The sequence below is a fragment of the Echiichthys vipera genome, assembly GCF_963691815.1.
Source record: "Echiichthys vipera genome assembly, chromosome: 22".
In the NCBI taxonomy this organism is placed as follows: Eukaryota; Metazoa; Chordata; class Actinopteri; order Perciformes; family Trachinidae; genus Echiichthys; species Echiichthys vipera.
Genome location: NC_139847.1, coordinates 14,783,637 through 14,927,815, shown reverse-complemented (window position 1 = coordinate 14,927,815; position 144,179 = coordinate 14,783,637). Strand labels below are relative to the sequence as shown.

The 144,179-nt window shown below is 41.3% G+C and overlaps 7 protein-coding genes across 11 annotated transcripts; 4 read left to right on the top strand and 3 right to left on the bottom strand.

The window, feature by feature from the left end:
- Positions 1–24,862: 24,862 nt before the first annotated feature.
- On the top strand, positions 24,863–62,245 carry m1ap (meiosis 1 associated protein; the record flags this gene model as incomplete). The annotated part of the gene is made up of 11 exons (XM_083936808.1): positions 24,863–25,126; positions 25,259–25,456; positions 28,438–28,609; positions 49,673–49,828; positions 49,918–50,077; positions 52,899–53,040; positions 54,164–54,227; positions 54,393–54,535; positions 57,199–57,314; positions 57,663–57,744; positions 62,012–62,245. The coding sequence occupies 11 exons, from the start codon at positions 24,863–24,865 to the stop codon at positions 62,243–62,245; spliced, it is 1,731 nt and encodes a 576-aa protein (XP_083792934.1).
- Positions 62,246–70,964: 8,719 nt separating this feature from the next.
- dok1b (docking protein 1b) lies at positions 70,965–86,319 on the bottom strand. Its single transcript, XM_083937376.1, has 5 exons — positions 86,002–86,319; positions 74,815–75,138; positions 74,072–74,174; positions 73,780–73,952; positions 70,965–73,184 (listed from the first exon to the last, which is right to left on the bottom strand). The coding sequence occupies exons 1-5, from the start codon at positions 86,056–86,058 to the stop codon at positions 71,802–71,804; spliced, it is 2,040 nt and encodes a 679-aa protein (XP_083793502.1). The 5' UTR covers positions 86,059–86,319; the 3' UTR covers positions 70,965–71,801.
- A 1,914-nt stretch (positions 86,320–88,233) lies between these two features.
- On the top strand, positions 88,234–91,715 carry nagk (N-acetylglucosamine kinase). The gene is made up of 10 exons (XM_083937103.1): positions 88,234–88,275; positions 88,731–88,815; positions 89,049–89,147; positions 89,375–89,516; positions 89,935–90,045; positions 90,127–90,239; positions 90,390–90,477; positions 90,577–90,674; positions 90,754–90,832; positions 90,965–91,715. The coding sequence occupies exons 1-10, from the start codon at positions 88,247–88,249 to the stop codon at positions 91,165–91,167; spliced, it is 1,047 nt and encodes a 348-aa protein (XP_083793229.1). The 5' UTR covers positions 88,234–88,246; the 3' UTR covers positions 91,168–91,715.
- A 638-nt stretch (positions 91,716–92,353) lies between these two features.
- On the top strand, positions 92,354–97,108 carry LOC310963974 (uncharacterized protein; the record flags this gene model as incomplete). Its single annotated transcript, XM_083936931.1, has 8 exons — positions 92,354–92,377; positions 93,993–94,136; positions 94,403–94,592; positions 94,675–94,743; positions 95,541–95,672; positions 96,574–96,676; positions 96,787–96,939; positions 97,048–97,108. The coding sequence occupies 8 exons, from the start codon at positions 92,354–92,356 to the stop codon at positions 97,106–97,108; spliced, it is 876 nt and encodes a 291-aa protein (XP_083793057.1).
- A 2,772-nt stretch (positions 97,109–99,880) lies between these two features.
- Positions 99,881–112,610, bottom strand: paip2b (poly(A) binding protein interacting protein 2B). 3 transcript variants are annotated; one of them, XM_083936767.1, is made up of 4 exons: positions 112,378–112,610; positions 103,290–103,456; positions 102,114–102,296; positions 99,881–101,988 (listed from the first exon to the last, which is right to left on the bottom strand). In XM_083936767.1, the coding sequence occupies exons 2-4, from the start codon at positions 103,443–103,445 to the stop codon at positions 101,932–101,934; spliced, it is 396 nt and encodes a 131-aa protein (XP_083792893.1). In that variant the 5' UTR covers positions 103,446–103,456; positions 112,378–112,610; the 3' UTR covers positions 99,881–101,931. The 3 variants fall into 3 exon arrangements, with proteins under 3 accessions (XP_083792893.1, XP_083792894.1, XP_083792892.1); XM_083936768.1 differs by having other exon boundaries at positions 112,399–112,610; XM_083936766.1 differs by lacking the exon at positions 112,378–112,610 and adding an exon at positions 108,188–108,334.
- Positions 112,611–121,773: 9,163 nt separating this feature from the next.
- Positions 121,774–135,828, top strand: hspa12b (heat shock protein 12B). 3 transcript variants are annotated; one of them, XM_083937279.1, is made up of 14 exons: positions 121,774–122,094; positions 123,435–123,498; positions 123,914–123,996; positions 124,624–124,748; positions 124,829–125,015; positions 125,380–125,484; positions 125,700–125,816; positions 127,163–127,340; positions 130,690–130,776; positions 132,061–132,165; positions 132,241–132,499; positions 132,813–132,916; positions 134,010–134,200; positions 134,401–135,828. In XM_083937279.1, the coding sequence occupies exons 2-14, from the start codon at positions 123,453–123,455 to the stop codon at positions 134,890–134,892; spliced, it is 2,079 nt and encodes a 692-aa protein (XP_083793405.1). In that variant the 5' UTR covers positions 121,774–122,094; positions 123,435–123,452; the 3' UTR covers positions 134,893–135,828. The 3 variants fall into 3 exon arrangements, with proteins under 3 accessions (XP_083793405.1, XP_083793406.1, XP_083793404.1); XM_083937280.1 differs by lacking the exon at positions 132,061–132,165; XM_083937278.1 differs by having other exon boundaries at positions 132,061–132,499.
- A 396-nt stretch (positions 135,829–136,224) lies between these two features.
- cct7 (chaperonin containing TCP1, subunit 7 (eta)) lies at positions 136,225–141,581 on the bottom strand. The gene is made up of 12 exons (XM_083936643.1): positions 141,544–141,581; positions 140,156–140,239; positions 139,995–140,064; positions 139,799–139,905; positions 139,477–139,655; positions 139,176–139,347; positions 138,774–138,938; positions 138,464–138,652; positions 138,030–138,127; positions 137,802–137,934; positions 137,204–137,410; positions 136,225–137,064 (listed from the first exon to the last, which is right to left on the bottom strand). The coding sequence occupies exons 1-12, from the start codon at positions 141,547–141,549 to the stop codon at positions 136,837–136,839; spliced, it is 1,638 nt and encodes a 545-aa protein (XP_083792769.1). The 5' UTR covers positions 141,550–141,581; the 3' UTR covers positions 136,225–136,836.
- Positions 141,582–144,179: the final 2,598 nt, after the last annotated feature.

Below are 144,179 nucleotides of genomic sequence, written 5' to 3'. Positions count from 1 at the left end.
GTATATAAATCACATTAACAACTATTGGGTTTATAGGACATACTGTCATGGGACACATGCAATAAGGTTTGGATCTCTCTTGTCATTCCTTTTAACCCAATAACAACAAACTGGCCAAAAACTCATTTAAATACTAAATAATTCTGACGACTCAGTCAACCACCCACTTTCCCAAACACTAACTGCCCGTTCTTGGCTTTAGGAGGATAGATGCTGGTACTACTGGGACCTATGTGGTCACTTAAATGGATTAGCTGACAAGACAATGGCTAACACACACACACCATATTGCATTTGAAATAACCTAATCCATTGTGTTTGACGGTCACACCGGCTAATTCTGTCCTGACGTACCTGCTTATGTGTGTGTGTGTGTGTGTGTGTGTGTCCTCCTGCCACTAGCAGTGCAACCCTTTGTTGACCCTAAAACACGAGTTTAATCCCTGAGGAGAAGGCCCAAGTGTCCCAATACACCCTCCAACCCACACACGCACACGCAAACACACAGCTGTCTGCTGACACACTCCCCACGGCGTGGGAACAAACCCTCGACAACAGACGGAGTGCTAAGGAGTGTGTGTGTGTGTGTGTGTGTGTGTGTGTGTGTGTGTGTGTGTGTGTGTGTGTATCTAAAAGTGTGTTTGTGCATTTGTGTCCCTTTGTTGCTCGCCCAGTCAACTGCATGCATTTGATAGTACATCACCTTTGCTGTGTGTGTGTGTGTGTGTGTGTGTGTGTGTGTGTGTGTGTGTGTGTGTGTGTGTGTGTGTGTGTGTGTGTGTGTGTGTGTGTGTGTGTGTGTGTGTGTGTGTGTTTCAAAGCTGAGCTCAGAGGACAACCGTTAACAATGATATCACTTCAGCCTCTATAAATCTCTCTCTACCTCCCACAGGGTGAGGAGTGGTGGGAGAGAAGAGAAGAAAATAAGAGTGTCAGGAATGAAAGGGAAGTGTGTTTGGCTCCTGGTGGGTGATGAAGAGAAAGGAGAAATGAAGAGGAAAAAAGAGGACAAGAAAGAAGTGCCGCTGTTGGCATGGCGTAAGCATGTAAATCAAGAGAGAGATAAAGGACAGAGATCAGAAGAAAGTCAGACTTCGTGTGATCTGTTCTCACCGAGGAGCTCTCTCTTTATGATAGTCTTTCTTTCTTTAAGAATGTCTTCACAAGAAAAATTAGGGCTGTAGTTTAACATTTACAACAACAAGGACCTCTTTTAGATGTGTGACCATTATCTGTCAGAGCCTGAATGAAAGTAGTGTGACGTTGTTTAACTGCCATTTGTAACTGCATGTGGGGCGCTAGATCAGAAAACCTTCCAAGTCGTTTTGAAGAGGCAGTTTTGTTGTTAAGTTTGGGAGACTTGTTGCTATCTTTTATTCTCTTGAACGATGTGCTTTTTCCCTTTGTTTTCTCATTGCAAGGCCGTTTAATCATGTTCCTTGACATTTTGATACGAAGAACATTTCAGTGTCTGTTTAAAACACACTAGGCTTTCATCCGTAAACCCATCAGCAGCATAATTAGGCGACACAACGCAGAGCAACGCATAGTCTCTGTATGGAGGAGGTCAGGGTGGTGGATGGATCCCTCAAACACAGGACTTGACCCCAGGGGGCCGCGGTTTGTGTCGCATTCATTGTCCCATGTTAGCCTGGAAATCCAGACCCACTACTAACCAGACGTAGGGTCAATGAGCAATAGACCTTCCCAATAAAGGACCAGCGCCACCAACGCATGCATTCCAAAATACTACTGTACGCAATTGGAAAGCACTACGACTGACTACGACCAATCAGAGCAATGGACAAGGTGACAACTTTGACAGCACAGAACAGTCCTCATCCTGTTACGCCCGCTTTTAACAGATAGCATGATTTGATTGGTGATTCTGGATTTTCTGACATAGTTAATGAGCTCCAGGAGCTCCAAGAGGCAGCAGCAGAGCAAATTGAAATTTGCTAGTGGTGCATCTGGATTTCCAGGGTAGTCCCATGTGTCTCATGCGTTACAAATTGATTTATTTTCACCTCACCCATGATCTTTTCCTAAACATAACCAAGTAGTTTTGTTTGAAACCAAAACGTTAACCATGTGTTCCCCATGTTTAAAACAGCTATAGTTGGACGTGCGGGGCTACCCAACGTGTCAACGTGACACCAAGCGGTCCTGACTAAGTGGCTGTATATGACGAGTTGGGATGAGGACAGGTCGCTGTTCTGGTTCTTACAGAACTGGGCGTCTTTCTTGTACTATAAATCAGCAAAGTTGTAACAACTAAAAGGGCACTCAGGGCGCACTCACATTGTCCATCTGTACCCTGCCAAAGCACGCTTCAGAGCTGAAGTCTAGCTTTAGTAAACTACGGATACACATGTTCAGGCACGAGTGTGCGCACATGAACATGCACTATTTATATAATCTGTTCCCTGCGACGCACATGTATAAAGAGCGGTTTGCAGTGGTTTGATGCGCAGGTGGAGTGTTTGCTGCAGATTTGGACAGATGACAAAACTGACAAAACTAAATCTCTGAGGGGTGCATTCAAGCAGCAGGGGAAGAGGGGGGGGGGCAATCACCCTAAAGCACAGGGCACAGTACGAATGGACAGTATGAGTGCGCCCTCAGAGAGCGTAGACCTCAGTCAAGGCCATGCTCTTTCTCACAATGTTAACAAAAGGGGAATATTTTTTGTATATAATTTGGATCTGCGCCAAAATGTAATGGATATTTCCCTGGTCCAATGCTACACCCTTCCACCAAGTTTCATGGATGTAGAAGTATTTTTTCTGTAATCTTGGTCACAAACAAGCCGAACCAAAAGCATAACCTCCGTTGTAGAGGTAACTATCACAGCCCTGACAGTGCAGGTGTAAAAGTGTAGAGATGTGTGAAAGTAAAGTCCTTGGTCATCCTCTGCTTTCTTCCCTTTTCATCTTCGTCATTAGTCAAACAGCACACAAAGCTCCCCAGGAAGTGGAAAAATTCAATTTTCTTTGGACAGACCATACTGGTCCCTCACTCTCTCATTTCTACATTTTCTTCTTTTCTTCTCCCACTTTCTCTCCTCCCCACCTTTTCTCTCTCCCCTTCCATGCTCTGAGTCTTTCATGTACAGATCAGAGAAGCCTGCCACTTATCACAGGAGTCTAGAGAGGCTTTCCAATAAAAGCTGGCATTACATGCTCGATTGAACAGGGGCACACACACACACACACACAAGGACCCCTCTATCTCTCTGACTTTCTTTATCACAAACCTGTTTATAGGATATAATTCTCTCTTCCTTTTTTTCAAACGCACTTTCTACATACAGAAATAATTTCACTCACTTATGGACTCTTGCTCTCTTTTGCACACACACACACACACACACACACACACACGCACACACACACACACACACACACACACACACACACACACACACACACACACACACATACACACACACACACACACACACACTGGCTTGCCTCACCTCTTGTTCTCTCACAATGGGATTAGTGGTGTGATTCCTCCACTCCTTTTAAGTGGGCACACCACCAATCCACTTAAAATAGACTCCGCTGCATACTAAAAAGAGTGAAGAGGAGGGGAGGAGAAAGGAAGAAATGAGGGTAAGAAAGGAGGGAAGTGGAGGAGAAGATGAAAGGATATACAGACAGGAGAAGAATGGAGTGAGGAAAGATGAAAGGAGAAGCTGGATATGAGTTCATGGGTGAAGAGAAAAGGAGTAGAGGTCACAGAAAACTAATCTTGTTTGTGTGTTTTAAGATGACTAAACACTTTTTGGATGATAAAATGTTAACTCCAAGGCGCAAAGATGGATGGAGAACAAGAAAGAGAAGAAAGAGAACATAAAAGAGAATTGACGGCAGACTTACAACCAGAGGTGAGGCAATCCCTGCATAACTCTAACAATAACACACACACACACACACACACAAACACACACATCCATACACACACGCACACACACACATACACGCACGCACAAAAATGGACCTGTTGCCAGGGTGACAAGAGGCAGCAAAGGCCCCGCCCTCCCCTGCTGTGTTTCATACAGTGATGTCATTAGTTGCCGCCAGTGCCCGGCAGGCCCTTGGCCAATAAGACAAAGGCTCCGGAGGGTGCAGCCTGTCCTTGACTGTTTTTTTTTTTTATCATTCTTTTGACACTCTCTCTCTCTTTCTTTCATCGGGTGCTCCCTCAACCGCCCTCTCGTTCTCTGGCCTTATTTCTTTTTAACTTATTCAACTCAGTCAGCGGGCGGCTGCAGAAGTTGAAGTTGAGTTTTTCACTGCTGATGAGGAGTTGAGCTGATTAGACCTGATGAGAGAATATCTCACGGCAGGAGAGGCTGCCAGTGATTGTTCAAATCAAGTGAAGGGGAGGTTATAGAAGTGTTGTCAGTGGAACACTTACCATTAGAGACTTCTTCATTTTTCAAAGCAGGTTTCAAACCAAACTGCTAGACAGATAAGAGTGGCGCAACAGGAAAAAGTCTGGGGATCACCAAAGTCATTAGGATACACACTCTGGGGACCATGAATGTATAAAATGTCATCATTAACAACTGAATGAAACAAAGCTACTGGCTTTTTGAGTCAAGGAAAAGCCAACAAACACTGAAAGACTTAATGTAAACGACAATGCTGAGGATTTTTTTATATATCTGCCCTTTGCCATGAATGATTGACCGTGCACCACAACCAAAAGGTTGCAAACTATACAGTAGTGTTTGCTTCATGAATTTAGATGCATCTCTACCGGTTCATGCATCCAAACTGAAACAAATGAAACAACGTTTTCTTTGACTATTAAACTTACAGACAGTCCAAGTGTTTTCTCTCTGAACCTCCTCTGCAGGGATGGACTCCCTCCCCACTACAATCTGGACTCGAGAATTAGTCGCTATCTGCTGTCAGAGTCTGGAAACATCACTTGTCAGGAGAACATTTCGTTTTTACATGATGATCTTGCACAAAGAAATAAATAAAATATGTGGGTCTTAATTTTGCAATTACTGTACTGAAAGAGGCTATGTGACTTTTATTGTTTGTAGCACTTTAATGAGGCTTTTATTTGTCATGCACCCAAATGAGGAGGAAAGCTGATTATAATGAAATGAACATGGAGGGTGCCTCCTTACCTAAAGTGCCTCATCCATGTTCTGTTCTTTAGAGGTTTGTTCTAATGTCCACTCGGTTCCACTCCAGCTTTTCTATCATCCTGCTTTATGCTAATATGTTTTTCTTCTTGGCTTAGTCTTATGACTATTTGTCCCACTTTATACTGCCTGACTTTATTTCTTTGGTCCTGCGGATGTAATCTCATTTCCATGTGATGAGTCTCTCCTCTGCGCCATTATCTTGTGTTCCTGCAGTGCTTTTGTCAGAAGGGAGAACGACAACCAGAGCGTTGTTGTGATTTATTGTCCCAAGGCTGGAGCCTACAAGGACTCTTCACAGCAGATAAGGACATTCTCCAGACGCACACACAGACTCGGGCTGATAAGACACCATCATTTAAGGGTGTCCCTCCATTATGCAGCCTTATGCATGCGTTAGCGTGTATCAGGTCAGAGAATGGAGCCACCGGGGCGAGACTGATTGCTAATTACTGCATTGGATGTTGGCGGCATGTGGAGAGAGGATGAGATAATAGAAGGGGCAGACAGCAGAGAAGCCTGTACCTGATTCACACACACACATGCACACTCAAAACCCACGTTTTCACACCAGGTCTCCTGTTCACTCTACGGCACATGCAATAGGAAGGCACATAAATACAGATTTTGTACATATACTCGATGCATTTGAGGTAATAAAGGTAAGACACTGCTTAATGACAAAGGCCAAAACTTGAACTTAATTTTCCATAGTTGTGTAATAAGACAAACAGTTGGTTGTTGACCCCTTTGACAGCCCCTAGTAACACTTTCCTTGTTGCTACGCAGAGGAAGGAAGTAGGTATGGCCAAGGGAGATCCCTACACAACCTTTTTTCCTGTTTGGTTGGATGAAGTTGAGTTGATTCTCTTTGCTTGCTTCCCTGATACCAATCTTAGCCATAACAATTTGTGTGGGAAGTCTCCAAAGTGACAGCAAACCAAGGTCAACCTGAAAGTACATCCTGTCAGGAAATAAAGGCACTGTTATCAAATAGCCTATTTTGTCTGGCTGCTTTTGTTTTTAGTCTTGAAATGCTACTAAAAAAGAGTTACAGGTGGTTTTCTGTCTGGGAAGCGACTTCCCCATTCATTCACTACATTGACATTCCAGTAAATCCTTATTTGAAAAGATTTAAGCCTGACAACCCTGACGAGATGAATCGTGACCAGAAAACTGTTGATCCACGCAAAAAAAAAAGGTATAAGACTGTGTATATAGCAATCATAGACTTAGAGGTAGCAGCAACACACTAGCCGTTCGTAGGTACAAGTCTTCGGTCAATATACAGCAAGCTCCACCAATCAGAGATGTTGCTGTTACCCTCAGGCTTGTGAGTAGTGCAGTACCATGACATTGCAAATAAAACATGTTTTTCTTAAAACTAGGTTGATGTGACACAGATTTATGGCTTCCACAGGAGCATAAACCATCGTTGCACAATCCCAAAGCTCGAGGTACGTCTGCCTTTGATGGTTACAACATTATGGCTAATAATCAAAATCTTGATTCAGAATATGAAAAAGGGATTTTCACTTCTGATCTCTGTGCCATGGAAAAAAATAATAACACTGGTTGTTCAAAGGACAGAAGCAGCAACCTGACAGGTACAAAAGCAACTTTGACTGGTAAGCTGGAATACATTTTGTGTAACTAGGAATAAACTAATGCACATGGAGAAGAAAAACAGCACTTATTAGTGGTTACAGTCAATCAATCTTGGCTGTAATCACAGATTGTGCATTGGATGAAATGACCCATTTAACCTCAACCATGCAAGTGAAACCAACATGGTTATGTTATTTACTCCACTATGATGAATCTATACTGTGAGCATACTGCAATCAAGACATGAATATGGAAAATGTGAATGTTTCCCCACCCCACAAATCCTGATATTTAATCTACTAATTGATGATTGGTCAATAAAACAAATGGGCCTCTCAAGTTATCCAGATAATCCCAATACTGATTGGAGCTTCTTACTAGAAGTTTGCAGAAAATTATCTTTTGAAGCAGCTCTCTGTCTCTCCCCGATTTATCAGATTACGGTTGGTAAAATGCTCGACTGCTCAAAGTGAGATTAGAAAGTATTTCAAATCCAAAATGGATAGAAATGTTTTACTAGGTCATGTCAAATAAGCAGACTTGCTTCAACACTTCAGGAAATGACTGACATGCAGCCTGTCATAATGAGGAGAGGCTGATCGGATGGACAGGAAACAGCAGAAACTGCAAGTTGCACATGTACATAACTGAAAAAAAACATATTCTGCCCTTAAACGCATCATATGATCCCTTTTCATCTCACAGACAAACACAAGCATTCATAGTGCCATGGAGTTAAGAAGAACTCAGGGTTCACAGAAAGGTGGTCAACTTTCTGTCTCCACTTGGCAAACATGAAAGGCCACAGACGTGTAAACAACATCATATGAGAGGGGTAGTGACACACTGCTGCATCAGGATCTGAACCGCATCAGGAAGAACAGAGTTCACCGGGGGTAGCATGACACAAGGGGCAAGGGTAAACAACAGTATGAAGAGAGGAAAGGAACTGAGTATTGAGGAAGATGGTGAGTATATGCCTGCCTTTTTGAAAAGGTGGAAAACTGTAGCAGTGCTTGTTTGGACTGTGACAGGATGTGTCAATGTGTGTTCAGACCAAACACAATCCAATATTTGCATTTGACGTTATTCCAATAAAGCCGCTGGAGTGTTTCCTGGAGTATTTTGCAATATTTTGATGATTCTGTATTCTGCAGTTTTCTACCTAACGAATGACTATCATAATAGTCAACTGATCAGGTCCAGCCCTAGTACATTTACAAATGTATACCATGGTGATTATGTATAATATTGAGTCTAGTTCAGGTTACAACTGCTGGACTCTAATCAAACCAATTGTTTCCATATGTGAGAACCACTAGATATGTGTCTATTTATTTTAATTGAAATGGTTACTGTAGATCACAGAGCAAATAGGGGAAACAATATGTCAGAATGAGTCTAAAAGAGTTTTAATGTAGCATGATCATTGAAAAATGGTATGATTGCACACACACACACACACACACACACACACACATCTTGTAATTAAGACAAAGTGCCCCATTAGTTCTCCATTAATGACTGGAACAACTAAATGTCCAATCAAGCGATTTGGTCCACTTTTCATTTTTTGTTTCTATGGCAACAGACCTATTGAACCACTCAGCGCTTGATTATAAGTGAAGAGTGCGCACCATAATGCACTCCATCATGACGTAATCCATCCATTGTTAATCAAGAGCAAAATGAACACTCTAACATATTAGTTTATTAATATTAATATAGTGAGGAAAAAATAGCTTGTCGTTATCTTCTTATTCTCCTGGAGAAAAGATGGATAAGATCTCCCCTACAAATGTCATTCCCAAACATAAAACCAAATCATTTTGACAAACATGTTTGAGGGGGAAACTCAGTTGCAGCCTGGATAATTTTCAGTTGCAATGTCTTTTGAAGTGCTACATTATTGTAGCCTGCACAGATCCAGAGGAGGTGGTTGGGGTGGATGGTTTGGTTTGCATATGAGCATCAAAAGCACATTGTTTAAGGTTAGTAGAAGATGATACCATTAGTAAAAAAAAATAACAAAGTAAATGTCTCCTGCTTCCATTCACTTTTGTCTTCACTGGTTACCCAAGATCACAATCTTTCACCTTAACTAAGTCCTGTGAGTGCTTAAATATGTACAATTAAAGTTAACCATGCTTTAGTTTCTATCAGTGGATATTGTATTGCAAGAGCAGATATTGTATACTGTATGTACATGTATCTATAAATGTACTTGCTGTTAAAAATGGAGACATGGTTGCTATACACCAAAGTGAGTGAAATAAGACTTTTAATCAGGAGAGAACATCAGTGTTTATGTGATTGTACCCAGAGAAGAGAATGTTGCTAATCAGATAAAACATTGAAATAAAATGAAAATATGCTCAAAATAAATAAATAGAATAGACTAATAAATGTCTAGAAATAGGAAAAAAGTCAAACTAACACACAGAACAGGTCCTACTACACAAACTACTGTGAGATAATTGAGAAAGCCTTAATCAGTAGAGCCGGTCCTTATCTCTCCACACTGACTCCATATTCATGTCCAAGCAGGGTTATTAAAACTGGCCAACTCTCATCAGTACCAAAGAGACTGAAGCATTCGGCCCCATCTATTTTGGGATGACTAAGCGCCAAGCCTAGTTTTGCTATTTGGATCGAGCAGTTTTTGGACCAAAGCAATTAGGCAAACTCACTAGCCCTGTAAGCGAATGTACTGAATGCAATCCTGCATTGAGAAATCAACCACTGGGCAGATTGTCTACCTTCCTGTCTCCATTCAACACATCTTGTTCTTCTTTTTACTTCATTTCCCATTTTCCTCTTTTGAGTAAATGACAGGAGTGATTAACTGCTGAAATCTGCCTGTTGGCCCCCCTCACACACACACACACACACACACACATACATACAGTGACACACACACATGCAGTGACAGACACAAAAACTCAAATTCATCATTCATGTTTCACGTGAATAGTGCTGCTTGGAGAGCCTCAATTTCCATGACAACAGGTCTAAGGATTAGGGTGAAGAACTGTCATTCCAGAGCAATTGTCAGAGCACCTTGATTCAGAAGAGCACTTAAGAGTGAAGGGAAGGAGCAGGGATGGGGGTGGAAGAGAGGAATTCGGGTCGGTTGGAAGGCTCAAGAAGGAAATGGAGGAACGGGTAATGATCCTGCTGAAAATCACATTACCACCACATCCTTACTCGTTGTAAGTTACTATAGATAACACCTTAAATGTAAATGTATAGCAGTGAGATATGAAAAAATAAAAATGATGAAAAGAATCAGTAAAGAGAGGAGAAGAGGAGAAGAGGAGAAGGTGCAGAGGAAGAAAAGGGAGAACGGAGCTGATTACAAAGAGCGCACCGTTGATGTTTGCAAGTCTCCTGTTTCTGGTTTTTCTTCTTTCTGTGCATTTAACACGTTCTTCTTATGTTCTGCTTGTCTTGTGCTGTATTTCAACAAATGCTGAACAAATGAGTTTCCACTGGGGTGACAATAAAGGGAGAATTATGTGAAGTGAAAAGGGGTTCAGGAGTTGTAAAATCTTTAAGTACATCTTTTTAACCATGTCGCATTTCATCTTAATTGCCTTATTCCTGTGTATAAGCATGTGCATTGATTTATGTAGTACTGGAACTGTATGGGTGAATGGAAAACCCATAAATCACAGCTCAGAATGGGCTTTTTCCTTCTTATTTCTATTCCGATTTGTTTCAATTTTTTGGCCTAAAGCTGACCATGATGAACCATCGATTCCAGTAAATTACTTGAAGAAATGTTACACAATATCTAAATAGCACTCATGCTTTGAATGAACAGCCTTCTGTTGTCAAAATCGTAGTTTGATAAGTCCATCAGCCTGGAATCATTTAATGATGAAGCCATTTCCTTTACATTGAATATTGGTTGAACTCTGAACGTGTATCTGACTTGAAACATGCTGCAGTAATACGACATATAACTCTGTCCTAAAAGGGACTGAGGCAAAGGGAAGAGGAAGGAGGGAGACATGGTACTCTGCCTCCAAACCTAAAATGACCATGAAGAACTCTCAGCTGCAGAAGTCATTTTAGCAATGCTGCAAAATCCTGGAGGCAGGTCAAAGGAACACCTTGACATTTTAATTTCTAGTTTCTTTCGCTTCGCCTAATCTTTCTTTGACAGAAGGAAACAAATTTCATATTCACTTTTCATTTGAATCATCTTGTGTGAGAAGGTTGGATTTGTTTTTTATGGCAGCTTAAAGTTTATTTTAAGCTTAAGCTGTGCAAAAAGTCTTCTCTACATATAAATTTTATTTTTTACAAATTTACCTTCAAGGTACCTGATACCTATTCTTTCGTTACACACAAATCTTCAACCTGCCTACAAATGTACTAGCGAAGGATCTTGTCATTCAATACTGTCTCCTCTATGATGATCGGCTTGGAACGGGTTTGCACGGGTTTGTACAGTCCCCTGCCAATTAGCTGTGCCTGAGCTCCTTCTGAAATTAGCAGCCGTTCATGTTCATATCAAAACATCTGCTGTTCTTGAATGGATCCAATGAATAGGCCACTTTTATTCTGCTGCAAAACTGTGCCAACTATGTCAGTGTATCAGGTTCAAATATTGTGAATTGGGGGCATCTGAAAATCCACATCTATCAGCGAAAAAGGAACTAAAGAGAAAATGATGCCCCCATGCTTATAGTGTTGTAACATTTTACAATAAATGTGCAATATATCAGTTTATTAACCTGGGACAGAAAATCAGCACATGGGAGATACTGTTATTATTCAGCAGTGTTGAACGGCTGAATATAAGATGTAGAGTTTATCAGCTAATGATGATGTTATTAGGTATTATGCAGAAACATACATGCACATGACATGAATCTTTAAATTACCATCAACAAGAAAACCAATGATTCACAAATGTGTTAACAAGGACCCCCTGCAGGACACTATGGTCTATATGGCAGTGACCTAAACATTATACAGCCCTGAGGAACACATTAGGCTGATGGAAACACACATACAGAGAGAGCGGTGACATCGTTACCATGATGTACAAAGGTCCGGTGTCAGCCCTTCACTTCATACACACATGAACAAGAGACAGCAAGCAATGACATCATCACATGTACGTGAAATGGACTACCTTAAGCCTCGCCCTTGAAAATGTATTAATAACAGATCTACAGTACTTCTGCGGTGTGTTTTGTCTGTTTAAAAGGAAATGTAGAAAAAAAAATACATAGGCTTAAAGTCATTAACATATCAGACCACCACAGCTGGAACAGACTATCGCCTATGCTGCCGCTTGTTCCTTTTCTGAATGTGGGATAGAGTCATGGGAACAAAGAAGAACAACAGAAAGGATTGTTGGAGAGTCACGTGATACATGGGCAGATCCGATGACACCATGCTGTAACTGTTACTGTACAGAGCTATACTCTCCATACCGTCCCACAGCAGAGATAAGCAGGAAGTGCATCCTGACATCTCACCATCACTTATGATGTCAAGAGGACACGAAGAAGACCCAGGTCCACTTTTGTCTACATCTACAACATAAGAGTCCGCCTTCTTTGGGCCCATTTTAAACCCAGCTACAACACATTTTTGTACTTAGACCTTATAGAGACTTGACTTAACGTTAAGATCTTGAGGGCCAATAAAGAGATCTAGAATCCAAAATGTTTAATACAAGTCCCTTTTCAGTACAGATGCCTTGGCCTTGCATTTTGCTGATGTCAGACCATTATCATTTAAGCGCGTTGTTTGCCACCAGTTACGACTGAAGCAACTGCATAGGATCTTCAAAATGTCCCAGCTGTTATCAGCCGCGTTTCCATTCATGGATACTTGTGCAATAGAAAAACTGTGTGGAAACAGCAAAATCTGATAAAACTTCCTCAGTTGCACAAAAATTTACTAGAGAGGATATGGAAACGCCTTTGGCAAATACATTCTGACGTTGTGAACATTTAAGTCAAACAACTGATTGGCTGTTTCCGTTGTCTGTGTTTTCACTTTCCATAACGTGTCTTCGTCTCCAGACAGCATGGAACAATACTCTTGACATTAAAGAGAAATTCCTGAAGTCTTCTCTCCATGTGTCTCTCATACATGGGTTAAATGGCCAAAGTGACTTGTTTCCGTTTAGTAACCTCTACTTCTTCTACTCTGACAGTATAAGTGGCGGTATAAGTGGCAAAACTTCACTTTGTCTAACCTAGTTTATTCGCTTGGAAGCGGTTTATAAAAACACGCATAATTTGCATTTCATTTTTGAGACATTTCAAAAGTTTGCTTAAAATTCACTTGACAATCAAAACATTGGAAACATGGCTAGTGATTCAGCATACAGTAAATACAGCAGGCTTAAGAGGCACCACATCACCGGTCTGGTGATATTATGTTGATAGATGTTATCCAACGCACAGCATTAGCCCTAGAGATGTGGACGTTCAGTCCAAGATGAGTCATCCATGCTCACGAGGGCTCTCTCTAGAGCTTTTTCTCCAGAGAACATCACTCCTGTTCATGTGGTACATTAGGAACACTGACTTATTGATGAGGCTGCAGTCATAAGATCATCAGGAGCTTCTGTTGTTTGGTAGACAATCTGTTTTTTACTGCCATTTTCACGCAGCTGATGCAAAGCCCTTTGGAATGAGCTCACAGCTAGGATGAAACACCAGCTAACCAAAGATGACACTGGAAACAGACCCTTTTAGGGTGTTGATTAGGTGCAGTTGGGAGAGAGTCAGCATGTTGCCAAGGATCAAGTTTCAGATTTTGAGCAAATATAAGGGAGTGGCGTCAACCTTTACATCTCCCTCCGTCTCTAAAAAAGGCTCTGGCAGTAGTTCAGCTAAAACTCTCCATCCATCATCTCATTAGAGAGGAAAGTGTCCCCAGGCTTTCAATAGCTAATTAGATTGCCAATTGATATGTAATGGCTGATTACATTTAGAGGTACTTGAATGGTATCAGTTACACACTGAATAAGGTAGCCAGAGAGCTACAGAATTCATTTCTCTTGCAGATGTCTTTAACTAGCCGAAACACAAAAGAAAGAAAGAAAGAAAGAAAGAAAGAAAGAAAGAAAAATAAGAAAAAAAGAAAGAATATGCAATTGAGAAACCTGCATTAACAGATTTTTGCCCACTTGAAGGCAGTATAAATAAGTTGTGAACACAACTTTGATATGGCGAACATTTGCATTTATCTATTAGCAGTCAATATTAGTATTTCAAATATTTCTGGTCAGCTGGAGTCAAATATTCACTCTCCCTTCAGCTATGTTTTTGGTATTCACCAATTCTTGAGGGAAATATCCAGCTCTTTAGCTGCTGATGCTCCATTATGTTCATGGAGTAGTCGCTAACTTAAAAAAACAATTAGCACAAAGAAGCTATAATGCTATGAAGAGTTAGGTTATAATTGACTCAGCACTCAGACATCAAGGGTCCCTAATGAACAAATATGGCCTTTTCGTAAAACATGAACTCCAGATCAGGAAAGATATTGATCATTCTGTTGTCTGGGAAACATCAAAGCCAATTTGTAGACAGAACATCACCTTCATCACACTTTCCAATGCATGAAACAACAAAGCAACAGGCCATACGTGTGGCTCTGAAGACTGTTATCTGATGCTGAGGCTCTCTTTGTTAAAGAAGACATACTCCATGTCACAGAAAGCAGAACTCCCCATTAGACCACCAAGTCATAAAGGGTCTGCACCCATCCCTTTACTGTAAAGCACTCCCATCACGGTAACTCTAATCTGTAGCAGGAAACACAAAACCCACAGTAAACAGGTTTGGCTTTGTGCTCTGACATACAAAGCCTTACTTCACGTGTACAGTACAAAAGCATGCACCCCACACTCACACACACGCATTCCAGTGAAGTCATTTTCCCACCCAGATTAGTACAGAAACTTAAAGTATTAATGCAAACCATTGCTAAGCTCAAAACACACAAACACACAGACACACACACACACACAAACTTCTTAAAACCACGATTCTCATAATAGTCATCATTACAGAACGACCAAATGGATCCTCAGTAGGATTGGCTCTGAAATGGGTCTCATGTGGATAAAAGAACAGCAAGGCTTGTCCTTATTTGTACTTCTGAGCCCCAGCAGATTGAAAATGGTGTCTGCTTTGATTGAACATTTTAATTTCTCAGTGCGCACACCTCCAAATAGGTTCAACTAAAAACTTCCACCAGTTATAAGGCTTTTTAGATGTTCAAAGAGATTAAAATATAATTTCACGAAAAATAATTTGCTGTGGATATAGCAATGATGGTCTCTGGTTGCATTGTTCAGTAAGTGATGCTATTCAGAACTGCCAGAGGCGACACTATATACTTTAAGAACTCAATTAAATGTAAGAAGTTCAAACAAGGCATTCCAGTTCAGGTAGAAGACAGAGTCAGATAGAGCATTTTCTCCTGAGGGTAAATGCCTTCCGGTGGTTTAGTATAATCCCATTTTTGGCATGTTTACACTTGTGTTTAACAAGTCAGGCAGAATTTAGCTCCTGTAAAGTGGATAAACAGCACCCTGCTGTGCATTTCTAGCAGATGTCTTTATATTCTCAGTCATCAGAGCCGTTGTACCTGCCCCATGACATGATTCACAATTATGAACACTTCACCCCTCCTTTCTTTTTTGTCCTTAAGGAATAAATCAAGTTTATACATAAAAAAGAACAATCTCTTAAGAAGCAGCAGCAGCGCTGTGAAACGTTATTGTCCCCGTCTGGAGAACTAAACAAGCAGATACCTGCAGTAGTTCAGTGGAAACACCCCTGTTGTTTAAAGATGGATGCTGTGTTAATACTGTGAACCAGCAATTTCAAAATCCATGTTTACTTCTAAACCACAATGTTACAAAAAGCACAACGCTGTATGATCTAGCTGACCTGCTTAAACAGGCCTTTTGGTTTTATACTGAATTCCTGCACAGACATAATGGTCACACAGTCATGCAGTAACCAGGGTGGATCTGGGTATTTTTTCTCCTCTAATAGGCAATGCCGAACACATTATTCTTGTTGAATGAATTGTTTTCCATTTTGTTTGTACAGTCAATTCCAGCAGCCGGTTAGCTTAGCTTGGTGCAAACACTGGAAACAGGGAAATAGCTAGCGTGGCCCTGTTGTATATGTCTGTATGTTTGCTGTGTTGTTTTAGCAAAAGTCCCATGTATATTCTTTGTAAGCTATATATACTTACAGGCATGCATTAGAGATGGGGATTAATGAGCATATGACCGAAATAATGATGTGAGCTTGGAACAAAAACAGATGTAGTATAAGTGAGCAGCACAAAAAAATAATGAGATTGGACCCAGCATTATTGTCAGCTCATTTAAAAAAGTTGTGAAGCCATGTTTCTGCCTTCTATCTGCTTCCATCTGACCCTCTTTGACTAAAACTGCTGGGATGTACAGAGGGGATTTTCTAATTTCATGCTCCTGTTCCCATCTCAGGGAATTAAACTTAAATTTCTCGAGGCAGCAAAACAACTTAACACAACCGACTTAACATTCATTTAACCTCAATCACACAGTGAAACAAAACTGAGCCCAAAAGTAAAAAAAAAATGGTGCAAGAAGATCCACACTGGACAAAAAAAGCAACTAGTGTGCAAAATAAGTACTGAAACTACTGGGCAAACTTTCCTCCAATCCCCCTGAGTAAATCAAAAAGGCATAGCGGATTAGAACAGTCGCAAAGCTCCTATTGACCTAGAAGTGTGTTCATCACAACTAAATCAGGAAGCACATGTGTATTTTATTATGTGTGTGTGCATTTGTAAGTGTGTGTCTGTGCATAAGAGCGATTAAGCTCCAATCATATCGGTGCACCTAATCCCTTTACATGTGCCTTCATATTTGAGACTGAAAGCTCAACATCCGTCTCAGTGCAAGATCCTCATAGTGAAATCTAGGCATTGCAGTGTTAACCTCATGCACAGGATATACATTGCAGATCAAATTAGAGCTTCGAGCGCTGACAGACAGGTAGGATATAGGAGCAGTAAGAAGAGAGTGAATGAAAGAAAGAGGAGCAGGTGTGACATGATTAACAGTTTGACCAGGGAGGAAGGAGGGAAGATGATGAAGATGGAGAACTTCCAGGGCCCTAAAAAATCAGATTTGGGGAAGAAAACTTGTCTTAGCCACCGACCAACCAGCAACATTAAGCTCTGATCATCTGGTGACACTTTCTCAAACACACACACTCACACACACAAACACACACACACGCTGCTTTCAAGTAAGGACGTCGACTGGGCACAGATTCATCTGGAAATGATTTCGCCAGGTACAGAGAGTTGGAAGTTATTTTTTTCTATCTCAAATAAACACAAACAAACACATCATCTTATCTCCCATGAGCAGATGTGCATGTTCCACACTGCTTCATGTCGATCTCATACACCCCTGACAAAGTGACATGTTGTGTGGGCATGTGTGTGTGTGTGAGAGAGAGAGAGAGAGAGAGAAAGAGAGAGAGAGAGAGAGAGAGAGAGAGAGAGAGAGAGAGAGAGAGAGAGAGAGAGAGAACTATGTGTTTTCACAACCTAGCTTTCACCAAAGCCTCTTACACAGACCACAGCACTTTACAAAACCCCAAAACACAAAAATAATATATCATATTTTCCCCATCTCAAATTTCTTTCATGGTCTCACACACAAACACACACACAAATACACTGATTACCAGAGCAGACCAAATAGCAGGTTCAAATTTCCATATCAATATTCCATTCTGTCCCTGGGTTCCTGCACTTGGCCTCTCATTTATATTTTTCTGTATTCATGGAAACATGATGAATTGAAAATTAAAATATGGTTGGAGGACAGGACAAGATGCAAAAGTTTTAAAAGAAGCTCACACATTTCTAAAGAAAACGTATGATGATTTTTTCTCCCCTTTCTCCATCAAGAAAGAAATAGTAGATACTTGTGGTGGCTGATGTTTTATGTGCTTGTTTGTCTCTTTGCAAGGACGACTTACGTATACTACAAAATCTTAAAAACATTTTTTGTAAAGCTGAATGATGATGATTGTTATCATTATTCAGTTATCTCCTCAAACAATTGATTCCTCATTTTGTCTATAAAATGTCAGAAAATAGAGAAACATGTCCACCACAAGTTGACGAGGCCAAGGCGATGTCCTCAAATTGCTTAGCAACCGTCAAAACCCAAAGCACAATCTCACATACGAGAAGCTGGAACAACAGAATGATTTCTTGAATGATGACTTAAACTATTCATCAGTTATCATAAAGTTGCAGATTATTTTCTCAATCAACTAAACAATGAATACACAAGGCTAATAGTTTGCAAAGAACATTTTTAAATGCATGTAGGATAACAAATAACAGAGATGTGGACTTGAGTCGTCTCCAGTCTCTTTTTTGATGACTTGCGACTTAACTTGACAGATAATTAAACACTTGCGACTAGACTTGGACCTGGGCTTTATTGACTTGAGACATGATGACTTGAATGACTTGTCTGTGTTCACTTTAAGTTTTTAGTTTAAATCATAAAAAATGTTCAATATTGACATTACAAGTGTCTGTGACGGCTGATTTTAGCTAAAGTTAGCCACATGTAGACTGTTTTCTCACAACTCCTTAGCGAGAATCAAACATTGGCATTTGGACTGAGAAGAAATGAATAAATGAATAAGATTCAGTTTTTTATGTGACTGATTAGGTTGTAGTCTGTCAGAATTTCACTGTTTGATTATAGATTACAAATAAATCAGTTTTATAAAGGCATTTGTTTGATTACGTGTTTCTCACTCACTGAATATGAAATATAAAACAAATATTATTGTCATTAGACATTCATTCATTCTTTCATCTTCAACCCCTTATCCCGGGGTCGGGGTCGCGGGGGGGCTGGAGCCGATCCCAGCTGACATCGGGCGTGATGCGGGGTCCACCCTGGACAGGACACCAGTCTATCACAGGGCACATAGAGACGAACAGATTCAGACAACCATTCAGACAATGGCAATTTTTAGAGTCTTCAATTAACCTAACACGTGCATGTCTTTGGACTGTGGGAGGAAACCGGAGAACCCGGAGAACCTGGAACCTTCTCGCTGTGAGGCGACAGTGCTAACCACTAAACCACCAGATACCTTACAAAAGACAAGATACTGCATGTGAGCAACTTGACATGACTTGACTAAGGACTCAACTTGACTTCCCGTAACTAAGGAGTCAACTTGACTTGCCTTAACTAAGGACTCGACTTGACTTGTCTTAACTAAGGACTCGACTTGACTTGCCTTAGCCAAGGCCTTACCTTAGGGTGACCAGACGTCCCCGGAAATGTCCCCAGTTTTCACTGTGGCCTAAAGATCTGAAAATAGAATACAGAAAAAAATTAAAAAACGTAAATGTTGACCAAACGACACGTTTAGTTGCGCACCCTACGACTTGCACAGGCTAAAGCCAGAACCAGCACCGCCAGCCCAGAGCTCAGGTCGCAATGTCCATATTTCTGGTACTTTGATTGGTGGAATAGCTGTGCTGTAGAATATTATTTTCCCTTTGTCAGAGGAAGCTACAGGTACATCGTACACACGGCAGAAATATCATTAATTGGATAGGCCAACCAAAGGTGTTTTTGTAAGTGTTACCGTTTATCATCTTATTACATGTTATTTAACGTTTGATTTATATGTGCATTTATTAGCAGGGATGCAACTAACAACTGTTTAGCACTACTCGGCACACCGTTTTATTACTAGGATAATTCAGTGTCACTATAGCTCCTTAGAGGTAGTTGGTAACTTGTCATCAAATACAACTTATTATAAACCTTTCATCACAAACTTGTGCCAGCCTGTCAGTGTCAACGATGACCAGTGATGCCACGAACAAGTTAGCCTTTTGCTACTCTAATCTGACTCCTTTTTTCAGTAACCAGTAGGCTACTCTAAAGCGTTACTATTTCCAAATCAGTAGTCAGATTAAAGTCACTTATCTAACTCACTGTTTGTTACTGTGGTGACAGATCCACCTCTTCATTGTGTATATTTTTGTATCTGCTCTGACAAGACGTCTTCCTCCAGTCACGTTAGAATGGTTCAAATGCTTAAAGCTAAACAATCTTTAGAATAATATTCCAATAGCAGCAGGATGTACCAAAGGTTTAAACAAGTATTCCTTTCAAAATGTGTAGGCTACATATTATATCCAGTTCAGTTTGGCTCTGGTGAAGACAACTTGAAAGCAGATGAGCATCTGTTTGGTTGTCGATGAACGACAGAATTCCATTGTGGCCTTTTTAACATTTTATGCTTTACAGGCTATGGAAGGACAGTGAAGCCACATAGGCCTATATTTCAGGCCAATCAGAATATTAAAAACATGACTAGAAGTAGATATTAATACATTCAAAATGTTAGGTTAATCAGGTGTAAGGTATTTTGGCTTTCATTCGTCATTTTTAATTCAAAATGGATTTATTTCAAGATAGGGAGCATTCCCAATAATACATGAATATTGTACAACAAGAGGAGATACTGTATATCATCTCAGGTTGTAGCTGTTTGCTGTTTTCCACCCATATTAATGGAAAACTAATTCAACCACCTAAAACCCATATTTGTTCTAAACCCATATACGCCAGGTTGTCATTCAACATGAACTGTGACATTTTCCATTTTAAACTTCTTGTGAAAACCATGTTGTGTGAGGAGGAGGCCTTAGTTTGGGTGAAGTGTCTGATACCTGCTTATTACAGCACATTTTATGGATCTTCTTAACCTTAGCAACTTTGATAAGAGGAAAAAAGCTCACTGTTGATCAAATCCTTAGGAGAAATATGGTGAGATAAACTGCTGTATGAATGGTAACCAGTGTCCCCCGTTTTAATTGTTCAAAGACAAAAACACGACATGTTTTGGAGGTTTTTTACGCCTCTGAACCGAAAATGTCCGTAGATTGTGTCTGGAAATCTGGTCACCTTAACTTTTCTTGACTTCCCTTAACTAAGGACTCGACTTGAAGGGGAAAAAAATAACTTGGGACTAACGTATGACTTGGACCAAATTAGTTTCATGTAAGATAAACTACTTACCTTCACCTCAGCCGGGTGCAACCACAGTTCAACCGTCTGGACTGGAGATAACCTGTAAAGTTCACCACCACACAACTCTGTGTTTTTATTCAGCAGTAGTTTATGTAAGTAGACTGCCAAATGTTTCATAGTGTGTTGACAGGGTAACGTTAACGTAGCATTTTCAAGATATTATGTGATTCATCTTACCAGTGGCTAATCTTCTGCGTTATGCCCCCATGACGGTCCTCGCGCGGTGACAGAAACTGCTGCTCGCGCTGCTTTATTAATACAGTTTAGCAAGGAAACTGAAGTTAGCTTTTCATTTGGTTAGCAGTTATCGTATTTGCTGTTTTGCGGGTCAAGTCTGCCTTTTGGTCCGTTCAAGAACATTCCATATTAACTGCGTTTATATAACCTACGCTACTCCAGCAGAAGACAGCCGAGGAGGAGACATTTAACGTCGCTGAGGTAACGTTAAAAGTTAGCTAACGTCAATGTCGGCTAACTTCTGATGTTGAGCTAATCTGCGCGGACTGTATGTAAACGCGTTTAATAACCACAGTTAGGAGTATCCCATGCTAACAGTCAGAGGAATAAAGTTCTGACAGCTTCTCGTCCACTTTTCATGTTCTTGTTAGACACTGTCATTACACTGTCTCATCTTTCATAGAATTTATGGTCATTTTGATGCTTATGCGTTTGACTTATGATACCACATACACGCGCTTTACTGTAATGTGGTAGCTGTGCAAGCTCCAATCCATTACAGGTGTGTCAAACAGAAGCTATGTTATTTAGCTATTGGGCTAAATCTGATTTGTGTTTATTTATGTTTAGAGTGGGTCTTAGACATGATGCAGGATGAAAGGTGTGAGGGTGAAATGGTGAGGACATCCTTTGGCTTAGGAGAGGAAGATGAGAAAGACAGAAGATCAAACAGCACTCACACTTACACACAATATGCCCTTTATTACCGTTGAAATAGTCCTTCTCTGTGAAGATCCGAACAGAGCAGGGTTTCAGGACAGTGGATTTAAGAGCTCAGATGATGAAGAGCGCTCAGAGCTCAGCTTTTGATCAGACTGGATTAGTTCTGTCAATGACTTTTGCTCTGATAAGAGCAGTCCAAACCTTCAGGTGTTTTCCATAGGACATGTTATTTCCGCCAATATTTAGTTTAAATCTGATATGATGCTGCTGGTGTCTCAGTCTTGTTCTTGCTCACAGATTGTTGACGTCAGTGTGTGTGTGTGTGTGTGTATTTGTTTAAACCCTGTGACAGACTTATGATGTAAGGCAGGCCCAGTGGCGGATTTATAGCAGCATGATGACAGAAAGTTGAAATATCCCATTCTCCTTTAAATTAATTCATCACTCAAATATGAAAGGGAACTTGTAAACCAAATTGGCCTCTGTGAGTTCTTAGAAATGCAGTATGCAAACCACAGACACAGGCTGATTATAGCATCTTGCTCGGGTTTATGCTATTTCCAGTGTGCTGCAACCAGTGTGAAGAAACTTCCCAGCAGTGAGGCAGTGGAGCCAGGAAAAAAATGCACAAATAGTTTATTATTTCTTGGATTAAAGATCTACGTTATTATCTTTTTTTATATTTATATATATACAGTATATTTATACATTTATTCTATTTAATGTCAAAATAATGAAATTTGCTAATCATCATTTCCCAGAGCCCAATGGGCCATCTTCAAATTACAGATTTTGTCTGACCAACAGTCCAAAACCCAAATATATTCAATTTGCATGTAATATAAAAATAAAAAGCGAAGCAGATCCTCATATTTGAGAGGCAGCACTCAATAAATGTCTTGCATTTCTGATTGAAAAATTCCAATAAATGTATTTTTGTTGTTGATTGACTAATTGTTTAAACAATTTAGCATTTCAGTCAGATATCTGTTCATTAGCATACTGCTCTGCTTATATTGATTGGTCTTACACAACTTGTAAATTGACAAAAAGCCTCTAAAACCTTGTGCAAATTGTGGAATAATCTGTTGCCTTATTGTTTCCTTTTTCAACTGTTTCCTCTCACTCTGTGTTCCTGCGTGTTCTGAGAAATGAAATGACTAAAGCCAGGCTCAGACTGCAGGATAGGGGTTACTGGTGTTCCTTCATAAAGGGTTTACCCTCAGTAATGATGATGCTGGTGATCAGACACAGAAAGACAGATTCACACAGACATCACAGGCTTCCATAATGACGGGGTTTTCAGATGGTGGGACTGTGAAGCGTGAGGGGCTTTCCCCTCCCTGTCCCTTTGGCCACATCCTCTATGTTGCATGACTGACTCTTGCCTTTTGACAGCGTCACAGATGGGCCCTCTCCATCTGACGCTGTCAAAAGGGAGTTGTGTGTTGTTTTTCCCTGATACATATGGATTAGGTTTAGGGTTTATCAAAGACTCTTTTTTTCTAAAATAGAACTGAGAACTAAATTAAGATTTGTGTTACATGATGCTCATTCACTCAGCAGATGTGGATATTTATTAGTGCTGCTAGTTTCAGCCCCAGTATTAACACTGATAAAATATTACTATGCTCTGTGCTCTGTGTTTTCTATCCATTTTCTTTTACTTTCTGCTTCTGAAATGACCCATTTTCCCCACAGGAGTCATTAGAGTTTCTGTTATAGTCGAATCCTTGCATCATCACAGTGTAAGACTTTTGACAGCACTACTGCCAGTGTTTAGTTAACTTTAGTTTAGTTGAGCTGCAATGTCCCCAGTAATTCAGATAGCTGTAAATTATGATCAGTAAGTAAACAATCTTCATTCATTCACCTCATGGTCAGGACCCAATGGATATAATTAACTCTTGGGGGACTTAACCACTTAAGGGGAGTGATGGAAATTACGTCTCTTTGATGGGAGCTGGATCTTATGGCTCTGTTCCTTTTGAAGAGCCGTTCAAAAGATGGTTTATTGTTCTTTTTTGAATACTGGCGGAGGTGTCTATTTATCTGCAAATATTGACCAGGCATCGTGCAGGAGCGCCTGCCTCTCACAGATGTTTGATAAGAGTGTCAATACAATTATGTTTGGTGTGTTCTCAGCTCTGTGTGCCTCCTGCAGCCGCTGCTGTTGTCAAACCACCGGAGGAGGCGGAAGTGCCACAAAGCACTCGCTCCGGCGCTGCAGATCTAGGACACGCAGTTAAATTTGGGCACAAGGATAAAAAGATGGGCTCTCATGTACTACTCGGTTCCCCTCATTCATACCAAAGAGCCATTCAAAAGAACCGGCCCGCGAATGTCACAACACTTCTTGAGGGAGAATTTGCGCCACAGGATGGTAAAATATGTTGTCAGCTTTGCATATCACTTACTTTCCCATAAGGCTTAAGTCATTGTTGCAAAAGAACTCTCTGGTCCTTGAAATAGGTCCCTTTAGTTAGTATTGCACTAAACCTACTTTAGTAGTTACTTTCTCACATTAGCCGTCTTAGAAGTCAAGAAAAGCCCCTGGGTTACGTGAGAACAGAACCATTTATAACCTAGATTCTTACATAATGTTCTGTGTTCATCATAGCCTATTTATTCATGTTCTATTTACAGTGGTGGGCTGCGCATGATTATGACTACAGCTAATGTACTTTAATGTTGTTGACTGCATGGGCTGCTTATCATTACAGGAGAAGTGTTTGTTATGTCTTCAGTGTTTTGGTCATCTTGGTAATTATTTGGTCTCCTAGATTTGATAGATTTGCCTGCTTGTTAAAGTTCTGATATTTGCCTATGAATTTGAAGGGGTGAGAGGGGTGCTGCATTTTCACATGCAAAATTAGGACTTGGTGTCAATTTCAGTACAAAACATGACATGTAAACGTAACCTTTAAATGCAGAATACATTATGTACATCATCATTGAGATGAAATTTCCCCTCAGATGCTTTTGTTGCACTTTACTCCTTTTTGAACACTGTAGTATTTTGTGTTTGTTGTTTTTAGATGTCCGTGGACAACCGAAAGAGGCCAGCAGGTTCCTTCAACTCTGGGAATGCGGTTTACTGGTCCTCCTCGTTTCCACGGCAACCAGCCAGGGTCCTTATTGTGGAGGCACTGCCACCCTGGTGGTCAGAGACCTGCACGGTGCTCTGTGATGCCCTGGAGAACTTCCTGTCCCTGGCCTGTAGTCTGGATGGACCCTGTAGGATACCGCTACTCAGCCTGTACGCCATCAGCAGGCAGCAGGAGTGTCTACTGCCATTTGTGGTAAGATAGATGAAAATGAAGTGTTTCTGAGAGCTATTATTGCTTATACTTGTTCCTCCTCTCTCACCCCTGTTCCATGATGCATTATATGTCGGTTTTATAACTTATTCTTCTGTCCCTCTCTATTTTTAGCAGGTTCGTGGTAACCTGGCTAGGCTGCGTTCCTGCGTCGAGGAGCTGAGGACTATTCCAGCTGACGGTTGTATCAGAGGAGAAGCCAAAGGAGGCGAGCTGCTACGACGGGCAGTGCTGGACAGTCTGCAGCAGTTTAAACAGTACATCAGACATACCAGTGCGGGCAGCCAGGCCAGTAACAGTATATCTGTGGAGGTGAGACAGATAGATAGAACATCTATATGAAAAAACAGCACAGAGCAGAGACAACTATTTATTTTGCTATTTGTCAGTTTGATCATTGTTAATGGCTTTTAAAAAAATAAAAGTTTGACAAATGTTATCCTATCATAGGCCGACATGATACAAATTATATTTGATGTATTCAGGAGGCTTTCAAATGGTTGAGTGCTAAGAGCAAATGTTGTTTATTCAGTGTGATTCGAGGTCTCTTCATTTAATGACACAAATTTTATTAATGTGTTTAAGTTACATTTTTACAGTGGTCATAAGCATTGGAGATGCTGGGGATTGAACCCAGGACCTCATACATGCGAAGCATGCGCTCTACCACTGAGCTAAATCCCCTACTTGTCACATATTTGAAGCAGATTTATTGACCGCTTTAGAACAAATCAGCTCTTTTCACTTTAGCATAGCGTTATTGTAAAGGAAGTGATTTCCACTAGATATTTTTCTAGGGACATACTTTTTATAATCCAGCTTTGTTCTTCATGGTAATGTAGGGAAAAGGCTCCACCCATACCTTTTAAATGAGGCCTCTTCAGGTCTAATTCATTGTATTTAACACCTGCAAAAACATATTGAATTCAAAATTGAATTTGCATTTCTAAAAGCGTAAAAAAGCCTCTGCTGACAGTCCACTTTAGTGGCTGAGAACATATCACTTTTCCACTTAAAACCAGCTCATGTTCATTTCAGATGCAGAAAATGGGCACCATTCATCTGCTGCTGAGCCATCTGCCTTGGAGGAGTTGGAAAATGGCATCAGTTTAGCTTCAGTAGTTTTCAGTGCCTTCATGCTAGAATATCCGATCAGCCATCACATTTCAGTGGCAAATCCTGTGAGTGCACAAAATATCTAAACCCATGTCCTTTTGTGCAGTCTATGATCAAACGTTATATTAGTCCTATTTGTTTCTACTTGCCTTTGTACATCGTTCATTATGATTAAAGTTGATCGAATTGTTAACATCAATAAAAGACAATTGCTGTCACTTGGATGCAGCACATTTAATAGAACTATTACTGTAATTTATATTTCTATTATGTAATTCAAAGCCAGTATTAGGCTAGGCTCAAAACTAATTTGTTTTATTTAAATGTCCGACACAGCTTGGAAATGAGTCAGTTACTGTCTTTCTTGTTAAATTTGTCTCTGAATACAAGTCTCTGGGTTGTTGACAAGGATCTCTCAAATCCAACGAGCTTTATTAGGAAGTTCTGGACAGATGATTACACTAAAGACCCACTGTTTCCGACAGCAGCAGATATGAATAGCACCATTAGGAGACAGACAGACACTCAGCAGAGACATGGCCCATGGCCCTTTTTGTGTGTGTGTGTGTGTGTGTGTGTGTGTGTGTGTGTGTGTGTGTGTGTGTGTGTGTGTGTGTGTGTGTGTGTGTGTGTGTGTGTGTGTGTGTGTGTGTGCGTGTGCGCTGCAAATCTACTTATATGCTACATGTTTTCATTCGTATATACCTTTGTGTGTGTCCTTCTTTATGATGCTTCAGCAACAGATTCTACTTCCGGCCAAGCAGCAGGAGGCAGAGACTCAATCAATAATCCTGTTATAATCACAATTTACTGCGACTGTTGATGTGATGTAGAAGGCTGAATACCAGCCTAGCATTAGTTTATCTGTATTCTCCCCATTAGGCATGTAAATGCCATCAGAAAACTAATTTCATCTTTTTCCATCTTCAGGCACAGCACTAATCTACTGCAGAAATCTTCATTATCAAAAAAAATCGAATTGTAAAACACTTCCCAGTACATTAGCAGCAGTAATTCATTCATAATTCCATGACATGTACAATAATGATAGTTCAGTTACAGGAAGAATTAAAATTACAGATTACAGGGCAAGATGGCAGTTTAAGTTGTTACGGGTATATGTAGAGTTGTGTCATTATAACACATGGCCTGCCACTTTTAGGGTGGGAGTTTGCTTGACTGGGACTAGGACCGCATTTCTTACATCATGTAAATGTGTTTAATTTAGTAACAGTAATTTACTGTATGTCATGTTTCTAAAGTACAGCAGAAACCGTCAGACCCCAGGAATGCTTTGCTGTGGTGATATTGCGGCATGTTGTGTTCTTCTGAAGATATGACATTTTGAAGCACAAATTTGGTCTTTCATAATGGCGACAATAACAATTACTATAACGAAAGTGAGCTTTTGAGAAAGGAATGTGGGGAGGAACAGCTATGTGACTTAATAACGATAAATCAAAACTAAGGTTTTTCATTGTTGTTAGGAAGGAGCAACAGTGTCATTAACCAACGTAGCTGTACTTTTGTTCTCCTCTTCAATCCAGTGGGAGTAGAGGCCCTCTAAATGTTCCAACATAGAGCATTCGTAAAAAAAAAATTGCTGACTTGGTTCCTGAAACCAATTTTCAAATTAATTTGGGGCATGTTCCAAAAAAGGCACAACCACATATGAATGAAAAGTGTAGTTGTTTTAAGCACCCACACAGGGGTGAAAAGTCTACTGTCAAAGAGATCGTTGAGACGGGATGAAATTTACAATGTAATCTACTATTTTCCTTTAGGGTTGTCTCTTCTAAAGAGATTTATTGTAGATCCAGCTCTTTTTCATCATGACAGAGTGGGCAGATAAACAATGTTGTCCTCTCTATGTGGCGGAAATTCACATGGAGCGAAGTATCCGAGGTCTGCTGAAACCCGCTTTGTGCGTTTTCCTGTCATCCCGATATGAAGAAATCAGATTTCTTTGTCCTATGATTTTAGCTACCTGCTCTCGTTTGTACAGCACTTTGGTCAAAGTGAGTTATTTGTAAATGTGCTTGATAAGTAAATTTGACTTGAGTAAACTCAGCAAAGCATCCCTTTAAATATTTCTTATTTGAGTTGATGTCCTTTAAGTTCTTTTTATTCCAGGTTTGCTAAGGCTTTTATCCATGTCCTCTTGTTATATTTTACAGGTTACTGTGGTGACCAGTCAGCCAGGGCGTGGCTTCGTTCGCCAGTTGGAGATGGGGCTCAAGGACGCTGACCTGGTATCACTGAAGCGACTCCTGGTGGTGCAGATCTATAGTGCGGCAGACTGGGGCCAGGACAACCACTCACCTGAAGCCACACACACTGAGAGCGAAGGTAGGAAGAAATGTACAGTACATGCAGACACACAAATACTTACACAATGGTAACATGGTTAACATGTAGCATTAACACACACAGTGGAACAGCTCCCCTCACTTTACACATTCTTTTCCCCTGTGCTTTCTTATCATCTTTAGTTTTGAGTTGTAGCGTTGACCCATTTATTACACTGCATGTTTTACTGTTTGTCACATATCTCCAGTCAACACTCGAGGCACATGTCACAATTTATAGAAGTTGGCTACAGTACAAACATTTCCCAAACCTCTAAGAAAGACTCATTTCATAATGATATGTCATTCTTTGTAATTACACGAAGGTTCAAGTAGTGTGGTCTGAATAAGTAGAGAGTGCAGAATTGGATAGAAATGAAGGGGGAGGAAAAGAGGAGACAGAGAAACAGAAAGGGAGAGAAAAACATACAGAGAGGAGAGATACAAGCAGTGCCATCTGAAATATTCATTCCATATCTGTATCAGTGGAGAGAGCCACTCAACTGACTGCAACTTTGTTTTCCCAAAGTGTTCGAGGTGTTGAAAACAGGATATTATATAAGGATGTTGTGAGTTCTAACTTACCTGACACAATTATGTCAGTTATGTAATCCCACCATGTTTGTTGTCACACCGCCCCCCCCCTCTTAGTTATTTTTACATCATATCTAAAATGAAATTTTATAGATTTGCCCCAGTTCTTCCCATGAAACCAGCTAGTGCTCCCCTTGGAGTCAATCTCTTGATTTTGTCACGTGAGAGCATACATTAGTTTTACCAGTCAGGTGTAAATAAAGATGTATATTGCATGTATTGTAATGAGTGCCTAGGAGAATGAAATTGGATTATAGGAAGGTTGACGACACCTTCACACCATCAGCAGTTTATTTTCAGATGAAAAGGTGCATTCATTGACGTTCATTTTGGATTAAAAACAATGAACAGCTGCAACAACAAGTTAAACAGATCACCATGGAGACCACCTGAAAATATTTGAGAACAACAATAGGTCTATTAAGACATGAACTTATGACATGTAAAAAACTTTATTGTAGTGTAAGAAAAAAAGTCTCACCTATGAGAACCCTAATGCTAAGTACTGTTAAAGATGCACTAGTCCTTCAATAATGCTTCTAAATCATATAGGTGGCAGCAGCTCCAGTGGCGCAATTGGTCAGCGCATGGTACTTATAAGACAGTAACCAGCAGAGTGATGCCGAGGTTGTGAGTTCAAGCCTCACCTGGAGCAGGCACCTATTCCCCTGACTGTCCATCACAGGTGATATGTTGATGATCTTTGTGAGCCTGGGATTTAGATGAATTGTTGTTGTTGGGAAAGTTTACTATCTACATGAACTACTTCAGGCGTAGCCAATCCTGGTCCTGGAGAGGCACTGGTCAGCATGTTTTAGGTTTCTCTCTGCTCTAACACACCTGATTTCAAGGATTTGCTCTTTATCAAGCAGCTGATGCTTGTCACAGTTTGATTATTGTTGGACTCAGGTGTGTTAGGGTAGGGAGAAACCTAAAACATGCAGGACAGTGGCTCTCCAGGACTGGAATTGCCCACCCCTGAACTAGTTCAAAGGTCAGTTCACACACTTCAAATGCACTAATTCAGTTTATAATTAATAATAACTAAGTTCACAGTTCCAACAATAAACTAGTTTTTTTCAATATTTTGCTGCAAGCTATTATTTTTTTTACAGTCTATATAGAACCACAGACAGGAACTATTTTAACAGTTTTAACTTGTAACTGATGGCACCTTTTTGGATGGCGGCAACCCCTTAATTAAGTTTATGATAGAGACTGCAGGTCTCTGACGATATACTGCACCACCAGGTCGTCCAGCTGTGTCTGGGAGATGACAGCGGAGCCGCTACTGTACGCAGTTAATGGGATTTGGGTCGAGGATCTGTCTTGACTGTCTTTTGATTTTTTATTTACTTGCACATAACTTGAAATGCCGCGTGCTTCAGTTCAATGTGCTGTTTCAGGTTTGCTGTGTATGTGTGAGGTTTGGATTTTCTTTTTGAAAGCCGGTGGGCAAAGAAGTGTAAGGTTTTTCCCTTTCTCACGGACCTTGTCATAAAACTTGTTTAAATGATCATACAACGCCTCCTTGCTGCTTTGTCGCCTTCATGCAGCTGTGGCCTCCATGCTGTTTTTTTATTTTGATGTCGCATGAGGCAGTTTGACACTGGTGGCCGGTGTTGCAAGATTGGGTGTTTTTTCAGCTACATATTAAGGCCTGTTTACGGTGCGTTTTAGCCTAGGTTTCCCCTGGAAGGCTCTTTAGATATCTGGCACCCTACTGCATGAAGTCAAACTGAGAGAGCGTGTCGTTCACAGACACAAGAATTAAAGCATTTACAGTAACGCTCATCAGGCAGTAATACAGTACGTTCAATTTCGCCCAAAATATGAACAAGTTCATGAACTATTGTTCAGTGAACGCATTCAGGCACTGCAAATTGTTATAATGCATCATCATATAAGCGTTATGTGTGTTTGAACCCTCGTAATGCATATAAATGTGGTCTTTTTCTACCGCAGATTCCTTTGTATTTATTGTATTTATCGAGCAATATGAGTGATGCTTAGTGCTGTTTCTCTCCAGCGTCTTATAAAAAAGTTGTGCCATTGAACATAGAAATGTTTGGAATGGAGCCTTGGAGACATTGTTATGTAGTTACCACAGTTTGATGATAGTGAGGCCTATCCCCTTTAGCTGCTGTGCTGCCACCGGGACTAAATCACTGCGTTCCTCCAGAGTCTCCAAGTGTTTACAGCATTGACTGTTTGAAACACAATACTCTCGAGCTCTTTGATACTACAGCCCACACTCTCTTCATTATGTCAACACCAGTGGTGCTACCAGACCCCTGACGTCCCACATAAAGCTGCCTTATTATAAACGGTCCCTTCCACAGTGGAGAAAACATGATCGCTGCTTCCATAACATCTTTATACATAAGTGTTATTGTTTGCACAAGCATGTAGGTGGCTTCAGATCCTCTATACTGTGTCAGTTTCACAAAAATGATGGATGTTTTTGTACCCACTGTGTAACAGAAGTGTCAGTTTGAATATGCATCTTCCTGTGTTTTCTGTCACCATCAGTTTTCTCATAAATACAAAATGTTTTAACTCAAAGACTTGGCAACATGACAACAGCATTATACAGTAGATGACTTCTTTCTCACCTTTGTTTTAGTAATTTATACAGTATAACCTGAGGGAGTTGTTTGAAGAAGGACCACAGAGGCTTTTTGTATGAAAACCAGTGTCCTGAATGTACTCTGTTTGGTTCTTCAGTCCGTGACATTAATCAAAGTAAAACCACAAACATTTTTGGATGAAGTTATGAGAGAATATAGAAAGGCAATGGGGTCATCACTGCAAATAAGATCCTCAAAAAGTAAATCTGTCTGAAAACTGAAGCCGGCTTAAATCAAAGATAAGAAGTTTAATTGTGTGAACTCTGCTCAGCAAAGTTCATGAAGTTGTGTTTAAAAGTAGTTTAGGCACTGCTACTCAGCACTCTAGTGAAAGTTCAACTGTGTGTGTCCTGGGTTCAGCAATAGTTCAGATCTCTGCAGTGTGGGTGTTACCCACGAGGTAGATGCAGGGCTGCTCAGAAATTACACTTTTACATTTCCTTTGTCATCTTGTAGCTGAGCTACCCTAATCACCCATGGGACCTAACAAGCGTTGTGGACGGCTGAATGACTAATTGTTCATTTTATTCTCTCAATTTGTATAACTTAATTTTGGTTTTGAATGCTAAATCACATCCTCTAAAATTTAGGAAGCAATGTTTATTCTGGGAAGAGCCTGGAATCTGGGCATGGAGAGAGAGAGAGAGAGAGAGAGAGAGAGAGAGAGAGAGAGAGAGAGAGAGAGAGAGAGAGAGAGAGAGAGAGAGAGAGAGAGAGAGAGAGAGAGAGAGAGAGAGAGAGAGAGAGAGCATGCAAAGGAAAGTGAAAAGTCGCTACTCTTGTTTAGATCAAAGGAGTGTGTTGCTTTATATTTTAGTGAGCATGCAGTCGAGATGGTTAGGGTTGAGGAAATGCTTTATGTCAACGAGGTGTCCTCACAAGTATAAAAGAACAACTGTGTGTGTGAGTGTCAAAGGGCCAACGCCTTCATAAGCATCCTGTTTTTGTCGAAACTCAACCAGTGTATCCTTGAATCCCCGGCCTGTTGTGTAATTGTACAGTTGATCACCAGGGAGAAGATAGAGAAATGGGTCACAGAGAGAGAGGAGCAGAGTGAGACAGAGGCCGGGATGATTATGGCACCAGTGGTTTAGGTTTTCCTCCTCACAGTTGAACAGCAAAGTTGTTGATTAAAACAGAACGAACAAGTTGTCCCACACAGGATGTATTGATTCCTTAGGGGTGGACAGCAATTCTGTTGTTTTCACTTTGCTATGAGGTTGTATTGAAATGAAAGAGAGAAAGATTCTTTCTTAGATTAACAGACAGAGTTGCAAGTTTAAATGTATTATACTTAAACACTGATGAACTAATATTCAAAAGCTTTATTGACCATATTAGATATTCAAATGGGTGGAAATGTGCTCCAGCATATACTCAAACATCAACTATTACTATTTCCCAAGAGTAACATCTATTCTCAGGGCTGCTGGTTGTCATACTCCTCTCTTTCCTGTCTGTCTTTGTCCTCTTTCTGCAAAGACTAGTAGTTGTCACTGCATTTTTCCTCCTGGTTGACACATAGAACACTGTGTCATAAAAGCCAGACAGATAATAACTGTTGAAGACAAAACATAGCGTCTGTGCTGTCTTTTGTCATTGGGCATTCCCCAAGGATCTGACTCCTCCACCCTCAACAGTGCAGAAGAGTTTCTTTTATTATTCACCATGTTGAAGTTTGCTTATAGATCAGTAAGAGTAGAGGAAATGTTGCAGCATGGCTTGCTGGCAAAAAGGCGAAGCTAGGATGATCAGTCAAAAAATCAAGGTTGTTACTGTTTGTCCCAGTGTGGATTTAACTTGTTTTTCAGGGTTGGCACACTCTGTGTTTCGTCTCTGTTGACCCTTCTGCGTCTTCTGTTGATGCAATTAATTAAATGTAGTCAGTTCACAGCTGTTTGGTTTACAGCCGTCATTTTCTAAAATGGTCAGACTCAATGACAAGAGACGGATGTAGAGGTGAAGGAGGACAGGCAAAAGAGAGAGGGGCGGAGGGAACTGCATAGGGAGAGGGAGAAAGATACAGACAGAAATTTAGACAAAGGCAGAAGGATCAGACTGATAGAAAATAAGATCAGACAGGAACAGTGACAGACAGGTGTTGATAACAGTATCAGTAGGTGGGCGGATGGCCCATTGTCTGATTGAGGCCAAGGAGATGGGGTGACATCACCTGCGGCTGACTGTCTTGCTGGCATTAACCCAGATAACTTTAGTTTAGGCTGCATTTTTGTGTGAGTGCATGTGTCCTCTTTAATATTATATTGCCCCATCTGTGCTGTAACTGTGCTTGAGGACTCCAACCAACCACAACTGAAAAAAGTGGCCAAGAGGATACAGGGGGTAGAGATAGCAATGACATTTATAATTATTCCAAATAATTGTGTGGTTTATCAGTGCAGTGTTTGGAAAATAACCTGCAGACTGGCATATGGGCTCACAGTGACAATCCGAGATTAACCTGCTTCATATTCATTTATTCTGCACGTCGAAGGAAGTTCCTGCATGCAAACATGAATCACACATTGCAATGCACCAGTCTTCATTTGGAATCACACAAGCACACAAACACACAACAGACAATGCCTACTCTCTAGACAAAATTCTAAAGACAGAGTTCTAAAAGCATGTGTTTTGGGAGTATACTTGTTTTTGCAAAGTCATCGTCAGCAGAACACCTGCTGTGACAGACAGCCACACACATACATACACACGCATGCACACAAGCACTGTCTGGAGCGGCTACAGTGATAGATTACTGCCCTCTGACTGGCTGCCATGAACACCTGGACCTTTCTCCCCTGTGCTGCATCTCTTTCTCTCTCTTTCTCTCTCTGTCTCCAAGTAAACAATGATTGTGCAGATCTTGTGCGGATCTCTGCATGTTTTTAACTAAATGGAAATGCTGGGGATTTTATTCAGGACCTCATACATGCAAGGCATGCACTCTACTACCGAGCTACATCCCCTCTGTTTTTCTTTATAGATGCTACAAGTGGCAGGTGGCTCTGTCACCTTGTTTAAGCATTTTGCCTGTGGTTTGATTTGTAAGTCAATTTCATGCAAAACAGGTCAAATGTCATAGTTTGTAAATTACAGTACAATATTCCACCTTCTGCAAGCCCCAGTTTTAAATTATGTTTAATATACAAGCTGGAATGAATCTAGCTGGAGAAACAGCAGCCGATATTTGAAGGTGAGAAACGTAGAATGATAGACAAGACATGGACTGCATTTTAGAGTTGGCCAAATACAACAAAAGCAGCAGGTTACACTTTATGTACATAGATGGCAGGCACATAAGCTATGTACGTTATGTATAATCTTTGAAAACACTGCAATCTGTATCGATTTGACTTATGGAGTGGATATTATATCACTGTTCCCTAAATCAGCAATTACACTTTCAAAAGATAACCAATCTATTTGAGATGAGTTGCAGTGTAAAAATGGATGTGTCTTTATTTCTGCTGGTTTGTTTTTTCCCAGGCTTGTATCCCCAATAGGGATATATACTGTGTAATATACTATATATATACTTTATATGTTTGTTTATGTTAGCCATGTGTGGTTAGTTTAGTTTTCTGGTTCTTTTTGAGTGACATACAGATAGTGGGTTAATCCACAGTAGTGCAGTATGCATATAAGAAATTCTTATGTGGTGTCTCCATGTACACTTAACACAACACACAATGACTCATTTGCAGTATTTCAGAACTGCACTTGAGTTCTTAATGAGTGTAGCCTTGTTGGGATCAGCAGATTCACAGTATAAATGGTGTGAATGTCAGTAAACCACAGTAGAGTTTGCATATGAATGATTTCACTCATAGGAAGTTGTTCCCCCATCTGAAATAGACATTTCCACTGACACACCGTTTGAAAAATCTCCCTACCTGACAAACCATGTGCTGTTCGTTGACTAGTGCATTTTTTCATATCTGAAGTAGCTTGATATGATAGAGGGCGGCTGTAGGCTCGCAATACCACAAACGCTTCACGTCATATGGCTTTTGAACTCCTGTAATGGAATATGACACCATTCCTCTACAGAAATGTCATCATTTGGTATTTCACTGTATTAAGATAGTGGGAACTGTCTCAGGCAATGATTCAGAAAGATTTCATCTTCTGCTGATACACGTCTGTTCCTCAACATTTCTCAACAGGGATTTCTTAAAAATATCTTTTTTATCTCTGATGCTAATGCTGTCAAGACAGTTTCCTTTTGGGAAACTGATGTACGATAAAGTTTGCCTCGCCACAGCCATTTTAACCACCATTATCAAAAGTAGAGATGCCTGAAATTTAAACCCTAATCCTCATACATCACCTCTTACCTTGATACTGTCCTAGTGTGTATCTTTTCCCCAAGATTTTAGTTCCTCAGCCGAGATTTGTTAAGGAGGACAAACATTTAAAAACCAGCTGGAGATGCTGGGATAACTGTCTTTCATGTCTAAAGTGGCAGGTGGCTGTCTCCACTGTCTTGATGATAAACGAGCTACAGTTTCTTTTGGAATGTGCAAACATCATTGTAAGAAAATCCTTCTTTACAAAAAACTTTCAATAACTTATCCTTATCTCAAATAATTGAGAAAAGATCCGATTGAGGCTCAATTGAGAACATGGACAAGTAGATTTATAATTCTACTTTGTATCATACAGTACTTCTATTATGTAGACTTTATGCGCCCTGACCTCAATAGAGCAATTATTTTCATTATTGGTTAATGTGTCGACCATTTTCTAAATTTATATACTAAAAAATCTATAAAATCGGAAAATGGTGAAATATGTAGATCAGTGTTACTGTCAAAGGAGTAAAGAAACAAGACAAGACACTGAGTTTGGACAATTTTACTTTAAAAAATCACTAGAAATGATTAATCGATAATAAAAATAGCTGGCAACTATGTAATAGTTGTCAACTGATCAATTTATCAACTTATTGTAGCTCTACTGCACAGTTTCATTTCCTTTGTGCCCCTCCTCACTATGTTGAAAACAAAGTATGGCGTCCTTATTCTGAATGATTATGCACCTTTACATGCCTGCTCCACTATCTTTATCTGTTGATTTTCATTGCTTTTCTACATAGTATTCAAATCTGTGTGCAAATAAGTGTGCTGTATTTATGTGTTTTTCACCCTTCTGTCTCTTGTTTTATGATAAGGTGCAGTGTTGTCAAAATCCATGTGACGCATGCTTCTAAAAACTCCCTGTAAATCCCTTTTACACTGCTACCTAAATCTGTTTCCTCATCGTCATATTTTGACAAACATTCATTCAAGCAGTTACAGTCTTTTTCATATCACTTCTCAGCTTTGTCAAAGCTTTAATTCCATTTAGATACCTAGTAAAATGCAAATGCAACTCAAAGTGACAAAGCAGGCATTCCATCCACGTATATTTAATCCCAAAATCCAGGTTTCAAGTGACAGCCGTTATTCTATTCAAACACCATTGAAGGAGATTTGAGATAGCCTGTAGAGGTTGTGTATTATCCCGTCATTGATCTGTCCTCTAGCCATCCACACATCCATCTCACATCAATAACATCCTTTATTGCTCCTCTACTTTAGCTCCGAGCTCAGAGGTAAACATCCTTTTATCATAAACACACCAGAAAAAAACACAGCCAGGCTCCGCTGACAGCGTGCTCCTCCAGGAAGTTCACAGCGTTGCTACAGTCGGCATGGGAATATACTGAACCCAGGACCCCTTAAATATTACCACAGAACCACATTCCCATATCGTGTTATGCATCTTGACTACAGCATGGCTGTTTTCTTCAGCCAATAAGTGTTAAAGCTGGAGATTGTAAAGAAAGCTGGGCCTCATACATAAAAAGCATGAACCCTAACACCAAGCGACATCTCCTCCAGCAGGTTTCAGTATTTCAGAATGTGCAAATTACAATCTTTCTAAAATATTTAATAATTCATTCTGATTTACAAGAATTTAAACAGTGTCTCTGGTACATTTTTGAAAGGAATCCGACCTTTGATCAGTTCTTAAAAGATGTAGGAAAATGTGACTATGCACATGTAAATGATCCAACATTCAACTTCAATTCATTCTCTTTAAAAAGTTACCATTGTAGCCACAACGTCTGTATTGTTGATTTAAACTCAAAACTAAAGCTTATATCTTTCTCCTGTACTGGAGAAATATGCTCCTAACATTGTTGGGCCTATAACTTGTGACATATTATATCACCTGGTCTCCGTTTCCCTATGTATTTGTGTCCAAGTGACTAATAAGAACAACATTTATTGAAATTGGTGCTGATTTGAGCGAGATTATTAGACAACATTACGGAAAGATGGCGAAAACACATACACAATACACATTTGCGATAGTCTGTTGATGCCAGGCTGCACATCTTGTGGGAGGGTGACTGATGATGAGGAAAATAAATGAGAGGATATTACATCTAAATCCATCCATTTAAAAGAGAAAATAAGAATATTAAGATGTGTCTGAAATTAAATTTAGAATTAAAAGAATTGTGCATAAAATCTCATTGCTGGTTAAAGAAAAATAATCTTGAGTGCTATTTTGTGTTTTAATGGAAACATTCAAGCTTAAGTTGGAAGCAGTCTAAAAGCATTCTCAAATCTTGGGACAAAAAGCACTTTCAGACTGACACCCCATCAGCAATTCTTGGATCCGTCTCTCAATAGAAAAGGATTATAGCCCATTATATCTACCCTAATCCTCTCTCTTCCCTTGCAATCTCTTCTTTCTTAGTTCTCTTTTTCTCCCTCTCTCCCTTCCAATCTCTGCCCACAGCACTATCTCAGTGTTTTCCCCTCCAGATTTGTCTTTCCTCTTCCTATCTGTCCGTCCAGTTTGTATGAGAGTATAAGTAGCTTTTACAAGTGATAGATGACAGTTGTTGTGGTTAAGACTAAAAGGATAGGGGGAGTGTGTGTGTGAGAGAGAGAGAGAGAGAGAGAGACACACAGACAGAGAGTTTTTGTATTTGTGTTTATGTTATTGAGCGTGCATGTGTTATTCTGACCAATTATAAACTCTTGTGTGTCCAAATGTGCTTGAGTCTGTAAATGAGTGACTCCTGAGTGTCTCTCCTTGCCCCCTTCCTTCATTCCCACTTACTTGTGTGTGTGTGGGTGTGTGTGTGTGTGTGTGTGTGTGTGTGTGTGTGTGTGTGTGTGCGTGTGTGTGTGTGTGTGTGTGCGTGCGTGCATGCGTGTGTGTGTGTGTGTGTGTGTGTGGTCCCCACATATAATTTTCACTTTTCTCTGAATCATTCTCTGCTTCACAGGATCTGCCTTGCTCCATCAAAGCGTAACAGAGATGAGAGCACATTTTCCTCGTTTCTTCTCTTCCCTCTCCGGCTACTTAATTACGTCCTCCTCCTTCTCCGCCTCCCTTTTCCTCTTTTCCTATGTCTCTTTTTAGGAGGAGAAATTCTCAGCTATGTTTTCTGCTCCACCACTCTCTCCTCCCTCGTACTTTACAGACTTTCTGTGAAGTATCCCATTTTCTCTCTGCTTTTATCTTGTTCTCACTTTATCTCTCTTGTATTACCATAGATTTATGATGTATTAACCTAGATTTATTGTACTCCTTTGCCTAAACCACTTATGGGTTTTTTAGAAGTTGGTCTGCTTAGATTATAACTAAACTCATTTCAATAAACTCTTCTTTCATAGCAGTCTGCAGTCTGTGAAACAAAGTGTTTTCAGTAGTCAAAATATTTGAAACATCAGAAAAATGACGAAACATCACATATACACACTGAGGACTGACTGTTTTCAGTCTATACACTCTACATCAGATCACAGTTGAATATATACATGTTGACAAGATTGTGGGTGTTCTGTATTGTGTAATCATGTTAACTGTCACACTGCCTGCAGTACTGTGTTTTTTTTTGTTATCTTTGTGACTGCCACCCTGAATTCGCAATGCCCCTTTTGTTTGAACTGTTTTCCTTCTCCTTATTTGCCTCCTGTGGAACACTTAAGCCATTTGCACACCCCACACAGTCGCACTTGGATCAGCACACACCCCGCAAATCCATTTTGAGTCGCAAGAGTAATGACTCTGAAAATTTGAGTCCCCTTGAGGAGGATTATAATCAACTGGCCCACAGCCAAGATTTCCAAAAGGGAAGAAGTCTTCATCACAGCGAGTCGTATTTAGAGTATAACATTATTACTGCTCGTGCTTAAAAACAAAATGGATTAATAGAGTCATATACTGGGTTCAAAATAGTATTTTATCTATGACGTATCTATTCTACCTTGTCTAAAACATCACTTATTTTGCTGGCAAGAAAAAGATTTCTTGAAAATAGTCCAGCACACAACATCAAGTTTTTGAAGCAGAAGTGCTGGTAGAGGTATTTTGCAAGTGTCAGGTAGCTGTTTCCCCCTGTTTCCTGTCTTTATGCTAAGCTAGGCTAAGCTGTTAACTGCAGACTTAATGTTATAACTGACAGATAAGAAAAACTCTCAAAATGTCGTAGTATTCCTTTAAAGAATGGGTCAACAGTTTTTCAGGTCTGTCTTAAAACAGGCGCCCATATGAACATTGCAATCGGTCGGTTGGTTATTCATTCATCTTCAACCGCTTATCCCGGGGTCGGGGTCGCGGGGGGGCTGGAGCCGATCCCAGCTGACATCGGGCGTGAGGCGGGGTACACCCTGGACAGGATGCCAGTCTATCGCAGGGCACATAGAGACGGACAGAGACAGACAACCACTCACACCTACGGGCAATTTAGAGTCATCATTAACCTAACACGTGCACGTCTTTGGATTGTGGGAGGAAACCGGAGAACCCGGAGAAAACCCACGCATACACGGGGAGAACATGCAAACTCCACACAGAAAGGCCCAGGCCGGGATGCGAACCTGGAACCTTCTTGCTGTGAGGCGACAGTGCTAACCACTACACCTTATACTTGCTGTAATTGTTCCTTTTGTTCATACTGACTATTAAAAGATCTCCTCCTCATCAACACATTCTTAAAAATGTACATTCCCATACAACAAAAATGCATCCTCAATTACATTTCAAGGGAAGCAATTTTAAACACGTGGTAAACGTGAATTGAAACAAAAGTACTTGGTTCGGTTCAAAAAAGCATTATGGTTTTGGTTAAAATATTGTTACTTGAATTATATACTGACAGGGGAAGTATGTTGCATAAAAAGGGCAACGTTCTCTTTTGGCTTCACATGGAACACGAACAGTGTAACAGTAGCCATCCACCCCAACCTCCTCTGCTCTACACAGACTTTCATAGACTTTGATTAGAAACATTTTTGTGGGAGACAAACATAATCCGAGACAAAATACATATCCCTCAACCCATAATTAAAAATGTGGTTCTGATGTATGGAAAACTTGTATTCAAAAGTGTATTTGAAGTTTATATGAGTCGTCAGAGTTGAAAAATTTTTACTATCCTTCCACTGCAACTCAACAGGGAAACACAACCTGGTTTTATTTCACTCTACTGATTATTTTGTCAGTATCCCCCTTTCAGTCAATCTGAAGATTTTTAATTAGTTTGTAATTTCATCATGTATGCTACCCTGGGAGTGACTAGAGGATATTATTGATGGTATTTATGATCTGCTCAGTACATCAATCTTGTGCAGCAAACTCCTGCGGGATGTTAATAAACACCGTTTCTACATTTTTGTGTAATTGGTTCTGAGTAAAAACAACTTTCCACCAGACTTTTCCTCCTCATGTATGCTTACAACCACACACCTGCAATCATTCAACCCAAGCTCGCTCTCTCCCTGTCCGTCTCGTTTCTGTCTGTCTCTTTCATTCAATTTATTTTCCATCACAGTCAGCTAGTTCAGTTTAGCGTGTGGTGGGTAAGAGTGCACAGAGGTGCTCAGGAGGAAACCCCACCCAGACCTGCTGACATTCGTGCACACACCCAGCCACAGATACTGCAAAACATTCACACAGACAGGAAGCACACACACACACACACACACACACACTCTCTTATTTGGCCGTAAATGAAATTGCAAGAATGCAGCAGGAATGAGGACCGTGCATTCTCTCGTTGTATTTATTTATGTGTAAATATGGTTTCACATGATTGATATGAAGATGCATGAATTATAGGAGAGTGTGTTTTTTCATCCTGCCACACACACACGCACACACACACACACACACACACACACACACGGTGCCAAGGTCAGGCTGTTCGCACCTCTGTGTGGCGTTAGCAGAGCAGCAGGTGGTCATACAGATGGAGACTGGCATCACTCTTCACACCAGGATGTGGAACATATTAGTCCCACACTGAGAGATGGCTGTTGCTTCGCATCATGCACACACAATATTCTTTCCCTCCTAAAACATTGTGCGTTAATCTATCGCCACATAAATCTTCTATTTTACATTTTCAACCCAATTTTTCAAAAAGGTCGCGAGAAAACAGATGTTACAGCGGTTCAAACAAAACATTGTTGATTTACACTCATACATATTCATAATGGGGGGAATTATATAGACCAGCTGATGCATTAAAGGGTGGAGTCTCAGAGGTTTTCCTGTGGTTTTCAGTTACATGTTGTGCAGCCCAAGAGAGCTGTTTCAGTCACCCATCTCTTGCTCTTTCTTTCAGAACAACAGATGGTTGGCTGAAGAAAGAGGAAGAGAGAGAGAGAGAGAGCAGAGAAAGAAGTATAGAAACTAAGAGAATGGCTCCTCAGAGTGGTCCACAGCTAGTAAACACCCAGAGAGTTACACATTATTTTCGCCGTTCTCTAAATACCTACACCTGTACACAACTTATCTTTCTCTGTCAATCATATGTCTCTCCTGCCTTCATCAGCTCTCCCTAGTCTTCAGTCTGGATCAAAGTGTGGGGTCGACCAACCAACAGAAAGTCATAGAACCACACCGCTAGTGTTGCTAAAAATATGCTAAATGATTTCACTCCTGTGCTTTTGCTGCAGAAAAATCCAACCTGCTAGTATAGTTGTATCATCGCAAAACAGCAATTAAAGTCTCAATCGCTAATTTGTTTAATTTGCCTGAGGTTAGTTTATGACTTAACAAGCCCCAATTAGTCTTGAATTGGCTCTCTATGAAACATAAGTTAATCTTGCGTGCAGTCTGCCTCATCTCATCTCCTCTGTAATGACACACTTTTTCTTCTTCCTCTATTTTCATCTTGTTTCTTCTTCTCCTTCTAACCTCCGATTGTAAAAGGACAAAATCAGTGCTCCTTCTGCACGTCTCTGTCTCTCTTCCTGTCTTCTTTATCTGTATCTGAGCATATACACATAGACTGTTTCTCTCATCTTAGCTTTCAAGGCACTTAAGGTAAACAAGGTTATTTTTCCTGTCCCTTTTGAGAGGTTTGTTATTGGCTATCACCTCTCTGATCTCTCTTCCCTGCTTCCATCTGCCCATTACACCCTTCTCTTATAGGCCTGCTCTGTCACCATCATCTTTCCTCTGTGCCCACCGGCCCCCCCCTCTCTTTGTCTTTGTGGGAGTCACAATGAGTGGGAGCTCTTGTTAATTCCTAGAAAGTGGGCTTTTTTCCCCACTTTAATTGTTTTATTCAGTACAACTGTGATAACTGTTGCCATTGTTAGCCACTCAAAAAGTGTACTTCCTTAAAAAGTAGACATCTATCTTTTATAAAATCATCTTTCCGAGTTTCCTTCACTCCTCTCTTATGTGCCTCCATGAATACTGTCTGCAGCACTCCTCTCATCCTCTGTCCTCTTGCCTTTTGTAACAATTCAAAGATGTCGTCCAGCTGCCAACCTCTGACTTACTGTGTCCTTCTCTGCCATCTAACCCTCTCCTATTTCCAGATTCTACTTGAAACCAGGCAGTTGATCCTTTACTGACACTATACTTCTTTCCGTCTGCTGTTCAAGCTCACTCTAGCATCACTTATTTGCTACATGGTCTCAGCAATCGAGGTCTATATCATTAGTTTGGTGACTTGTCAGATTTGTGGTTACAAACAGGAAAAGTCTTATTAGCAGCACAAATTAAAAGCAGGGAAATGGACTTAATTTATACTGATAAATGTATTATCTTTTACCCAAATAAATGTTCATTTAGTATCCACTTGCACTTTGCATTGAAGGGTTTCCCCTTTTTTTTAACCTTCTCTCAAGTATTTGTCACCATATCTCCTGTTTTTTTTCCCTCTCTTGCTCTTCGTCCAATGATGACAGCCAACAGTTTAATAGTGCTGTTGTCGTCCTCTTGTCCTTTTCAAGGGTCCATCTGCTTTAATTGTCTCCATGACCGCATGGCTTCATCAGAAGTGACTGCAAGGCAATTAGGTCACACAACCGCTGGCGTGTCGGGCGCCTGCGTTCCAGACCAGATGATCAATGTCCTATTTGTCACAGTCTCAAACTACATCAATGAACTATTCATCATCAATGCTCGCACAGAGACACTGAGAGACAAGGACAGAGAGTGAGTGTGATGTCAGTGTCTCTCTGCAAGTGAAATATGGATGTCAGGGAAATTCCTCAGCCAGACATACATCAATACTTCCTTCATGTCTATGTACACTTTGTGAAGTTTGTGTCAAGGATGCGATGTGTTATGTAACAATTTTAGTGATACAATGATAGCTGAAAGTGATAACTAGGCAAGTACTATGCTATCATAGCCATTAGAATTGATGGCTAAGCCTACAAAAGCAAGAACCAAATTGCAATAAACCGGAATTATGTATTATGGGAGAGCTCAAACCCTCTAAGTATTCACTGTATTGAAGTATCACAGGGAAAGAAGCTCATTTTGTTCCAGCTTCAACTAAAGCTGCAACGATTAGTCGATTAATCTGTTAGTGGTCAACTATTAAATTGATCCCCAGCTATTTTGATAAGTGTTAAATCACTAAGAGTCATTTTTAAAGTTTTTTGTTTTATTATTCTATGATTTCAGCTTCTCAAATGTGAATATTTTGTCTTTTCTTTAGTCCTCTATGAAATTAAGCTGAATATCTCTAGATTGTGAACAAAACATGACATTTGCGGACCACCTTGGGCTTTGGGAAACGGTGATCAACATTTTTTCGTAATTTTCAGATATTTTATGGACCAAACAACTAATTGATTCATTGAGAAAATAAACGACAGCTTCCTGAATAATGGCAATAATCGTTAGTTGTAGCCCAGGCTAATACTCGTTGTTCTTTCTCTCTGTCTCTGTCTTCTGACCTTACTTTTAAATGCTTTAATCTACGAAGAAAACTTAAGCAAACAAATAGGCCTTAAAGATACCGTAAATTGGACCAAGTAATGTCAATCCATTATGTCAGTCAACAATTTTACCTTTAATGCCGGGAAAAATCATACCAAACTATTTTCATCTGTCAGTAATGTAGCCGACTTCATAGTAGTTCTCCATGACCATGATCTTTCTGGAGTGAGACAGTATGATGGTTTAAAGCTTCCGTACAGATGCCCACCATTACACAGCACAGTGTCCATTATCTGTACCTGGTAAAGCTGATCCATATCTAAGTGGATTAGTGAAAACAGGGTTGTAGAGTAATGCTCTGCTTCCTCTTCTGGTACTGCATTAGCTCACTGCGTCACTAATTTCCCCCCACAAGCTAATGTTACATTGGTCGATGGTCACTTTCCCTAATGCACAGGGTAAAAGGAACCATTACTGGGCGGGGGCCAGGGTGGGACAGAAAGAAGACAAATAGCATAGAGACAGAATGTATGTTACAGAACGAAAGGAATGTAATTATCTTCCCCAGAGTGATTTATATGTTATTATATTATTACTAACCAAACAAAATAAGTGCCTGTTTTGAGAAACAAAGTCAGTGTCTTTGGGGTTTTAAGACATTAAGGTGGCCATAGTCAATTAGGTGGATTTCTCCAGGTAGGTCACCTTTCCAAAAAATCCACAAACAGCAATTAGGAACATTGATCAAATGGATTTGAATCCAATTTTGAATTCACAAAGATCATTACAGATCAAATATTTACTTTTTTCTCCGCAGGCAAATTTTAAATTAAAAGGGAGTGCCTTACCCATGTACCTACTGAAAATGCTAATTAGTCACTAACGTCTCTAGGGAAATTATAGCATTCTTATCAAAATGTGTGTTAAGGTTATTTATGTGAGTCCGAGTGTGTGTGTTTGTGTGTGCGTGTGTGTGTGTGAAGGTGAATCACAAAAAGGTTTTCCCTTTTGAAATTGTATTCCAACATGCAGAGATACAGCAGTCACACAGCACCACAACGGTGTCAACTAAGCCTGTAAATATTCTCATTTGTCCAGGTCATCATTATCCCCAAAGAAATCTATGCCAAAAGCAACTGGACTTGGTTATTTGTCTAGGATGTGAGGGTTGGGACTGGTTGGACCAGTCCCAGCCTGGTCAGATGCGTAAATTAACTCTCATCCAAGCCTCTTGGATGAGAGGTGAAACATCTTCCTATAACCAAGTCCAGTTGCTTTTGACTTAGATTTTTTTGGGGGTGTCAACTAAAGCCAAAATATTCAAGTGGTCATTGTATCGTATGTGTGCATTAACAACACTGTAGGCATAAACAAGTCATCTGGACAGGAAAAGCTCTCAGATCATTAGACAGGTGCAGACAGAGGAGAGATGCTAATGTAAAAGTAAGCAGGCGAGTCATTAGCAGCCATCCTTTAAAGGATGTGTGTTTCTAGGGATGTGATGAGTCAATGATGGCTGAGGACTCAGTTCCTGCAATTAAGATCCAAACCGTCTTAACTGTTGCAACAGAGCCTTCGAGGCAGCTGGTCCTTGTGGTTAAAGAGGATACAGCTAAGAAGGAACGCTACTGTATGTTCATGTGTTAATTCATCTCCCCCATATTATGCTCATTTTCAGGTTGGTCACTTTCATGCTTGTATGTTGTGTTTCTACTAGAACTTGTTTACATGCTTGTTCAAAAAACAGCATTTTTCTCCTACTGTTCCTCTGAATACTCCTGTATTCACCCTCTGTCTGAAACGTTCTGTTTTAGCGCCTGTCTTTTTAAGACCCCCTCCTGAAAAAGCCCACCTATACATAGTATAATGTAGTTGTAACATCACAACTGTACAGAAGTTCTGTCAGCTTGTTTAAATGGGAGCTGTGTGCATTTCTCTGTGGATTGAGCGTTTTGACACTTTCACGGTATTTATATAAAACCTCAACCTGCTTTATGATAAAAAAAACATTAAAAATGTACTTTTCACGGTACGGAACCTGCACTCATGTTTGATTCAAACATGAGTCTTAAGTACTTATGAACTTACAACTCACATACCGAACGAAGACACACACACACACACACACACACACACACACACACGAGTGCTTAATAAGATCCAGCTGACACCCTGCACCCTTACCTCAGCACGTGTGTCACATTTTATCTCCTCACATCTACACACACACACACACACAGAGACACACAGAGGACATGCTAATGAGATGCAGACTTGTAGGTCAGAGGGATGGGTCACTTGGTCCAGCTCAAGCATTTAATAGTTTCTTAATCTCTTATTATAGCAGAGCCGGAAAGAAATGATATAGACCAAGGGCATAGAGAGATAAGAATGATAACTCATAATTAATTTTTACTTTACGTTTTAATCTTGCACACTGTACCTACAGTAAACACACACTGAATAAACTCTGCAAAGATTCAGTAGGAGAGACATCTGTGGGAGGATTTAGCAGTGTAAACACATTCCTCATGGAATGAGATAAGCCTGCTTGAGAGACTCAGACAGCATCGCATCTCTTTAGCTGCTTTCCGTCTCCCTGAACGCACACATTGAGGTTAACTACTCTCACCTATCCCCCTCTGTCAGTAATTTACTGCTTTGTGGAAACCAGTATGACACATGCATACAAGATGGACTGTCTTGAGTTATTTATTCTGCTGTGAGAGGCAACACGCTCATTTTCTTCTTCTTCTTCGTTTTCTCTTTATCCACTCTCTCTCTTACACACACAAACACACTCCATGGTCTAATTACAAGCATTTCCGACATCATCCCTCACCCACCATACCCATCCATCTCTTCCCTATCTCATCTTGTCCTCTCTCGTTCTTCCTCCAGCTCTTTCTCTCTGTGTAATTTATACTTTCTTCTGTTCTTTTCTCTACAGCAACTTCCATATTTCTTTCTCTCCCCCACCCCTCCCTCTCTCACTAACTCTCTCCATCCTTTTCCTCAGACAGACATTATCGGAGGGAATGGCGATCGATTTCCTTAAACCCCCTTTATTCCATCTCTCTGTTGGTCTCTCAAAGATCTTATTGCGGCATTACAGTTTCCATATTCTGTGACTGTACATGTCCCTGTGAGGTCCCTTACCACAACTTTTACTTTTTTGTCTCTTTTTTGGATTCATGTGAATTGATCCTGGCTCCTCCCTCTGTCTTTTTCATCAGTAAGGGAGTAACGCTGATACAGAGTTGGACGCAGGTCTTATTTTTCTGCTGATCCCAAGTAGTAGAGAATTCCCACCAGTTCCTTAATCCATATTAAGAGCTGTATGGCATGTGTCGGAAAGCAAAGTATCTTGACTTTACATGCTTTTTTGACATTAAAGTAGAATTTATAAAGCAGAAGTGCCATTAGAACATGCTTTGTTACCCACTTAATCTTCACTCTTTCTCTCCCTTTCCTTATCCTTCTCGCCTCCACTCAGCAGGGATCTGACTACAAACGTCCATCAGCAAAAACCAAGCAAACACAATTCTGCCCCCTTACTTAGAAGTACTTATTTCTGGATGAAGCACTTTTGGAAACTCCAGAACCAAAAATAGCTTCCGTACTGTAACAGCCTCTGACAGATGAAAGAATCAGTGATATTTTTTCTTCTAGGAATTTAAAGTTTCTCATTTTCTTCCCAAAAGTGCCTGGCTGTAAGTGTTTAAATACTTTGTCTATTCTTCATCCATCTTCCGTGCTCTTTCTCTGTCTTATACCCCCTTCTGTCAGCCTCTCCTCCGTCTGTACCCTCCCTCGCTCCTCGCTGTGCCTCCTGATCCTCTCCTCTCCCTTAAGTCCCATTAGTCATCTCCTGGTGGGTCATTAACTATTAAACACCAGATAGAGGGAAAAGGAGAAGATGGGCCCTCTGAAAGGTTTGTGCCTAGTTTGCAATGATAAATGGACATTGGGAGATAGAACAGGAGAGGAGGGTGGAGCAGGTCCATGGAGTGTCTTTTTCTTTAATGATAAGTGGAGGTCAGCAGGCAAAGAGAGGAAGGCAGGGCAGCTGCTTTCTGTCCTACGGGATAAGCCATGCTGTACTTACAGAAAATAAGAGACAGATTTATATTAACATTGCCAAAATAGCCGGGAAAGCAATCGATCTTCGATCACTCCACAGGTTGATTGTCCCGCCCGTTCACACAATAAATTCGGCCCTACTTCTTCCCTTTAGGAAATCAGTGCTAGGCCTTTTCCTTCAGTTGAGCTTAATAAGGTTTTTGGATGATCCAGAGACACTAAAGCCCTCAGATGACACACAGTTCAAAGAGTCTGCAGTGTCTTATCGAGTTGCAGAGGCCATACTGTAAATTTAATTTATTGGATTTTACTTCCACCTAGTGGTCATAGATTAAAATGTTTTTTCCCAGGAGTGTACTTCAGCAACTGATGTCTGTGTAAAACATGGATCTGGAAAACAATATGTTTGGCTTGTTGTGTTAAAATAAAGTGGTGTTAAAATCTTAAATTAAATACTAAATATCAGTATAAATATTAGAATAACATAGCCCAGAATTAAAATTATCTGTCTATCTGTTATCCGAATATTGATGCCTCTGTGTGTCCGTCTTCAGATTCTCTGATGCTGGGAACGGAGGTCGACCTGCAGCAGGTGGAAAAGAGCGTTATCGCCATGGAGATGGTGTTAAAGGCGTGGCTTCAAGAGCAGGGGGGCGACAGAGAGCACCTCCACCTCCTCCTGCCCAGCCACCTGAACAATCCCATTCCAGGTACAGTCACTGTACACAAACATATCAATTCTGTTACAGTAATGTTCAGTGTATTTTCATAGTTAACATGACATTTGTCACGTGTGTAGTGTGCGTGAAGTGTGACATGCAGGAGCGTCTGATAAGCCCCGCTCTCATCCCCCTGAACCCTAACCTGGGAGTGAAGACCGAGAGCGTCCGGGACTTCCTGCATGCCACTAAAGGATCAGCCAATCAGAGCCAACCGCCACGGAGACTGAAAGCAATCAAGTAAGAGACGGGGCTGCTTACGATCGCCAGATGCATTCAAAAATCGCCTGCTGTTGCTTTCAACTCAGATCTATCCACATTCTTTTTGAGCTTCGCCTAAAAAGAATTACAAAATAGTTGTGCTGAAATGTGCATTACTTTTTCACACAACTACACAACCAGTTAAAAATAATTTGATTCAAAGCCACAGGGTGCTAAGAGACTAGGCCATGTGTTGCATAATAAATAACACAAAAGAAAAAAACCTAATAAATGTTAATACTTTTCCCCCGACTTTAAGAAATGAGCCTTAAATGAGTGACGAAAATCATGAATAAAGGAGAGATGAAGCTTTTGTGTGTGTCCAGTAAACCCTGCCCGTCTATGAATGGCTGCATTCTGACAGCTGGGAGTACTTGAATACTTCTTACATGAAATTCCCCCATCACATCAGAGTCTGCTTTGTTCTGCACTGATGCTGGAGAACACTCAAAGCAGCTAGAGTTGGGCAAAAGAACTGCTCCACGCTTAAAAGAGAGTCGGGAAAGTTTCCCTAACTTGTTTGAGAAACTTACGGGACATGGTTGCAGTAGTAAACAAGAAAAGAAAGAAAAGTATATAGTTCTCATAGCTGTTATTATATTTCCTTACAGGAAAAGCATATATGGCAGAAGGAACTTAAAGTTATTCTGAGGCTGCACTCGTTTTAAACGCTCAGAAATTCTAAATGCCTGAACAGTAAATACACATTTTTGTTTCAGTATTTTCACATGAATACAAAGTTCTTTATTCTTTCCATCACACTTCCTTTTTTTCTGTTTCGAAACAACAAAACAAAACATGTTAAAGAAGTAAGCAATACTAAAACAATAACTTGACAGGCTGAAGTATGTTGCTTTTCTTTGTGCTGCTTTTTCTTTTATAAATAGTCCTCAAGTATGGAAATCAGAAAGTTACAGACATTCCAATTTGAAAGAAAGTTATAATAATAAATATAGGGAGGCAGCCATATACAGGGGTGGTTGGTGTGGAACGTAACAGTTAGAAAGTCACACAATAATACAAACAAACTAATCAATCGTGGCAGCAGTAGACCAGCATCTCCCATGTTCTGTGAGGTAAAATGGATGTTTTTGTCATAAAGTCTGGTGGCTTTGAAGACGCTGAGTGATACTGAATTGGGCAAAGAAATTAGACTTCATAGCCATTGTATGTGGTTATATATCACGGCTATGAACCAATTAGATTGCTTGATTTGAGCTATCTGTTTTATAGATACAGTATATTCAAATTCAGTACATAAATTCCTTTGCATATATAGTATTGCTATTCAAGCATGTACACATATAGTATGTTAAACGGACAAAAACAGGTTCCATTCTCATCATCTCATCTAACCATCACAAATCAAAATAAATCATAGAATGCTCAATACTCTAATGAGCTCAGTCTACTACAGTAAAGATTATCCGGCCACTCACAATCAAAATATGTGCTAGAAGGTAACCTTTTTTTCACAAACTCATCTAAAATACATTGGATTATCTCTTATAAGGAAGGATTAATAGGTATTTAACATTCCTTATTGATAAAGTGGGTAGATATACATCAAGCCCATATACAACATGATTCTAAGCCATTTTCATTGTGACCAGACCAGCACCAAGAATAAATTGTTTTGGATCCATTGTTGTTTTAATCTTGGGAACGTGCAATTTATTTAGGCTGATATAATTAATTAAACACGATCACTTCTACGGTCTAAAATACATGTAGCATTCATGTCTCACTGACCCAAGTGCACTAAGTAAAACTAATTAAAGTAAGGTCTGTCTGATCAATCTGTCACAAATATCGGCCAAAGTTATGAATTTGAGTTGTGAAGCCTTAAACTTTTTTTCGATCATGTATTTTTCCATCTTTATGAATGCGTTTCTTTATAAATACCGACACTGTTTTAGCTAGATTTTCAATACCTCATCCATTTCAGCCATTTATACAACTGGTATAAATAGCTCTGTGGTTCAAAATCTTTCCTTTTAACAGACACACACACACACACGTATATACAAGCGAGCGATGCTTGTATTGCATGTGCACACAGTAATGATAGAAAGCAGACATTCAGGCCTGACCTAGGTGGACAGTTTCTTATTTGTCCCTGATTTGCATTCATTTTACATTTACAGGAGCTGCAGTAGGATGTAATCGCTCTCTGTGTGCGTGTGCGTGTGTCCGTGTGTGTGTTTGGGTGAGTGTGTGCATGAGCGTGTGCGTGTGCGTGTGCGTGTGCGTGTGTGTGTGTGTGTGTTTTGCATACCGGCCGGTCCGGGAGTTATTGTGCTCTGTGTGTGTGCCTCACATACTGATGAGTCATGATTTACAGCAGTGACATTTCAATGAAGCTGGAGGATGGCGGTCACACTGCTAACAAATTAATCTTGGCCGGGATGATGTCATTCTCTGTCTCTCTGCTCAGTGATTTGTTGTGTGTTTACATACAGACCACTGAAAACTCTTCCCGGAGCTTAGAGAAAAAGGATGATGTCCTCTTTGACATTAAATGTTTTACTTCCAGCGGTCACACTTAATGAACAAGTCCACAGACATTTCTTTATTGGAGAACCAGAAAAAGGGTCCTTCAGTTTAAGTCTGCATGTTAACCAAGGTTGTGTGTGTGTGTGTGTGTGTGTGTGTGTGTGTGTGTGTGTATATGTGTATGTGTGTGTGTGTGTGTGTGTGTGTGTGTGTGTGTGTGTGTGTGTGTGTGTGTGTGTGTGTGTGTGTGTGTGTGTGTGTGTGTGTGTGTGTGTGTGTGTGTGTGTGTGTGTGTGTGTCGTAGGACTCTGCGTGCAGACGGCGTGTGTGAGAGTGTGTTGTACGGCCTGCCTCTGGTGCTCCGCCCCACCACCTGCTGGCAGCTGGACTGGGATGAAATGGAGACCAACCACAACTTGTTCCACGCTCTCTGTCACACACTCAGGGTGTGTGAATGTGTTCACTATTTGTTATTTTGCTGTGACCATTCATTTTTGGAAATTTTAGATTTTATCAGCAGAAACCAGTTTCCTTTTTTACCTATTAACAAAATAACTACAAGGATCAGTTACATTTCTGTTATAGTAGAATAGAACTGTGGAATTAAAAAATACATGCCACAGAACTTTAGTCACTTACTTAAAGCAATTCTTACTGTTCTGGCATTTTTCAGTTAGAGCACTCAGTGCTTCCCTCCAAAGTCCCATCCTCTCCTACCCTTGCCTGACCTCTGACACTCCCTCCTTCCAGCACTGAGAGAAAAAGCTGCATTCAGGTGCCAAGGGAAGCCCAAATTTTTGGACCTCCAACTAGGCAAAAAGCCGGGGAGAGATTGACCTACCCACAATTTGCTAGTATGAGGTTCTACTTATAGTAGGTACTTATAGGTATTGCAGTGTACTATGCCTAGTTTGAGGTCCGAAACCTTGGATTTCCGATGGCACTTGAACGCAGCATGAGGAACAGAGCGACAGATGACAGGCAGGAAGCTCGGAGAATAATTTTATTCGGACGGAATACAATGATTGGTCAGACTTTTGTCAGATACGAGAATTAAATATTGATGAGTTTCAACACCTGGTGGATTTCTTTTACATTTTTGTGTGTCATACGCTTATTAGGAGCATTTTAAGATTACAAAAGAAAAGTGTAAAAATGCCAGAAAAATTGCTTTTATAGTGTAAAACTGTTTTATATTAAATATGTTTCATTTAGGGGTGGCTGGTGGCTTAGTGGTTAGAGCAGCCTCCCCATGTAAAAAAGCTGTAGGACCTCGGCGCAGCGGCTGAGGGTTCAATTCTGACCTGCAGCCCTTTGCTGCATGTCTCCCCTCTCTCTCATCCCATTTCCTGTCTGTCCTATGTAATGAACTGCCAAAAAAAATAATCTTTAAAAAAACATATATATGTTTAATAAAGATCAGGTTTGAGTGATAAAAGAGTCATTAGTTGGACCCTCTGATGGGCTCTTTACTGTAGGTTACCTTTTGCACCTTGTACATTTACAGTAGTCCTCTGTGCAATACAAATGAAAAGTGTTTGATGTTACATTTGTTTTTCCCTCTTTCAGAGTCGTGACTTGTTCCTGCTGTTCCAGGTGGAGCCCGCACAGAAGTCTACAGCTGGAGGCTCAGGTGTGTGTGAGAAGGAGAGAGAGTCATTTATCAGTCCTTGTAAGTGCACTTATATGCGCTGCCTCTATGTGTGTGTGTGTGTGTGTGTGTGTGTGTGTGTGTGTGTGTGTGTGTGTGTGTGTGTGTGTGTGTGTGTGTGTGTGTGCGCCCCCGTGTACAACACAGGTGTGTATTCTCACTACGTCCTCCAGCCATCCCCGTCTCTCTCCCTGCTTCTGAAGCCTGTGGTCTCCAGGGAGTTGCTGCTGCCCTGTTCTCTACCTGTCTCCGCTCAGGAACCTGCAGCAGAAGCCACGCACACTATACAGGTTAGGTGACTTTTGCTCATGAAGAAATGACAGAAGTAGACAGAGGCATCCAGAACTCAAAAGCAGAGATGGATAGATTGGTGATTGGAGTTCAATCACCAATGCGTACACTGACAACAGCGGCCCAATTTAGTGAACTCTTTGTGTGAAAACTGTGTGCACGCACTAAGACAGAAATAAGTTCACCATAAATGGATATAAAAATACCCTTAAGGTTGTGCCTGCTGCTCCACTCATCAGACCTGTCAGTGCAAAGTGCAATTTCACTAAACCGTCTCATCAGTCAGGTTCTCCAATTCTGCCTCTGTCATTACACACTGCTGTGACGATTTATAGCGTAACTACCACTAATTCATCCCGATTCTGTAAACCATCATCGCAGTAAATTCTCAATCATAGTTAATATTAAAGACTTTAAGAAGTGCTTCACAATTCAGGGTCAGATTAAAATGCTGTTTTTAAATTTGCTTTTGAGATTTTACAGCTCTCTGCAGAATGCCAAAATAAGAACACAATCAATAAAATTGGCAAACAACCCTAAAAACAAAGTTTCTCTCAAGTTATATTCAATTTCCTCCATTTCATTACACGTTGTTATGCGTGTGGGCCCAGAAATTGAATATTTGGCTGATGAAAAAGTGTTTCACTCTTTCTCTTGTAGGTACTTTGGGTTTAATTGGATCAATAGTGACTATCAAATGAAATATTTGATAAGGAAAATTAATAAAGAAAAATTACTAAAAATTAATAACTTCAATTTATTAAAAACGTCACACGGAGAACCAATCAAATATAGTGCCTTGACTCACGTTAAGATTATGAGATTGAGTTTTCTCAATAAACTTATCGTTAATCAAGGAAATATTAGTTATCACCAATAATTATCAAAGATAATAATAAAAATGACTCTAGTCAAACCAGAGTTCCTCGGGGCACCACCGTCATAGACGGAATGATAACTAATATTAAAGTCTCATAAAAATATATTAAACTACTAATTAAGGGTTAAACACCGATAAATATAATAGTTTAATTAGTTGAAGGATTTAAGAAGTTCTTTTCTTAGTAGAAGCTGGCTCATTCATCTTTGTGTAATATTAAATAATCAGACATATGGTAAACACAAACATTTATTAACAGGTTAATAAATGCAACAAACAAGACACAATAAACTAACTAAAGCTAACAGCAAACGTATGTTTGTGTGTATGTGTGTGTGTGTGCGTGTGTGTGTGTGTGTGTGTGAGAGAGAGAGAGAGACAAAGAGAAGAGGTGGGGGCTCGGAGAAGGTGTGAACATTCTCTTTGTTACACAAAGAGAAGAAGCCTGATCTCTCAGTTCTTATGACAAAGTTACAATGGTATCTAGCCGTTCATAAAGTCCTATAACATGTAGTAATGCCCAGTTGGTGATTAGTTACCAGTCCATGAGATGGGAGATGTTGCGTTGCTTGATGCCAGTGGCTGGGTGAAGAAAGGAAGCTCCGTGGTAGTTCTTGTCTGATTGTGGCTCTTAGGCAAAAGAGGATTCGGATCGCTCTGTGCTGGGCTCAGTTGAGGATAACCGGTTGGTTAACCTTCGTGGTGATCCCACGCCATAGGCCAGGTCCAGGGCCGAGGGGACAGCTGGAAGCTGGTCTCCTGGAGTTGAGTGATCGCGTAAAATGGAGAAGAGTAGGAGGATCATCCGGTAGAAAAGATCCAGTAGAAAGATTCAGTAGAAAGAGGGCGAGAGATTGTGTGCTTCACTTTATATAGGCCCGGATGATGTCATCACCTGGGGGTCAATTCAGCCAATGAACAGTTTGGGTGCCTTGGAGGATTCACACCTGGGTGTGACCTGTTGTGGGGGTGAAGGCATTTTGAGGTCTTTGTTGGGTTCTACTTTTAATCAAACTGACAGTTCGAGTTAATCCAGAAAATGAACAATCATCATTGGGCGCCGGTTGCACCTACACTCTGAAGTCGACACATTAATTTGAATTCCAGTTGGAACCAATTACAGAAAATCATCCAGATATATATATTCACATTTATGGCTCTGTACAGTTATAATGACAAATTCCAATACAGGTACACTAACACAAAGATGTACTAAGTGTGTGAAAATAACCAATAAAACAGTATATTTGAAAACTATGGTATTATAATTAATACCATTATAGTTATATGATAATCTATATAACTATATAGTTATAGTTATAATTATAGTTATCACCACATATGTATATTATTGTTTACTGTTATTGTTTATTTATCCCATGACTATAATGGCCATGAACAGAAACACCTCTGATTCTCAGCCACTCACTTTAAACAGAGGTGCAGAAATGAAAACACATTTTATTATGTAATGAAACGACACTTTTATTGCTAAAATTATTATGATTTTTTCTTTGTGTGAAGATGGGAAATTATTTAATGTTTTAATTTCATTTTAAAATGAAATGTTTGCCAAGATGTTCTCTATCATGTATATGTTGGACAGGATATAACCTAGGTTATAGAATAGAATAGAAATACTTTATTGATCCCAAGCTGGGAAATTGCAGAAGAATATGGACGTAGCCCCTCATCATTGAGGTCTATGAATTTATTTTACTGCATGCACATACAGTATTTCCAGATGATGTTGGGATGCTGTTCTCTCTGTTTCTCTCTCAGGGTTGTCTCACTCAGCTGGATGAGGAGTGTGTGTTCAACCCGCTCTCTCTGAACAGTTACCTGTACCAGCACCTAAGGAGCCGATGCCTGCTCTCACAGCCACGATACCCATACAGGTCAGAGGGAGCTGATGCCATGATGCAGATAAATCTGTGTAGTCCTTGTGATGCCCATGTTAGAACAGTGGAATTTTTTGGATGTAATGGATGTAGAGCAGGGCTCCCTAATCCTGCTCCTGGAGGGCCACTGTCCTGCATGTTTTAGGTTTCTCTCCAACACACCTGAATCTAATGATGTGCTCATTATCAAGCAGATGAAGCTTGTCACAGGTTTGAAAATCATTAGACTCAGGTGTGTTAGAGCAGGGAGAAACCTAAAACATGTAGGACAGTGGCCCTCCAGGAGCAGGATTGGGCAGCCCTGATGTAGAGGTTAATGATGACATTGATGATGGTTGATTCCAGGCTGCAGTCGCCAGCAGCCCACAGAGACCCGTCTCAACCACCAGAGGGCCCTAAAACCACAGGCAGCAGGCAGCCGCGGCAGGTAAACACAACAGCTTTATGGCAGGGTAAAGGTCACGACTTGCTGCTCATATAAATGAACACAATGATCATGACTGAGTGAAGTCTAAAGCAATTTGATAACACAAGGCAGGAAGAATGTCTATACAAACATCACTAAGCTGTGTACAGGGAGTGTGTGCTGGACTAATGCAACTTCCTCCACTTCCGTATTTATTCAATAGATGGCAGCATAGTTTGCAGACAGTTTCATGCATTAATACATAGACACAAACGCTATCATTAAAAAAAAAGAATTGAGCAAAGTTTTCAACTGACTTGGATCAGAAACATGAGCAGGTTGTCTTCATGAACTGATAAGGTTGACATATTTGAAGTGGTCTTTTCTGAACAACCTCAACAGGAGCCTGTTGAGAACAGGCTCCTCAACAGGAGCAGGAGTTAAATGAGTCTATTTCTAAACTGTTGTCTCTGTGTGTCCTCTGGTTTAGATTCATCAGACATGACTTTAAACTGCAGTGGGGGAACATTATAACCAGTGTTGGAAGAGAAAATTCAGTGTAAAAAAAACTATTACGAGCAAAAACCCTGCATTTTAAATTCTACTTAACTACTCCACATACAGTTCAGTAGTTTAGTCCGGTGGTTTCTAAACTCCGAAGGATCACAAGATAAATCATATTTTATATGATATATTATTGTCTAGTATCTCCACTGACTTTGACTGCCTAGTTATAACTGGTGACTTTAATTTTCATATTGACGATTCGAATGGCAAGGGTGCAAAGGAACTTTTTACTATTTTAGATACATTTGACCTGTCTCAACATGTGAAAGAGGCTACTCATTGTAAAGGACACACCCTGGACCTGATTATCACAAAAGGTCTCAATGTTTCTGATGTTCTTGTGACTGATCTTTCATTGTCTGATCACTTCTGTGTTTTCTTTAATATTTCTTTAATTCCGGAGACACAAACAGAATCAAAGAATGTCAAAAAGCGCTACATCAATGAACATGCTAATGTACTCTTTAAAAATGCCATCTCCTCGCTACCACCTCTAAACCCATGCCATGCTGATGATCTTGTAAACAACTTTAATTCCAAAATTGTGAATATCTTAGATGTCATTGCACCGGTTACAGTTAAAACAATTTCTGGTAAGCAAAAGGCACCCTGGAGAAAAGCTGCTGTTGTAACAGCCCAGAGAAGAGAGTGCAGGAAGGCTGAACGAATCTGGCGAAATACAAAACTTCATATTCACCATGACATCTATAAAGAGAGGCTCCATGCCTACAATTTAGTCTTAAAAAGTGCTAGAGAAACATTCTTCTCCAATATCATAAACAGCAACACTAATAAGGCCAAAACCCTATTTGCAACTGTCGACAGACTGACCAACCCCCCAACACAAATACCAGCCGAACTCCATTCCACACAGAAATGCAATGAGTTTGCATTCTTTTATACTGATAAAATTGAAGGCATCAGACGTGCCATCAATATCTCAAACAAAAAAGTTGGATCACCACCCCGTTTAGGCCAAAATAACACAGCAATGATGGCAAGCTTTAATGCCATAGACTCTAAAACTCTAGTGGAAACAGTGACCGATCTAAAGCCAACCACCTGCTGTCTCGATGCTTTACCTACCAACTTCTTTAAGAATGTTTTTGACTGCCTATCAACAGACGTATTGCAAATAGTTAATAACTCTATTCAATCGGGCAATTTCCCAAAGGCCTTCAAAACTGCAGTCATTAAACCTCTTCTAAAAAAGCGGAGCCTAGATGCCTCTATTATCAACAACTACAGACCAATTTCAAATCTACCATTCATAAGTAAAATAATTGAGAAAGTTGTACTCCAACAACTAACTCACTTCTTGGCTTCTACTGGCTGCCACAACAACCTCCAGTCAGGATTTAGACCTTTTCATAGCACAGAGACGGCCCTTATTAAAGTTATAAATGACATCCGTCTTAACACAGACTCTGGCAAAACTTCAGTACTAATGCTATTGGACCTCAGTGCTGCATTTGACACTGTCGACCACTCAATACTTTTGGACAGGTTGGAAAACTGGGTGGGGCTCTCAGGCACAGTCCTAAACTGGTTCAAGTCATATCTACAAGATAGGAACTATTTTGTTTCCATTGGCGACTTTGTATCAGAACAAACCAACGTAACGTGTGGAGTCCCCCAAGGTTCAATCTTGGGGCCGACTTTATTTATTATCTATATGCTCCCACTAGGACAAATCATGCAAAATAATAACATTGACCACCATTGCTATGCCGATGACACCCAAATCTATGTAGCGCTATCACCAAATGACTATCGCCCCATAGATCTACTGTGCCAGTGCATTGAGCAGGTCAAACACCGGATGTGCCAAAATTTCCTTCAACTAAATGAGGATAAAACTGAGATAATTGTTTTTGGTGCTAAGAAAGAAAGGTCTAAAGTCATCCAACACCTTCAATCACTGTCCCTGAAAACCTCAAATAAAGCCAGAAATCTTGGGGTTATTATGGATTCTGATTTACATTTCGACAGTCACATCAAATCAGTAACAAAATCGGCCTACTATCACCTTAAAAATGTAACCAGACTTAGAGGGCTCATGTCAGCTCAAGACTTAGAAAAACTTGTCCATGCCTTTATAACCAGTAGGCTAGACTACTGTAACGGTCTCCTTGCAGGTCTTCCCAAAAAAGCTGTCAGGCAGCTACAGCTTGTTCAGAACGCTGCTGCTCGAGTTCTAACAAAGACCAGAAAATGTGAGCACATTACACCAATTCTTAAATCATTACACTGGCTTCCTGTACGTCAGAGAATTGATTTCAAAATCCTCCTGCTCACATATAAATCACTACATGGTCTAGGGCCGAGGTATATCACTGATATGCTCCCACTGCATAAGCCTTCTAGATCACTAAGATCCTCTGAGGCCAATCTGTTAAACTCAAATCAAGGGAAAGCATCTTTCAGTCATTATGCAACAAACAGCTGGAATAAACTTCCTGAAGATGTAAGACTTTCACCCACTCTGACCACTTTTAAAACTAGACTGAAAACTTTTATGTTCACCTTAGCTTTCTGCTAAATCTTCGCACTTTTAACGTCCGCACTGTTTTGATTATTGTCTATGTTTTTATTCTCTTTGTCTTCCTGTAATGCATTTGAATTCATGACATGTTGTGCTGTGAAGCACTTTGAGTCTGCCTTGTGTATGAAAAGTGCTATACAAATAAAGCTGCCTTGCCTTGCCTTGCCTTGCCTATATAAGAGGTGACAAGCTGAAAATAACTGGTTAATCTTTAACAATGTTTTGTGATTTATAAGCTCATCATGTTAAAAGAGCTGTGTGTGATTAAGTGGAGAGGAAGTATCCAGTTGTACAGTACTGGAGTAAATGTACTTAGTTACATTCCACCATATAATATCATGGCTATATATAAGGATCCATGTGAAAAATTAAACATTGAGGTAAAACTTGGTTTCACGTAGACCCAAACTAAAATTGTAGCACGAGAGATTAGATTTTCTCATTCAATCAAACAATTATTGTGGGGGTTTTTTTTAAATGTATTATCTTATGGCTCTTTCTTTTGTTTTGTTTTTCTGTGGTTCTCCATGATCAAAGATAAAACAGGATTTATATCACAAAGGTTGATTTATATCACAAGGTTGATACATTACCAACATTTTAAATATAAGAAAGATGTCTTTCAAGAAGTCTGGTAATTCCACTGCTTTAAATGTGCCGTTGAGTATTTAAAATGTCTCATAACCTATATAACCTATAATATACAGTACTAGAATGATTTCACACTGATTATCATTGAATCCTTTCATGTTACTTTGTTTCATCTACTGAGGCCTGCTGTGACCCGAGAGTGTGTAGCTGTTGGCAGTGTGACTCATGAGGGTTGATAAGGCTGCTGACATGCAAATAGTTCACTCCAGCAGCAAAACAGAGAAAAAGTCTTGTTCTGGTCTTTGGCACGCTCTATTTTTATTCACTGCAGTGGAACTTAACCCTTACCATAATGGTTCTTGCTCTTTGATTCTCTCTAATTATTTCCTTTGTTCCACCTCCTTCAGAGCCTCCTTATCTTCTCTTCCTCTTTTTTTAAACTTTCTCGTCTCTCTTATCAGTCAAAGAACTGACAGCTCAGAATGTACAATTTGGTCAAAGATGTTGATATATTTTCTTGTTTAAATATCACTCTAAGCATTTATTATACTTGAAACATAAAGGCTGTGTATTGTCTCCACTCAGCCACAAAACCACGGTCGCCAACTGGGAATGAACAGCAAGGTCAGGGCTACTGTGGCTCCCCTGCCCTCATCCTCCTCCCACTCATCCTCTTCCTCCCTGGGACCTCCTCCTGTTAAGGCCTCCCGTCCGGCCCTGACGCTCCTCAGCAGCAGCAGCAGCGGTGGAAGCCGCCGGGCCCAGGCCCCTTCTAGAAAGGAGGAAGACGATGATGGTGACTCCATGGTAATACAGTAAGAGCGGGAGAAAGTGGCCAGAGAGAGCAATAGAGGGACAGGGAGATGAGAGAGAATGAGAGAGAGGTGGTGCAGTGCTTCCTCAACAAGGTATTCAACACACACACTGTGAGATCCTTGAGCATCCTGACCTGCCACTTTAAAGGGCTTTCCAGCCAACTGCAATATAGCTTAGTCAGCACACCCACACATTTGGCTAATCGGTCCCCATTGTAAAGTTTGTGAGTAATCAGGGAGCTCATAAAAGCTTTAAAGACTAAAGGAGGGAAAGACACTCACTAATTGGCAACTAAACGCACACACACACACACACACACACACACAAACAATTCTGCGCTACACTCTCGGTGACATACTTCAATTAACCTCTATTTATTCTCACCACACAAACCATATTAGCTAGATCTGAGTTTAACAAGCTTTGGTGTGTGTGTGTGTCTGTGAGCGTGTGAGTGTGTGAATGTGTGAGAAAGGAAAGTTTCGACTCACTGCCATCTTTGGATTGCTGAGGCAGCAATCACACACCATGAACAATGAAAAAGCGGGAGAGAAGATGAAAAGAAGGGAAACAGCAGGATAACAGAAGCCTGGAAGAGTCAAAAAACAGAGTGATGGGGCAGAAAGTAATAAGTAACGATAAAGAAAGAACAAGAGGTGGGTTGTGTGGAGATCAGAGGGGGTTTTAAGGTAACACACAGCAACATAAAAAATTAACAAGAGGCAGAGGCAGTTATACAATTATGATCAGACATAATAAAGCGGACAGACTGCAGCGATAGTACAAAGTGACTTATAGACAAACACACACATGTGCACATTCCATTTCCATTTTGCCCTTAAGCCCGGTCTGAACACAGCTTCACTGTTTTAATGAGACAGAGAATAAAGCAGCAGACAGAGGGGCCTCTCTGCTCTCCTTCACCCCCACAGCGGGCTCTCTCTCTGGGGGTTGAAAGGCAGCGTGAGGGGGATGTATGGAAGGAGAATAGAGACGAGAGAAAACTGATTAATAAAAAAAAACTGCAGCACGTTCTTCAGAATTGACACCAAAGGGTTTGCAATGAAGAAAGAGTTCCGTCTTGTGTTTGAGATTTCGAGAAGGGTCGGCAAGAGTTTGTGCAGTGACATCACTGGCTGATCTCTGCACTGTATTACGTTCACACACATTTACTCACTGATTCATACTCGTACGCACGTATTGGTCACTAATATTAATTTATTCTTCGGCGAGGAGCTTTGTTATCCACACACATGCACTCGCACAGAGGCGTAATCAGTCTCCCGCCATTCCACCCCCTTGTTGAACCTTATAACATTAGGGACTACTCAGTGGCAAATGACTTCATGATGTTTGTGATGTCACAGCACTTCCGCATTCACGGATTATATCCACAACGATCCTTTTGTCTCTGAAGAGAATTTGACCGGACCTCCGAAAGTGCCCAGTGACATTTTACCCACTTTTCTCTCGCTGTCGCCGTCCTCTCCCTGTTCTCTTTCACTCAGTACTTTCTTTTTCACCGCCACAAACTCAGAGATGTTGAGTCAACGTGTTTGAATTTCATAAATTTGTTCAAATAGAACCACAGTGGCCCCTCTGTCCCCAAAAAGGTCAAAAAGCTGGAGCCAAAGTTCCTCCTTTTAACCCGGGCGATATCGGGCCACACTCCTCGTGAAATGTCACCAGATTTATGGAGCGTGAGCAACCGTTAACAAAAGTGTCCCTATATGTGTTTGCAAATTCATTCAGAGCTGAATTTTAACAGGGTGACTCGCGAGTCAGGCGAATTTTCAGGTTTTGGCAATTTTTTTGAGCCATAGCCGCTGTTCTGTTCCAAGAAAGTTCTTTGTTCATTGTGGTTTTTATGACTCCACCACACAAACACGCTTATGTCATTGTGTTGACTTAGTCATGTTCCTGATCAGCGTTTGACTGTCTTTAATCCAGTTTATTTGTCTGAGCTGCGAAGAACATGGACATTTGTCGACTGTAAATCCATGTCAGTTGGTGATATTTCGGCTGTTGTGCCATTTTAGGATCTTGTATGTTCCTCATATTTATATACATATATTTATTGAACTTCTCTCAGATTTGTATTTTATCAATGTGTATGAACTGTGGGTTAATAAAATGTCCTTTCATAACCTTTTTGTAGGTGGAGTACCTTTGCTTTGAGGGCATCTAATTTAACCACTTTTAACCTTTAACACCCACTGGTTTGCCTGCAGAACGCTTGCACTATGTAGAACTTCCACATACAGATAGTGCTACAAAAAGGTGTACGAATACGATTGCATGATATGCATTGATAGATTAGACTCTCATCTTTGCAGTCAATGTGTTTCCCTTTAAAAACAAAGCATGGTTGCATCCAAAATCGCATACTATCCACTACAAACTCAATATGTATAGTATTCATTCCACGTTCTTTTGTGTAAATAAACAGTAGTATGTATATTTTCAGACGCACTGAGCTGTAATTACCACACCACTTCCTGAGAGCTGTAACCATGGTAAAGTGTGCTCTACTGGTATCGCCACATAAAGCTTGAATTAGTTTTTTAAAGATTATTTTTTTAGGCCTTTTTATTACTGAGGACAGATATGAAATGGGGTGAGAGAGAGAGGGGGAGACATGCAGCAAAGGGCCGCGTCCGTTGTCTCGAGGACCTTCAGCCTCTCTACATGTGGCGACTGCTCTGACCACTGTGACACCGGCCGTCACCTCGATCGCTGTTATTGTTAATGCCGCGCTGCCTTGTGGGACATTCATGTGTGTGTAGTGTCCAGTGTTGCATACTCACCTTTCATACTAGGGTTACTGAAACACTAAAAAATCTCACATACTATTTTAGCCTACTAAATACTATGTGAGTTTGGAATTTCAGACGCAGTCTAAATCTTTGAAAATGTTTTGCCCAAAATTCATCAGAAAGACCCGGTGGTCAATAGGAGGCCATTTGTTTTTATTTAGGCATGCCATGACTAAAAGGGGGTCATTAAAGAACCCACATTGAACTTCTGACCCAAACCATTTAAACCCACATATTCCATTTATGAACTGTTACTGAACTGCCATAAAGTTGTGGTGGCTTCGAGAGGATTGTTATGATAACTATCCAACCACCTTTAACCTTTTACCACCGACTGTTCCAACCACAGCACACAAACACTGCTAGTATGAAAAGGTACGTGAATATAAACACTCTTTTTGGCCTTTTGCAGGTTGCATACGTGGCAGCCAGAGTAAGTTTGTAGATGCAGTCAGTTCGTGCCAGCTTTTCTGTTGAGTCACTTGCTGCGTACAAACTGTTCAGTCCTGCACTGGCACATACGATGCAGCTACTCCACAGTGAGACGTTAGCATTAGACTTTGACAGATAATATCTGGAAAGTGTGCTTTTTGCTATTTCCTCAAGAAAGACCAAGTGTGGTCAACATGTTGGTAACAAAATCCCTGAAGCGTAGTGAGCGGTTGTTTTCTCTTCTATATATATCATTGTCAATTGTCATGTGCAGCACCTAGTCTATGGCGTGCATTCACCGGACAGTATTTGCTGATTACTTTTGATTCATCATTTCCTGAGAGAGTGACCTTTCGCTGCACCATTTTGTCTCATTTTGCAGACAGTGAAATCATGTCTGTGTGTCTCAGTCGGCATGGGCGGGACACTTCTGTTATTACTACTATTTTTGTGGATCGATTTCTTGGCTTCCTGTTTCTTGAAGCTTCTAGCATTTGTTTCAGTTTACCACAATGTTTTGCCATTTCAGCATTATTATTATTTAACTGCATATTGTCCAATCTGATCTAAAAGAAAACTTTCTGTTTGACTAAGTGCAGTAGCATTTCTTCTATGTCTCATAAGCTTCTATATCTGAGTCAGGGTATTAGTGCTGTGACTTCCTGCTGTATTCTCAACACACCATTTCCTTCTTCGCTGCAAGCTGCAGAACAGAAGAAAACTCTGTCAGACTCTATCTGTCTCCCAATTGTAATACACTGTCTCTTTCCTGTAATTGTCCTTACTGGCCACAACAGGACTAGAGTCCTGCACGCAGACAAACAGAGCAGGAACAAGATTCATATGCAGGTTACAGGCAGAGGTTAATCAGCTCTCTCACAAGCAGAGCTGAGTGAGAACAGAAAGAGGAAGTGCATCTTTGTGAGGAAGTGAGGAGGTGAAGCGAGGAGGCTAGAGGACCTGAACTATGATCCTACTGGCAGATATCTGAAAGTTCTGTTCTCCTACGCAGGTCTAGAAAGTCTAGAGAAGTCTGGAAATCTGATTTGCTGATTGCCATGCCCTTGAGACAAAATCATGAACATAAATCAGCAAATCTGGTAAAGAAAGGAAGCTCTGAAAAAGTATGGAAATATGAACTTAGTTTTGTCTAGGACAACTTGAGTTTTTTGCAGGGCACAGTTTTTGGTTTCGCAGGGTCAGAATGTCACTGACACATGCTTAAAAAGAGTCAAAATCACTTCAACAGATTCATATTTAACAAAGTTTTGCATTTATATTAGTGGAAATTGAGCGACAACCTGAAGGAGAACAGTAATTTCCTGCAGTTAGTTCTGAGAGCCGAGAGAGAGTGAATGAAACTCTCATCTCTTTCAGACACATCATGACTGAATGGGTTTGCTCATGCACCGCTAAAAATAAAAGCTGGTGGTCTGCAGAGTCAAGAGGAAACCGGACAGTTTCAGGTGCGTCTGAAGGCAGAACACACAATCCACGTCAGATGTGCGCAAGAGAAAGCTCTTGTGTACCGCAGTCTTAAAACAGAATGAGGAAATGCCGCTGAGTTTCAGCTCGAGGATGTTTCATATTCAGAAGTGCAGCTGACAGGTGTAAACTCTTCCGAAGATCGGAAACAAGCGGGTCTAGGCACATGTGGTCTGGTTAAGTCTTGAAGCTTTAAAGAATTACTCTGACAAATATCATAATTTTTTTCATGATTCAACCGGCCTACTGGGCCCAGACCCCCCTGACTTTTACCTGCTAAATGACCACAAAGAGACACATAAAGACAACCAAAAGATACAAAATGACCACAAAGAGACACATAAAGACCACCAAAAGATACAAAATGACCACAAAGAGACACATAAAGACCACCAAAAGACACAAAATGACCACAAAGAGACATATAAAGACCACCAAAAGACACAAAATGACCACAAAGAGACATATAAAGACCACCAAAAGACACAAAATGACCACAAAGAGACACATAAAGACCACCAATAGACACAAAATGACCAAAAAAGAGACACATAAAGACCACCAAAAGACACAAAATGATTACAAAGAGACAAAGTGACCAAATGGAAAAAAAACCACAAACGATGTGTATAACTACAAAGAAATGCAAAACAACAAAAAGAGGATAAAGTGTCACAAAGTCTATGTTTTGCTCCAATGTAGAAAAGATGGTGGGACATTCGGCATGACTGTTGAGACTGTTGTACCCGTGCCTGTTTATGTTGAGGAAGCAGGATATGCATGAATTTTCCGCACTAGTTTGGACATTTTCATCCAGCTTCGTCTTAACGAGTGCAAAGTTTTGTATTTAATCGTATAAAAGTTCTTGAGCTGCTACAAAAAGCACCAGTTGGTGTAAAGTCAGGTTTCAGTACCGCATGTTGTTGGACTGATTCTGCTCTCTTTTATGAGTCTGGCATGACCTTTAAGAGAGAGACTGAACGAGACCTTGACCAGGAAGAAGGCGGTAAACTATGCAGAGGATAGACAGAGGACAGGACGTCTGTGACATGATAAAAGTCAAAGACTGTGTGTGACATGCAGAAAGTCTGCAGATAAAACTCTGCGTGAAGATAGCCTCATGTGGCTGCACGCACAAACTCAAGCCACAAGACCAACTGTCTATCTGTATTGAAGTGACTCCGGGTCCAACTTTATCTATAAATCTGTTCTTTTATAATTAAGTGTTTTTGTTCTTTTTTCCATCATGTGTCCTGCAGCAAAACGTTCATCTTGACATTTCTCCAAAAACTCACCGAAGTAGATCTGAAACTATGAAGTGGGGTCTCTGATATGCTTTCAGTATGAGGCTACCAACCTTGAGCACACACACATAATCACACAGGAATGCACACATGTTGATATGGCAGCAGGGGTGGCTCCTATGCTGACATACCGTACACTGAACAAACTTGACAGCAGCAGGCCTGTTTGTAGATTTCTTGCCTATAGCTGTCACACATACGCATAATTCTGTGATCAAGCAGGCATAAGAGCTGTTCTGCAGATGCGTGAAAGGTCAAAGCAGATGAGTGGAGAAATGTGAGGGAAGGAAGGAAAAGAGGTGACCGAAAGCACAGAATAGCTTTTTGTAACACAGGAAGAAGATCTAAACCGCTATACAAATGTATTTTTACATTAGTTCTAATGAGTCAAAATGTCACAGAGCTTTACAAGCTGCATTTAAACCATTATGAAACACTAGAACTGGTCATTGATTGATTGAGATCAATTCTGTCATTGTTGTGTCAGCCTACCATACCTACCTGTGCACCTACCTATATAAAGTGCTGAGCCCCTATGTTAAAATGCCCAACTTGCCCATGCCTTCCTACAGCCTGGTTTGGTCTCTATAGCTAATTTCACTAATTATGACAACTGTTCGGGGGTGAATTGTTTTGTCGCTCTCCTGTTTAAATCATATTAAAGCTTAAAGTTACACATAATTAAGGGTGGCAGGTGGCTGCAGTCTCAGAAGGCTAACATTAGCTGCTAGTGCCTATCTGCTTTTCTATCATCAGGGACGACAGATGTGTCAGTGCCATGTAAACTCAGCTGAACTTATTTGTTCAAATTGTTTGTTAGACATGTTTTAAGTGTTTCCTGCAGAATTAGATTCTATTTGTGGTGGTAACTGGTTGAGGGAGACCTTCTGTTACCGCAGAATTATTTTTTTAGTTTATTTTTTGGGCAGTTTTTCAAGCCTTTTTATTATATAGGGCGGACAGGAAATGGAGTGAGGGGGGGGAGACATGCAGCAAAGGGCAGCAGGTCTGAATCGAACCCGCAGCCGCTGCCTCGAGGACCTTCATGCTAAATCACCAGGAGCTCCACACATTAAAATTCATTTTGGCTCTTCTCAAACCCATGGCTGATGTCACAGAGACTACGTTGGTTATTTATAGGATAAAGCCTGGAAACTGGCAGTCCAAAGGTAAAGAAATTTGCCTTCAAGCACCTGTGAGGCTCATTAATAAACATTGCGGTTTTACGGGTTGATTGTCTGCTTCTTGGCCGGGTTCAGTGACTTCCTGAAGTCTCCGCTGGTTGCTTGGCAACCTCACGATGACGACAGGACTCAAGACAACAGCCAGGCTTACTGTTTCCCCAATTCCAAGCTTTATGCTAAGATAAGCTAAAATTTTGAGATTTGAGATTAATATTGTCATCTAACTGCACAGTAATTTGATCTTTAACTACTTGGTGCACCTTTGTAAAAGCTGAACCACTGAAGTCAGACAGTCAGGATCAAGATCTCCTCTACAAACACTCAGCTGTTTCCTTTATGACCAGAAAGTGGACAAAGTCTGCCTGTAAATGTGTAAACAGCTTGTTTGGGATATTCCAAATAGGAAGTGTTGAGCCATATTAAAGAAGCAAATTGTGACAGCAAGGACACACTTCCATGTACCGTGTGTGTCATGCCTCTTTTTTCCAATGAGTTCACCCAGAGTTTAATGAGAAAGACAGAAGTCTGACATCGCTCTTTCTCTTTCTGTTTTTCCCCCCACTCTGTCTGAAAGAACAGAGGAGGGAGGGGAGACAAGTTAGGAAATGTAGCCTCAGTGTGTAATCAAGTTACTTTTGGAGGACTTTGTTGTCCAAAAAGTACTCCAGCAGCAGGTGGGCAAATAAGGACAGCAAAAAGGGGATAAAGAGGGATGATGGGGATAAAGAGCAGTAGCAGCACTGACGGGAACAGTCTGTGCCTGTTGTTCAAGCCAAGCAGACACAGACAGGTTCATCCAGCCAGCATTCATCATGTCGCCATCTTTTTCATCTCCCCTCTTGGTCTCTAAGTCTTTTTCTTCTCACTAGTTTCATCATCCTCAGCTTAAGATAAACACCCACATGTTCCCCTTTCTCTGCAGCTTTCTTTAACCTGTCAATTAGATGTTTTTTCCTTCTATCTTCCCATGTTTCCCCTCTTTCCATCTTGTGTTCCTGCCCTCCTCTCACAACATCTCCGCAGTTAAAATGCACAGCGTGTCCGACACAAACCAGCCGCCATTAACTGTCACCAGAGCAACCGAACAACAGAATTAATGCAGAGGGAGAAGGGAAGGAAGAAAGAAATGAAGAAAGTCTTTGCTTCTTTTTTCGAGGCTCAACTTTAACGGTGCGATTAAGTGGTTGGAAACCGACTGAAACAACAAAAACAGAGTGTGGCAGAGGGAGGGAAGCGGAGGATGAGGTCAGACTGTTTTACTGTCCCGTTTGGTCTGGAACAGAAAGTCTTTGAATCACTAAAAACTGTGTCTAATTGGCTCCTGATGGGACAGACACACTGAGGTGTAAGACGGGATTTGTGTTCTCCTCTTGTTGACAGATCCACATAAGAGAAATATTTTAAGTTTTGGAGCCATTTTTATTAATAGTTATATTTACAGACAGCACAGCTGTTTGTGACACATACACACATACATACATACATACACATTGCAGGGGATTGATTAGTTTCATATTTAGTTTGTCTGTACATAGAAACATAAAGGAATATTATCTTGTGCAGAAAGTCACCTCTGTAATTCGACGGCCACATGAGGACCATGTGACCCTATGACCTCTTAATGACCCATCTGTTTCCAAGACCCAGTCTCAAAGTCACACTTCATGCTTCCTCTAAAACAGTAGCAACAATGTTTTTCCAGTTAGTGGATGCTAAGATGCAACTAAGTCGCATATTAGCTTCCTGGGTTGTAGATGTTGTAAATCTCCACGGTTTATTGGGATTTAATTGATAAATCAGTCCAGAAAACACAAACAGAAAAAGTCTTAGCCTCAAACGTACTCCAAACCTAAGCAGTGCAAAAACATGTTTCCCAGTTACTTCATAAGCACGGCAGACATTTTTATAAAAGAAGAGCCAAGCCGCTCTCTCAGCTTGTTAAAGTGAAGCCTGTAGGCCGGGCTCCTTTTGGCAAATTCATATGGTTTCTGTGTGTGTGTGTGTTCAAGTAAAGTGGCTGGTTCCAACCACACTGTGGCTTGGTACTCCAGTTATGGGTTTGACCATGCAAACACTCACTCTCTTTTCTCAAACACACACACGGATGGTGGCCCGGCAATAGTTGCACTCCATGTTTCAAAATGCAGCCGTTTTGTGGTTTTCTCATAGTTGTGAGCTAATCTCCAAATGAATCGACTGTCTCAAATAATTATGCCAGTCCAAAGACGGAAGAAATGTTCTTAGCCGCTACAAAGACTGCCTGTTCTCTGCGTTAGCACTTCTCTTTTCACAAAGGAGATAAACATTTCATTTCAGTCCTTGCAGCAAAAGAAGGCTGTCAAACATCTCCCAAGTTGTCATAGATGATATCAGGCGCCTGGTGGTGCTGGTTGTACCACGAATTAGCAGATTGAGGTTTCTGCTTAGACACTTTGCTGTACAGCTCCCTCCCCTTGTCTGCTCCTCCTCCTCCCCAAATATTGTTGTTGTTGTTCACATTACTGCCAGGTCCGCCATGTTTCCCAGGGGGCAGTGGCACTGGCTCCTTCCGAACAAAAGGGGACCTGCCAGGCTTGGGGGCGGTGGTAGGTTTGGGCAACCTCGGAGGTTGAGGTGTGTTACGGCTCAGGCCCAGCTGTGGAGGAGAGTGTCTGTGGGAGTCTGAAGGCTTTCCGTGGGAGGGGGTGCTGTAATTTCCCTCCGGTCCTGACAGGGCCGCCACCTCTTCCTGCCTCCTCTGGTTATGTGGCTCCAAACGGGCCTCGTCATAAACGCTCATACCTGAACTAGCGGACATGCTGGCGCTTCCTTTGGCGCGACCTTCGGGTTCATCATATATGTGCTCCAGCTGAGGAGCAAGAGGTGTTAAAGCCCCTTCTGCTTGCCCTCCTGGGGGTCGCCTGTTACTGTTCAACCCTCTTCCTCCCCCTGCCGCCCCGTTTAGACTTAGCGCAATCGTTTTCTGGTTCAGCTCCAGGCTGATCCGGTCGTACACGTGGGAGTACAGGTCTGGTGGCTTCCTGTGGTTGCTGCCTCCATGGTGATGATCCCCTTGGGCGCCACCTCCTGAAGCCTCATCTCCTACTGGTCGGAGACGTGGGATGGGCACTGGCGGACTGGATGGGTTGCTGGTTTGGCTTTGACCTTTGATGCTGTCCAAGGGGTCGGAGTAGAGGCTGTCGGCGCTGTGCAGAGGCAGTCGGACTGAATCTGCGGGCTCAGAATAAAGACCAGCGTGTTCATCAGCTGAGGAAAAACCTTTTGCTGCCGCTTGCCTGGGAGACTTTGGAGGGGCCCCACCACCTCCCAAAACCCCCAACATGGCTGGTGGTTCTGGTAAACTCCTCCCCTTGAGTCCTCCTGCTGTTCCTTGCCCCCTTCCTCCTCCATCTCCGACCTCTCTTTTCCCGAGCACGCCATCAGCAGAGCCCGGTTTGCTGCCGCCTGAATCTCCGTCTGCCTCCCGACTGCTGCAGCTGCTGCTGTCGCCGCTTCCTGACGTCATGCCGCTAGGAACAGCGTTGCGTATGTGCTGCAGTGACGCAGGGCAGTCTGGGTCAAAGTTGACGGGGCAGCTGAGATGGCGCTCCTCAGCTTGCACCTTCTGCGATTGGATGGCCTGATCCACCAGCGTGAAGATCTCGTTGCCTTGTTTGGTCTCAAAGGTGAAGTTTCCGGGGCCCGAGTCGCAGCGTCGGCCTGCCTCGAATGAAAACATCACCTAGAAAGAGAAAGAAAAAGGAAAACTGTTTGAATGCGTTTACGTGTGAAAGTGTGAGTAAAGGGTGTGTGACTAAATACATATATACAGAGGTGTGTGAATAAATGCCAAAATGGAACTGAAGTAATGGAATCCAGTCACAGAAGTCCCAGCACTCTTTTCCAGTCATCACTCATTTATCATTTTCTTGGCACTAGAATAATGCTTGCTTCCTTTTTCCACTGAATTTTACTTTTCTCAGCATAACAATTGTATTACTTCACTGCTTTCACTTAATGTTAAATGCTACTTCATACAAAACTACCCCTTCTTTCTCTTTTTGCAAATGAAAGACCTATCAGCGTAGTTAGATCTTTTTATCTTGTATGTGCATAAGAAAGTTAGTATCAGTCTCGACTCGTATTTTTAAACCCTGGTCTCGACCTCTGAGGCATCACAGTGACAAATAAGACACAGTTTCTGAAGCTCTGACTAAACGCACGCACTGCTGCTAAAAGCATCATTTGCACTTTCTAACTACTATCCATCGCTGCAGTCCGGGCGTAGACTTAACACATGAACTGCAGACAAACTTTTTTTAAGCACAGACACCCACCCGGTCTCGCCCGTATCTCCTCAGCAGCTTGTAGGGCCACACGAGAATGTTCCTCTTGGTCTTTGGCTCCTTCAAGATTAAGATGTCGTTTTCCGCTTTCAGCCAGTAGGTGCCCGCCAGCCCGCAGCGCTCTGACGCCTCGGTACGCTGAATGCTCACCCAGAACTCGTTCACTGCAAGGAGACGATAGGAGAAGGTGTTTTTGCTTCAGTTTACTTAAATTCTCTTCTGTGATGCAATATGTTCTTAAGATCACAAAGTTATCTAAAACCAGACTCGTTTGTGTCCTTACCCTCCTCTCTGGAATAGTAGATGAGGTTCTCAGACATCTGCAAGTCCTGGGCTCCTCCATTAGAGTCTGCTGCAGTGCTGCTGCCGCTTCCGCCGCCTCCTCCCTGCAGACGCACAAAAAGACCAATAGTCAACCGGCTGAGAGAGAAAATCAGGACTTTTCGTAGCACGTTAATCAGGAGTTGGATTTTTGTTTGTTGTGCTTTGACGTGTGTATGAGCAAAGGGATTGAAACCTAGAAAACTTTTCCAGCACAAGTATTGTATCGATGGAGTAGGCAAAGAGTGAGGGAAGAGAAAAAGAATAAGGAGTTAGAGAGGCTGAGTGTGCAACAGAGAACGAAGCGGATGAAGTTGTCCTCCTGGAAACTCCCTCTGGCTTCCTCTCTAAAAATATGTGTAATGTTCATGTTTGTGTGCGTGTGTGTGCGTGTGTGTGTGTGTGTGTGTGTGAGAGAGAGAGAGAGAGAGAGAGAAAGACAAGAGACGAGAGAGACAAGAGTGAAGAGAGACAAGAGTGTATAGACACTCCAGGGGCATGTGGGAAATTTTGGAAGACACACAAATAATTGAAAGATCAAAATTTAAACCAGCAGTTTCTTTGGCTTTTTTCACCAAACTAAGATTATTTTTTTCCATTCCTTTTAAATATATTTGGCCACATTCAGGATCAAGATACACACAAAGAAAGCTCATCCCTTCAAAACCCTCACCCACGTGAGGAGAGAAAAAAGTGTGACGATACCTGAAATGCGATGTCACACATGGTATCCATCCAGTCCTTGGTGACGCTCCTCTCCGCAGCAAACACGTGCGTCTTGTCGTTGGTCTCCACGCAAAAAGCTGCCATGTTTTCTTTGGGACAGCTCTCCGTCACTGCCGGCAGGATGGAAATGCACTCAGACAAGCGGATGATCTTCTTGTCCAGCTTCCTGGTTTTCTCATTGGAGCCGCTTCCAGAGCCTCCGCCGGCGCCGCCCACTCCACCCGAGGGTGAGTCGAAAAACTCGAGGCGGGCGATGCCGTTCTGGCTGGCGGGGTAGAGGACGAACCAGTTCTTTTTCCATTTCTGATGAGTGGGAAAGGAGGAGAACATTTCAATCAGCAATAGAACAAATGACTTTGTGTCGTGAAAGATGTTGCTCGTCAGGACGACCCACAGTTCCCTTCCTACAACACACACATTATTAAAATTAGTATGTAAGATATTAAAATGTATGAATACTTGACCAGCTTTATGTTTGTTTCTTTCTTTGACTTTCCATTTCCTTTGTTTGTATTCAATTTTTAGTTGAGGTATTTTGTAGCTTTCATATTTTTAGTACATAATCTGTAATGTTTCCCCATGCTGGTTTTGATTGAACTTTTCTAGATCTTTGTAATTTTTTATGTATTTATTTCTCTTATTTTTTTACAACAATAAGGGACACAAGCTTTGTTTCCTCTGGAGATTAATAATCCAGCATTTTTTTCTTGCTCGAAGGTAATTATAAATTCGATTTTTCATTTTTTGCAAAACACATCTGTCCTGTTCACATCTGTCTTGGGAGGGCAAGAACAATTTGCATGTGGTTTTTTAAGACAGCAAAGGGAGGAAAGCAAAACGCAGCGTTTTCTACAAATCATCAAAAACTGATGAAAAGGAAAGTAGAGAATGTTACCGTCCACAGAAGATGTGAGTCAAAATAATTTCTACTTCTCTACTCTACTGACTGAGGCTTAATGTGGCAGGCATCCGGTGATAAATCTAATGCAGTTTGACTCAGACGGGTCGCACACACCATTCAATCAGCGGCAGCGGACAACGGTTACAGAATTAGTCACCACTGCTTTTGTAAAGTGAGTAAAGAGTGTAGTGTAAGAGCTGTTGTCGCAACTAGGACCGGGACACTATGTGCACCCAAAAACAGGTACAACCACAAAACAATAACAGTGTGAAAATACAGGGAAGTGTGCTGGGGCCCCTAACATAACAAAACAACAAAAACATGACCCAGTCCTAAGTAGGCGACAGGTGCATCATTTCTCCCTGAGGAGAGCAGTGAGGAAGCAACAGCTAACAATGATCTCTTCCTCCACAGGGACAAAAGGGGACATGACCAAACGACATGTCACGCAATACCCAAAAATAAGACACACAGCGAGTATGCAAGACTCCAGATGTTCAGTGCTAACCACGGATATAATGACACACTGCATGTGAGATTATGTGCATTCATTACAGGAACTAATATACATGTGATTATGTAAAACTGTATGAGATATTAAGACTTTACTGGAAAGCCCCTGTCGTCCCCTGTATGCCCTCTGGACGTGTGTGTTTTTAGTTACCCCACATCATGCCTCATTTCTCTACAGAGTGAGTGTTCTCCCTTAAAGTCGGTCAGTGGGGCGGAGGCTGTCTGACAGTCAGGGAGCTGAGCCTGTGACAGGAAGGTCAGCGCTTTGTAAATCCTTCGATCAGCGGGGGAAATCCTGCTAACGGAGAAGAATGAGACACACTGATGCTAGCACTACATGTCTTCAAATGATCCCTAATCATGGAGATCTTCTCCTTCACTACTCAGATCCTCTTTATCCAAAAAAATATTATCTAGTACATCTTAAAACTGGAAATGACTTACACATAGTTCATAGGGCCCGTTGTGTGCAAGTCAAGTCAAGTTTATTTATATGGCCCAAAGTCACATTACATGCCCCAATGGGCTTCACAAAGGCACACTTAAGGATTGAACCACTATCAAGCCAGAAAAGGTGCTTTACAAACAATTATAAGCAGTGTATTAAATGCATACAAACAAAAGAAGACAATTCACAGGCATAAAACCGTTACAAATAAAAACACACCTGCAAATGTATAATAACAAATTCAAAAAAAGGAAGGTTGATCATAGATAACAGAGAAAAAATAGTTTTTTTAGCCTGGATTTAAAGATCTGGACAGAGCTGCCCTCCCTAACCATAGCTGCTAGTTTGTTCCATAAAAGTGGAGCGACTACAGCCCTATATGTGACTTTGGAAGCTGATACCAATGCAGACAGTTGAAAGGTAAAAGAAAAAAAATCTGATGACAGCATTGTTGTTTGTTTTTTTTAGCACAAAAACAAGGGCTCAGGGCTTGACGATAACTTTTAAAAGTGGTTGCCAGGCTGGCAACCAGGCATCAGCTTTTGGTTGCCAAAACTTGATAGTTTTATCAATTAAGATACTGTGCACTTACAACATAAAGGACCACACAATGTTTGTCAGTTGAACCAATTTTCACATTAATTTGTGATGTTGATGGTTAGTGGAACTTTTCACTTCACAGTCAAACAATCGTCTCATAAACAGATGTCTATACGCACGCAAGTGAACGCATCAATGCACATGCAGCATTGTCACATGCAGTTGTCTGGTTCCAACTCACTAATACTACTAAATATCACTAATGCAACAAATATTAAAAATATATTTATTTTGGAAAGCACGATTTAGCTTTTTTGCTGTTTGCTATTTTTGATATGTTAAAAAAGAACAAAAAGCATCCGGTAAACCAGACGTTATGAAACTAGATACCCTTAATCATCAATTGTTACCATGCCATGCTGACTTGTCGGAAAGGGGGCTAAATAATGCTCCAGAGGTAGGCTAAATTTTGACGAAGGATAAAAGGGCATGTCCATTTTCAAAGGGAACCAAGAGATCTGAATGAAATGGGTACCCACGAGTCTCTCCATTACAGATGTGCCCACTTTAGGATAATCACAGACAGTTTGGGGCAAAAGCCATGCAGTTGTTCTCATGCAAAACCAATGTGTTTTTTCCCATATACTAAAATAGTGTTTATTTCTGTATATTGGGTCCAATTGATGTATTCCTGGGTGATGATGTTAGTCTCCATAGGAGTCATTTCGGTGTAGTGACTGTATAAAATGAGCTGTTGTGACCTCTAGGATAATCACAGCTTCATGAAATGCTACGACCACAAACTAGAGACCTAGGGCAATCAGAGGATGGATGGATTTGTAGAGAATTTTTTTTTTTATATGATTTATGCTGCACAATCAAATATTTAACCCTCATTGCAATTTTACATAAGCACACAAACCAGATGGGACTGATAATGCTGCCGTATATATTCTTATACATTCTATAACTTCACAGTTACTGCAAGAAAAGAGATTGCAATACAAGATTGGAGGTGCAAACATACATGAAAGCCAACTTCACACCACATACACACTGGGTTTCATAAGTGAATATATGCACATGTGCTCGCAAGCACTCTGACCTGATAAACTAACTGCCAGAAAGGACAGGAAATGTGTGGGATTGTCATTACCCAGGATTCTTTTTACTTCTCTTTGCATCCTTCTTCCAGGTGTCTCTCAGTGTATGTGTGTGTGTACATACATATGTGTATGTGTTTGTATTGTTGTTATTATCCCCTTGGGGCATTCTGGACCATCTGTTGCTGTGCACACAAACACACATACTGACTCTGACAAACGTGTGATTGTGCAGTATACATGAACAGGGTGTGAAACATTAACCCCTTTGCAATATGGCCCTCAGATGTGTGTGTGTGTGTGTGTGTCTGTGTGTGTCTGTGTGTGTGTGTGTGTGTGTGTGTGTGAGAGAAACAGCTGCTCCATATAAGGCAACAGACCGTTATCAGCCACTAATACACGTAGTGGAAATTATGCAAAAAAAGATCATGACAGAGCGAGGGAGAGATACTTCCTCACTGAAGTCCTGCCTGTTTGCGAGAACAGAATGAACTACAATAGCGCTAGTGTGTTTTACGCTTCACCGCCCAAACACCTCATGGCCTTTGCTGTCATACTGAACAATATGTTAGCCATCATGTTTAAAATTGGCATTAGTAAGAAAAGCAACACTTGGTTCTGATCAACACTGCTTTTTGGTCATTTCTGAATCATTTAGTTTTTCCTTTTAAATATTCTGTTTGAGTGATTTATAGGCTGCATCATGAAATAGAATGACAACATGAGAACCCTTGAGCACCACTATTACTTTCTTTTTAATTTCTTATGAACATGGACATCTTATTTAATATAGAATTAATGCAAATGCAAGAAATGATGCCCATTTTGCATTATTCTGAGTGAAAATCTGCATGTGAAACGCACACACTTATGCACCGTGTTCCTGTTAATGTGCCAATTTAGTAAATTAGTAAGTAGATAAACATTTAAATACATAAGTTGTCTGTATGAATTGCTTTTAATGTATCGGTACAGTATCCAGGATTCGAGTAGCTGCTTTTGTTCTTCCTGACATTCATCACAGGAGGTGACTTAGAGGTAGTTTTGTTTTTATTTTGCATAAACAACGAATATGATTCTACTTCTGTGTTCGTTTGTTTCTAAATTTAAAATCACATTACCATTGCATGATTTTGAGATACGGCAGATCTTCTCTGTGTTATTCTGTGAGTTCACCCTTCAGAAGTTGCCGTGGGGACTGACAGTAAGTCGCTCCAGCACCTGTAAAGTTAATGATTCAAATATTATTACTATATGCATGTGTGCGGTTGCATGCAAACCGACTTACTGTCTGACGACTAGATCCATTTCTCCAAACTGTCACTGCTCAAACACAGAATCCTCTCTATCTGTCATGGTGCTATTAAACTCAACCACTGGACCATGTTCCCACTGGCCACAGACAGACCTCAATGACACATGCAGGAGCAGTGAGAGTGGTTATCTGAGAGAGTAAAAGTATGCTTGTGTATCGGAGCATTTCTGTTTTCGGTAATGTGTTTGAAAGGGAGTGTGTATGTTGTGTGTATTTAAGAGAAGGAGAGAATGAGAGAGAACAAGTGTGTGTTAGAGGGAGAGGGTGCTCTGACCACAGATCTGCTGCCCAAACCTCAGTCCTCTGTGTCAACAAAATAAAACTCAACAGAGAACGGCAGTAGCAGTAGTTCCTGTGAGGAACTGTGGGAAGTTTTTCAGGTAGGGTGACTACCTGAAACCGCTGGACCAAAACTGAGACACAATGAGCGCAAATTTAAATGAAAAGGTTAGATTACAGTAACAAGTCTTAAATTTACTGTAAATTCATATTATAGTAACCTCCCCCAAGAATATCAGAGAATATGAGCTTTGTGTTACTGCAGCATGGTGGGTCAAGTAAAAACATGGCACATTTTGATTGTAACAAAGTCCTGCTGTTCACATGCCTTGTATCCGCATCAAATTGCTATTTTTGGAGCAGACAAATATATCAAGGGAGATCATGGTGTCCATGAGTAGGTCAGACTGGGTAACACAAGGGATAGCATGCTTACAGCTAAGGTTGTCACCGTACCAGAATTTTGAACTTCAATACAATACTAGTATAAAAAATTCAATACCTCTTTTAATACCACAGTGAAATGAAAAAAGTCCTTGGCATGCAAACTAGGAAATGCACACAGTGCTGGTTGAGAAAAAGTCAGTGAATGCACACCAACACACAGTTAATTTTCATCCCTGTCCTTTCACCTGTGCAGCCTTGGGTTGAAAATCTGATTGGGGATCTGCTTTTTATTTAGATACTATCAAATGTGGATATCGTATCATTTTGTACTAATGATGTAGTTTGATGTAGTACCTTATTTAGACAACAGAATGATACACAGTCTGTGCCACCAACAGTCCAAAGTGTATTCAGTTTGGAAGACGAAAAAAAAATTGCATTTTATGTCGATAGTCTACTGTCTGACCATAAAAAAGCATGCAGTGATACCACAGCATAAGCATAATCCAGATCCTCAGGGTAATGACAGGCAACTTTAATGAGCGTGTAACCTACAGTAGTTTAGGCATTAGAACAGTAAAAACACACATCTACTGTTCTTTATCTTCTATATTTATATATACATATACACACATATATTCACTGTACTCCACACTGTCAACTGCAGAAAAAGGAAACAGGCTTTTAGATTAAAGCGATTGTTCACTGACTTCATAAAAAATAGCTGATTTTCTTATTTGTCTTCAGTTTCACGTGCATATGGTGAACACATACTGTATAGTGTTCACCATATGGCTGACCTGAGCTATTAACACCACCAAGCAAAAACAATGTTTCATGTAATGGAGGAGGTCTGTCTAACATGACAAAGTATGTCCAACAGCTTCGTATAAGAATGCAGCATTTCTGGTGTCCCCAGTCACCACAGCAATCTTATAAAATCAGCTAACATGTCCAACTCACACCAAAAGAGATATGAAAAGGCGGACATTAAATGCATGTATGATATGATATATTTATTAATTTTACTTGACTTTTTTCAAAATAGAATCATGATAAATTCCGCTTCAATCTGCTGAAAGAAGATTGGTTTTGCTTCTCTTCCTGCTCAAATAATATACCTGGAACCTGGACTCAATAAGAACAGGAAGTTATAGGCACAATGGAAAAGAGAATCAATAAAATCTAAATGATATACCCCCACCTCCTACGGAAACGTCTCAATGTCTGCACTGAGCTAGAGGAGAGGGAGCAACCCTGCGCTGCGATCAAAAAGATAGGTTTGGGAAAACATATCATTGTATATTGCTGTCATACCGCATGCTCACAATAGAATTGCTTGCCTGAGTTACACTTTCCATTCGACAGTACAGTTGCAGTGCCACCAGCACAGAAATAATAGCCAGATATTCAGGGCACAGGTACAATTTTGTCTGAACAAATCACTATAATTAGGAGGATAGGATAGTTATTGTGAAGTAATGTGCAAAATTAATACTAAACATTAATTCATACTAACTTGAATGAGGGAAGTCATTAAAATTTGATTGTGGAAATAATACTACAATTGAAAATAGACTTATGTGAACTTTTATCTGATTTACACGAACTATTAAAATCACTGTCAGTAAGACTTGATTCCGCACATGCTTAATTGTAAATTTGCGTCAACTTAGCGTCACTAAATCACACTGTTCTTCCTGAAAATACGCCCACTGCAGAGTATATATGGACAATTACACACTTTCCTGTGTCGGTAGTTCTTTATACTAAAAATGATCCAGAGTTCCTTTTCTGAGAAATATGATTAAGCATCTGAGATGAAAAAATAGGAAATATGAGATAAATCCCATTAATCCATTTGGCGGTTATTTTGTTATACGATCCCCTGTCTAGCCTCAGGGTGTGTTATACTACTTTATCCCGACACACCCCATCTGTTCAAGTAGCTGCTAGCTCCCGGCTGAAGCTGTCTCCAGCATCCACCATCTACCCACATCTGCAGACTTTACTGGTGGTTGGCAACAGCTGCAAACATCAACATCATACTAAAAACTTTTTGTAGCTCCAGGGTGCAGCGAAACTGCAAACTCTAAGCATCTTGGATCCGAATATGTGTGAGGCCGACAGACAGGAGCACGTACAGACAGCTACCTTCCCACTAAATCATGCGCACAATCACATCGCTCTGCTGCACGTTTTAGCCACAAGATGAAAAATGACAGCTTTACAAGAGAAAGAACGGCAATTACAACAGCAGAACGACTTTCATCAAGCACTGGGCCTGTGTACTGCAACCACATTCACTACATACAAGTCTCTCAACTGCAGTTCCGACAGCAGCTCCACATCACCACAAATATTTGGCATGCTTTACACATTGGCATTGTCCAGAGTGTCATGCTTTGGATGTTACAAATACCTGTGTAATGCAGTGTGCGTCAAACTTCAGAGGCAACAGCAGATATATGTTTTCTCAGTGTCCCGCAGTGGTGTTGAAGCGGGGAAATATGTGTTGAAGTTCAGTTTATTCATCACAGTCTGCATCAATGGAGGGGCTTTTCACAGTTTGGTAAACCACAAGTGTGATTGTAAGAATAGAATGACTAATTAAGTATCATGACGACTAAGTGCTGAGTGCAGATCTTAATGACTGCTGTCAGTTGTTGTCATGAATGATGACTGGTAGCCAAGAGACTTCTTTCTCTATTTCCTGTCAAAACTCTACCAGCTACCATCAAATAAAGGCAAAATGCAGAAAAAAATGTCTTTTTTACAGAAAGGATGCCATGAATACTGATATGAGATAGAGAATAGCTTGCAAACATTTTGCCATGATAACAAACAGACTCACAAGGTGAAAACAATACCAGGATCGGTGTTGCGGCTTGCAACAGAGTACTGTACCGCCTCACAGCAAGAAGGTTCTGGGTTTGAAACCAATTTGCCAGTTTGTGCCCTTTTGTGTGGAGTTTGCATGTTCTCTTTCCCACAGTCCAAGACATGCAGGTTAGGTGAATTGTTGGCTAAATAGGTGTGAATGTGAGTGTGAATGGTTGCCTGTCTCGATGTGTCCACACCGTGATTTACTGGGGAGTTGTCCAGGGTGTACCCCGCCTCTCACCCAATGTCTGCTGGGATCGGCACCAGCCCCTCTGCGACCCTGAGTAGGATAATGGATTGATGGATGACAACATAGTCTTTAAACTGTCGTCAATCAACTAATCTTAAGTTCACAAACTGGGGATGGAGCCAGTGCAGTGGGGACACGCATGATTTTGGGCACACAGAGCTGAACCAAAATTGTAATTCATCCGAACAAATTGGGAATATTATACAAACTTGAGGGCTTTATCAACTATCAAGTTAAAACAATTTATCCAGAAAGCACAACAATGTAAAAATCTGATGCATTACAACATTGACAGATTTTTGACAGCCCAAGACAAAAAAAATGTGTATGTTCAAACACATTAATCATTCCAAATTATGATGAAGCCTATGATTTCTCCAGTTCACCGTATAGCTGGAGGGCCTTAAGTGAAACAACAACTGCATAACACCTGAGAAACATACAAAAAAAGCTTTTGATAAATGTTATTTCAATCAAATTCCACTTGATTCTTTTCTTTATTAAGATCTCCCAATATTGTTAACCAGATTGGATATAGATACTAAAATCACACTGTAAAAACGCATTAAATAAAAACTAGAGGCATCTTGATGGTGTATATAACAGCCTGCTGTATAATCTCTATGAAGGCCGGACATCACACAAGATAAAACAGCAGTTAGAAACAGAAATCTGGGTCTGCCATTGCCACTGCAGTCTGAAGTCACATTTTCCGACCATGCACGTGGGAACGATCGTGTGTGTGTGTGTGTGTGTGTGTGTGTGTGTGTGTGTGTGTGTGTGTGTGTGTGTGTGTGTGTGTGTGTGTGTATGTTCACTGACAGCTCTAAGGGTTGCATAATTCTACCAGCAAACCTCAAACCAGTTTCAACACTTTCAGATCAGCCGACGTTCTGTTTCCTGTACTATTCTTTTCTACTCTGGTGCTTTTCCATCCACTTCTGTTCTCTTCTGCCCATGCGATGCAAAGATCAGATGTTATTTATGAAATGTCGAGATTTAGTTTGATTATTTTCTATTGTATTTTGCACTGTTTATAAAAGGCATTGAAGCTGTGTTCTGGGAGTATGAATATCTATTGTGGATTGGTTATTTCAGGGCAGGAAACAGGGCCAAAACGTTTTGTTGATCCATGTCATATGACCAGAGAGAGAGACGGAGAGACAAAGACCCTCTTACAATTCTGAAAGAGTAAATGAGTTCTTATCCAGCGGTGCACTGAGACCAAAGGCAAGGTTGCACGGAGGCCAGCAACTAAAACTAACACACAGACACACCCACAGGTGTTACCACTGACATTTAACTGAGTCCAGTTCTGCGGTGTGATCTCCTTTACTAAACTGAGTGACGTTCACAGAGTCAGAGGCGACACAACGGTGGCTTGTTTACAGTGTTTGCAATGGTGTGAACAGCTGTATATATATGCAGCATCGAGGAAGTGGAAATATGTCTGCCACCTTTGTGAAAAATAGTCTGTTTCTCCATCCAACTTTCCAGCTCTGCTAATCTATGTTGTTCTCTTCGTGCAGCCTCGATGTGCTCATTGTGGAAAGTCAAATTGCGATTATGATTTTGTTTTTTCAGATAAGGCATATTTAGCTACTCTAATGAAGCCAGCCAACAACAACTCTCAAACTTATCCGTTTTATCTCTCGGTCTTCAGTTATTTTAAGAACGTGCATTAAACTTTAATCCCACTTTGGTTTCATGTATTTTTGCATTTATGGAATTTGACTACAGTGCACCAGAGTTTTACCAGCTCATTAACACACTCACTTGCACACTCACACACAGAGATGCACAGCAGGTTTTCTCCAAACCACCACATCAAAACAAGGGCCAGATCATCGAAACACTGCTGTAACTTCCCCTCTCTGCATCAACAGTAAGTTTGTCTTTGGAGACGCTGGGCACAATAACTGGTTTGTAATTGCACCAATATGTGCTCTAAATATGTAAAATGCTCATTTATTGTTTACAAGTGGGAATAGCCCAATGTTGACGTCGCTTATTTGGGAATTAAAAACATATTTAAGACTTAATGGAGACTTTTCTTGTTATAAGGATTTAGAGTGCCTCTGTTTTTACCTAAACTAACTTTGACGGGCTTTATTTGTCACATTTTAACATATGGGACTACTTTAGTATTTTCTTAAATGTTGCTAGAGAGAATCTTCTGGTTATTTTGTAACTAAAAACATGAATATTTCATTTACATGGAGACTTATTATGGTAGGCAGCGGTGATTTTAAAGTGGCTGTATTACACTTGTTGTAGGAGTATTCCCATAATATTCATTCAGAGACTTTATGGGTGTCTGAGAAGCCTTTTATCTATAGTTAGAGTGGCATTAAAGAGCTTCATGGAATAGTTTATGTCCTCATATATTACTGCTTTATTATAACAATCATACATCCAACGCTGCTAATAATTTATTATATCATATCCTCAGAAGATGTATTATGGGCTCACTAGCTGCAGTTATTTTTCCTCATTTCTGACAACGCCACAGCCTACCACACAGCAAAATAACTGTTTTTTTCTTACCTTTCCAAACTTTTGATGCTGCACATAAAGCTGTCCCTCCTTAACGTGGGTGTCCATGCCCCCCAAACACTCCAGGGCCACCCTTCCTTTAAAAAGACGAAATTTGACTTGAATTTGCCTCAGGAAAGTGACTTCTTAGGGGTTTATTTTTCCTATATCCCCTCACAACTTCCCCCTTCTCTCACTTCCGCTCTCCAGCCGTTAAAACACACGTATCGCATCGCTCGCGCACATTTAAATGTGTCATGGTGTCAATAAAAAAGGCCCCGACAAGTCGCTGGGTGGTCCCGACAAAGTTAAATAGTGTCCAAATGTTGACGGCGGGTCGCCTATCTGTCGCCTCTCACTCCTCCTGTGGGGCTGGACCAGTGGAAAGTCACACTTAAGAGATAACGTGAAGCTTCCGGTGACAGCCTTCAGAATAAAAGTCTAATGAAGGAGCATCCGCTTTGGGTGCATGGTGGCACAGTTCAGAAGTTCATGAAGGCTTTTGAACTATAATTAAGGGGCCCCACTATAAAACAGGACCTCAAAGTGTCACCTGCCATTTTGGTGAATACAGTGCATGACATATATGTTAACCAGTCTGTTTATTTATCTATTTGTTGTGTGTTTTACAGTGTATTTCCCGTTTTGTTCTGTTGTAGCTATGAAACTATTCATTTGCCTTTTTTACTGTTTGCAAAGACTACAATTATATATTTTTCATCCGTTATTGATGCTTTTCTTTCTTTGCACTATCCTCTTCCCCCCACTGCGGGGCTAATAAAGGATTATATTATCTTATCCTATAAGCAGGCATAATAATAATCATATTACAGCATAAAACAAACAAACACTGTGAAGTGAAACCCTTGGGCCCCCTGAGGGTCTGGGCCCAAGGACACTTCCTCATGTTGCCTTGTTGAATCCCTGTGTGAGGCAAAGCAGGTGGCCCTAGACACGAGACAGGGTCACCCAGAAGTTTGACTGAACTGCTAACTCTTTCTTTAAAGAGGCATCATATGTAGCAATGCTGCTTTGTATCATGCAAATGAATATTATGACTAAGAAATGTACAGCAACATGTTTGAGAAACATTTATTAATACATGCACTTTGCTTTACGAAGTTCTAAAGTGAAAACAAATTGCATATGAATGTTAAAGATGCATGTGTTGTTTGTGGGAAAAAGCTGATATCATTCTGCCCAGTGTATGTTTTTTTTATTTCGAAATCTGAATTGGTCACCATCCGATATTGCAGTAACAGTGCGGAGCTTGACCCAGCTGTCTCCCTGCAGGGGGAGTGAGTAGCGCGTGGTGAGCGCTATTGCACCGAGCCGCTCCTCCTCTCCTCCCACCTCCTCACTCTTGTGTAACTTCTCTGTCGGTTTCAGCTTTGACACACGCACTTATTAACGCACATATAAACTATACGCATAACATAAATGATACTAAACTGCATGTAACAACAGGTTATGTTTATATTGGCGAATAAACTGCAGGACATCACAGCCGGACTCTTGCTTCACTTTCTGCAGAAAACGTCTATTATTACAAATATAGTACAGTACGACCAAGTTCCTCACTATGAGTACTTAGATATGCTTAAACCACATTTATTTTGTGTTATTTTAAGGAGCCTGGGTTGGCAGAGAGATGCTGGTCCCAAAGTTAATGAGTTGCAGATGCCTCCTGCTGGCTCACAGAGTAACTCAAAGTTGTTGCCCCTGTTCTCAGCCAATAACCAAATGGCGATAAATCTCTGTCATTATTATTCTTGACACTGAGTAGGCGGCCTATGGGTTTTGAAACACACAGTGGGTGTTGAACTTGCCAGTGTTCCTGTAGAAGACAAGAAACCCTATTATAGAACCACCATTTTCTGCAGCACTATTTTTTTTTCTTCAAAATAAAAATAAATAAATAAATAAAACATCACCATAGCACCATAGATGTTGGTCTGGGGTGATTTTTTCCTAATTTTGTGTTCCCATTATTCATCGTGGCATACAAGCATGTAAAGTATGTGATTTAAAGGTGATTTAATGATGCTGAATAGTATTCGCTGTCATATAACAATACACTACTTCGTAAATATACATAGTAATCTGTAGAAATATACTGTACATATAAATAGTATAAGCTAGTATTGAAAAACAATGCTGCCCCCTACTGGTTATTAATCAACATTGCAGGTTAAAGCTCAGTTGTCGGTCTCGCGAGATTTGCACACTTTGACTGGACCAAAACAGGAAGAGAGACATGGCAACAGTTTTCGGAGGAGTGGAGGGGTAAGAATGAGTTAAAATATATAATAAAACGTACAAACTTCACTTTTTTAACTATCTATGTTAATGCTAGTGTGTATTCCAGGCTGTTCTTTGTGTTTTCGCGATTGCCACCGAGCAATTTAGGTGACTAGCAGCTACTGAGAGTTTCATTTTGACCATAGACTGGGAAAGCCTTCGTGCGTGCGTGTCTCGTGAGCTCCCTCACATTTTGTGGGGTACTGTCAGTTTAAATTTAGATGTTTTTAAAAATAATAAAAACATTAAAATAAAAAAACAGATGAATTCATGTGTTAGCCTACATGTGTTATGTGTTTTGTTCTTCACACAGATGTGTGTTTTTGCTGCCTTGCTGTTCTGTGAGGTTATATCACAGAAAATACACATCCGTTTTTTTCTTGATGGTGTGTACTGTATGCATGTGTTTCTGTCTCTCTCTCATCCCCTCTGTTCTCTAGTGGAGGGACCCACTCCAAAGTGGTGCTGGTGGCAGCAGATGGAAAGATCCTGGCAGAGACAGAGGGGCCGTCCACCAACCACTGGGTGAGTACAAGTAGGGATATAGAAACTGATGAATAAGGGGAAATTGGGGGGTTGTGTCTGCCTTATACATTGACTAAATGCATAAAACCACAAAAGCTGATTGCATTAATATTGTGTGTGTGTGTGTGTGTGTGTGTGTGTGTGTGTGTGTGTGTGTGTGTGTGTGTGTGTGTGTGTGTGTGTGTGTGTGTGTGTGTGTGTGTGTGTGTGTGTGTGTGTGTGTGTGTGCGCAGTTGGTTGGGGTGGACAAATGTATAGAAACCATCAATGACATGGTTCAGAGAGCCAAGACGGAGGCAGGGCTGGATCCTAACACACCACTATTCTCATTGGTCAGTCAAACTGTTTGTCAAATGTCTGTACGCTGTTGTTGACCTCTAACAAAAGTATTTGATGAGAAATAAGTGTAAGTGTAAACTACACTGATTTGTGTGTGTGTGTGTGTGTGTGTGTGTGTGTGTGTGTGTGTGTGTGTGTGTGTGTGTGTGTGTGTGTGTGTGTGTGTGTGTGTGTGTGTGTGTGTGTGTGTGTGTGTGTGTGTGTGTGTGTGTGCGCGCAGGGCATGTCTCTGAGCGGAGGGGAGCAGAAGGATGCCATCGACAAACTGATCGCTGACATGAAGCAACGGTTCCCCGCTCTCAGCCAGCACTATTTCATCACCACAGATGCAATCGGCGCCATGGCAACCGCCAGCGACCGTGGTAACTAGTTATTTTCTGTCATTTCATTTTAGCGTAGAAAGCACTCAACACTTACGCTAGACAGTGCTGGAGACATGTAACTGGAGTCTAATTTAATCTCAATTCCTCATAGGTATTCTTTTTTATTGTTCTATATACTTATTATTATTTATTTTCATCAAATGTAATTTAATAATTGAAAATGTAGCTACTTTGGTATCTGTATCAGCCTTTCAAAGATACTCGAAGTTATAGATGCAGCTTAAATCATGACCTTAAAATGTCATAACAGGACAAGTCTTGATACTTTAGCCCCTTGGGTGTGGCCGTATCTAAGTGATATCATTTATGGTATTTTTTTTCCACACTTTATGGCTTAATGAGATCCTTATTGTCATATGATGCTGCTCAGCTCAGACGCTCTCTGTTTTCTCTGAAGGAGGTGTAGTGTTGATATCAGGGACTGGCTCTAACTGTAAGTTAGTCAATCCTGACGGCTCACAGGTCGGCTGTGGAGGCTGGGGTCACATGATGGGTGATGAAGGATCAGGTAACCATGGCAATATGTATATGGATCATTTATAGCTTTACTGATTGGACCAAACTCTTTAAACATCTTTCTGTCACTCAGCGTTCTGGATCGCTCATTTGGCGGTGAAAACTGTGTTTGATGCCAAAGACAACCTAGTCGCTCCTCCTCACGACGTTACACATGTCAGGAAGGCCATGGAGGAATACTTCCAGGTCAGGTTGCAACAACAGTGAGAAATGTGTTCATTTATACAATAACATCAGGGTAAGAAGTGAAACAAGGCTTTGAAGAATAACACCACTGAGAAGAACTTTGTTGTGAAAATAAATGCATATATTAAAACTCTGAACGATTTATCTCAGGTGTCTGATCTGATGGGCATGCTGCCGCACCTCTACAGAAACTTCCAGAAGTCCCACTTTGCTGGTTTGTGCAAGAAGCTGGCTGAAGGTGGGCGATGCATCACCTCCTGCTTGGTTGTGTTGAGGGAAAAGGGAAACGATTTGAAGGGAAGGTCAAATGAAAAGTAACTGTGTGCATGTGTTTTAGGTGCAGAAGTAGGGGATGCTCTTTGTCAGTATGTGTTCACTCAGGCCGGGAGAGTCCTGGCAAAACACGTAGAAGCAGTCTTACCTGCAGCACAAGAGGTAGCATACACACAACACATGCATACTGCACCTTCACTTGTTGTTCTAAACATATTTATTCATCTCTATGTGATGACAGCCTCTATTGAATAGTGACCTTGGCCTGCCTATCCTGTGTGAGGGCTCAGTGTGGAAGAGCTGGGATCTTCTGAAGCCAGGTCAGTGTCCTTCAGATCAAGTTAATGGGCTCTTATCTTATTTCCTCATCATTTTGACACCAAAAGAAAAGCAAAGTTCAACTAAATCTGAGTTTCCCTTCTTTGTTTCTGTATTTCTCTGACTCTGACCAGGGTTCACCGAGGTCTTGGATAAAGTGGCATCATCTGACAAAGTCAAGAACCGTTTCCATGGCTACAGCCTCCTGGTTTTGCAGCAGTCCTCAGCCCTCGGCGGTGCTAGTCTGGGGGCTCAGAGTTTGGGCGCAACGTTAACTATGGATTACAAAGCTAATGCCAAAGTCTTCTACCAACACACTTTTAACAGTGTCCAATGAGAGTGCAGCTGCACATCCCATAGATCTTAACCAATCAGTTGTCAGCTAAAGGGACATTATTTATATATATCATTATATATATAATTATTAACATCATTGCTAATAACACTTACTACAATAAGGATGATAATAATGATTGATTGACTGTTGCACTGATCACACCACAGGTAGACGTTGGTTGAAATAGTCCTAATCTTGGCTTTTATAGCTGCATGGCTGCTATTTTGATAATTGAATTGACATTATTTTCATTTGACTGTTATTGGAAATCTTTGCACCTTTTCAACACGTGTTTACATTTAAAATTCATAATAAAAAACTCCAATGTTGTGAATAATCTCCAATCCCCAATATAATTGAAGTTCTGTTTAAGATGTGAACTTAAACACTGATCCGGTGCAGACAGATGTCCGTCCTCCACAGAGCTGGGTCTGTCTGACGTTCCTGCCTGTTATAGTGAAGGTTTTCGTTGCCACCGTACTCTACAGAGGAATTGTTGGGTCTGTGTAAATCATAAATAAGTCATAGAGTGTGGTCTATACCTAGTTTGTAAAGTGTCCTGAGATAACTTTTGGTATGATTTGGCACTGTAAATAAAATTGAATTGAAGTGAAAAAACTCTGCCACTGTTATGTCCATAGTTATGTCTTAAGTTTCCAAATTTTTAGATTCCTGAATACAAGTGTAGGATTTTAAAATACCCACTGTTATTATAGGCAGAGAAACAAAAAAACAACACGGGATTAATCTGCAGATTTTGTACCCTTTTTGTTTTTTACTTGCAGTACGTGGTATGACACCCCATTTCCATGTCACAGTGCCTGAGTGTCTTGGTGATGTAGTAACTGACAAGAGGCACTTATTCTTGTAGATCCACATGCATGTTGGTTCACAGCGTTACTGTATGAATGTACAGTACCTGTCTTGCACATGAACTGTAGCAGGAGCAATGGGACAACAAGGAAACTATAAAATAAAATGTAGTTTCCTTGAGAAACAAGAAGTAGCAGTGATTGTGTGAATAGAATCAATATCAAAAGAATAAACACAATTTGATTCAAAACAGTAGCAATAACATTCCGCTGGCTCACACAGGCTGCCCTGGCAGTGTGACTCAGTTCAGTTGAGCTTCACTGCTGTGATGGTGTACTGAGATTACTCCACCAGAGAGGAATACAAAAACATCATGATTCCCTCCAAACACCTGAAGGTAAATACTCTGAGATCCAAGCAGCTTGACATGTCTCTGAATAATGTTCTCATCTTTCAGTTGAAGTATGCAATAACTTCTTGTGCATTGTTTTTATGTTTCTCCCAGTATGTTTTGAATTGAATTGATTAAGTAAAAACAAGAAAACCACATCACTCGTGCTGCTGTAGCTATTGCCATTACACAGTTGCTATACTTATTTCTCTCTTATATGCGAGTGCAGCCTGAGGCAAACATGTCACCTTCCACAAACCACTGCATCAGTCAGCATAAAGCTCAAATCTCAGCTCATGCATACCAACTCTCCTCTCTTTTAATTATTTCCATTTAGATTAATTCAGATTCTATCATTAGAGCAATGCTTTTCTCATCACCTGCAATTAATGTTAACTGATGTTTGGCCACATGGGGGCAGCAGAAACAAGATGTGGACACAACTGACAGTATACAACCTTTTAGTTGATATGAAGAATCTACTGTATTTAAGCACTTTTTTTTTAGCTTTTTGACAGTGTCATAGTTGCCAAACACTTAAACAATGCATTAGAAGACACTGTGGAGAAGCTAATTTGCTAATGCTGCTAACATTAGCTGGTGACTCATTAGCTGCTCTACGTTAAGTTCAGACATTTTTAAGGTGTAATGTAAGTGCATTTACTCGAGCACTGTATTCAAATGAGGTTACCTTATTTGTACTGCACTTTACTCAAGTATTTCCATTTCTTGCTAAAGTAACGTTAAACTTCACTACAGCCTAGAGTAAAATGTACTTTTACTACACTTTTATGTGACAGTTGCTGTTACTAGCTGTAGTTACTTACTTTACAAATACAACAACAAAATGCTACTCAGACATCCATCAGTAATTCAATAATAGTATAACTCAGTGGCCAGTTTTCTGAATTTTCGCTAATAATCGCTTTAATTCATGATTTTAGAGTATTTTTACATTGTTGTATTGCAGTGCTGTTTTTATTCAAACTAGTGCAGAGCCCATTCAGAATGTGTGCCTGTTCAGAGTGGGACCAGTTGCTTGGGTCTCTTTAGTGCTGCTGCTTGCAGCATTCTTGAGAGCCGCTCATCTGATCGGCTTCAAACTTGATCCTGCACTTCTTTGTGTCCTCAGCAAAACACCTACCAAGAGTGAAGTTGATTGGATGAATGGTTCTTGAGATATGCCTAGGACAATCATACATACATACATACACAGACAGAGATTCTTTTCTTTACAGTTAGATGCTGCTGCTACAGTACAACCAAACATAACACAAAACATTTTTTGTAATATAAGCCCTGCCCACAGCATTTGAGCAGACTATGAGTGCCAGCTGTAGCAAAATTGTATGGTTCAAAATCTACAGGCCAACAATGCACTCCCTTGGGTCCCCAGCAATACACCCACAAAGTGTGAGGTAGATAGGATGAATGGTTCTCAAGATGTGCAAAGGACAAACAGAAAAGAAGGACAGAGATTCCTTGCTTTATCTCAAGATAGAGGATCTGATTACTCCCTCCACTATTTATTCCTGACACTGTAGGGTGTGGATCCTATTCTAACCTACAATAACATTACTGTATGACCACTGTCACAATTCATGTTTTTTCCCCCTTCCAGACTGTGGGGCTGATGCCTTTGGAGAGATATGTCAGCACTTATAGTAGTGACTATCAACCCTTCAGTGAGCGCCACCCACAAGTCAATCAGCTGAAGCCCAGAACTGAAGCCAATGCTGCTCTTGCATTTATCAACCCACCTCAGGTTGGATGGATAGATACACAGATGGATGTGCTGATGGATAGACTGACTTTACTGACATGTTGAGTGTGTTGTTTTCATAGACTCATTGTGAAACCTGGCCTATATTTCACCAATACTTTTACAAGACAACTAACAGCATCTACGGCTCAAGTAGCTGTTCACAGGTGAACAACTCGCACGCAGCAAGTTATTTTGTTTTATTCTCTAAAATATATCTGTTACCACCACCACCACCACCCTCACTCTTCCTGTACTCTATCTCCCAGCCCCCCTCTTGCTCCCTCTTTCCTGCCTACTTGCGTCCATTTGGCATCCTCGCTCCTTCCATGTCAGAGGCATATGGGGCTGTTGGCTCCTCCCTGACAGAGGCCAGGACATCGGGAGTTCAAAGGGAGTCTGGGCTTTTGCTTGGTGAAGAGGAGAAAGGTCAGCTGCACTATGTCTTTGGTGGAAAGGGTAAGGAGTTCTCCACTCTCTGAAACACACACACACCTAATTTTGCAGCTGAATTGGTGCTCAGTCAATTTTCTTTTGACAGCTAATGTGTTGGAGCAGCAGGGTGCAAAAGATGAGCAGCAGCAGAAGATGAATGTTGTCTACGAGGAAGGTAAGATGGCTCCTTTTACTTTTAGGGCGTGATCACACTATCCTCCCGGACCGAGACCCGGACTTTAGGGTACTTGTCCCCCCTCCCTCTCCCCCCCGCGCCCCAGCCCCGTTTGTACTCACACTACCTGGGCCTCGGCCAATGCTTCTTGCTGTCCATACGCCTTCAAGCCGTAACACGTCACACGCATTGATCGCGTGTGTGTGGCTTTGTTTACAAATCTTTCCACAGACCTCTGAGTTTTTGTGCGTCTTGTCGACTGTTTTTGAATCTTTTCATCCGACCAAATCTGCAGTAAACACAACGTGAACCTTTCACCACCATTGTTGTTGTTGTTAAATGTCCGCGCATGGTCCGTCCTTCTATTTACATGTCCGAACAGGCGGACATAACGCTACTGCCGTAGGGCTCGTGCTCGTGCGCGTGCACGTGCGCACGCTCGTGCTCGTACATGTGCAAACGGCTCCGCTAAAGCCCACCTCTTTCAAGCGGGCCGTGGCGGCCCAGCTGGCCCCAGTTGAGCGCGGAGCGGGTGCGCTCACACTACTTAAAGGTACTAGACTTTAGCTGAAAAACCGGTTTTGGCCGCGGCCAAAAGGACAGTGTGAGCACGCTGTACATAATGTCTTTAGTGCTTGTGGTCTCTGAAATTCACCAGCTGCTTTCACTATTTAATCCGATTTTTTTGTATTGCCTGCCATTGTTACAAGAGCCTTTAAACTGTGGGTAAAGTGGCTCTTGGAGTGCAGAACCACGCATAATTTCCATAAACCCGCTCTATACTTTTACACTTTTAGGTGTGATTGTGTTGTCGTCTCATGTCGGTCCGGCCTGCTGTGAAGATCTCCTTAGATCTGTCTGCAGAGATGCCGGGCTGCAGCATCTGCTCCACCTTCCTGTGGCCTCCAGTCCAATTATCACAATCAAAGGTAGAACAACTCTCTGTCTCTCACACACACACGCACACACACACACACACGCACACACGCACACACACACACACACACACACACACACATCCCATGAAATAGGTAACAAGGTCATAATTTCACTAGAAGACAGTAAAGACCAAGCACAAACTAGCATAAAGTTTGCAAAGATGATTTGATTTGATGAAGTAATGAACACACATTTTCTTCTGCGTTCATTTCAAAAACTGTCAACCCTGACAAACGACAAAACATGCTAACTGATAAATGTCAGTATAGAAAAGCAAAAGCAAGTGTCTACAGCCGTGCTATGCTAGCACCTCTGAACTGCACTTAGACGGCACATTAGTGTTTAGAGCTGAATGCCGTCATCGACATGTTCACAATGACAACGCTACCATGCTGCACCATGTTAGCATGCTAACATGTTTTCAGGAACAGTGTGTAGGTTTTAGTGTCTTATAGCAGTGAGGTTGAAGATTAAAACAAACTTAATGCCCACTCCCCTAACCCCTCCCCTTCCAAGAAAGTAGTAGAGTCTACGGTGGCCTTCAGGTAACATAAAAACGTGAATGGCCCTCTCTAGAGCCAGTGTTAGGTTTGTCCATTCTGAGTTACTGTAGAACATGGCAAAGCAACATGGAAGAGGACCTTCTCCCTGTGTAGATATGAAGGGCTCATACTAAGCTGATGGAAACCGCAATTCTTAGTTTCAGGTGATAACACACTGATGAAAACATTGTTATGAATATATTATTCCATTTCAGCCATTACATCATCCTAAATCCGACACACTGCTGCTTTAACAAGTACTCAAAAGCACAGCTTCTTTTTCTTTCTTTTAAATGAACACGTGAGTGAACATTTGAGTGAATATACTTAAGTTCCCACCTCTGATTAGAAGCTGAAAATTGGGATAGCAGCGCCTGCTCGAGGGGCTCAGGACCACCTATTGGACTGAATAACAGTACCTTCCTTCAGCCTACTTCCAGGCAGTGTAGTTGGTGAGCAGCATGTCCAAACCTAACATTTTTACAACCAACATATTTTTCTTTTCTAATTACTTCTCACATACCCCTCTTGGACGCTTTCTCTCTTTTCTCCTCGCTTTCAGCTGTGCATGGGAAACTGAGTTCTGCAATCCCTGTGCTTTTAAGATGCAAGCCTTCACTCGCAGCAGCAGCACTCTACCTCTGGCCCATGCACAGCCAACTTTCTACTGCACAGAGCCCAGCAGGAAGCTACCGTTGACAGAGTACCAAGCCAGGTACACTGCTGAGGTAAGAGAGGTCCACTGTGTGTGTATGATGGTTACCAAACTGTAGGGATCTGTGGTGTGATTTGTTCTTTTATCACCATGTGGGTCTCCTCATAGTGGGCTCAGCCTAAGATGCAGCAGAGTGGCGTTCACAGTAGACATCCCCCTCGTCACCTGATACTTCGTTCTTCACTCTGAATCTCAACTTTTGTCTCAATACACAGCAGATTAACAAAAGAAAACGTTGTTTGTGTTTTGTGTCCAACATGATGAACTGGTTCAATGTGCTTCATGTCAGCATTAAAGGTTAAAAAGAGCTGCTTTTTCGTCCAATCACCCGCACTTTTCAGGCCGAAAGGATTGCCACATGAAAAATCCTTCCGGAAGGGAAGCGGTCAAGGTATCTAGCTACAAGATACAAAAGCTGAGGATGAGTCATAACACAGCAGTAAACCATCTACTGGCAGGCACTTAAAGGGCACCGTAAAATGTGCTTCTTGTCATCCGGTTGGGTAGAGGTTTAAATGTGCATGCGGCAGTGCAGTGGTGGAAGAAGTGCTCTTTCTTCTTCTTTACTCAAGTAAAAATAAAAGTATCACAATGTGAAAACACTTTGTTACAAGTAAATCTTTTGCGTTCTAAACTGAATCAAGTAAAGTACAGACGTATGATGAGCACAATGTACTTAAAGCATCAAAAGCGAAACAGTACTCATTGAGCAGAATGGTCCCTCTATAAATGGTATATCCTCTATGCGTTAAGTTGTGAGATAATTACAAAGGAGAAGAAAGATCTTTAATCATTAAGGTGTAAGTAGTATTCATTTTAAATGTAAACTGTTAGTTGTTAGTAAATCACAGTCACACCAATAAATACTGTCGGCCACAGCAACAGAAATGGCTAAAGCCACAAAGTTCATCCAGCTGCTCATAACAACACTAAACTGTCAGAGTCCATCTTGGCCCTGCTCAAAAGTAAAGATGACCATGCTTTTGAGGTCAGGGCCCTTCAGCTCTGGAGCTCCCTCCCTGAGGATCTCACACTTCAAATGAATGAAAGTTTTTAAATCACTTTTTAAAAGCATTATTAATGCTAGGACATCCTTTGATTAGCGCCATATCTTTTTATTGTTATTGCATTCTATTTTTGTGATATTACTTTGGGTTTTTTTATTTGTCACATGAAATCGTGCAAGATACAATTCCAGTGAAATGTAATCGCATCAGCTCCTTCGACTTGAGGGCAGAAGCTGGTTGGAGGCTGCCGTCTGTCACTCCAGGATCAAACAATGACCACCACAGCTCCTGACATCCCGCTGGAAACTAACATGGGCACGGCCATCCAACTCACCATCCAATGCCTGGACAGTCAGCAGGTTGCCCGGCGTAGAAGATGCATGAACCTCAGCGTATCAGGATCATGGCTGACAACCATCAACTTTTCCTCTGCGTTTACTCTGTTTACATTTGAGAAACTCTTCCGGCCAGGTTAGCAGGAGGTGTATACCACAGCGTCGTCCACAGTTAGCCTGGGGACAGGGGGGTTACTTTTTAGGCTTAAAGTAGTCCGAAATATATAGAATCACCTTGCTGCCAAATTGCTGGCCTAACACTAAAGACTAGTCTGAGTTATTTGTGAAACCAGCCTGCGGTCCTGCGAGCTGCTTCGCATCTTCTAGGGTCTAAAACGTTGAAGCAAAATTATCCAATTCTTAAAATTTGACAGATTTAGTGTTAACCAAAACCCTTTTGTTTCTACAGTATACAAATTATAGAACAGATTAAAATACTTATTTTTTGAAAAAAAGAGAAGATGCTCTTGGTCCATTCTTCTTGCAGTCTCTTCCACAGTTTCAGTTTCTTAGCTATTACTTTGTTGCCAAGGATTTTCAAAAAGATTCTCTATGGGATTTAGACCTGGACAATTGCAGTGGAGGTATTACATGTTGCTGAAGGAGGTTCACATAAACTTTAGCATTCCCCTGCCATGTAGCTGTACAAGAGGCCCAACTCCTGCTGCAGAAAACATCCCCAAACCATGACACTTCCTCCTCCAAATTTAACTGACTTCTTCACACACTTTGGGTTCAGTCTTTCCCCAGTCCTACGCCGAACATGATGTTTCCCATCAGACACAAATAAATTGAACTTACTCTTATGTGCCTCAGCAAAGGCAGGTCTCACCTTTTCATTCTTTCTACTGATGAGGTTTGGTCACTGCAGAGTGGACTCAAATCATCAACAGCGAGACACTGTGTGCCGAGACAGATCCTTGCCCTGTTCAGCACTGAACTGGTGAGCAACTCCAGCTGCAGTGTTGAGCCGATTCCCCATTGAGAGTCTTTCTATAATCCTGTCTTCTCCTGCACTTGTTTTATGAGGACAGCCGGCCTTTTTGAGGGATCTAAAGGAATCTGTGTCCTTGTCAAGTTTCAACATTCTTGAAATCACAGACTCTCCCTTTGGTCTTCATCTGGACAACCTGCTGTCTCAGGGTTTCAGTCTCCTTGAGAGGTTGACATCTAAAGTAACCAGGAGAGCTGCCAGATAAAACAGGTTGTATCCAACAACTAGGTCAATTGTCACCAAGTTCCACATTAACCAATAACGTTTCTGTTGAAGTACCTTGCTTTAAAAAACATGCTAGTACAGCGGTGGTGTAGCCACAGTGGATATTCTATCAAATTCTGAACAATAAAAAACAACACTTTCAGAATAAATCAAATTATAGTTTGTTCTCTAATTTTGATCTCCAGTGTTTTTTTGTGTGAGGATCTAAGAAATGAGTCGCTGGTTATTTTAAAGAGGCTGTGTGTATATTAAATGACAGAACATGGCATACTGTATAGGTTTATCAGGGTTTTTAACCGGTGTGTATCAAAATGTGAAAAAAGATTAACAGAGAGCATTTGTCTTTAACATCTTTATTCTTCTTTTTTCATTATTTTTATTCGTATTGAAATTCATACTCTGTGTCTTCTGGACCTCTTTTTTTTTTTATAACGGCTTCTGTCATCTAACGCGTCTAAACAAAATCACCAAAAATGATTTCATGTTGTACAATCCACCTGGCGGACATTCCTATTGGCTTCACCAGGGTGCCATTCGACAGATGGGGTCCAACACTGAGGAAGTTCCATTTTAACTAAGATGTCACGCTCTCTTCTGCACAGTTTAAGAACACACTTGAGTACTTGTTAGGCTGAAAATTGGAAACGTTGCATGGATGTAGAGAAGTGATTTCCCTGGTCAGATACTTCTTAATAAAATGAAGCACAAGTGCACCAAGTGTCTCCTTAACACTTATATACAGTAAAATACATAGGACATTATTGCCACTGTTGATACCACTAATGAACAGTGACATTAAGAACATCAATGCTCCGATCTCAAGATGACCATACTGCCTCTGCATTTCCAACCCAAGATGGGTTGAGAGCTAGAAAATCTGACTAAATAATTCATATTGTTAGAATGCAGGTTTCCCAAAAAGCATCTTCACATATGTAACTTTTTCTTATTGGCTCACAACTTAACGGAGATGACACTTGCACTAACTGTCAATGCTCCAGGGAAAACTAGACCCAACATAGATTTATGGTTAAAAAGAACTTCCTCAAAGACGTCGACCTACAAAGAGAAAAACAGCAAGGAAGCCATACTGTCTGCCATGTGTTCCATACTGCTTTATTTTCATTGGCCATGACAATACTGTCCCCTCATTTCCTCCTGCAAACAGGACTGAATGGACACCACAGGTTACTGTACCCAGTAGAGACACAAAATGACCCATCCTCACAAACATGAAGAGAAAAAAAAAAGGAGGAGGAGAGGCTGTTTGAAAACCTGATTTGGATATGGACTCTTGATCTGATGCTGAACAAACCAAGTTGTTCTGGCAGAAAGAGGCAGTGGCTGTGTTCCAGACCAAATACTCCCCTGTAACAAGGTTCACTACACCCCATGAATCCAAACTGAATTAAAGGATGAAGCTGTGAACAAAAAAAGAATTGAGAACTGAGTTGGTTTTAAAAAAAAAAAAAAAGTTAAAAAAATCTCTGACCTCCCCTCTATAATAACAGGTTTCTTGCTTAATTCAACTTGATGCATGATTGAGAAACTTGTGCCTCTGTTCTAATAAACCAGACAAAAGAAACATGGATTTCCACATAAATTGGGAAAATAATTTCTAATCCATGAATACACCTGTCCATGTCTGTAAAGATCACTTCAAAACAAGCGTGCAGGGAGGGTGGGGACTGTAGTTGGTTTGGAACGAAGCCGCCGCAAATACAAATAGGAACTTGCCTTTCTAGATGCACAAGGGCGGTGATGTCACAGGGAGCTAGTGACATCACTGGAGCAAACGTTAACAGGTTTGAATGACCTTGATGACACAACAGAGCAGCTGCAGTAACCCATCAACCTCCCCTGAGAGGTCAAGTCGTTCTCCAATCTCACTGTCATGGAAACCCTCAACCTACTGACGGTGGTTTTTCAAATCTGACAGCACACAAATTATCAAGTATGTGATGTCATTTTTAGTTTTTCTAGATGTTTTGGATTAACGTTATCTCTTGGCATCACGCCTTGATAGCTGCCTTAGTTCCAAGGGGACGTCAATGAGATCTGCATGCTCTGTTAACATCAACAGTGCCATCTGAAATGCAATGATGAGCTAGCGCCAGCAGTAGGGCGGTGCTGGTATTACACCCCTCCCCCACCCCAGTTCCCAATGTCCCTCAGTTTACAAGAAACAAACAGGAAATAAAAAGATTAAAGAAACAAAAAGAAAGAAAGAATAAAGAAATCCCCCCACCCCCCAACTGGGCCTGCCAGCACGCCATTGACTTCAAGTGTGTAGGCGTGAGTGTGTGTATGTGTGCGAGTGTAAATCAGTGTGTGTGCGGTCGTGGCCGCCAGAGTCTCTGAGAATATGTGAGCACTGGTGTGTGTATGTGTTTCTGCGTGCGTGGAGGCTCCATGGGGGTGAGGGGGACTCCTAGTATTTCTTCCCCGGGACAAACTCCTTCGCTTCGGGATTCAAGATGCTCTTCCTCTGCAGAAAAAGAGTAAGAAAAAGAAAAAAAAGTGTAAGAGAAAATTAATTTTAACCTAAACCCTGTGTTCTTTCATTTCCAAGTGAGCTTCTCTGTTGTGAAATTAGATCCATCTCTGACTCACCGCCACCTCCTCCAGGTTGTTGTGGTGATCGCTGACAGACAGACCGTTGAGCTGCTGCTGCAGCTGACCCACCCCCTGGTTGTTGAGGTCACGCGAAGGAATGAACCAATCCTGGTCCTCCTCCTCCAACATTTCTTGGAAGCAACGCTCCAAGAACTCCTGCTCCAACAGCTCCTCTTCCACCTGAGAGATGAAGAGGGAGAGAATAAAGAGAGGTGAGTGACAAATGCATGGGCAGAGAAATTGGTCGAAAAAAAAGCAAGTGGATGAATGGACAGAGGAGGAATATATGAGAGATTATTTGCATGACAAGTAGGCGGAAGATTTCCCCAAAGAGAAATCCTCTCAGCAATGGGGTGGCATTCAATTCCAAGACTCGTCCAGGCAAGCAAGAGAAAAGAGGTCGAGAGGTGGGATAAAAAGGGGCATAGATTATTGGAAGATGGACTCCTAACATGTAATTAAAGTGAAAAGAAAACTCAAGATTTAATTGTGACTGGATATCAATCAGCTGGCCCAAGTTTGGTAAACACCGGGACATATAGGAAAAGGCCCTCATTTATTGTCATCATCTTCTTGTCCACTCAAGTAAAAGGCACAAGTTCCCCAAAAAATACTGAAATCAACTACAATGGACTGGGTTTCAGAGGCAGATCCAGACGTTTGAAATTGAAATAAAATATATTAACACAAAGTAAAAGATCCTTTCAATTTGTTTTAAAGACCTGGGACCAAAATATGTACAGTGAGGCGTCTTACAGTTGAAAACTGAACATGTCAGTGCTCTCTGGTCGACAAACCTTGCAATAGAGACAGGTTCTAATTTCATCATCTGCTGTAAGCAGTGCTACACTATCGATAAGTACCTCATATCATACAACCTCACTTCAGAATAACTCCTATCCCTTCAGCATTCGACCCAATCAATGTAATCATAAGTTAGAATTTGGCTTGATACGTATTAGATAGTTAAAATTTTATTGTAAATATATTTTGTACACTCCGGGTGTCATGGTTTTGTAACAGCATACCGGACTTAGGTTTCCTATCTATTGGGCATCGTTTCAGTTTCAAGTATAGTGATACTAAACGTGGTATTGGTATCCAAGTTAAAGTGCTGGTACTGTGACAGCCCTATGTGCTTTAGGTCTATAAAAAATGGGTATGCGCGCGCACCTGTCTGTTATATTCTTCTTCATTCTCCATCCACATGTACTCGGCGAACGGGTTGGCGTCGCTGCCCTCTCCTGCGTGCCCATTGGCCACTGGCTCCTTGCCCTCCTTGCCCGGAGCTCCACCTCCCGGTGTCTTGGCCACCTCTGGACCGCTCATCTCTGCCGGCTCTGCACGAGAAGACAGGTTTGCAAGAGCAATAGTTAGGAAACTGGTCAAGACTGAAAAACATACGTTTTGCTAAATCATAAAACTCTTCATTGGACTTAATCTTGTCAAAGTATACTTACAAAGCTGCTAATATTTTTAGCTCCCAAAACTTAATTAAACACCATGACAACTTTATTATTTTCCTTTCTCGAAGCAAAATAACTTTTGACTCATCTCCGATTCATTAGCCAACAGCCAACAGTCTTATTGGCTGTTAAATTGACATCATCTCTTCTGAATCAAGGCGCCAACGTTTCAGCCCGGGATCCAAATTAAACAAATTAGCAGCATCTCAATTGCATTTTAGCTACAGCTGAAAAAAGGCTCCTGCGGGTAGAATGGTCTCGTCAAGTCTCAATACTCCTAAACAATTAAACACCCAAAGAACAGTTTTCCATATCTCATGATCCGAATGAGAGAAGGAGGGAAAATTGCAACACCAGCTGGGACTGATCCTGGTCTCCAGAAATCTTCTGTGATACATAAAAATGTTCGTAGTTACCGCAAACACCTAAACGCCTCTGAGGGCTTATTAGAGTTGTTGGCCTTTTTACGACTCCAATCAATCTTATTTCAGGTTGGTGAATTGCAGAGCTGCGGTAAAAGGCCAACGTGAACTTTTAAGGAAAATACACACACTGACCCAGACTGATATCATGAAGACATATAGTGACATCCCCAGGCAAACAAACTGTTTAATCAGTTGGATAACACCGACAGAAAGAAAATATCACAATGTCAACTTTCTCATATCTATACAGAGTTCAGCTTCAGTGTGGAGCACAGAAAACCAGCAGAATCTAAACCAGCACAGAAAACCAGCAGAAAAAAAGCACAGGTTAAAAATGGTAGAACAGAGTTATGGCAGTTATCTGTGAGTCATCGTATGGAATCGTGTCACACATACACACACACACGCACGATTTATTGGCAAACCGGTTTCTAGAGTAAAAAATGATAACCTCTGAGTACTGCACAGATGTTTGGTTGACATTCTTGCTACAGTGGCATTAAATTATTACTTCTGATGTTGAGCTTTATGTGCCAAGTTAGTGAGTGCTTATTTCATTTACTGATAATCAGTATTTGCTGCACATTTTTATCTTTTTCTTTCTGCTGGAATTACTTAAATATCCACTGAATGACACTTAAATGAAAGCAAAGCTGGTCATCACACTTGAAATTCAAAGACCCAGCTGCATCGTTGTGTAAGGAACTTCCATCCTATTGAACTTCTTCTCCCAGCTTGACTATGCTTAAAAAAGGTAGCTGACATTACAAGAGGAATTAATAATACCATATCCCAAGTACTACATTTAATTATGAAAAATTTGAAAATTTAGACAGGATCATTTCATTTGTGCATCCCTTTCCTACAACGCAGAACTGCCCACCATAATGACATAATCCTCAAACTGCCAGCCAGCTCAAACAGACTTGCCATGACTCAACTGCGGCCTTGCAGCAGGGAGGGGGTAAAGAGATGATCTCAGTCGCCCCGGGGTCAGCCTGATTCAGACTATGGCAATGTTTGACTTGCGAAGACCGAGTCCCAGCAGCTTCACACATAAGAACCTGATTTTCAAATTCAAGACATCGTGTTATGTCCACACCTATTCCTATTGTTTTTGTCTCAGTGTAACAAAGCCAACATATGAGAGCTGAGTTTGACCCAAGGTAGATACAGTTGTTACCAACTGTAGCTTGTGACAGAACGGACACACTGTCCTTCAGAGTTCAAATCAACATGTATAATCTAAGTAGGTTAGTAGACTAATAAGAGGTGTGTCTGCCTGGCCCAAAGCTGCCAGTGTTTCTGTCAGTCAATGATGAAGCAGTCTAATAACGCAGTGCAGAGATTTACATGATATGTTAGCTATGAAGGAAAAACGTCAGGGAAGGGGCGGGTGAGAGGGTAATACAGAACATTTTGTAAAAGAATACGACAACCTAAATTTAATTTTGCACTAGTTGCGCAATGTGCATGAGTGTGCCAGTGTGTTGAGTGCCTGCACTTGCTGCAGTATATAAAGTGTTTTGGAATAACAACAAATTAACGTTAATTGCAACCGTTTAAAAAATGCAAAACACGCAACATGTGCTGCACTGAATTCAAAATATCAAGCATGGGAGTAAGCAAAAAGAACAAGACAGACAAGTTTACCCTAGAATAAATGAATACATATATACATCTATATATATATCAAAATGTAATTTAGAAATGAATGTAGGTTGGAGCCAAAATAATCATTTTAAGTCATTTATCTAGCAAAAATATGAAAAATATTTCTGGTTACAACTTCTTATATGTGGGGATTTGCTATTTTTTTCTGTTATACAGCATTTTAAATGGAATATAATTGTTTTTGTACTGGTGGTTGAACAATACAAGCTACTTGAAGGCATAACATTGGGCTTTTGACAGGCAATTATCCCTATTTTCTGATATTTCATAGATTAAACAATATATTTTTTAACTGAATATAAGTCAGTATTAAAATGATTTTAAAAATATATTGATAGTTGCACAGCCTATTAGAGAAGTTCCCTCAAAATTGTATGAATTTCATAAAACTAACAAACTTATCACATAGTCCCCAACCCTGTAAATCAATTCCAACAATTGAGCCACTGTAAACATGCTCAGGCGACAACAGTGCACGGCGGGTGAATCGGCCTGAACCAGGAAGAGTGGAGACAGCGAGGACTCTGCCATTATGTACCGCATGTAGCACTTAACATGTTCATGTTGCATAACCATGTGTTGGTCACCATGTAATATTTAGTTAGCAGAGCCTGGAGTCGCCCATGCCTGCGAGGAAAGTGTTTTGATTCCAATTGTAGAAGAGTGAAGGATAAACAGCCGAAAGGTAAAATGCCGCTGTGCAGGAGGACTACACTACTACATGGAAACACTGGTTGTATTGATGTCAACACTTTGAGATTTCCTGATAAGAAATCCATGAGCTATATGTAGTATCTCAAGGCTCAAATGAAGCCTTCTTCTTGATGAATGCCAATAATTAATTACATTTTGAAACATTGAGTGATTATACATTTCTTTACCTTGACATGATTTCTACACCCCCCATCCTATTTTGGAATAATACCTATCCATAGGACTTAACTTTTTTGACTAAAAGGAGTGGATTACATATTTAAAATTACACATTGGGTGGAAAAAACCCAAATGTCACGATTTAAACATGTCATTTTACAACTACTGCAATTAGTGCTATAATTCAAAAAGATAATTTACTTTCAATGGAATCGTATCGTGATGAAATCAGACATATAATATACAAGTACGCCTTTTTGTGACCTGAAACTAAAATTCTTAATTAATAAAATTATAAAATACTTATTATTCTCTAGTATTTAATACACACATATGTACAAAAATATGCTTTACCATGTGGTTATTTCATATAGACTAGGCCAGGGGTGTCTAATCCTGCTCCTGGAGGGCCCCGTCCCCCATGTTTTAAGTTTCTCTCTGCTCTAACAAACCTGATTCTGAAGATTATCAAAGCTGTGACGAGCTTCAGCTGCTTGGTAACAAGTAGAGCATTAGATTCAGGTGTGTTGGGGCAGGGAGAAACCTAAAACATGCAGGACAGTGGCCCCTCCCTGGACTAAGCTATTTAGGACATCATATATACCCTTATCAAGACACAAAATTAGGCGATTTTGGCTTGCCCCAATTCCTGGGTTTATTCTGATTAAACCATGTCAAAGAGAAGAGCTTGCCATTGCCCACTACATCATTGCAAATTTTAATAGTTTTGGAGTTTGGACTGTTGGAAGAAGAAATCATTAAATGGATCATTTCACAGTGGGCTCTGGGCAACTGTGATGGACACTTTGCAGAGACTTACGTTTTAGTTCTAAAACATTTCTCCAAGTAAAAACCATTCATCCCAATTGTAAAAAGACTTTGAAAACATCTGGAATGAGTTGGATAACCACAAAATACTACACGTACGTCTAAATGCCAGGTCAGTCTGATGAGTGCGTTTTGTAACACTTATCAGAGGAACCTAAGACTGTGTGTACCTGCGTGTGAATAAAAAAAACTTCCTGTAAAAAAATCTCCAACATAGATCCAATCTGTGCAGATAAAAACTAGAGAACACGGAAAAGCTAAGATAGGTTTATGCAACTGGTCATATGGGCTTTTAAATCCACACAATACAGCGCTTCATAACAGCTTATGTAATGTCAGTGTGCTGTGCCGTGGTAGCTCGTAGCATGCTAACGCCGCGGGCTGAACCAGGTGTCCGGGCCTACCTGGAAAGTTGGTAAAAGGATTGAACGGCTTTAGCCGAGGTAATGCTAAGTTGCTATATAGACACACATTAGCTGTGCTGTCAATGGGCGGGCCTAAAGGTGAAAGCTATCCCAGTAACAACAAAGGGTAGCGAGGTGGCTTATTTTCAATAAAGTGATTTTACGTTAAAACGACCTACAAAAGCGGCAAATGAAAAAGACACGGTGCGCTTTTACAACGCGGGAACCACACACCGAGGTCAAACTCCATTTCCCTGCTCGAGGCCAAACAAAGTCTGCCGCTCCGCACTGAGCTAGCATGCTGCTACAGCATGGCAGCATCACTGAAGCAGGTCAACACAACAAGCCTCCGCTCACAACACACAAAAAAGAACCGTCAAGCGCTTGGAAGTTGACGTTACCTGGCATCGTGCTCTCGGTGTTGACTTCAAAGTCTGGCGTTACACAAAGTTATGGCGGGTACACACAGCGAGGAGTGCGTGTTCGTCGTTTCTTCTCCGGTGGGATTACTCGGTGCTGCGATGCAACGTAGCTCAACTTAGCTAAATCCTGTTAGCCACCTTCGCTAACGCTAGAAGCTGGGGCGGTCACGTGGTCTGGTGTTGCATTCACGTTCTTCTGGGATGTGGGAATTAGACCCAGAGACTTCTCTTTATTGATCCCGTTGGGGTAACTCCCGCAAGGAAATTGAATTTCCAGCAGCTTACAAAACACTTGTGTAGAAAATAAGGAGGTATATAAAAATACAGTATAAGATAAACAAGAAACTCTTAGCTAAATATATATGGAAAGTTAAACAACAAACTATTAGTAAAATATATATAAAGTAGAGATAAGAACACAAGTAAACTAAATTCACAGAAAATTAAAACAGATAAGTTAAGTGTAGAGAAACGTATAAGAGGAAACATATATGATGAGCATATGGCAGTAGGATTAAATTATTGCATTTGAGTGGTGGATTAAGATAAAAATAGAAGAAAGTGTCCAGGTATGCAAGAGTAGATTATTAATTGCAGTGAGTGGCTCCCACTCCTTCTGTCCTCTTTATTTCCTCCTCCCCCGAGTGAGGAGTTGTAGAGGATGATGGCCTGAGGATCAAAGGAGTTCTTGAGTCTGTTGGTCCTAGACTTGGGCAGGAGCAGCCTCCTACTGAACAGGGTCCTCTGGTTGCTGATGACAGTGTGCAGGCGGTGGCTGGCATTGCCCATAATGTCCAGCAGTTTGTCCAATATCCTCCTCTCTGCCCCTGTCACCAGCGAGTCCAGTTTCATGCCGACAACAGAGCCGGCCCGCCTGATCACTTTATCCAGTCCTTACATTAATGTGAAATCTATTTTCACATAAATGTAAAATAAATGCTTGCTACAATTTCTCACAAAGAACAACCCAAGGTAACATATTCACACGTGTTGTTTTATCCGACCACCAGTCCAAAAGTCTTTCAGTATACAATGATATTAAACAAAATCTGAAAAAATCATGTTTTCTTGCTTAATAAATTACTTAATCATGGATTCAGCAATGTTTTGAGATTAACTTATTGCAGTCTATAAAGTGTTTTGGATTAATAACGAATTTTAACATTGATCCCCAGACAGTTTTACAACAAATATACAATACCTAACATGTGCATGCACTAATTTTAATATATCAGGCATGACAATAAGCGAAAAAAACAAGACAATCAAATTTACCAAAAATGATGTCTTGCTATATATGTCAATGACAAAATGTAATTTAGAAATGAATGAAGGTTGAGGCCAAAATAATGGTTAAAGTCATTTATGAAGCAAAATATGTGAAAAAGATTTCAGTTTACAACTTCTCACATGTGAGGATTTTTTTTAAATAAGTTTTTATAATTTTTATCAAAACATAATTGGGTTTTTGTACTGGTGGTTGAACATAATAAGCTACTTGGAGGCGTACTGTAGCACCAGGCTTTTGACAGGCAATTGTCACTATTTTCTGACATTTTATAGATTAAACCATAAATGATTTAACTGAATATGTCAGCATAAAAAGGATTGAGAAAAAATATTGCTAGTTGCATACCCTATTAGAGAGGTTCCCTAAAAAAGAAAGTATGAAATCCAACAAGCTAAAACTTATCACATGATTCCCAACCCTTTAAATCAATCCCAACAATTGTGGAGCTGGAAGAAAATCATGTTTTCTTGCTTGATAAACGACTTAAACATAGATTCAACAATTACTTGTTAATGGTTCAGTCTTAGATTTAAGCTGTACTTAAACTAACTGCATTTAAAAAATAAAATTATTAAAAAATATTAGCATGCAAAGGTGCATCTGGAGAGCAAATGAAGAACAGACTGACCTAAGTGTCGTCAGAAAGAACTGATGTTTGTTTATTATGCAGAAAAATATTTCTACAGCAACAGACATGGCCAAGAAATCCAAGCAGTTATGCCGCAACATCTGGTGATATCCCACCACAGTATTTCCATTCCTTTTCCCCCCAGAGGCTAATAGTGTGTGATTAGATGATGGATCTCAAGACTGTACAAGATCCAGCTCTGAAGCAATCTGAGCAGCAAAACACTGTAAATCACTGACACTTTTTCCTCTGCTGTCCATTCGGATGTGTGTTTTTGCCCCAAACCTATTTAATCAACAATGAATATCAAAACACAAATACACACCATCACACTCCATAAGGACCCCAGCCTGAAATATATATATTATGTTTCTCTATTCTCTGGCAAGATGTCGTTATTTACCAATTATTTGCCAATTAAAATGACTGACAGCAGCTGACATTGTTTCCTAGCAGCAAAAAGGGGATGGTCAGCTTCTTCTGATCAGCTAATAAAAGCAATTATCAAGTCAAAGTGCGTCCATTATGACCCATACATTTATAATTTTGAGTTTTAAAACTTCTCGCCACATCCCACAAGGCAACATCACTTTTTGGTTGAGCTGTTTGCAACTCAAATCCATATGTCACCCACAGGCCAAGGGTCATAAGCCACACACGAAAGTTGGGAAACCAACGATTCATTTAATCGTTTTGGCACTACACGTCACAGTAACGTGGAGTGTCGAATATCGGAGCTCACAATGGGTACGTGAATGCAACATGTGAACAAACATCCCTGAAGCTCCGCCACACCACCACCACACTTTTTACACAAATGCCTGCGTGGCCTCGGAAATAAAAGCCTTTCGTCCGATTAATGACCAATAAGCAACACTTTAAATTCAGTTTTTTTGCGGAGGCCTGAATGATTATCACGAAGAACAACAGATTATTAACTCATAAGGTCTGTTGTTCGAGTGCACGTTATATATATAGCCTAATATAGCAGGCCTATCAGTAGCCTACCATGCACCCACCGGCCCCTTTATTAAATAGGTACACCTGTTCGTCAACGCGAATATCTAATTAGCCAATCATGTGGTATCAAGTGTATGCATTTAGGCATTCAGATATGGTCAAGACGATCTGCTGAAGTTCAAACCAAGCATCATAATGGGGAAAAGGGGTAATTTAAGTGACTTTGAACGTGGCATGACTGTTGTTGCCAGACTGATCTACCGGGTTTTTCACCCACAATCTTATCTAGGGTCTCAGCTCAGGGTTTTAGAAAGAGAAGATATCCAGTTAGATGCACCTCCACATGCCCTGCTGATGGCAGAGGTCAGAGGATACCACACTGGTCTGAGTGGAGAGGAAGGCGGTAACTCCAACAAACACTCGCTACAATCGAGGCTGCCTCGTCTGATGAGCAGCCTATCGATTTCTGCTGTGGCATTCAGATGCTGGGGTCAGAATTTGGCGTAAACAACACGAGAGCATGGATCCATCCTGCCTCGTATCAAAGGCTCAGGCTGCTGCTGCTGCTCGTGTGATTGTGTTGAAGATATTTTCAATTTGAAGTATTGATGCTGAACCATCCCTTAATGGCCACAGTGCAGGCTACTCATCCCCATACTTACTGCTGGATGTGTCACCAAGCTGAAATAATGTCAAACTGCTTTCTTGAACATGACAATGAGTTCACTGGATTCAAATGGCCTCCACAGTCACCAGATCTCACACAAATAGCACCACGATATGAACCAGAACACTGTGGAATCTAAGCCACGGACAATCAAGGAGAAAACAAGCAAGGTGTACCCTACATCATAAAGTATGTTATGTGACTAAGTAAAGATCTGCGTCCAACATTTAAAGACAGCTTATTCGTGACACTGCTCAGATGTTGTAGCCCACCACATTACAACTACACAGGAAGTTGCTTTTCCATTTGCATTACTTGTTTTCAGACCGATATTTGAGGGTATTGCTTATTGAAACACCATAAGCAATGTTAACCGTCAAAACTGATGCTATTTAACTGACTAAGAAAACCTAGTGTGCAGAAAACAGCAAAAGTCAACAATTGCTTACACAGCGTTGTGAAGACAGGTCTGGCTATGCGAGAATACTTCTTTATCAAGTTTGGCACCCGGTGAGCGTTTCTTGTTGCTTTCTTTCTACTCTTTCTTCCTGTCTTTCTTTCTTTCTTTGTTTTCTGTAGCAAACAGCTAGCTCCCTTTACTCCACCAATAACAACAGACTCACCACACAACTTCAAGTGCTTACAGGGGGGAATCCGCAAACCAGCTGTCGAGAGGGGGGGATGGCTCTTTTCCGGTCCCGGACGTCACAGGAAAACCACACAGTGAAGAAATTCTTGTAATAATGTCCAATACGCTAAATTAACGTTTGTCTCCTTTGTCTTTTCCCTCGCGTTATTGGCAAAAAAACGAATAAATCCACTGTTCTTCTGTCGAAACGTCGAGGGGGAAGGCGTTGTGTCGTGGGTCGCGTTTGTCCAGCTGTACACTTCAGTCATTGGTTGGAATCTAAGTCAGTAAACATTTCCCTGCAATGCTATTGGCCGAGACGACCACACGCCCCGCCCCACCCCAATTCACATAAGTAAACAAAATATAACCCATTTTTCTCGTTGCCCCTTTTTGTAGTCAACATGAGCAGTTAATATTTGACTGCGCGGCTGTGTTAACCAAGTCTGACCTTTCTTTAACAGACGAGGTCCTAGTTTTATGTTTGTTAAGACTGTTATGGATGAGAAAGTGAGAGGAAAAGTACAGCAGCTCAAAGAATGTAGTATGTGAGTGTGAGCAGGGGCGTGCAGATGCTTTCCAGGGGCGAGGAAATCCCCAGTTTGTGCAATGACATCCTGCTGCAGAGCTTCAGAAATAATGTTCATCTGCGAGTTAAAGGCTGAATATGTAGAATCTTCATCAAAAGCTATATGTTTTTAAAAAATAATACATCCACTGGGCGTTTTGAGGTGCACAGGATGAAAGTATTGCTTTTCCATGAAAAAATATATTTAGTCTGAATTAATTTTTTTTTTTAATTCACGGTATTGACCATGTTTTTCTGTCAAGTTCTGTTTACATTGTACCAGCCAATAACGTTGGGCGCTGCGTGTTGCCAGGGTTGTCTGTTGTTAGGAGCAGCTACTGTAGGCTGGCACTGAGTGAAATGGAGTTTGTCAATCCTGCAGCTGCTTATTTGTCCCAGCAGCTGAGTGACCGGAGACGGGCAAAAACCAGAGTCAGTATAGACCAAGAATTCACTCCATGGACTGAGGTAAAGGAGTTCAACAGCATTAAAACGCACACCAAAATGGCTGTTTCTCCTTGATCTGCAAGCTAACTTTCATGTTTACTTAGCTGTAACGGCTAAAGCTAACTGTCAGTCAAACTCCTCTGCAATACTTGTTATTATGATGTGGTTTGCCGGAGGGGATGGGTTTAAACAGGTTCAAACAGACTCCAATCTCCTTGAGGCTACTGACCAACCTGGCAACCTGAGGGCTGGAATTGTTTTCTGTTGTTGCAATGATGATCTTGAGACACTAGATGGCTGTGTTCTGCTGTTTCTCCATAAATTCAACCTTTTTGTTTTAAAGTTTTATTCAGGTGATATTTTCTAACATTTAATTCTAATGAAATAGACACAGTGTTTTCTCAGTTTGTGGTGGTATCCAGTGTAGCATAAAAACATGGGGGAATTAGCAAGCTAACTAGCACGGTTTCCATCTCCGGACCTGCTGTCAGCTTATATCCCACCAAAAGACCTCTAGTGGTGGGGAGAACCTTGCTTACTTACCATTATATGAGTCAGCTACCCTTACAGCTACTGCCTTGCTAACATTATATGGCAAATTCAATACTAAAACTAACCATGTGTGTGGAATGTTGTTGTAATGTTATGACATAATTGCATTGTCACGTCTATGCCCCTGTAAGCTATAAGTCGGCCTATTACGAGAAGTGAGGACATAGCTGTATCTAATTAGCTAGCACTTAACTTTTATTATTATTATTATTTTGCCAAAATAACGTTGGCTACCTTACATATTGTTTTTTAATGTTAACATTACCTAGCTTTATAAGTTAGATCACAGTTATTTTTGAAATATTAAGGCAGTATTTTTGTACCTTGGTGTTATTGGTGGATCTTGTGTGGCTTATCATATGTGAGCTATCATATCCTGGGTCGTATCGTCTCTGGTGCAGGCTACAGAGTTTCAGACTTCACTTCCTTCTCCAAGCTGGAGAGCCAAGGGTCCGCCAGTGAAGGTGGGTCTGAGCCAGCCAGGAGCTCTACAGCTAGACCCTTCGCACTTTGTGCCTCATTTATTACGGTTACAGAGCGACATCTGTTCGTCAGAAAGCTAAATGTTTAATAAGTAGGCTATTTGTTTTCACAGCCTTGAAGTATTATTGAAATACCCTCACAGTAATGTGTTGTATCTAACTTCTTATTATGAAATTTGAACACAGTCCAAATTTACCACATAAATCCACTTTCAAAGGTTAAATTTCCCTTATGTCTACTCTGATAGAGCAGTATTATTTATTTATATATATTACATAATATCAATGCATACACCAGTCCTTCAATATAAACACCATGTTACCCTGGATTATTTTTTTTGTACCCTCCCATTGGTTACAGCTTTAATCTTAATGACAAGCCACAGAGAACTAGACAACATGGTGAGAGACGTTTTTCTCGGTTGGCAGTGTAGTTGATCCAAACAGGGGAAAAAACAGGCTGTGCCACTGTAGCTTACAGAAAAGGGTTGAAAGTTCAATCAATTATATTCATTCAGAGCTTCCTGCTTATTTATCAGAACCCTTTATAGCTTCATTGGCTCTATTTTTCGTGAAGGCCAAAAACAGTTTCACCTCTTTCCATTATGCAGGTTTAGAGAGCTGACAATGTTTTTAGTAATGACAGAAGTCAGAAATTCTGTTTGGCATAAATAACACGATGACAGTGAGATGTATGCGTTGGTGTATGCAGGGAATTTACTGCTGCAGACTCACTCTAATTAAAAGTATACAGCCTATGCTGAAAACTGTAGTTTGGTGGAAATAATAAACTGTATGTGTAGTCATTCTCAGGTTTTGCACTCAAAATGGCTATTAACTTAATGACAGCACCCACGGTTAATTGAGGCAATGTACTTTATTAGCTTCCTGGCATCTAAACACTACTTTTCTGCCTCAAACCTAAGCTTAGCTGTCCTCTGTAAAGCTTAAATAGAGCCTAGAAGAGAAGATATGTCCTGTGTCAGCAGTGCAGTAAATAGGAGGGTGCACTACCCTAAAATCGCAGTGGAGGGCGACTGTAACACACGGTGTGGTTGTTGGGCAGTATGGTTTGTCCCCTGGCAGGAACATTATTACTGTGTTGTTTGTGTGAATGGAAGCTGTGTAGCTGGAACAGAGGATGTAAACACTGCACCCCCGTAACCACTGATGCCTGTTGAAGGACACTAATGGAAGAACTGTAACCGATGTAAAATCACTACAGCTGCTTTTGTCTAGCTGTTATCACTCTTGACATCAGTGCTTACAAAAAGTGGTCATCTGTCTATCCCTTTTGACCATGAGGGTGGAGGTTTAGGACGCACTCACACTGTCCATCCGTACCGTGCCCCAGCCCGTTTCACGGCTCAAGTCTAGTTCGTTTGACCTGTGTGAGTGCCACCGTAACGCTACTACGCTCACACTCGTGCTCGTACTTGTGCAAATGTGCTTTACAAAAGCCCAACTCTCCCAAACGGGCCGTTGCACTCACATTGGTGAAGCAAACTAGACTTTAGGACAGTGTGAGTGCACCCTCTGTAATCTGAGGTCCCTACATTTAATGTTGCAAAGTTTTACTTAATGTGTTCATATGTATCATATGAGCAGTGGCCATAAGCATTGGAGATGCTGGGGATTGAACCCAGGACCTCATACATGCTAAGCATGCGCTCTACCACTGAGCTACATCCCCTTTTTTGGACACATATATTTCAGAATTATTAACTACTCTAGAACAAATCAGTCCTTTTCACTTTTGCATAGCGTTATTGTAAAGGAAGTGATTTCCACTAGATAGTTTTCTAGGGAAATACTTTTGATATTCAAGCTTTGTTCTTCATGCTAATGTAGGGAAAAGGTTCCACTTATATCTGTTAAATGAGGCCTCTTCAGGTCTAATTCATTGTATTTAGCATCTGCAACAACATATTGAATTCAAAATGTAATTCACACGATCAAACGTTAAATTTGTCTTATTAGTTTCTAAGACGGCAAGCGTATAGCTCCTAGGCACGGTACGGTTGCACTCGCACTGGTCAAACGAACTAGACTTTAGTCGTGAAACGTGCTGTGGAATGGTATGGATGGACAGTGTGAGTGCGCCCTTAATGTCTGTCCTGCGTTCCTGCCTGTTAAAAGGAAGGTTTTCGTTGCTACTGTTGCTGTTTGCTCATGAGGGAATTGTTGGGTCTCTGTTAATCATAAATAAATCATAGAGTTCGGTCTAGACCTACTCTATATGGAAAGTGTCTTGAGATAACTTTTGATATGATTTTGACGCTATTACTCATCCCTCACTCACACTCATCCATCTTCAACCGCTTGTCCCTATCTTGGTCGTGGGGGGGGGGCTGAAGCCGATCCCAGCTGACATCGGGCGTGAGGTGGGGTACACCCTGGACAGGACGCCAGTCTATCACAGGGCACATAGAGACAAACAGAGACAGACAACCATTCACACCTACGGGCAATCTAGAGTCATCAATTAACCTAATAACATTTAATTGAATTAACTGAGTTGAAAAGAACTGACTATGCTGGATATTCTCCTGTGAACCTTGCACTACATCCCTACTAGTCTATAAGTTTTAATGATCAGAGAAGCTCCATGTCAATGTTAATCGTCACAGATTTCCAGCTCTCTGCGCTTTTTCTGCATTCTCTCAGTTGGATGCAAGATGCATGGTTTCGTATTTGTGTTGAGAAGGCGATGGGGACATTCAATCAAGAACACCTCCTCCAAATTTAACTGACGTCTTTAGACACTTTGGGTTCAGTCTTTCCGAAGTCTGACGCCGGACATAGTGTTTCTCATGAGACCCAAATAAATTGAACTTTAGCAATGGCATGTCATGGTTTGGGGGATGTTTTCTGCAGCAGGAGCTGGGCCTCTTGTACAGCTACCTCATGTACAGTCTCCCAATTAACCTGCAATTTTCATGCAAGACGATTCTATCAAATTCCGAAAAATAAATAATAACAATATTTTAAAATAAATCAAGTATTAATACTATTTTCTCTTATCTTAATCTCCAGTGTATTTTGTCATGGGAGGACACAGTGATGTCATGTATGCATATATACCATACCAACTGTCCTTACTTTCTGCATACTTACAGACAAAATGAGGAACTCCACTCTTTTCTCCCTCTTTCCTTCTCCAGTGCTGTTACATGACGACCCCTCCCTCTTTTCACTCCCTCCCTTGCTATAAATTTCACCCTCTGTATTTGCTATTGAATCATAAATCATAAATTCCCTTCCTGTACCTCTCGCTCCCCCTAGCTCTCCCTCTCTTTTTATTACACAATAGCCCAGACTTGATGTCAGAGGGCAATCATGTTTAATGTGTGTTTGCATGTGTGCGTGTGTGTGTGTGCGTGTGCGTGTGTGTGAGTGTGTGCGTGTGCGTGTCTATGTGTGTGTGTGTGTGTGTGTATCTTCTACTCCAGCTTTTCCTGTGGCCCTGGCTCCCCACCCCAGGCTTCAGCAGTGAGTTAGTCCAATGCCACTGACACAGAAAACATGCACGTATACACACATTGGAACATACGACACACCCTCGCACGCACATGAGCAGGAAGTGGTTAAGGTACAATGATGCCTTTATTAATTTCTGCACAAACTCAATATGCCTGCACGGTCATGTGCTAATAGTGTTAGGTCCAGTTAATACTCACCACTGAGGTGCTGCAAACACAAAAGGAGTATAATATGTTTCGATTTCATAACAAGGACCCTGTTGAACATGTGCATATTCCTGCTACACATTTGCTCCAGAAGCCTTACAGAAAACAAAGAGTCACAAAGTACATGCAGATAGTTCTACGCCCCCTCGAATGGTCCCCCTGTTTGTTTTACACTTGAATGTTAAGACTCCAGGCCCCTTGTGTCTTTAACATGTTTTCTTTGAAAAATGGTACATGCAGAACTTGTGCAAGATGATTTGTTTTACAGGAGGTTTTATAATTATTTCCAATGTATAACCCACAATAATACCAGAGGGTGAGTGGATCTGCATACCCAGAACCATTATTCCCCTTGATGAAAGAAAAGAGAAGAATAACATTTCTCCAAATGGCATGTGATTGTGCAGAGCGTCTATTAAAACTAAACTGCATCTTGACTGTTCATTCACCTTAGAAACAGCTTAGTAAGATGGGAACACTGACGCTCCTCTCCTGCCTGTATGGTAGGTAGTGCCAGTTATCTTGGCTTGCTTGGCTTAAACCCTTTCTCCCCTAGTGCTCTCGGTTTTTCGGCTTTCTCCAGTACCATCCTGGTGTACTTTATTTCCTTTACCTCTATGTTTATTGACCTCCTCCAACTGTTTGTGAGTTTCTCTCATTTTGTCCTCCCTTGTGGGGTCCATGTTAGGTCCTGTCTGGTTACATACTGTAGGTTTTAGGCTTCTTTGGGGTGTGTACGATCCATCCCCACTTCCTTTTCCTTATTTGAGTGTCTCTTCTTTCTTGGTTTGTTATCTTCCACATTTCTGATGGTGTTTGGTAAATGTATCTTCATCTTGCCGTTCTACATGTTTCTGAACCATAGAGCAGAACTGATTTAACGTTGGTGTTGAATATAAGGAGTTCTGTGCTTTAGCATATTTTTTGGTTTGTTCCAGATGGGCCTCTGTGTAACAGAAGCTGTTCTAGCCTTCCCAATTTTGGCTTGAATGTCTTGTTGACTGTCCACTTAGCTTAGCTTAGCTTATCTTAGCTTAGCTTAGCTTAGCTTAGAATAAAGACTGTAAATAGAGGCTGAAAGCTAGCCTGTCTCTAAAAAGATCTGTATTCCAGCACCCCCAAAAGCTCACTTATTATATCTCATTTGCATCATTCATGCAAAAACCCTTATATTATAATTGTATGATACGGGAATAGTTTGACATATCTTGGAATATGCTTATTCGCTTTCTTGTGGGGGGTTGGATGAGGAGATTGATTTCACTGATATGTCTGAGGCAAGCTGCAACCTCCAAGGCTGAAAGATCAAGCCAAGAGAGCAGTGCCAAAGACTGCACTTCCTCAAATGGCCACTTGAGGCCGGCTTCAAAAGCGATTCAATCACTATAGACCCCATGTTAATATGCCCAACTTTACAGCAAAGATAAACAGAGACAAGTGGATATTATCTTTGCTTAATACAAAGTTCAGTGTGTTACTGTAGAGATACGGGTAGGTAGTGGCTAGTTATTTGTGCTGAACTTGCCGTTAGCAGCAGCCTGTTGCTAGTGACACTAATATTAGCATCTAATGCTCAGTAAGAAAAAAATAAGTGTAAAACTATTGCTTAAACATGCACTGAACATAAATGTATGTTGTGGTTGACGCTAGGAGAGGAAGTTACAGGTTCTCTTTCAGGCTGTAGTTGAGATATGGGTCTATTTAGAGCAACTGGAGGAAGAACAGTATCTTAGAGTGTGTGTTTGTGTGCATGCTTGCATGTGTATGTTATGGGTGTGTTTCCGTCGCTCCAGGACTTCCAGGGTCCCAAAGAGTATGTGGAATTCATGGGAGGAATGCAGCACTTGGGGTTTCTTCCTGTCACCTGACTCCATCACTTCCTGTGTTGGGCTTCCTGCGTCCGAACCTCCAAGGAAAAGGGTGAGGCTGCACCTACACCACGACTCAGGATCTGTTTCAGAATTTTGAGTCTCTAGGGGTGATGGCGGAGCTTGACTGCAGCCCCGCGGGTGTAGTGGGTTTAAGATGGTAAATTTTGTTTCAGTTCAACAGAGGTCACAGGCAAAATATCCAAATTGGGCCCAGGTTTTATAGCAGAGCTGCTGAAATACTTCTACCCGACAGCTAATTTTAGTCATTATAAAATTAACTGGAGCAAATTAATGCGTGCAAGGGATCAAATAAAATGAAAGATGCAAGAGAAAAGAGAGAAGAATGGCCCATAAAGCAGAGAAACGACAGATGTAAAACAATAAAAGAGGCAATAAGTGGTAGGAGAAAGAGAGAGGCGATGGCAGGATCCATATGGGGCCTCTTGGTTTTTGGGCAGCCAGGGGAGACATGCCAGGTAATGGCTTCCAGACACACACACACACACACACACACACACACACACACACACACACACACACACACACACACACACACACACACACACACACACACACACACACACACACACTCTAATTCGATTTGGAAATTCGACAGGACAAGGAGACAAGGAGTGTATGTGTATGTGTGTGCATGTGTGTATATACCAGAGGCCTTTTCTTTCGAATACTCAAGAGGTCTGACTTCCTCTGAGAATTGGGAGGGGGGCCAGCTAGTCACTCTCAGTGTGTGTGTGTGTGTGTGTGTGTGTGTGTGTGTGTGTGTGTGTGTGTGTGTGTGTGTGTGTGTGTGTGTGTGTGTGTGTGTGTGTGTGTGTGTGTGTGTGTGTGTGTGTGTGTGTGTGTGTGTGTGTGTGTGCAGGCACTGGGGGTTAATGTATGCTTTCAATCACAGCTCTTGTGGGGAGAAATTAGATCCCTGCAGCATGAATGTGGACCTCAACATCCACACACACACACACACACACACACACACAGACACACACACACACACACACACACACATACACACAACATAAGAACACAATTACATCCACAGTTTAATATTAAACTGATTGTCATTGATAATTCTCAGACAATCTTTTCATCTAAATCTTAGCAAGAAAGTAAATAAACTTATTTCCAAAAAAAGAAAAATCCAACTGATCCCTTTAAAATGGACTCAAACATTTCCATAAAGAAAAATGGAGCACTGGGACGCAGATTACCATTTGTTTTAGGTTGACCGAACGCACCTGGCTGCTTCCTGCTTTTGTCTGCAAAGTTAGAAAGTTGTATGGAGCAGTAACACGGACAGTAAATGGAAGTGGAGGGAGACAAAGAAAGAAAAATAATTCAAAGAAGGCAACAGCATGTGAAGACAAATTAGGAGGGGATGAGATGAAAGGCGAAGCGAAGAGGAATACAGGAAGAGATAATTAAACTGAGGAAGGAGAGATATGGAGGAGTGGGAGGGGATAGAGAGGGCAAGATGACTTAACTGGGTTACACCGCCTGTTCAGGAATACTCCACCCTCAGTCTCAGACACACACGTAGGCCTACACACACACAACACAATTTCCCAGTGAGGTAAATCCCCCAGCATTCCCCCCATATGCGCTGTCACAGCCCTCCCACTCCTGGAACTTGTGTGTGTCTATGTGTGTGTGTGTGTGTGTGTGTGTGTGTGCGTGTCACCACTTTTCTCTGACATTCCTGCAGAGAGCAGAGACGCGGCAAGCTTGGCTGCAGAGAGAGAACTACGAATCCAACTCAGAACTTCATGAGCAAGAGTCAGACTTTTCTCAGAGGAAGAAGAAGAAGAGAGTAATTTTCTGTCTTTTCTCTCCATCCATCACGTCTCATTGTGATCGTTTCTCAATTCCAATTTTGGGAAATCTGCCAGCAAGTGCGCGTCTTGCATTTTTCAACACGGGATTTCTAGGGAAGCATCCTCTTGTATCCAATAACTGTTTCCTCCTGTTCTTCTCCTCTCCATCTCCCTCCCTGGGGACAGACTCCAAACCCAGGACTGGTGAGTTTGGGAATACTTTTGGAGAGGCAAAAAAGGACAAGGGCATAGTGCTGCAAAAGCATATAAAGAGGTGAGTTAACATCCAAAGAAAAGAAAAAAAAACACTAATTGTTGATGACCTGTAGCTCTTATTTCTAAGGGGGTTTGGACAATACATCTGTCAATATGTGTATTGTCTGCAGTCTTTTGAGTCGTACTGTAGCTTCTAAACTATCAACTTGCATGTTTGTATTTTGCATTCATGATTCTGTCCTGTATAAGCTGTCAGAGACGAAGCTGAGCCTAATAAAACTTATCTTGCCTGTAAACTTCGAATTGAGAGAGCTCCATTGTTAATGGTGCAGAAAAGTGGAGTGTGTTGCACAATCTATCCTTATTGTAACGTCTCGGGGGTACTTTTTCTGTTGATCCCTTGTTAGATCTTAGTCTGAGAAAGAGGGAAAGAAGAAAAAAATTGGAGGGGGGGGGGGCTAAATCATCCACTGCACATTGATCTTAAAAGGATGACGGGATGAAAGAGAAAAGTACGTGCAAGAGAGATGAAGCGAGGGAGAGATGTGGAGCTTCAACCTCTCTCTGGTTTTATCATCAAATAGCAAGGAGAGACACTGATGCACATGTTCAAATGTTTCAGGCCAACCTTGAATAAATGCACACAGATGTTGCATGCATGTTTGCAAAGAATGGATGTCAAACTAGCTCCCCGTCTCTTTCTCTCTCTCACTTTCTCAATCACACACACACACACACACACACACACACACACACACACACACACACACACACACACACACACACACACACAGACACACACTCATAAAGAGATTTAAACAAACACAGCTTTGTTTCATTACACTCATGTTCTGTTTGCTCTTGGCTCAGATCACAGATCCAATAATTCCCAGTGCTGCAAAAAAACACACACTCTCTCTCTCACACACACACACACACACACACACGCACACAAAGACAAATGTGCAGGAGGACATACAAACAGCATAGAGACGACATAAAAGACATGAAATAAACATATACATATTAGATACACTCCATGTCTTTTCTTCAGATTTCTTGCACACATATCTTCCAGTTCTTCCCTCCTCCATCATAAATCTTTCTGTCAATGCTCAAGATCATAAAGTGTGTGTTGTAAATGTGAGTCTCATGAATGGATGCACAACAGTCTCTACCAGTCTCTGAGCAGTTCTAGTAGCCGGGAACCACAAGTTCAAGTGCGCTGTGATAGCCAGGGCGTGTCTTCTTCACTTTTTCTCCTTGGCTCAAGATTATCTTTGGCTTGTCCAAATATTCCTCCCTATTCCCGATGTAGTGCACTGTATTTTATTTGAAAGCCATAAAGCATTAATGAGTCTATTTGCATCTTCTTGGTGTTGGTGTGTTTCTCTGCAGACCCTGGCTCCTGTAAAGATGGCTGACGTGGTGCAGCCAGACCCCAACAGCTTAGAGATACCCGGTGAGACACACGTACAGTAGTGTACGGTTTATGCTTCATTACCATGGCAACCTGGTCAAAATGACTCACTCCTCTCCTTGTTATCTTTTGGAGTGTGAACACACGCAGACCTTTCCTTGTCCTTCTCCCACTTGATTCCAGTGACATTCCAGTCATTCCAGTTCATTAATTAAATCTCACATCTTGAGAGCTTCAGGTCAAGTGTATGAAAAATAAGGCGTTGTCTGCATGAGTGCATGTATTTTAGTTAGAGTGATAAATGAGTGGCTGCGTATCACTTTAAACACAGATTTGTTTATGTGTGGCACTTTTCCAATGCTGAAACATGAGAATTTTAATAGTTAGCCACCACTGAATAGGGTTACATTTCTCTTTCTCGTTCCCGTCCTCTTCCTTCTTCTCCGTAAATTCCCAGGCGATAATTTATCAGCCCCATCATCGCCTGCCACAGCTAGAAATGACTGCAGCATCGCACCCCTCACACCCTCGCCCTCGCCGGTAACTATGCGCACACACACACACACACACACACACACACACACACACACACACACACACACACACACACACACACACACACACACACACACACACACGTACACTTTCTATTTATTTTCTCTATATAGAGCTCTTAAACACAACCTGTAAACCCACATCCACTTCTCACTGTCATTAGTGGTTTATAATAACACTTACACTCAGAGTTTAAAATGAAGTATAGACTTAAAGTGACTGCCCAATAAAGATCTGTGGTTTTTTGAAATCCCATCCATGCTTCCTTTCTGGTAGCCCACATTAGCTCATTCACTCTGTGATATTGTCACAAATTATAAGGATTTCTTCCGTTTGGTGTTAAACTATAAACTTAGAGTCTACAGCCATGTTAGCGTCTCTGTGAGGTCCTACTTACTGACTTAACAGTGATTTGAGCTAAAGGCTAACATGCTCACAATGACAATGCTAACAAGCTGATGTTTAGCCGGTATAATGTTTTTCTTTTTCTTAGTTTTTTTTTGATAAGCCCTAAACAGCTATATAGGTTTTTCATGGCCATCCAAAAGGGGTGATTATGAACAGTTATTCCTGCCATCAGTACCAGCTACAGCCTCTCTATCTCTCTCTCAGAGGGTGGAGGTCAGACCCAGGATGTCCTGTCCGTTCTCGGTCGTCGTGGCAATAGACTTTGGGACGACCTCCAGCGGCTACGCGTTCAGCTTCACACAGGACTCAGAAGCCATACACATGATGAAGTAAGAGTTTGTGTTTACTGTCTCACTTTCTATTCTATTATTTACTAGCCTTGACATCTTTTATCCTCCCATCCTTACAGGCGCTGGGAGGGCGGAGACCCCGGGGTCGCCAATCAGAAGAGCCCGACGTGTCTGCTGCTGACTCCTGATTTGCGGTTCCACAGTTTTGGGTTTGCTGCTCGGGACTTCTACCACGACCTGGACCCAGAGGAGGCCCGGCACTGGCTCTACTTCGATAAGTTCAAGATGAAGATCCACAGCACAAGTGTAAGAGAGAGTAGGAAAATCAGATGAGAAAGATGGAATATATGGGTCTTAGTGACAGAGAGCCAACTTTACCTAATACATCCAGACTAAAAGGGGCAATTTTACACATCTAGGTTGAGTTGCATTATGGGTGAAGGAGCCAGTGGGTGTTTTTTGGAGCTTGACCTATACTAAAGATTAAAAATCAGGATATCTTGGCTGCTTCAATTTTGACAGTTTCTTTGTTTATCTCTCTCTCACAAGTCTCCTGACTTTATAAAAGTGCATTATAAAATCCCCAAAAAAAGAACATCCCCTTTAAGCATCAGACAAATGACTTGTTCTTGCAGCATTTTTACAACAGTTGCGACTGTATTCGCTGCAGGACCTCACCATGGAAACGGAGCTGGAGGCTGTCAACGGTCGAAGGGTCAGGGCCATCGAGGTGTTTTCTCACGCTCTGCGCTTCTTCAGGGAACATGCTCTAAAGGTGCACTTTACATGTGAAGCCCCAGTTTATGATTGCATCACGGTGGATACTTATATGTGTGATTTATTTAGATATAGCTTATGTGTGTAAACCTTTACTTTGCAAGCCAAAGTGTAGAGATTACGTTGAATATTTGCTGTATTGAAGCTTATAAAATGCTTGGCTTTGACTGAAGCTCATATCTTAACCAAAGTGTCTCGTGGATTCTGTTTTAGGAGGTGAAGGACCAGTCGTCATCAGTGCTGGAGGGAGAAGAGATCAGATGGGTAATCACCGTCCCTGCTGTGTGGAGACAACCTGCCAAACAGTTCATGAGAGAGGCTGCATACCTGGTATGATATGGCTGGTTGCCTAAAACAAGTCTGTTGTTCTTGTTGCATGAAAAGTTGACATATTGGACATACATCATTGGCTACTGGCTATAACATTTCAAAATCAGTGGATTTAACTTGTTCAAAAGGCCACTCTAGTCACTTAGATACACACACATGTTCACACACGAGGACTCTGTGTGTGTGTGTATGTGTGTGTGTGTGTGTGTGTGTGTGTGTGTGTGTGTGTGTGTGTGTGTGTGTGTGTGTGTGTGTGTGTGTGTGTGTGTGTGTGTGTGTGTGTGTGTGTGTGTGTGTGTGTGTGTGTGTGTGTGTGTGTGTGTGTGTGTGTGTGTGTGTGTGTGTGTGTGTGACGGAGAGGGGAAGAACAACATCAGGGACATGGAAAGAAAGGCAGTGTATAAAGCATGAGATAAAGGCTGTCTGATTAATGTTCCCATGGAAGATCACGCAAAACACACACACACAAACATACACACACACACACACACACACGCACACACAGACACACACACATCAAAATGGTGCACTTTTGCCTCTTTGCTCCCTGTATTTATTCCCACCATCACACACACTCTTCCTCAGTGTACTGTAATGTCACAATAACTTGTAGGAAGTGTGCGTACAGGGACAGGAATGCAGGGGGTCCTGTTACAATACACACCAATGAGAAAGGATCTACCCATTTGTGTGTGAGCGTGTACTCAAGCAATGGTCCATGGGAAAGACTGTTCAACCTTTAATTTTAATGTTGTGCTTTCGCATTCTCGTTCTCTCTCTGTTCAATTTTCTCATTTTTACACACACACACACACACACACACACACACACACACACACACACACACACACACACACACACACACACACACACACATTTGCTCACCATTATCTCTTATCTGCCCTTCACTCACCCAGGCACATACATAAATAGCCTAATGCATGCACACTTTGCACACTGACATACGTATACTGTACGCACACTCTGCCCTGACTCCCAGCTTATGGCCGTCGGGGTGTGTGTGCTTCCTGCTGGTGATGATGTCATTACATGGGAACAATGAAGGAGACCGGCGTACAAACACAGGAAGTGGTGTCCAGACCCCCGCCCTTCACACACACACACACATCATTCCAGCCACTCAACTTTACACCCAATTCATCAAGACTAATGCGTATACACCAACTCTCCTCTCCTAATGGCACTGAGCACAACGTATATACAGTCGAAAGTAGGATCAAAACACATGTCTACAAGCATGATGGATTTTTAGTATCTCATTACAGGATAATAAATCTCTGCTTGTAACTGTTTCTCTCCCTCTCTGTGTGACTTGTCTTCTCCAGGCTGGTCTGGTGTCTCCAGACTGTCCTGAGCAGCTCCTCATCGCTCTGGAACCCGAAGCTGCGTCCATTTACTGCCGGAAGCTCCGCCTCCACCAGGTGCTTGACCTGAGCTTGCAGCCAATCACAAATGGCTTCGACCTGGAAGGGTCCCGGCCCTTCGACTCCAGCTTCAGACAAGGTAGTGGACAGAGAGAGAGAGAGAGAGAGAGAGAGAGAGAGTACTTTTTGTGTGTGTGTTGGAGACTTTGTCATTAGCATAAGCATGAAACCACACTGTATTCCTGGAAATGTAGCTGTTGGATTTCACTTGGGGATTGTGGTTTATGCAAAAGGATGAACTGAGTTTGTGTGAAGAAAGAGAAAGAAAGCGATCTGACTTCAGATACTACTTGTGGTTTTTCCTCAGATGACTCGGCAGTTGTGTATGTGTGGTTGGGGTTTTCACACAGCCACATAAGACTCTACTGCAGGCCATATGTGTCCTGGAGAGCGGACCAACTGCTGTTTATATGAAAATATTTTTCCAGATTGTGAAATATTCTATATCTTTTATGTATTTTGTGGCAACATTGCTTTTTAATTCATTTATTGCAAAGTGAGAGAAGTTATGTTGGGCATCCATGCAATGTTAGATGACTGGCAATGAGAGCATAGTATGGACATGAAACTCTTCAGTATTCAGTATAAAAGTAAGAAACTCTCTTATAAAATATCAGATTGCTTGATCAAAAAAAAAGGTCAAAAGTACAGAAGTGGGGAGAACTTAAAAGTCCCATATTGTAAAAAAAGTGAGTCTTTTTTTATTATAAAGCTTCTAAGGCTTGGACCCGGAAATCATATTTTGAACGGGCGTTACATCACGTCTTAACAGCCCTGTACCTGTATTCACCCTCTATCTGAAAGGCTCCGTTTTAGCGCCTGTCTCTTTAAGACCCCCTCCTGAAAAAGACCAGTCTGCTCTGATTGGTCAGGGTTTCCTGGTCTTCAGCATCTTCACTCTCTGTATCGCTGCACCATCATTGCAGTCTGGGAATTACTGTAGTAGCACTTTCTACCTTTATATAGTATAGTTGTGACATCACAACAGTACAGAAGTCCTGACGGCTTGTTTCTGAATGCAGACTGTGTGTATTTCTCTGTGGACTGAGTGTTTTGATACTTTCACAGTATTTATATAGCACCTTAATCTGCTTTATAATAAAACAGACATGAAAATTTCACTTTTTACAGTATGGGACCTTTAATATTATAACACATAGTGATTTGACCCATTGTCGATATACAAATATTGAACAAAGTTGACCACTTTAAAAAACAAAAACTACAGACTGAGTGGAAACGTGACTCTCATCATATTGTGATAACTCTACATTACAGTTGCATTGAAAACAGCTCCAGGAAAATGCAACTAAAATACAGCAAATGAACAAAGAGTTATTTCAGGCTGGGAAAAGAGAGACTGGTGCATAATTCAGCCAACGAACATGCCGTCCAAAATCCCCTGCACAGGCCTACTTATACATATTCACACACACACACACACACACACACACACACACACAAAGAATAATCATGCACACAACGACACATACTGAACACAGGATATTGTAATTGGAACAAGGTGCGGGGAGGCTATGATCTCACCCCCTCCCGGGCTGTCATTCTCCTTCTCCTTCACTTGCATTCATTTTTCTTCCTCTTCCCTCTGTCTTTCAAACATTTCCTCCCCCTCTAACTTGATTTTGCCAGGTCGTACACTTTGCAAGAACTCTGCAGACACAGACCACCGCACATACAGACATGAAGTATTTCCACAGACACACACACACACACACACACACACACACACACACACACACACTTGACATCCCGGTCATGGTTTTTACTATCTTTAGCTTTTATTCCACCTCATTTCGTCTCCCAAGATAGCGCAGGGGAGTCATTAACTCTCACACGCACATGCGCAAGCACACGCACACACACACACACACATGCACACGCACACACACAAACACACGCGCACACACACACATACACACACACACAGACACACTTACATTTTCTTTTCTGCTGTTTCATGTAAATGGTTTCCAGACTTGCACGTCATCCATCACCCTGATACAAAGACACACACACACACACACACACACACACACACACACACACACACACACACATACACACACACACACACACACACACACACACACACACACACACACACACGCACACACACACACACACACATACATTACCTCCTGCGTCATCCAGAGCCTTATAACAACTGTAAGAGTTTCAAGACAATGTAGTCATTGTTGCTCTATAAACTTTCTTTCTTTCTTTCGTTTTTTTTTTCTTTCTTTCTTACTTTCTTTTTCTAATCCTGAAACAAATCCCTTTTACCCTTATCTTATTCTAATTTGTCGTGGTGTTTAGTCCTGACAGGTTCAGAGGCAACTTAGCCCAGACCACTTTTACCGAAATTAGACAAACACTTCATGCCACACCGTCACACCTATTCCAAACCACTTATACACTTTCACATCTTCACCACAACACTCCCAAAGAGGTTATATTAATAAAAGCGTGAAACAAAAGTATGACTTTTTTTCTAACATCCTCCATTTGCTTCTTTCTGCCGTTACGTCTCATTTCATGGGTTCACTTGCATGTGTGGAGGCTTATAAGTGTATCTGCTCTGTCAAACAGGCTGTCAGGTTTTTAGTATTTCTATCAGCTGTGTCTGAGTGTGTTCTGTTTTTGTTGGCCTCCATCCACGCTCTCAACCTGCCAGAGAGTCGAGAGCGGAGAGAATAGTCGAAATGTGAGAGCTTATCCAAAAAAATTGCTTCTGTCATGCAAAAACATAATGACTCTCGTTTTGGTGTGTTTTACTTGGATTGAAAGACTTTATACTATTCATTGGCTAAATGTCGTGACCTCATGGGTAATGAAATTAACTATATGCACTATAAATTAAAAACAGTCACCCTCATTAGGGTTGAAAGTTTCTATTTTTTCTTGCATTAAACATAAGCCAAAGTGACTCTACGGCATGTTTATACAGAAAGACTTAAGAATATTTGAATGATGGCAAAGCGGTGCGACGTGGTGAAAGATGGTGAGGTTTCTCTGTGAGGGGCCCACAGCTGGAGAGAAACCATAATAACTCTTGTTGAATTGTTTTTTCTTAGAAAAGGGGCGACCCAGGGCAATATTTCAGGGGGACAAGAACCCCCACGGGTGCCCCTGGGACCCAAAAATCCTTGCTTTGCCCCTGAACAACTGGAGAGGTGCAAAACATAGAGTGTTTTAGAACCTTTTGGGGGAAAACAGCTGGCTTCTGACACTGAAAACAACATTTTAACCACTATCTTCTGCCTTACCTGGACTTTTTAAGCTGATTTAATGACCTTAATAATAATAAGGTGTGCGCATAACACAAAAATATCAAATGTATCAAAACTGCTGTATACAAATGTTGTTGGGTACATGTGTGTATTTAACTTTGTGTGTGTTTGTTGCAGCGAGGGAGCAGTTGAGGCGATCCAGACACAGCAGGACTTTCCTGGTGGAGAGTGGAACCGGAGAGCTGTGGTCAGAGCTACAGACGGGTAAATCTGTGTGTGTGTGTGTGTGTGTGTGTGTGTGTGTGTGTGTGTGTGTGTGTGTGTGTGTGTGTGTGTGTGTGTGTGTGTGTGTGTGTGTGTGTGTGTGTGTGTGTGTGTGTGTGTGTGTGTGTGTGTGTGTGTGTGTGTGTGTTTGAAAGGGACAGACAGACCCCATATGTCGGAGAAATTGATGATTTGGACTTTTAACCCCAGCTGACCGACTATGAGGAGCAGACACACCTACTTCCTCTTTTCTACTAACCCACAGTTTTATTTTTTATTCACTGTGTGTTTCCAGCTCAGCGTTGTTCACTGTCTACAATATCTGCACTGTTTGTGTTTGGGGACTAAAGTTATGGGAATAAAATACTCATAGTTTGAGAAAAAAATAAGATCATAATAGTAACATTATAGTAAGAGAACAGTAGATATTGTAGTATAGTAATTTATAGTAAAAAAAAGTCAGAATTTGAAGAAAGTCATACTTTTACAAAATCAGGGTTGTAATATTATAAGAAATGGGTTTTTTCAGTCAACAGTGTCCAGTTTCACTGAGATGATAAGATTCCACCCAGGGACCAAACTTCTCTGGTTTAATGCACAGCTTTTTCTCTCTGTTGAGCCATGACAACAATCTGAAGAGCCACGCGCGCCCCTGCTGACTTCTGCTCCCTTTCCTGTCCACACACACACACACACACACACACACACACACACACACACACACACACACAGGAAGGACCCAGCCCATTTGACTCTGCGCCTGCACTGTAAATAAACCAAAGGAGTATAAACCCGGTTTTATCCTCCTCCTTTTGCATTTTCTTCTCTCATCCTTCCCTGCATTTTTTATTTCCTGTTCATTTTGGTTGCTCTCACTTTTTCTCTTTCTCATTTTCTTGTGATACCTCTTTCGTGTTTAGGGTGTGACCAGTTAACTACAGCCAAAACCAGTTCTTATCACTGAAGATATCACAAACACACACACACACACACACACGCGCACACACACACACACACACACACACACACACACACACACACACACACACACACACACACACACACACACACACACACATTTGGACATTCCATAAAAATGAAGACACATTATCCTCCTCCTACAGACTTAGGAGAGACATAATGTTCTTCCAGTACTGTGTAAAATATCCCCTTGCCTTGAAATCAAATTGATGAGCAAGTTTATCAAAAATACAGGATTTTATGAAAATGTTAAATGTTCCCAGGACACCGCAGGTATTAAAAGTGTGTGTCTTCTTCGTGTAGGTGACAGGTATATTGTTGCAGACTGCGGAGGAGGAACAGTTGACCTGACAGTCCATCAGATCGAGCAGCCACAGGGAACACTTAAAGAGCTCTACAAGGCTTCGGGTACAAACTTTCACCATCTGCTCAAACACAATAAACAATTCCTATGTTTCCCAAAGCTGTTATTGTTTCTTACAGGCGGTCCGTACGGTGCCGTCGGAGTCGACCTGGCCTTCGAAGCCATGCTGTGCCAGATCTTTGGCGAGGACTTCATCCAGAGCTTCAAAGCCAAGCGACCTGCGGCCTGGGTGGACCTCACCATCGCGTTCGAGGCAAGGAAACGGACGGCGGCGCCGGGCAGGGCCAACGCCCTCAACATTTCTCTGCCCTTCTCTTTCATCGACTACTACAAGAGACACAGGGGGCAGAGTGTGGAGGCCGCCCTGAGGAGGAGCAAGTGAGTGTAGGCTGGGAGAGCTGTGTGTGTGAGAGGGAAGGTGAGTGTGTGAGCTTTGATTGATTAACATTCTCTCCTGTGTGTGTGTGTGTGTGTGTGTGTGTGTGTGTGTGTGTGTGTGTGTGTGTGTGTGTGTGTGTGTGTGTGTGTGTGTGTGTGTGTGTGTGTGTGTGTGTGTGTGTGTGTGTGTGCGTGCGTGTGTGTGTGTGTGTGTGTGTGTGTGTGTGTGTGTGTGTGTATGTGTGTGTGTGTGTGTGTGTGTGTGTGTGTGTGTGTGTGTGTGTGTGTGTGCGCGTGTGTGTGTGTGTGCCAGCATGAACATAGTGAAGTGGTCGTCCCAGGGGATGCTGCGGCTGACGCAGGAAGCCATGAACGAGCTCTTTCAGCCCACCATCGTCAATATTGTCAAGCACATAGGTGAGAAACACTGGATTTGTTTTGACTCTGGCCAAACCTCTGACCTCACGGGAGGACATGTTGCCAAAACTGTACATTAACTGAGCTGCTTCTAGATCAGTGTGAATCTTAATGATACCATTCAGCTTTGCTGGCTTTTGTTGGATCGCCTTATGGCAAAGAATGGATGTATCAAATAGAGAGTTGCAGGAACAGTGTATTTCTGTTGGCCAACCCAGAAGTTAGCATCGCCAAGGTTCCCTGGACAAAAAGCCAATGGGATTTTTCCAGTGGAATTTTGGATTATTGCAGAAAAAAGGCTCTGTGGCAAACAAAGGTTTATGATACTTACATGTTTTGTTCAGCAAATGAACACCATTTTTATGATTTTTGAAGCGCAAATGCCAGAAGTAGAACGCTAATGTCGGTCTGTTAACGAACTACACTGCAGTCACATGACTACATCACCACCACTAGCTTCCAACTGATTTCCCATGTTCGGTATGATCGCGTTTTAAAGCCCCTGAACACCCACATAGGTGTTTTCACTTATTCTTGCTGATTCGACCTCTGCTTGGGATGAAGGTGGGCAGGGCTTTGTTGAGAATTTGATGGGAATTTATGAGGTCATAGACGTCCATTTACCAATAAGAATGATACAGGTGTACTTTGTCCCGCCTGAACAGGTGAAACAAAGCTAACAGGAGACTCTGGAAGATGTCAATCAATCACAGTAGACACACCCACACAGTCCTGAGAAGAGGTGCAATCAACTAGTTAACTGAAAAACACCAGGGGCTTTAAGCGTCACTTAGCCTAATGCTAGCAACTGACTTTTTAAAGACACGTGCAAGGTTTGAATAGAGTATTTAGAGACATATTTTATGTTGTAAAAAACATGAAAATCTTATTTCACCTTATTTCATGCATCAAACCAACAAAACACTGACTTGGAGACTTGAGAACCAGTAGCGCAAAAATGCTAACTAGTTTCTACGTTTTAGGACTTATTCCTGCAGCGGTCTATTGAAGAAAACAATATTCCCCCATGAAACTTCAAGTCACGGAAGTGAAATAATTGTAAAGATCTTCACCCTTTTTTCTCCCCAAACAGAGGAGCTGATGGCAAAGCCGGAGGTGCGAGGCGTGCGCTTCCTCTTCCTCGTTGGTGGTTTTGCGGAGTCGCCCATGCTGCAGAAAGCAGTCCAGAGAGCACTGGGGCGGACGTGTCGCATCATCATCCCCCATGATGTTGGACTGACCATACTGAAGGGTGCCGTGCTCTTTGGGCTGGATCCCACCGTGGTGAGTGATCAGGAACCTGACCATTTTTTTTGGTCATTTTTTTTTATTTGGACGTCGGCCCTCAGAGACAGAGTTCCCTGAATCTCGTCATCTCTCCATTTAGTCATTTTAGCTGCTGTCTTCATGTAAATGACCCTTCTGACCTTTCGGAGTAGAAGGGACTAGCTCTTTGACTCGCTCTAACAACCTTTCTTTTGCAGGTCAGAGTGCGCCGATGCCCCCTGATATATGGCGTCGGCGTCTTGAACCGGTTCGTGGAGGGACGCCACCCTCGGGACAAACTCCTCATCAAGGACGGCCGCGAGTGGTGCACCGACATCCTCGACCGCTTCGTCTGTGTCGACCAGTCGGTGGCTCTGGGCGAGGTTGTGAGGCGGAGCTACACGCCTGCTCGTCTGGGCCAGCGGAAGATCATCATCAACATCTATTGCAGCGCGACGGAGGATGTCACGTACATCTCCGACCCCGGAGTCAGGAAGTGCGGGACGATAACATTAGACCTACCGGAACCGTTACCACTACCAGGAGGAGTGGGAGGAGCAGGAGGAGAAGGAGGAGCAGGAGGAGGGGGCCCAGAGAGAAGAGAGATCAGGGCGACCATGCAGTTTGGAGACACGGAGATCAAAGTCACAGCCGTTGACATCATGTCTAACCGCACCGTCCGGGCTTCCATAGACTTCCTGTCTAACTGAGGAGAAGCAGGAAGTGGACACGAGGATTGGGAAAAAGACTGATTCTGGGGATGATAACTGTAGAAAAAAAAGCGGTACTTTGGGAGAGGGCGACATGTTTTTATGTTTGACTTTCTAAGAAGAAACTCACATCCTTTAATTCAGACATTTAGGCGTTACATTTACTCATTAGAGTAGAAAAGAGATCACAAGAGGAACATTTTTTAATCACTCTCTAAGTCTGAGGTGTATTTGGACTCGACTGCATTATACTACCTAGAGTGAGACTCACTCATTTTAATTGTGAAATATGAAGACTGATGCATTCTCCCTAATATAATGACTTACAGAGGGCACATTATCATCCTACTACAGATTTAGGAGAGACATAATGTTCTTCCAGTACTGTGTAAAATATTCCCCTGCCTTTGATAAGGTTTATCAAAAATACAGGATTTTACACAGGGATGTCTCACAAGTTCTGGTCTGATACCTCATTTAAAAATCTGAGTTCACTCTACATGTACAAGGTATTCATGCAACTACCTGGACCGCAGATTTGTTTCTCTAATGTGACTGTAATTGTGCGTGACCTAGTGGTGAAAGGACTCAACTACAGGCTAAAAAACATTTAAGCTCTCTGAGTGCAAACACACATCCAAAGATGCTGCACATGCAACGACTGTGGCATTATTGTAGAATTAAGAGGTTTTTTTAAAAGTGCATATTCATACACTCATATGCAGGTGTTGAGTACGTTTTCTTCTTCTTTGCAAATCAGGATAAGAGCTTTATCTGTGTAAAACGTTATTTTTCCATTCATACTGAGCTATCACCATGGCAACCAGGTAGACTCCACCAACTAAGGAAGAAAAGCTAGTTAAAAGCTTTAGAAAAAGATCATTTTTTGTCTAACCAGTCAGTCTGTAATTTTTTAAATAAATGCCAGCTCCTGCAGGTGCTTCAACACTCCCATTTGTTTAGTTTAAGACATCATGTCACATTAAAGCCAGTCTTTTTATGTTGAGTTGGTTTAATAAACTGTATTCATGTTTATTTTCACATTAGACTAAGAACCATTGTGTTTAACATGCTGACTACCTCGTTTCTTTTACAGTTTATTTTCTTTAACTGCAGGATGAAAAATGATAAAGCAGCATCCTTTCATTATCCTCATTTTATGAGCCATGGCCTTACCTTTAAATATAATCACTTGTACGTTTGCTTCCACAGCAGTACCATGCTTTACCTGTTCAAAGATAACCACTTCTTAACTAGACTACACCTGCCTCTAGTACACTGTCAGGAAACACTTAACATTGACCAGATGTTTAAAAGAACACACATGAACAGTGCCATTTCAGCTGTGAATTTATTGATAAGAATTGTCCAATAAATAGTTTAACACAGCCTAACCGAAGACAGGTTCAGAACTGCTCAACATCCTATCAGTGCTTTACTTCCCACGTTACACATCAGTTCGTCATGACACAAGACCAGAAATGGAGCAGCTGCTTCAGGTCAGAGAGGAAGAGCTAACTTGGAGGAGACAGGAGTGTGTTTGATACAAAACCAATGGGGGGGGACTTGTAATTCTTCTTGTATTTCAGCATTCTCAGTAAAATGGCTACACATGGAAAGATGCAGTGCGTGAAATGTTAAACAGACGTTACCAAGTGAAAGCAAAAACGTCACTAAAACACAAGAAAAGTCAGCCATCTTTGACCAAAGAGAAGAATGGGTCTTGAAATAACTTGATGAACTTCTCATTTCCCCCATTTTATTTCATTCACTACACCTGCCTTTTGCAATGTGTCTGACGGGTTACAAAGCCAATTTTATCTAGAATTCAAATGCAGGGGAAACACGCCAAGCTACATTCAAATGAAGCTCGGCATCTCTGTGTAGATCCACGATCTTCTGTCTGCATTTGAGTTTAAAAGTGGGCTCTTGTTCTTGCTTCTCTTAATGAGCATGGGGTCTCCCGCGGCCTCTGCCCATGCCGCCGCCAGGAGGTCCATCCATACTGCTGCGTGGGTTCTTGATCGTCTCATCCACTGACAGGATGAGGCAGGCTGCCTCTGAAGCTGCCGTCAGAGCATTGATCCGCACGATGGATGGTTCCCAGACGCAGGCGGCGTAGTTGTCTGCAATGTCCTCGTTGTTGATGTCCACACCGTACCACATACCACCCTGCGGGGAAAAGACAGATGAAGCGCATAAAGTCAAATAGAGCCGACTTCCCTGTTCCACTTCTGAAACTCCATTAAAGTGTCTTTATGACCAAATCTTGTGTAGGATTAGGGAAAACATGTTTCGTTTCATTTCCTACCTGTGCGTGTTTGGCACGCAGTTTGTTCAGGATGTTGGTGGCGTCAAAGCCGGCGTTGTCACACAGCTGTCTGGGGATGATCTCCAGGGCCTTGGCGTACGCACCGATCAGCAGCTGCTGTTTTCCAGGGATGGTCCTGGAATAATCCCGCAGGTACTTCGACAGCTCCATCTCTATGGCTCCTCCACCCGCTACAATGGAGTCACTCTGGAAATGGGTCAGCAGTAGAGTCAGCTTATTGCTGTCAGTGTGCACAGAAGGGCTGATAAATCAAACCGAAGTAAGGCTCTAGATAATAATCAAATTGGAACAAGTATTAACTTAATCTTCCTGGTTTTGTATTAAAAATACTACAAGGTCCCCTGAATTTAGCATCGAGGATGGGAAGAATTCCCAGATACAAATATACATTTCTAACTAAAGAACCGACACATCACTTAACAGATGTTTCAACTCCAAATCCTGTAATACAGGCAGAAAGAACAGTTAACAGTAATGCTAAAAATATAGAATAATGTTTATTCCTAATGGCTACATGTAATGACCTTTCTTGCACTTGCTGTAAAAACATTCACACAAACTCCATGCATCGACTGACCTTGATGGCTCTGCGTACGATCATGATGGCATCATGGAGTGATCGCTCTGTCTCCTCTGTGAACTGCTCTGCCCCGCCCCGCAGGATGATAGTGCACGTCTTCGCCTTCGGGCAGCCCTTGAAGAAGTTATACCTACAGACAAGACGTGATGGGTGTGTGAGAATCATGTCCGTGGTTCACTCTGGAGATGTTAGGCCTCTGAAGACGGATTGAGGATGGACTCTTACCTCTCTCCTCCAACCTGGACCTCCTCGAAGAGTTCGCACTGTCCCAGGACATCGTCCGTCATGGCACTTACTGAGGTCTGGATGGAGCCACCGCAGGCCTGGAGGTCACATTACACACGGTTAGTCTTGTTCATGCCAACATGCCATGTCTAACATAAGAAATATGGGTTTGCAATCCACAAGTGCTTTCAAACGGTCCTTTTTTTTCACATTAATTATTTTCTTTTACTATATATCCATTTTAATCATTTGTTGAATATTTGTTGTTTGTTGGCCTGTTCACAATACTAAATATGTGGACTATTTTCAGTGAGTCCTTCATTGACAGATAAACAGTTGAAAGTCAAAACTATAATGCAAACATTCATTGACAGCGTCATGATTCAAGAATACAGATGTATGGTTCAAAGTGTCTGTGTCTGTATGTGTCTTACCATCATGGTCCTCCTCAGATCCTCCTCCTGCACCCTGCCAGCACAGAACAGGTCTCTGTCAGCAAAGTACTGGGTGGCCACATCACCGATGGGTAACTTGGACAAAACCACCTTGGCTCCTGACTTGTAGATCTTCTCCAGTTTGTTGTACAGGATGTTCCACTCTGCATCCACAATGGCCTGGTATTCCTGCAGAAATGAATGGAAAAAAAACACACTTTGTTTTACAGAGGGCAAAAAAAAGAGATCCATTTCACAAAACTTCTGGGCTCTTATTTTACATCCTGATGCTGCGTTGTGGTCTGCATACCTCCACAGATTTTACGCGGACCTCAGCATTATCCTTCTCAGCCTTCAGCTCCAGCTCCACATTGAGCAAAGCAATCTTTGGGTTCTCATAGCGTTTAGGCTGCATCTCAAACCCAGCGTAGGAGAAGGTCTTCTTGAACGCAACCCCGGAGATCATATGGGACTCCTAAAAGAAGAACAAATATAGAAAGTATGACACAGATGGGTTTGGAAATTTAAATAAATGAATGATGATTTGGCAAACTCAACTAATATTAACCTTTTTAAAATGTTTCAACCTTTATTTCATTTCTTCATCTAAATTTTTCATGACTGACCCATACATGTATTCCTCTGAACTCTAACCGCTGCATTTCAGAGGCACGTTTTGTTTTAAGTGGGAATACAAGTAAAAGATACAGACCTCAAGGGCTCCTCCCTGGACCTTCTTGATGCCAATCATCTTCAGAGACAGCAGCTCGTCCAGAGACATGACAGCGTCCACCACCATTTTGGAGAAGAATTCCTTCTGACCAGCAATTAGCTTGGAGTTCAGGGCTGTGGCTGCACACCTCTCCAGCAGCTGCCTCTGCTCTCTGAGAGTATAGAAAGACTCAATTGAACTACAACCTAAGGGAACAATATTACTTCATGGCTCATAGCATAGATCAAATGCTTTGTAGCTGCCATGTGAATAACGTGGTGCGGTGAAAGTGTTCACTCACTGCTCGTTGTCTTTCTTCACAGAGACGGAGATCTCCTTGATCTTGTTGACAGCGAGGTTGGTGGCGGTGCGGAAAGCTCTGATGATGGTCTGAGGGTGGAGACCATCCTCCACGTACGACTTAAGCTGCTTCAGGAACTCGGCAGCCAGGAGAGTGACGGAGGTGGTGCCGTCCCCGACCTGAGGAAAGTACAAAGAAATGAAGAAGATTAGGAAAACGTATTTATATGATGATGTTTCAGTGTCAGGTTAAAATTTGAATCCACCACTTTCATATTGTGCTAGTTCTCATTAGGCCTTGGACTTTTAAAAACACTTCTCACCTCAGCATCCTGGGAGCGAGCGATGTCCACAAGGGTCTTGGCTGCAGGGTGAACCACATCCAGCAGTTTCAGGATGGTGGCTCCATCATTGGAAATTGTGGCCTTGCCTGGAAAACACAACCATTCACACATTTTTAGTGAGGGTGAATTCGTCCTGAGACGCATTCCTTCCATCCCTGCACCCATCTCTCCTCACCTCTGCCATCCACCATCAGTTTGTCCATCCCTCTGGGCCCCAGGGTGGTCCTGACAGCCTCAGCAATCACCTGGCAAAAAACAGGCGCATTTAGACAAATTTGGTAAACGCACAGGGAACAAACACACACTACCAAGGCAGAAAAAAGACATTTCTCTGACCTGGCAAGCATTGATGTTACTGACGAGCTGGGGGATGCCCTGAGACGTGTCTGTCCCCTCCTTCAGCAGGATAACCGGTGTGGACTTGAGAGAGAAGGGGATAAAGGAATAAACATGAGCAATGACTGACAGAAGAGGAAGACGTGAAGGAAAGGAAGTAAGGCAGTCGAGTAAGCAGAACTCAAACCAATCATCTAAAATAAGATATACAAGTCCTGTGCCCCCTTATATGAAAACGTGAATCCTGCTCACACATTTTTACAGCCATAGATGCTCCTTCGTGAGAATCTCACAACACAAAATATCAGATGCTACATTATGAAGCATGACTGTGACCAGGTACAGTTGAAATACAAATGGAAAACAAAACTAAGCTATTGAGGGGGAATAATAGGTGATGAGGTTTTCATTTATAAAACTATAGCTTAGCAATAGTTCAATGTTGCTGTTAATCATGTTTCAAAAAATGTGCAGTGTCATTTTATAAATTGTGATTTTGCTTATACTTTGTATATTGAAATACCAAAACATAAAAATATGTATGTATCAGCCATATTGCTAAGCTCCAGCACAGATAGTCATTACTTTACCATCTAAGGCTTTAACCTGAAATGGTCAAACACAGGCTGTGGCTGGTGCTGTAGCTGCAGGGTGTGATGCTTTTGTTACTCATCAGACATGACAATCAAAACTAGATGTCTGCTAATAATACTGTGCGATGTCGCAAACTTATGTCATAACACTATTAATATACACAATAAATACCGTTTTCTGAACATTTATTAGTCGCAGATTTTAGCAAAAGACTGATCAGCTTTGTTTGGTCTTTGTCCGCTTCAGTCGAACATGGTTCTCTGGAGAAATATAAAAGCTGGGTGACCAATTTCTTTTAGAAATACATGTTAGTTAATCGGTTGTCCTGACAACCTCATCAGCACAGTTACAGAGCCGTTTGCAACATGTTTCCTGCAACCGCTCATACAAAGAGGCTAAGTTAATCACACAGCAGCTAACTTGATAACAACCGAAGACAAAGCTGAAATTACCCACGTTATCAAAACTAATACATAGGTAAAGCAAACTGCCCAAGTTCAAACGTTTTCAAGTTAAACATATTACATATTTTATCAATAACATAGAGTAAACTGTGTTAGCTAGCGTCGCCATTAGCATCGTTTACGCCCATTGATTTGGTGCCCTGCGAGGCTAACAGTCTGGCTAAAAATAAAGCCGTTTTAAAGCCATTTTTCACAAAATGATTGCTTCCAAACACCGCCACAGAGATGTCGTCTCAACTTAGAGCAGTCCAAACGCAAATGCCCGCCGACAGACAGAAGGATGGGCACGGATTACACATTAGAGTCGGGCATGAATGCTAACGCACTCACCATCATCTTTGCAGTTCCTTCGAGAAGCTTTCCACCGGCATACCATCCCACAATGCTTTGCGAGAACAAGAGCTGATGGGGGTGCGTTCAAGAACACGATGCGACATTTTATCAACGATGTGTATTTTCTTTTTTACACATTTTCTAAATTAAAACAACGACTTATTTTTGTAATCAACTTTTATTGAAACGTAAACACACAGGAACTAAACATAAACACAGACTTATTGATGAACAAACTTCTCTTGTGCAAATTCTGGTAGTGTCAATCACTAGAATGGCTCTCAAAGTGTTCATTTAGTTTGATTGAATTGACTTTGATTTGATTTACATTTTTTATTTCAAACATGTAAAAAAGAAAACAGAAAAAGTCATACAGAGAATAATAATATTACACAACTAGAAAGCATATAGATGCATAAATACCACTTCTAGTATGGCGCAGTGTTCAATATCCAATAGATAAACAGGACATTATGAGATCATCATATTAATACATATGTAAAACATAAATGAACAGACAAACTGTGACATTAATTTTAACATTAGTAATAAATTATAGAAATACAACTTCTGATAAAATATGTTGTTTAGTTGTTCTTATTTTATTACTATTATTATTTTTAGTGACTGCTGTTGAAGTGTGTCATTGTGGGTGTTAAATACATAATCTCACTTTTTATATATTTTACACAGTTAATGTATATATCTCATCTCATCTTCATCCGCTTAACCGGGGTCGGGTTACAGGGGCAGCACCTCTAGCAGGGGACCCCAAACTTCCCTTTCCCAGGCCACATTAACCAGCTCTAACTGGGGGATCCTGAGGCGTTCCCAGGCCAGTGTGGTGATATAATCTCTCCACCTAGTCCTGGTTCTTCCCCCAAGGCCTCCTCCCAGCTGGACGTGCCTGGAACACCTCCCTAGGGAGGCGCCCAGGGGGCATCCTTACTAGATGCCCGAACCACCTCAACTGGCTCCTTTCAACGCTCAGGAGCAGCGGCTCTACTCCGAGTTCCTCACGGATGGCTGAACTTCTCACCCTGTCTCTAAGGGAGACTCCAGCCACCCTCCTGAGAAAACCCATTTCGGCCGCTTGTAACCGCGACCTCGTTCTTTTGGTCATGACTCAGCTTTCATGACCATAGGTGAGGGTAGGAACCAAGATTGACCGGTAGATCGAGAGCTTTGCCTTCCGGCTCAGCTCTCTTTTCGTCACAACGGTGCGGTAGAGCGACTGCAACACCGCCCCCGCTGCTCCGATTCTCCGGCCAAACTCACGCTCCACTGTCCCCTCATAACAGATTGTTATTTTGCAATGTGTTATCTTTTAATTTCACAGTGAAAACTTGCCCTAGTGAAGAGGTGCGTGATATAGTAAGCCAGATCGTGAAATATTTAAATCATGGTATTGTGATACATGCTGTATCTTGCAGGATTTCAGTTATTATAATATTACGATATAGTTTAAACATCTTCTTTTGTCTTTAGTCTAAATGATTTGAACAATAAATGACTACACCTGCTTGGTCATCATACCCACCTTAGTGTTTCTCATGCATGTAAATACTAGTGTCCCAAAGTGTTGTCACTATAATAATGTTGAGGTATTTGCTTGTTTTTGTTAAACAAATTAAATATCAGTGTTTTCATTCACGGCGGGTTATGTCGTATTAGGCAAAACTTGTGAAGGACACCTGCATCTCTCTGTGGAAAGTTTTCATTCGCACACAAACATGTTCAGACCATGGATGGCTCAGACATGCAAAGGGTTCGCGTGACATTTTCTTGTCACCATCCATTAACGTGTCATATTGAACAGAACCCAGCGCCACGCTCTGAGAATTTGCATTCTATACGATAACAATGATCCAGCTGCACTGTGTGTTTGTAAAGGTGGTTGTCTGTCTCTGTTTGTCTCTGCGACAGACTGGCGTCCTGTCCTGATACTCTGAACTTCTCTCCTCTGTCTGTATCACTCGTGTCTCATCAATGCATTTCACTAATTCCCCGGAGTTGTTTGTGCTTTGTCGTCTCGCAGGTCTCTGCTGATCATGGTGGCGCCTGCTGCCGTGGTCCTGCTGCTATTATAATCTATAACCTTAGCTGTGCTTGTTTCTACTATTCTGCTGTATTAACTGCCATAACATATAAGTCATATTCACATTACTATAGATATTATTATAGTTACTGGAAGTCTGTCTGTCTGTCTTTGTCTCTCTCTGTCCATCTGTCCGTCTTTTCTCTCTTTCTCTCTCCTTTTCTTCCTCCCCAACCGGTGCAGACAGATGTCCGTCCTCCACAGAGCTGGGTCTGTCTGATGTTCCTGCCTGTAATAGGGAAGGTTTTGTTGCCAACGTACTCTACGGGTGAATTGTTGGGTTTATGTAAATCATAAATAAGTCATAGAGTGTGCTCTTTACCTACTGTGTAAAGTGTTCTGAGATAACTTTTGTTATGATTTGGCACTATAAATTAAATTGAATTGAATTGAATTGAATTGAATTGAATTGAATTGAATTGAATTGTGTATCCCGCCTCACGTCCAATGTCAGCCGCGACCCTGATAGGGACAAGCGGTTGAAGTTCATGGATTGAAGATGATGGATGGCTTGTTTATTTCTCAGTGGCATTTC

Excerpts from the sequence above, each read along its gene's own strand:
- dok1b (XM_083937376.1), bottom strand. The coding sequence starts at position 86,058 with ATGGACACCCACGTTAAGGAGGGACAGCTTTATGTGCAGCATCAAAAG. Across the intron at positions 74,175-74,814 it reads TGTGTGACATCGCATTTCAG|GGAGGAGGCGGCGGAAGCGG; the intron begins GTATCGTCACAC and ends GTGCGTCTGCAG. Across the intron at positions 73,185-73,779 it reads GGAGATACGGGCGAGACCGG|GTGATGTTTTCATTCGAGGC; the intron begins GTGGGTGTCTGT and ends TTCTCTTTCTAG.
- nagk (XM_083937103.1), top strand. The coding sequence starts at position 88,247 with ATGGCAACAGTTTTCGGAGGAGTGGAGGG. Across the intron at positions 89,517-89,934 it reads GGCAACCGCCAGCGACCGTG|GAGGTGTAGTGTTGATATCA; the intron begins GTAACTAGTTAT and ends TTTTCTCTGAAG. Across the intron at positions 90,833-90,964 it reads CTGGGATCTTCTGAAGCCAG|GGTTCACCGAGGTCTTGGAT; the intron begins GTCAGTGTCCTT and ends GACTCTGACCAG.
- paip2b (XM_083936766.1), bottom strand. Across the intron at positions 102,297-103,289 it reads AAGAAGAATATAACAGACAG|GTGGAAGAGGAGCTGTTGGA; the intron begins GTGCGCGCGCAT and ends TTCATCTCTCAG. Across the intron at positions 101,989-102,113 it reads ACAACCTGGAGGAGGTGGCG|AGGAAGAGCATCTTGAATCC; the intron begins GTGAGTCAGAGA and ends CTTTTTCTGCAG.
- hspa12b (XM_083937278.1), top strand. The coding sequence starts at position 123,453 with ATGGCTGACGTGGTGCAGCCAGACCCCAACAGCTTAGAGATACCCG. Across the intron at positions 125,485-125,699 it reads TCAGGGAACATGCTCTAAAG|GAGGTGAAGGACCAGTCGTC; the intron begins GTGCACTTTACA and ends ATTCTGTTTTAG. Across the intron at positions 134,201-134,400 it reads TTGGGCTGGATCCCACCGTG|GTCAGAGTGCGCCGATGCCC; the intron begins GTGAGTGATCAG and ends TTTCTTTTGCAG.
- cct7 (XM_083936643.1), bottom strand. Across the intron at positions 139,906-139,994 it reads ACTGATGGTGGATGGCAGAG|GCAAGGCCACAATTTCCAAT; the intron begins GTGAGGAGAGAT and ends TGTGTTTTCCAG. Across the intron at positions 139,348-139,476 it reads GTGAAGAAAGACAACGAGCA|AGAGCAGAGGCAGCTGCTGG; the intron begins GTGAGTGAACAC and ends CTATACTCTCAG.